The sequence below is a fragment of the Pongo pygmaeus genome, chromosome 21, assembly GCF_028885625.2.
Source record: "Pongo pygmaeus isolate AG05252 chromosome 21, NHGRI_mPonPyg2-v2.0_pri, whole genome shotgun sequence".
Taxonomy (NCBI): Eukaryota; Metazoa; Chordata; class Mammalia; order Primates; family Hominidae; genus Pongo; species Pongo pygmaeus.
The window spans coordinates 66,896,582-67,015,000 of NC_072394.2; the positions used below are offsets into that span (position 1 = coordinate 66,896,582).

The window sequence follows — 118,419 nt, forward strand, 5'->3', positions numbered from 1 at the left end:
GCCTGAGGTTGTCAAGAGAGTCTTGACTTCTACAGTTTGCCTCCCCCTGGCACCTCCCACCATAGCTTCTGCCTGAGACCTGGTGGTGGGGAGTCAGCCACACCAGCTGAGGGCCCTCAGGGGCCTGCCCTCTCGACAGGCAGTGATTGGGTTGTGGGGAGCCAGTCTTACCCCACTCACCCATCCTGGCTTGTTCCCCACCAGGTTTCAGGCTGGACCTAGTCTAGAGGAAGCGGGGGAAGGGATGCATCTTCAGGAAGGGCCCCCTCCCCTCACTCGCTGTGAGTCCATTACTGTGTGGGAAGGGCTGTGTCTCTGTCTCCTCTCACTCCCCTTCCCTGGCCCTGCGGGGTGGGGGAGAGATTGTCTGGGGCCTGAGCCCATTGTGTGGAGAAGAGAGCCTCATTGGCAGGCAGCCGGGGCATCAATTTGTGATTATCTGCTCCCTGGTCTTGATTGGCTGGATGCAGTGGGGTCTCCCCAGGGCCCTGGGACACAAGTTTGTGCAGCAACTTTTTCCAGCATGAAGTGACGTGTGTTCCCAGAGAGAAGGTGCACCCCCTGGCCAGGATGACGCTCTGCGGGACCTTCCTGGGTGCGTACCACCCCCAGCCCCTCACATCCCTCCCTGGTCTGTTCACAAGTTTCTGCGAAGATGCCAAAGGGACTAATTAGCTGTGTGTGTCCCCCCATCAGAGCTCAGTGCTCTTTTCTGGGCAGCCGAGGAGGCGACAGACATGCTCCCTCCTGAACAATGGCCAGGGTCCCTGGGGAAACAGCCACCTCCCCTTCTAGCGGATCCTGTGGCTTGCAGAAGTGCGGACGGCACAGAGCCCTGTGAACGCTGCCCTGCAGAAGGTTGGAGGTGGGAGGGCTGTGGGCCGGGTGTGTGCAGAGGCCAGCCGGGCCTTCTTTCTGTTGATTTACCTGCCCAGATCTGCCCAGCAGACCATATAGCTGGTGGGTGTCAGGAGCCCTTGGCCTGGAGCAAGGCTCTGTGAGACTCTGTGAGAAGGTGGCAGAGAGAATTTGTGTGCGACAGATGTCCCCTGGGACTTAACTGTAGCTAAGGGGCTTTGGCCAGGGCCGCTGCTGCTTGCGTCCTCATCACACTCCGAGTTGCTGTGTGTGTGAGTGCACATGTGTGAGTGTGCATATGTATGTGAGGGTCTCACAAACTGGATGCCAAATGTTTGTGAGTGTCTGCGTGAGTGTGAGACAGAAACACAAAGTCAGCCCCGAGTGTGGTGGAGAGTGGATCCCGGTTTTGTTTGCTCCATCTGCCAGGGCCGGCCTGGGGCAGCACCCCCGCCCTCAGCTGTTCTATACAATATTAATGCTCACCATCTCGGCCTCACACAACGGCCCTAATTGTCGTCTGCAGCATTAAGGCAGGCGCCCATCTGCGGGGAAGCTTTCAGAAGGAAACAAGAAAACCCTCACCCCCAGCTGGTCACCGGAGAAGGTGGTGCCAATTACAGATGCAGAAAGTTTAGACCAAAATTACTTGAAAGAGTTTTTATGAAGCAAATGAACTGACACTTGGAATGTCTGTGTGCAGATTTGCACAAGTAATTACACTTTATTTGAAATGATCTTACCAGCTAAGCGATCATTAAGCCTGCTCCCCCACTCACACAAAGCGCTTTCTCAGCGAGTGCGGCTGCGGCGTAAGTTTGGTTTTGCAAATCTCCCGTTTCCCTCCCAGTGTGGAGTCTGAGGACCCGCCAGTCAGACAGGAGTTATTTCCTGGTGGATCTTTCCAAACATATTATTAAAAAGTCACATGTGACCTTCCCACAGACTTTTATGAAATAAAACCCAAAGGAACAGTGTGCAACATGCTCAGTTATGGAAGAGAAAATATTTTATGATTTCAAAAAGTCCTGACAAATTTTCACCCTCTCTAAGAAAAGAAGTTTAAGACTATATCTTGCTGTTGTCACTTACAAGCAGGGATCTGTTGGGGTTTGGAATTCTCTGTCTCAGCCCGGAGCCCAGAGTTTAGCGATAGCTGAATACTGGTGCGAACTCAGAAGCTTCCCTGTGCGGAGAACAAAGACTGAGGCGCTCTGGGGGGAGAGCGCTGTCCGAAGTGCTGATCAGACTTCGGATCCACCCACCGCTCAGGCTCCCTCCCAGGGGCTGAAGGGCGGCAGCCGAACCGGAGAAACGTGCCGGCGGCCGCTTTTCTGCCCCGCTCTTTCCCCTGGACTCCTTTGTCTTGACGGGGTCAGCTAAAGAGTTCGAACCTTTGCTCATCAAAACTCATCTTCGGAAACTGCTCATAGCACTTTAACCTCCCGGTGGCAGCTCCCAGGGCGCTCTAGGTCCTGCCAGCAGGCACCGATTTTAAGTTTCCAGGCACATTCTGAACGCTCTTCCTGGCAGCGCCACAGAGGGTCTGGGGGCCCATTCCCGACCCCCGGAGCGCCACACCTCAGGAGGCCTGTGATTGTTCAAAAGGGGAAGGGAGAAATGCCGAAAGACTTACGTTTTCACAAATACAATTTCTATTACCTGAAAAAACTCTTGTGCCCCGCGAAGCCCGTGTTGCGCAGGTTCATTTCTCCCTGCTGCCACCTCCGCTTCGCTGTGGTTTCTTAGGTGTGACTGTTGCATATCTGAATTAAGTCGCTTTCATGAAACCTTGGGTGTCGTTGGGAAATAAGGCTGATTCAGCAACGGCCCTCCCTTTGATTCTATCTTCATCTTGGAACAATGGCCCGCAAGCCTGCCCGGAGCCTGCAGCCTGCCGATAAGGGTTTAATAGAATTTCTGAATGCTGAAGGTTTGGGATGTAAGACATCCTGGCACTCACAGCATGTCCAGAGGAGATAGAAACGGCTTTTCAGGAGTGCTTTCAGCTGAATGTGTCCTTTTATACTAATGGATATAAGTTTATGACAGAATTTAAAAGTGGTAGGCAGTCATTGTGGAAACCTCAAACTGTTCTCATTTGACTAATTAATATTTCATCCTCAGTTTGACCAGTGCAGGCTTGCATTTATTTCCTTGTGCTCAATCTACACAATTGCTCTGTGTACATTTTGTGTTTTATTTGTTGAGGATAATCTGTGCGTATAAGAATCTAAGATACTTGCCTTTGGGGTGAAGCTTATTGGTTTGTATGTAACGTGTAAAGCACAAACTGTATGTTAAAAATAAGCCACTAAGATTTTCAAAACATGCTCTCTTAGAGAAAGCTGTGTTCAGTCCTGCCTCAGTCACACTTTTGGTGGCCCGAACCCTTTAGTGCTAATTAAGTTGGGGTATTGTGCTCTTGCATAATTGACCAAGAAATGATGTTTACTGTCTGTTGAAATCTCTTCACTGAACTTCTGAGATGTGAGTTTTCTGCTTCTCCAGCTGCCCTTGGACGGCGGCATCTTTGCAGGCGTCTCACATTGAGTTTTCACTCTTGTGTTTCACAGTTTCGTTTCTAACATCCTGATTATGATAATGGACAATCGTTTGCCTGATTTATCAGTACAAGAAGGAGATTTGGGCCGCAAACAAGAATGCTCTGGCTCTTGAGTTCTCTTACTGAAGAAATTCCTACATTTATCCCTGAATGTGGGGGAAAATATCACAAACTGGCAGATGAGAAGGCAGACAGTCAGGCTGCATAGAGAGTGGGTGGGCACTTCTATTGTGTGTGTTATGGATTTTTCCCTTCTTGATTTTCATTGGCTAGCTCCTTTCAGGCCGTTTATAAAAGAATCAGAAAAAGAGCAGAAAACTTGGGCAGTGTGCTTCGCTCTGGTTGGAATAAACTTAGTCTTTTTTTGGGGGGGTTCCCATGCCCAGGGATCCCTGACTTCTCTTTGGGAAGGTTTTTATTATTGTAAAAATTAAAGTGAAAAGGGAAAGTGTGAGAACAGAAAAATGCCTTTTCCTGATGTATTCTTTGTGTGCGTGACTTTATTTTTTGGTCTGTGGCTATAGTTGCCTTTTATGCCGTTAAAAATACTTATCCATTTAAGTCAGGGGTACTTGAATATGCAGATGAGCCAATATGTAATATTCCTGGTTCATTTGAGTAATAAATTCTGCATCCCGTTCTTTATGATGGTAGGTCATATTCCTAACCACCAATAAATATTGTAAAGTACTTTCGCTGTAGCCATGCTAACCCGGGGCATCTGTCATTCCGGTTGCTGCTATTAGGAATTATTGGACTGAACCACTGGCAGAGAAAGCAGAGGGGGGTGAATGTGGTGGTTGTAATGCTCTCTGCCCTTTTGTGTGTTTTGCTTTTTAAAAAAACTCAATCCTGCTGCACATTGAGTATGAATCAGTGTGGACAAACGTAGGCACCTTCTGTTGGCCGAGTCTCAGAGCAGGGGACAGGGCTCCACCGGACTGGGACACCTCTCACCCCCAATTCAGCAGATCCATCTTTCTGATGCTATACTGTAAATTTATTTCACCTCAGAGAGTAAACAGATATATTGGAGCCCCAAGGGTTCATGGGTAGCGTATTTACAAAGGAGCCTCCTCCGCCAGCCCGTGCCACCGCTGCTAATGAGAGCAGTCATTAAGTAAATGAGACGTCGCCTTTAGCTGGCTTAGGAGTTCGCACACTAAGGGGAGAAGATATTTAATTGAAACCCGCACGCAGGCTTCCCCACATGTGACCGCTGTACGGGAGGCAGCTGCCTTCCCTCTCCTCCCCCAGTCCACCCTGCACCCCCCATGTAAATTTCATGATTGCTTTCCGTGATGTCATTTTGAAAGAGGACAGACAATAGCTGTGGGGAAAGGTAAGTCAACGTTACGTTCTTTCTGACAAAGGCAGATACCCAACGCTTGGCTTTTCCTCTTGGACAGAGACAGGGAGAGGGCGCGCGGGCAGAGTTAATTTCTAAGATGAAGGCTCTGTTTGCAGGAAAAGCAGGTCTGAGGATGGCTTTTTGAAACTGCTCTGGAGGACGGGGGCTTTCTTCTCCTCCCTGGCCTGCCGTGTGCTGTTTTTCTCCTGTCTCTCTGTTGTTCATGCTCCTCTGAGATTCCAGGGGACATGTTGTGCGTCTGACAGAGGAGACATTAGGGGAGGGGGAGCGCATATCAAAACCAGAAACTTTATGCGCATTTCTGGAAGAGGAACAACGGATATGTCTGTGGCCGTGGGACCCAGCAGCTCCGTACCTGGGGAGAGCACTGGCCGCTTAAGCAGAAGACCTTTCTGAAGCAGGGTCTCAGAGTCTGGGGTGTGTCATGTGTGACCCCCACCCAAGGTACTGAGTAGAGGTGCTCACGTGAACGTTTTGTCTGCATGTCACGCATTTCTCAACTTAAGGATCAATATCTAGGGTGCATGCGGCTATGGGATAGATGTGCAGAAGTAAATATCAGCTGCTCCTCTCAGCCCCTTTTTTCGCTACGTGTCCGTGCGGCTGTGGAGTGTGGTTGTTTATGGTGGTAGTGTAACTGGATTTTTGTATTTAAAACTAAAAATCAGGGTTAGCTAAGAAGTTGAACACCCTAATGCCATTGTCTGTAGTTCTGGGGCCGTGGACTTTGGTTCTGTCCATTGAATTCACTTTCTTCTCTATAAACCAGGAAAATAAACAAGTGCTGGTGGCTTTGTGTTGGAGTGGTGGGTTCTCACTGCTCCTTCGGAGTCACCAAGGGCTTTGCTTGTCTCAGCATCACCTTTGAATCAGTGGACACCATTGGCTGGTAAAGTTGGGTGTTTAATTTTGGAAACAAAACATTTGCGGTGGTGCGAGGTGTTCCGTGGCTGCAGGTGGGTTTGGTCCTGGACGTCGACTCTGTCATGATGATGATAATGGCAGCGATGATTATAATTACCCTTTTGGGAGAGGTCGGTGGAGAATTTTGCCCTTGTAGTTTTTTTTTTTTTTTAAATCACAGAAAATTGAGGACACCTCTAACGCCAGTGGCTGAGTGCACAAAAGGTGGGAGGGATGTTGGGGCAGACTTGGGGGGGCCCACTTGGTGCTGAGGGGTGTGCTCTGGCTCTGTCTCCTCTGAGGTGCCGGCAGAGCCTACCCCTGGCCTCGCTCTGGCCTGGGGAGTGGGGGTGCTGTGTCCTCACCAGGGCTGACTGAGGGAGGCTCCCTCGGCCCCCAGGCTCCCTGCCACCCCGGGCTCCCCTCCCATTGGTCCTTGGCTGTGATTATCACCTCCTTCCATATGGCCCTGTTAATTAACGGTAAACAAAAGAGTAAGAGAGCAGGGATTGGAGTCCTGTGGTACCAGCCAGGGTGCTGCTACCAGTGGAGGCAGGACCCTGCCCTGTCTCCCTGGGTAGCTGTTCCTTGTGCAGGGGAGGCTGGGTCAGGGCTTAGAGGGCAGTTTGTTTTCAAAGAGAAGGAGGCAGTTTTATGTATTCTTCTGTCCTGTAGAGACTGAGACTCCTACAGGGACCCCCGACCCCCTGGGCACCTGGATGGTGCTGAACTTCCCAGGGGTACTTGCTGATCCAGGAGCTTGAGCAGGAGCCACAGGGAGTTGGACAAAGAGGCCTTTCTGCTCTGGAACAGCCTCGGCTCTGACCCCCTTGGGCCATGAATCCCTGAAGAGGGCCTGGTAGCTTACCCAAGGCAGGGGGGCTGCTTCTGTCCAAAGTGCCACTCGAGGGTTTGTGTGACCCTCAGTCATTGCCCACAGATCTGGAGGTAGCCTCAATTGTTCAGAGCCAATGCTCTGGCCCCCCTTGGAAGATTCTGGCAAAGGCAGTGGTCACCTGCTCCCTTGAATACCCCGGTGTATGAGTGGGGAAAAACTCTCTGAGATGACCCCTTCTAGCCATGTGGGATGCAAAGTTGCTCTGGTCTGGGGGTTGCAGCAGCCTCTATTTGGAAGCTCTGTTAGTGCCGGAGATGTCAGGGAGAGGCTGGCAGAGGGTATGCGGCCACGGGGGTGCACGCTGGGCAGCTCTGGCAGCTGACCAACGGCAGTGCTGGCTCCGCAGTCAGCCTGGATGGTGGCTGGAGCTTGGCCTGTCCCCTAGCTGTGGACGTGGTGGGCGCTCTCCCTGGTGCTGCTCAGAGACTCACTCCCTTCCTCTCTGGCCTGGGGTCACTGAATGTGCAGACAATGACATTTGTGGTGGTGTGGTGGGTACAGGAGACCCACACCACTCTGCTTTGGGGAGACAGGGGTCAGAGCCTGACTATCTGTCTTCCTGGTGCTACTCAGTCTGGTCATGGCTGGGCCACTTGGAATGCCAGTTTGCACAACCCAGTACTGCGCAGAGAGCAGGAGAGGTTCCTGAAGACTGACAAAGTGCCAGAGAGAAACCCGGGGCCTCCAGCAGCTGCTCAGTGGCAGTGGGCAGGCTGGTGGGGGCTGAGCTCTTCCTGGATGGACTCAGTGCAAAAGGCACGTCTACTTTGGAAAAGACTGAGCAAGGCTTGGGGCCACCCAGTCCCTCTGTCGGGGCTCAGGGTGGGGATGAGACCGGGAACAACCAGAACACTTCGGTCAGCACCAGGCCTGGAGTAGATGAGGAGGTAGAGAACTGACCCAGCTGGTGGAACAGGGGTCAGGAGGTTAGCTGTGGGGTGGGTGGGGGCTGCTGGCGGTCACCTGATCTGCGAGCAGGCAGGGTACTGGACGGTCAGCCAGACTTTCATATTACTCAGGCGTCTTGGAGAGTGGATGCTCTGCCTGTCCCAATGCTGGAAGACGCATCTCAGAGCCCCTCTTTTGTTGCCTGTTCTCTTGCAGGAACCTGGGCGGGAGAGAGGAGCAGGGTGCCCGTGGGGGTTGGGGGGATCTTCTCTTTCTTCCTCTCTCCCATCTTCCTCATCTTAGATCCTCCCCCTCTGCATTTTCCTTGTGAACTCACTCATGAATAAACCAGAAGTTAGTTGTCTACAGATGTAATTTTAACAGGAATTTTGTGGTGCGAGTTTACAGGAAAATGGTCTTTGGGAACCAGCATCATTAGATTAGTCAGACGGAGAAACGCCGTGTTTCCCAGAAGGGAAGAGAGCAGTGGCTGCCGTGCTGCTCCTCTGTGGGCTTCCTGCTCCTTGGGAACCGCGGGACCCATCCGCGCTTCAGGACAGCCCCACTGGGGGCAGCCCACTGCCCAGCGCAGAGTGTTTGCCGGAGGCCTTGGGGTGGAGGGTGCTTTCACGGCCTCTTGAGGTTCCCAGCATTTTTCTGTCTTTCAGACAAAATTTCCCCAAACGTCACTTTAAAAAACTCAGAACAAAAATGAGCAAGAGGAATTTCACCGGAATTAAAATGTTTTTGATCTCAGGCTTCCACGGAGCCAGCTTCAGAGAGAAGAGATTAATGGATACTTGCAAGTGGAAAGCGTAGTTTGAAAATGTCTTCCTGTTTCTCTTCAGTGTTACTGGAACCAACCTGATACAAGCGCGGAGTCTTTTCTCCCCACGGTTAATGCCATTAGGAGCGTTCCTTGTGGGAAGATTGGTTTCACCCATAACTTCATCCTTTTTTTTATTTTATGATTTGCACTTAAAAAATGTAATGTTATTTTAATCGGGAACAAAAGTAACTCAGCATGCTTTAATCTGCCCTGGCTGAGTACATCTGCCTTGGCCAGGATTGGAGTCCAGGCCTTGCAGAGGAGAGAGGATGTCGACACAGCTGTGGGTGTCTGTGGTCCTCCTGCCACCCCTCGTCCTGCAGCACTGGAAGCCTCCACTCAGCAGCCCCAACCTTCAAGAGAGTGACTTTGTGCTCTGGCAACTGAGTGTGTGGTTTGCCCTGGAGTTGCTTGGAGTTGATTGGATACGTTCGCTGTGCCTTGGGGTTTATTTGGGACTGTGGCCTGGGAGCATGGCCTGTGCCAGGAGGGTGCAGATTGGACGGTCCTCAGGAAGTAGGCTGCAGCGCTCTGCATGAGTCAGGGTGGCCAGGCAAGGTGGGGGTGAGCACTTGGGATCTAGATGCTAGGAGGGAAAAGTGGAGGCACCATATGGCCTGAGCTGCTGACAGATGAGCTTGCTGGCCCCACCTCTCTCTCACGCCTGGCTTCACACCTCCATCATGTTCAACATTGGTCTGAGGGCTGGGGCAGAAGCCATCTGGGTCCTCTTCTTTTTTTCCCATTTTGCCGCCTGCAATCCACACATCAGAGGAGGAGTGTGAGAAGAGGGGGCCCTGGGTCAAGGCGGTTGGAACCTCTCACCTGGTCCTGGGGGACCCTCCATGTCCCCCTCAGGGATCCACAGAGCTGCCAGTGGCTGACCTGTCCTGCCTGAGTGGAAGGAGAGTGGGAGTTTGGTTGCTCCATGGTGCACCAAGTCCTGCTTTAGAAGGCCCTAGAAGGTCCCTGAGACTCTCGGACCGCAAACTGACAGCAGCAGGTGCCTGGGGTGGCCTCCCAGTGAGCCAGACCCACAGACCCACGGTGAGACAGACCCGAGGCGCATCCCCAATCCCTGTGTGCAGGTGCCTGGGGTGGCCTCCCAGTGAGCCAGACCCACAGACCCACGGTGAGCCAGACCCGAGGCGCATCCCCAATCCCTGTGTGCTCCTTGCTGAGCTAGCTTGTCAAAGCACTTGGGTCTTTACACCTACAGGGTTTTTGGGTTCTGAAAATCAAATGGCTTTAGCAGTCCTGCTCTGTGGGCAGCCAAAGTGGCTCCTAACTGAAGGTGTTGCCCATTCTTTACAAGACTTAGAGCTGGGGGACAAGTTCCCTCTCGGCTCTGAGTTTCCCAGGGTATCTGCCGTCCCAGGGATCCCAGATGTGGGTGGTTCAAAGCAGCCTCCCAGTTACTGCTGCCTGAACACTTGGTTGTCAATCGTTCGTCAGCACGTGGAATTGTGCTCACCCTGCCCTTACCAAAGTTTTGTTTAGGGAAAAACAGGGATTTGAAATTGGGACGACTTAATACGTTTAACATTATTTTCATTGAGACTGGGCCTTAATCTATGAAATGGAACAAAAAATCTGACTTAGGTCGCAAGGGGCAAAGAAACACGTTTGACACTGTGATTTTAATCATTGATACTGTGCTAACTTGTTAATTCTCATGAACGTGTTCTGTGCTGGACACTGAGGCTGGGAGGCAAATTAGCTTCCCAGGTGAGTGGTGTAGCTCGAATCTGAGATCTTTCTAGAACAGCCTCCCTCACAGTCCCACCCAGCCCCACCCAGCCTTCCTGCCCAGTGTCCCAGGCTGCCATGCAGGCTGCCCACAGACCACAGTATGACCCTTGCTGCCCTCATGTCTCTTCCTCACAGCCTGGGACACATCTAGAGCCTGTCCCCAGCATGCCCTCCAACCTTATTCTCCGTCCCAAACTGGGTTGTTACCCAAGATTCCCGAACATGCTTCCCTCTCTCCCTTCATCTTCTGCAGTTGAATTTTTGCTTGTCTTTCAAGGCTTGGTACAGATGCCACCCCGGGCCTCCTTTACTTACCTTTACTCTCATGTGTCTCACATTTGAAATCCCGCTCTCGGGATGCAATGTCTCTGCTGTGACATTGCATCAGACTGATGGGTGTCCCTGCTTGCCTTCCGGGAGAGCCTGCAGGCAACCAGCTCTGGGGGCTGCCAGGCCCGAGGAAAGCATCCCAAGTCTAGGGGCTGCTGGACCCGATGGGGCACCGCAAGTCTGGGCCTGCTGGGTCCAAGTGGGGTACCCCAATCTTGCCTAGGGGCCCCCTTGTTCACACAGTACATGGAGTTTTCAAAGCTGGTCTGGACCAGGGAAGGATCCACATTTTAGCTTTGAGGTTGGAAGGACACTTGTGTTGGGAAGAAAAGCTACTTAAATGCTCAGTTGAGCAGTTCTGAATTTTTCCTCTACTCTCTGTTCCTTCTTGAGGGTGAGCCCTGCCTTCTGGTTATTTGAGATCATATCTGCCCAGATAAAATGTTAGACTATTATTGCGCATTAAAGAAGGCACCTCTTACAGTCATTTTTTTTTTTAAGTGGTCTGATTTTGTTTTGGCTGGCTTATTTAGAGTTTTGTGCTTCCTCATTTTATTTCCACGAAGGCCATGCCCAACCCTAGCCTCGGTGAGCCGTGACCCAGCCATGTCACCAATGCATCAGAGTGGGTTGGCCTCGGTGAGCCATGACCCAGCCATGTCACCGATGCGTCAGAGTGGGTTGGCTGTGAGGCGTTCGTTTCCTCCCCACGACACAGATAGACAAATTGGTCCAATATATATATGTATTTTTTTGAGACGGAGTCTTGCTCTGTTGCCCAGGCTGGAGTGCAGTGGCGCCATCTCGGCTGCAACCTCCGCCTCTGGGTTCAAGCAATTCTGTCTGCCTCAGTCTCCTGAGTAGCTGGGATTGCAGATGCATGCCACCATGCCTGGCTAATTTTTGTATTTTTTTTTTTAGCAGAGATGGGGTTTTGCCATGTTGGCGAGGCTGGTCTTGAGCTCCTGACCTCAGGTGATCTGCCTGCCTCAGCCTCCCAAAGTGCTGGTATTACAGGCGTGAGCCACTGTGCCCGGCCAAATTTGCCCAATTTTTAAGAGTTATGAGGTGCTGTGAGCTTGCTGCCTTCCCTCATCCAGTGGTAAGTCCTGTAAATAAGGAGTCTGCTTCCTAGGTGCATCAGCCAGATAGGGAAAACAAAGGGATTTGTTACTGAATGCCATTCAGGGAAGCAATCCCTAGAAGGGCTGCCTGGAGCCTGTCTCGAGGAATCCGTTCCAGGACTCTGGGCCCTGCACCTCTTCCCTGTGGAGTGTCATCTACACCGGTGGCCTGGGCTTGTCTGGCTGCAAATCGCACATGCGGCTTCTAAGTCAGAACCTGCTGCTGGATGTGGAGCTCCCTTCATCCCCAGGGTCTGAACCTTTGTGCTTGGCTGACCCCCTACACCTCTGGCATCTGGAGGAACCCAAACCCACTTTGATGTAAGAGTTAGAGTCCAATTACTCTTCCTGGAGAGCCCTCTGATGGCCTTGGGATCCTGGACCTGGTGAGCTCTCCCCCTGCCAGCCCCTCCTGTTGGCCACCCACTTCCTGCCCAGTCACCCAGAGGCCAGGCCGCCTCTGGTGTGGGTAAAGCGTTTGTGTTTTCCCCAAATGTGTTCTGTGTTGGCTCTCGTGTACTGACTACTGTCCATCCAGGCTGGGAAATTACCATACACATCCCCCTGCCCCCCACAATTTTTCTAAGCCTGAAGAGCAGCAGAGGGGGCTGCTCTGAGCCCTGGAGCTAGGGCTGCAGTTGAACCCATCAGAGAGCAGCTGCCTGGGCTCACCCTACCCAAGCAGGGATTTGGGCAGGGGTCCTGCAGTTGGAGAGCCTGGGGTTGGAGAAGGAAAACGGAACTGTTGTGAAAGCCAAAATCCCCAAGGGCTTTGAGGCCTGGGGATCTTCCCTCGAGCCCTCTCCCTTCTGAACTGGGGATGAGCCAGGGTGTGGGCAGACCCGAAAGGGAATGTGAGATGCCCCTCCTAGTGGAATTTTGTCTTCAAGGCCTCAGTAAAATGTGGTTTTAAGGCAGAAGGAGATGGCCATTTCTTCTCTTTTTGGGCTGGAAAGCTGAATGGTTCTAAGAAAAATTTCTGGGACCAAGGAACGAAAATGCTGGATCAGAATTCCAGAGCAGGACCTCTTGATCCTGCGAGGCCAATGTGTCTTCTGGGGAGTTCCCAAAGATCCATGGGGAAGACGCCCCCAAACCCAGCCCTGCCGGCTCTGGCCATACCCTCTTTTTTTTTTTTTTTTTAAAGACGGAGTCTCACTCTGTTGCCCAGGCTGGAGTGCAGTGGCGTGATCTTGGCTCACTGCAACCTCCGCCTACTGGGTTCAGCAATTCTCCTGCCTCGGCCTCCTGCAAGTGCCACCACACCTGGCTAATTTTTGTATCTTTAGTAGAGACAGGGTTTCACCATGTTGGCCAGGCTGGTCTTCAACTCCTGCCCTCAGGTGATCCACCCACCTCTGCCTCCCAAAGTGTTAGGATTACAGGCTTGAGCCACCATTCCTGGCCTCGTACCCTCTTAATTCTTATCTTGCATCTGGAATACCTGTTGGACCAGGCCTGTTTCCATCACAGCCCCTTCTTACTGCCTTTGTTTTCTCTGTGTTCTACCCCTTCCCATACCCCAGAATTCAGGCAGGCGAGTCCAGTTGTGCCTGATTGGAAAAAGTGTCTCTGATGGTGGCCCAGTGAGGCAAGGCCCGTGGGTCAGCCTGGCCACTTTCCCTCCCCTCCTGAGCACCGTGGGTGGGTCAGGCTGCAAGCAGCCCTCGGAGGCAGCAGTCACAGACAGAGGTGGGCTGTTGGGCAGGTGCGGCTGATAGAGTGGGTGTCTTTTGTGGGCTTCTCCCCGGCCTGTGGCCTGGCTTAGTCAGTAGAGATGGTCAGGGGAGCAGGAGGGAGCCCGTACCCCAGTGCCTGTAGTTGTGTCCGCTTCCCCGTCCCTGACTTCTCCTCCTGCAGCATCTTTCCTAGTTGTGTCCGTTTCCCCGTCCCTGACTTCTCCTCCTGCAGCATCTTTCCTAGTTGTGTCCATTTCCCCTCCCTGACTTCTCCTCCTGCAGCATCTTTCCTAGTTGTGTCCGTTTCCCCGTCCCTGACTTCTCCTCCTGCAGCATCTTTCCTAGTTGTGTCCATTTCCCCTCCCTGACTTCTCCTCCTGCAGCATCTTTCCCTGTAGTTGTGTCCATTTCCCCTCCCTGACTTCTCCTCCTGCAGCATCTTTCCCTGTAGTTGTGTCCATTTCCCTGTCCCTGACTTCTCCTCCTGCAGCATCTTTCCTGCTGCCCTGGGTAGCCTCTTGGGAGCCATCTATTTCTGGAGGTCCCCACTCCGGGTTCCTTGTCCTGGGTGTGGGGTGAATGTGCTGGACTATGATCACAGCATTGAACCCCACTTGGAGCTGAGGATGTTCTTGCCCCAGAAGGAGAACCCTGTGTGTGTCTGCGTGGAGCAGTGTGGAGTGGTTTCCTTGGTGCCGCCTGGGTTCCAGGCACCCGGCCTGGGTGTGAGGCCTGGTCACATGGCTGAACTGCTCTCCCAGGCACCCCTGGGAGGGATGAATGTGACACTATTGGTGTCCCTCCCAGCACACTGCCTGCCCTGGGCTGGGCACACTCCTCCCTTGTTGGCAGCCGGGGATGACAGGCCGCCTGGAGAGCCCGTCCTGTGATTTGGTTTGGAAAGTCATTATTACTGCAGAGCAGTTTAGCTGTTGTTTTTACAGCGTTGGTAAGGTTAAAAGAAATAATGATAATAATATAAGAAAGACTCAGCCACAGTAACTGCCTGCAACATGCTATTTGCATTTTTAAGGAAACACTTCTTTGAGACAGCCTGGGTGAAAGGTCACTATTTGCATATAAATGGAAAAGAAAGTGTATGATGCTGGAAGTTACATCTGTATTATTTTCTCAGCAGTGAGCTGCTGTTGGAGAGATTAGAGGACATGGCTTGCATTTGGCTTTTATTGAATAGAGAAAGTACCAGCGAGGCTGATTTAGAAGCAAAATAATGAGAGAAATGTGCAAAGCTATAGAATTGCCAACTCCCTGCCCCCACCTCTCCCTTCTCTCATTTTCACCTAAACTCAGCAAAAGCTGGTCTGCCTTTGCGCCACTCAGCAAGTCTTCATTTTACTTCTCTCTGGATTCCAGAGAGAAAAAAAAAAGGAAAGAAAAAGAGCAAAACTTGCCCTCATTTTCCCCTCGGTCCCGTTTGTGTTTCCTGCCAGTGTTTCCTCCAGATGCCCCAAACCCTGGAGCAGAAGCCCCTGTAACTGCGGCCCCCCGGGGTGTGGAGAGGAAGAGGCCCTCGGGGCAGGAACAAGACGGCACCCCTCTCCAGGGCGGGGGCAAGAGGGCACCCCTCTTCAGGGTGGGGACAAGAGGGCATCCCTCTCGAGGGCGGGGACAAGAAGGTACCCCTCTCCAGGGCGGGGACAAGAGGGCACCCCTCTCCAGGGACAGGGACATGAGAGCACCCCTCTCTGGGGTGGGGGCAAGAGGGCACCCCTCTCCAGGGTGGGGGCAAGAGGGCACCCCTCTCCAGGGTGGGGACAAAAGGGTACCCTTTTCCAGGTCGGGGACAAGAGGGTACCCCTCTCTGGGGGTGGGGACATGAGGGTACCCCTCTCCGGGGGTGGGGACATGAGGGCACTCCTCTCCAGGGCAGGGACAAGAGGGCACCCCTCTCCAAGGCGGGGGCAAGAGGGCACCCCTCTCCAGGGCGGGGGCAAGAGGGCACCCCTCTCCAGGGCGGGGACAAGAGGGCACCCCTCTCCAGGGCGGGGGCAAGAGGGCACCCCTCTCCAGGGCGGGGACAAGAGGGCACCCCTCTCCAGGGCGGGGACAAGAGGGCACCCCTCTCCAGGGCAGGGACAAGAGGGCACCCCTCTCCGGAGCTAGTGGGGCTGTTTTGGACCCACTGCTGGGAAAGGCTGGAGGCAGGGGCAAATGTGGGGGGGTCCTGTGTGGGCTGAGGGAGTCCTGTTCCACCTTCCTCTCAGCCCCACGGGACCCGCAGCTTCTAGGGTATGGGTTCCACCTTTTTCATGGAAATTTCCAAGCTTGTCAGACTTTCCCAGGTGCCTGGTCCCCTGGGCTTTCCAGGAGGCCCCCAGGAACAGAGCCGGCTGTCCCTGAGAGAAACCCTGGGTGGGGCTGGGGCCTGCACCTGTCCAGCCAGCGTTGGAAGCAGACTTGGCGGAGCACATCATGGACTTAGCAGTCCTGGGACAGAGGGAGGTGGAGTGTCCTGCCCGGAGGAGGCACCTCAGGATCCTCCTTGGTCCCAGCTTCTGTCCTCATAGAGGCCTCCACTGACCACTGGTTACTTAAATCACAGTCCCCCATCCTCATTATTTTCAAAAATACATTTTGAAACAATCTCAAAGCCACAGAAACATTTCAAGTAAAGGGCCAAGCTGTTTCTCCTGAGCATTTGAGAGCGTGTTGCCGATGCGATGCCATCACCAGGGACATTTGGGTTAGGGTTAGGGTTAGGGTTAAGGTTAGGGGTTAGGGTTAGGGTTAGGGTTAGGGGTTAGGGTTAGGGTTAGGGTTTGGGTTAGGGTTTGGGTTAGGGTTAGGGTTAGGGTTAGGGTTTGGGTTAGGTTTAGGGTTTGGGTTAGGGTTTGGGTTAGGGACATTTGGGTGGGTGTTTCCAGCAGAGAGGCCGCTCTCCCACTGCTCCACCCTCACCTTCACAGCCATTTGGTCCTCAGACCCATTCAGGGGTGGGTTCAGAAGCACGTGTTGTGCGTGGTCCTGGTGTCTCATTCATCTAAAGTCGTTTTCAGGGCTCCTCGCCTTTCGTGTCCTCGTGCTTTTGGAAGAGCACTGAGCCGTTATTCGGTGGTACACCCTTCAACATGAGTTTGTCCAATGTTGCCTGTGATGCAGGAACACTGGAGTGGGAGGTTCTCCCTTCACCTGATGCTGATTTGTCCCTTAACTCATAATGTTGACCTGGTCACTGGATTAGATGGGGCATCCGGGCACCTCTATGTCATAGGGAAATGCCAGTCATTTTCCCTTTGCAATTAATAAATATTTGGGGGGAAGGTACTTTGAAACTATGGAAGTATCTCCATCCTCAAGAAACCATCACTTAATTTTGATGGATATCTCTATAGACTCATTATTTACTATTTTATCTCCTGGGCTAAAAGCCTTCTTTTGATGCTCAGATTGTCCCTGACTGGTCAGTGGAAGCCTAGTACAGAGGCTTCCATAGCCTCGGTCCAGCTACACTGTCCGTCCTTGTTCTTGCCTTTCCTGCTTGGGGCCTGGAACTCTGGTTCCTTTTATTAGAAAATGGTGTTAGCCTGAGACCTGGGTGTTCGGCCTCTAGTGGACACGACTGGGAAGACGTATGTGTTTACACACACATACTCACATGCTACACACAGTTACACATACACTACACACACATACTACACACAGTTACACATACACTACACACACATACTACACAGTTACACACACCACACACACATGCTACACACAGTTACACACATATGTGCTACACATATGCCACACACAGTTACACATACACTACACACACACTACACAGTTACACACACCACACACACACGCTACACACACAGTTACACACATACGTACTACACACGTGCTACACACACAGTTACACACATGCCACACACATTTACACAATGCTACACACAGTTACACACATGCCACACATGCTACATACATGCTACACGTAGTCACATGCTACACAGTTACACACATGCTACACACAGTTACACAAAGTTACATATGCTACACACACATGCTACACACACAGGTACACACCACACACAATTACACACATGCTACACACAGTTACACACATGTTACACACAGTTACACACACATTCTACACACGGTTACACACATGCAACACACAGCTACACACATGCTGCACACACAGTTACACACATGCTACACAGTTACACACATGCTGCACATGCTACACACACGCTACATACAGTTATACACATGCTACACACAGTTACACACATGCTACACACACGCTACACACACTATGCACAGTTACACTCACATGCTACACACAGTTACACACAAATGCTATGCACACATGCTACACACACACACTACACACATGCTACACACAGTTACACTACACACATGCTACACACATGCTACACATAGTTACACACAGGCTATATACAGCTATACACACATGGTACACACACACAGTTATATACACACGCTACACACACACCCTTTTTCATCTAGGTCTGTATTTACTTCTCCATCTATCAATGTATATTGAAAAACACAAGTTCATATTGATAACCTCTGATTCCAATTCCCACACAGGGTTCATTCTAAAGTTCTGCCTTTCCATAGGCATAACTTGCTCTTCCAACAGTGAGAAAGCTGGTTTCCATTATCTTTAATATGTTTACTTCTTTGATCCACCTCTTTCCCCGTACCAGCCCCCTCCTTACTCCACACAAGTGCTGACCCCTTGCTGAGCCCCTCTCTGCAGGCCAACCTCTGGGTCGACACAGGACAGCCCCACCCTCTGTTCTAGGCCTTGGTGGGGACACCTTCTCCCCTGCAAGGGCTCTGGTGCTAGGGAGCCTCGCTGGCCGGTTGCCCAGGACTTTGGGGTTCATGGGGTGTGGGACAGGACAATCCAAGTATAATGGGCTGGTTGGCCTCCCTGTGGCCCCAGAACTGGACCTTTTCTGACACTTGTGCTCACAGTGACCAGTTAGCTTCGTTTGTAGCATTGAGCATTATCTTTCTTTATCTTCAATGTTTCGCTGCTGGACCAAGCAGTATTTACCAGTGTTATATGTCATACAAGATTTTATGGTTTGTTTTCCTTGTAGACAATGATCACCACCCCTGCCCCATCCACCGCCCTGGCCTCACTTCCCTTACTCACTGTTCAGTGCGCAGTTTTTGAGGCTGTGCATATCTGGATTTTTTTATTCTTCTACTTCCCGTGATCAGTGTTTTGTCTGGGCATAGAGGGCATGCTCTGAAGTTGAATGTCAACTCCCTTAAAATTGGGAAGAGACTTTCTCTACTGTCTGTGAACGCTGCTCTTGAGCAATGTGATCCTATTCTAGTTATCTGTTTTGTTTGTGACTTTTTCCCCCTTTAAAAGCTTTTAGGGTCTTTTTTCTATTCCTAGTGTTTTAAAATTTTATAGTGCTGGGCTTGGTTGGATGTGGGTCTTTTTTTATTCACTGTTATGGGCACTTAATGGGCATTTTAATCTAAAAATATAATTTCCTTTAGTTCTGGGGAAATTTTTTTTATCATTTAACTTACGCTTTTCCTTCCCATTTTCTTAATTCTCTCTTTCTGAAACTCCCAAATCGGGGGACAGGCCTCACTCAGCATTTCCTCTGTCTCTCCTATCTCTTCATCCTTTTGTTCACTTTTCTAGTATATTTCTTTGACTCTATCTCCCAAGTCTTCTGTTCAATTTTTCATTTTGGTTTTACAATTTATTTCCAAGTTGGGGAGGATGGACACAATGGTATTAAGACTTCCCAAACAAGTCCTCCTGTCACTGTCTGGGCTGGGCCATATCTGCCCTGTCCACATGCGTCTGGAGAGTCTGTGTCCTGCCTCCTGGTTTGTCCTTGTTCCTGCTCTAACCGCTGCCCACACTGATAGTCGAGGGAGCCTGAAGGAGCCTCCCGAAACATTCATTTGCTCATCCAGTGCAGGTTCCTCCCACAGGCCAGGAAAGATCCCAGGAACAGCTGTTATTGAGCACCCTGGCAGTTCTCAGACTGCGGTGGGGACCTCGCTTTGAACTTTGAGAGACAGATGCTGGACCTAGTTCTTCTTCTGCCTCCTCCAGGAGCCATGTGACATGGATGTGAGTCTGTTTGCCTCCTAGGGCCTTATCTTCCCATGTCTGGGGGTGCAGCCTGGACCTCAGAGGTGTCACCTTGGGTGTCAGAGGCTCTTTGGGTCTAGAGAGAGGAATCCTGGGCTGTGGTCCCCCCGGAGTCTACTGTGACCTGTGACTGGTTTTGTGCGGGCTTAAATTGTTTCTAAATTTTTATTTTAACCCTTTTCTTGCTACCTTGCTAGGCTTTGATTTAAACCCAAGTAGCAGCAAGAAGGGGATAAATGAGGGATTGAGAGGAGAAGCAGGAAAAAGGTTTTTTGTTTTTTTCCTTTCGAATGGCAAGATGTAAGTCTATACTCAACCCGGGGCCCAGCTTTTCAGTTCCACTCTGCATGAGGTATGATGAAAGCTAAGAAGCCCTGCCCTCTCCAGGGAAATGGCGGCTGGAGCAGCCACGGTGTCCCAGGACGTGGCAGGCCCAGCCAACGCACGTGCACAGGCAGAATGGGGGGCTGTTGCTGCTGGGTTAGCTACCAGGTGGGATTGACCCTGGCCATCAGCTCAGCTGCATGGATAGCTGCTGACACATCCTGACATGGCACCGGCCGAGGTGGGAGGTGAGCTTGTGCTGTTCTGGGTCATGATGCCTCCTGGCTGCGCAGAGGCAGGTCGCCTTCCTTTGGCCTTGTTGAATGAGTACAGCTCTAACTGCTCTGGGGAGTGGGAGGGTGAAGTGGACCCAAGAGCTCTCACTCTGACCTCCATGGCCTGTCTCATGTCACTCGCATGACCCATTCTCCTGTTGTATCCCTGGACCCAGCCCTCTCTGGCCTCCAGGAGCAGGGAGTGATAGGCATCAGGGTGGTCCAGCTTGGGGTTGAGGCACAGTGGTCCAGAGGCTGGCCCAGGACACAGGCTCACAGAACCCAGTCTGGAGAACCAAGGGGGTCTTGCTGGGACCTCCTGCCCTATGCAAGAGTCCCCAGAGTGTCCCACTGACCATCCACATGCCGCTGTTTAAAAACAGCTTTATTGGAATGGAATTTGCACATCACAGAATTCACCCGTTAAAAATATACGATTCAGTGGTTTTAGCATACGTATAGGGTTGTGCATCTATCGCCACAGCCCAATTTTAGACTGTTTTGATCACCCCAGAAAGAAACCCCATGCCCATTCACAGTCATTCTCCATTTTCTCCTCCACCAGTCCTAGGCAACCACGAATCTACTTTCTATCTCTATGAATCTGCCTGTTCTGGACATTTCATAAATATGGAATTGTTCAATATGTGGTCTTTTGTCCCTGGCCTCTTTCACTGAACACGATGTTTTTGAGATTCCCCCACATTGTTGCATGTATAAGCAACTTCATTCCTTTTTATTGCCAAAGACTATGCCACTGTATTTCGTGTCACCCATTCAGCAGTTGATGGACATTTGGGTTTTTCCACTTTTTGGCTAGTATGAATAAGGCTGCTATGAATAGTTGTGTACAAGCCTTTATGTGGACATATGTTTTTACTTCTCTTGGGCAAATATCTAGAGTGGAATTCCTGAGTCATGTAACTCTATGTTTAGCATTTTGAGTAACTGCCATGCCATTTTCCAAGTGATTGTGCTATTTTACATTTGCATCAGCGTTCTATGAGGGTTCTCGCCAACACTTGTTACTATCTGTTTATCTTTAAAATTACAGCCATTTTAGTGCAGTGGTATCTGAGTGTGTTTTCGATTTGTATTTCCTGGATTACTAGCTGTTGGGCATCCCTTCATGTGCTTATTGGCCATTTCCATGTTATCTTTGGAGAAATGTTTGTTCAAATCCTCTGTTCATTTTAAAATTGGGTTATTTGTCTTATTATGAGTTATGAGAGTTCTTTTTTCCAAATACAAGCTCTTTATCAGATTTACGACTTGCAAATATTTTCTCCCAGTCTTTGGGTTGTCTTTTCACCTTATTGACAGTGTTATTTATTTATTTATTTTTGAGACGGAGTCTCGCTCTGTCACACAGGCTGGAGTGCAGTGGCGCAATCTTGGCTCACTGCAACCTCTACCTCCCAGGTTCAAGTGATTCTCCTGCCTCAGCCTCCCAAGTAGCTGGGATTACAGTCACGCACCGCCACACCCAGCTAATTTTGTATTTTCAGTAGAGACAGGGCTTCACCATGCTGGCCAGGTCGGTCTCGAACTCCTGACCTGAAGTTATCTGCCTGCCTCAGTCTCCCAAAGTGGTGGGATTACAGGCATGAGCCACTGTGCCCGGCCAACAGTGCTATTTTAACTCTGAAAGTTTTAAACCTTGTTGAAGTCCAGTATATTACTTTTTTTCCTTAATGGCTTGTAGTGTTGTTGTCACAGCTAAGAAACCATTGCTGAACCCAAAGTCAGAAAGATTTACCCGTGTGTTTTCTAGGCGTTTTGGTTCTTACATTTAGATATGTGATCCAGTGCGAGTTAATTTTTGAGAGAGGTCCAACTTCATTTTTTTTTTTTTTGATATCTAGTTGTTCTAGCACATTTGTTGAAAGACAGTATTTTTCCCATTAACTTGTTTTTGTGCCATTGTCAAAAATCAATTGATCATCAATAGAGGGGATTAATTCTGGACTCTCAATTCTGTCCCACTTATCTGTATGCCCGTCCTTATGCTAGTAACACATTGCCTTGATTACTGCAGCTTTGTAGTAAGTTTGGAAACTGAGAAGTGTGTCTTCCAACTTTGCTCTTTTTCAGAATTGTTTTGTCTAGTCTATATTCCTTGAATTGCCATACAAATTTTTAGAATGAGTTTGTCAGTTTTTGCAAACAGAACAAAACAACACAGCCGGAGAGGTCAGAAATGGTCAGATTCTGGTGAGATTTAGAAAATAACATTGGCAGGATTTGGGGCCAAGGATGACCCTCAGGGTTCTGGCTTGAGGAGCTGATGACTGAAGAGGGGAAGAGGAAAACCCCAAGTCACATAAGGAGCAGATATTGTGGGCAGAGAGGAAGCAAAAAGGAGAGGACATCTGACATGGGGTGGCCGGGTGGCCAGGAGGATCCTGTACAGGTGACCGACAAGGTCCGGGGCGAGTGTCTGCCACAGAAGCGGGGAACAGACACGCACCGCAGTGATGTCTAGTGAGCCCTCACATGCCCTGTGAACATGAAGCCGTCTGTTGTTCCAGTGGAGGGATGTGGGTGGAGGCCAGCTGTGGTGGGGAGTGAGGAAGAGTCAGCAAGAAGCGTAGTTACGAAGCAGGAGGAGATGGAGAGGGGGCTGGGCAGGGACGTGCGGTCCAAAGAGACTGTGTTTTTAAACATGGATGCCTCAAGCCTGTTGAAGAGTTGGGAAGAGTAGTTCAATATTCCGGAAGAATGGAGGGAAGAGTTGATATTCCTGGGAACTTTAACTGACAGCGGGAAGGAGGTGGGTATAAAGTCCAGATGGACAAGCCAGCTCAGCAGGGAGGCAAGACCCCATCTCCTGTGCTGGAGACGGAGGAGGGCTGAGGGGTGCACGGGAGAATGGAGGTGGGGGCTCCTCTCAAGTGAGTACCCTTCCCCTCTTTGCTGAGGGGCAGGTGGTAACAGCTCCTGGCCCCAAAGGCAGCCCTAGTTACCAGAGATGCAAAACCTAGTGAAGACTGAAAACATTTGGCTTTCCATACTTACCACCTGGCCTCTCACTCAGCCTTCCTGTTATTTTGTTCTTGTTTTTAGAGTGGGGAGGTTTTGCACAGTGGAAGGGGGGCGGGTTGCCAGGGCTGGAGTGGATCAGAGCTAACCGCCACAGGGACTCCCACCCGGAGGCCCAGGGGATGCGCCATGGGGCCAGGTGGGCTCAGGCCAGATTCCAGGCCACCCAGCCAGCATGAAAGCAGCCACGGTTGCCCGTGGGGGGTCCCCCAGGGGGTTGTGCGTGGAGTGGCCACAGTGCCAGTGCAAGGAGGAAGTGTGTGCTGGCCGTGGGTCAGCCGGCAGCTGTGGTGTTATAGCTCTGGGACAAGGGGGCTCTCCTTGCCATGACAAAAGAAGGGAACCTTGGGTTAGGCCAGCAGCACTGCCTGGGAAGAGCCCAACAGAGCGCTGGCTCTCGGTGGAAACGTCCTGTCTGGGGCCTGGGTCAGGCTGGTCTCCAGTTTGCAGTGCTGCTGAGTTGGAAAAAGAGGGCTTCATTAGGAGAAGACAGACGGGGGGCTGCAGCTCAGCTCTGCATGTCTCCCTGGCCTGTGATGGAGTCTCTGGCCAGTGAGGGGTGGTTCCCTCTCCTCTGGACCTTTGTGCATCAGTCTCAGCTTAGCAGGCCCTGTTTGTTTCCTGAGTTTTTCTGCCCACCAGAGCCCCATAAAAGTGAGCCTGGGGCCACTGTGGGGACAGGTGTGGGGGTGACCTTGAGCAGGCAGGACTCCAGGTGCTGGGGCCGCTGTGGGGACAGATGTGGGGGTGACCTTGAGCAGGCGGGACTCCAGGTGCAAAGACGTCGGGTCCCTAGAGAGGGGTCCCAGCCAGCGCCACCCTCTGGGTGCCGGGAGCTGATCCCGAGAAGCTTGTTTTCCAGGAGACATGCTCAGGATGTAGCGGTCTCTGATGTTCCATTTCTCATTTGCATCCACTAGCAGGGATTCAGATTAACTCACGAGAAACTCAATAACCCAAGAGAACAGGCTCGTCTGGATGAAAACCTCCACTTCACTTCAGATTCCCGACAAGAAAGGCCACGGTGATGGCAACAGCACTGACATCCTCATGGGTTCACTTCCAGGCTCCGTCCGTGCATGTCTCTCCATCTCCAAATAATTATTCCCCTCCCACTTTATGGGTGAAGAACTTAAGTCTCAGAGAGGGTAGTGACCTGCTGCTCAGGTCTGAGTTGGCGGCAGTGCCCTGTGGGAGCTTTGGGGACCCTTGTTCCCACCACAGAGTGTCCATGGAGCAGCAGGACTTCTGGAAGGGCGTCTTTATGGAACACCTCCATGTTTCTGTGGAGAGATTTCCTGTAGCATGTGGCCCCGGCATCCACGTTTCTGTGGAGAGATTTCCTGTAGCATGTGGCCCCGGCATCCACTTTTCCGTGGAGAGATTTCCTGTAGCATGTGGCCCTGGCATCCACGATTCCGTGGAGAGTGTTCCTGTAGCATGTGGCCCTGGCATCCACGTTTCTGTGGAGAGTTTTCCCGTAGCATGTGGCCCCGGCATCCATGTTTCTGTGGAGAGATTTCCTGTAGCACATGGCCCCGGCATCCACGTTTCTGTGGAGAGTTTTCCTGTAGCATGTGGCCCTGGCATCCACGTTTCCGTGGAGAGTTTTCTTGTAGCACGTGGCCCCGGCATCCACATTTCTGTGGAGAGTTTTCCTGTAGCACGTGGCCCTGGCATGTTGTTTTGGTGCATGGGGGCTTAATGTGCTGCCAGGGATGCTGACTGAGCAGCGCCTACAGACAGGAGAGCTTTGTCTGGGGTGGAGCCTACTGAACCCATGGGGCAGGGTTTGGCCATACACAGGCCCCAGTTGGGGACCAAGAGGGCCGCAGGAGAAGAACTGGCATACCTTACTGGGCTTCTAGTAGTGATCGTCGTTTGCTGCCAAGACATTTCCTGGAAAAGGGAGGCTAAATCATGTCAAGGTTGAGCTGGGTCCTCAGGTCCTCATAACGGAGGGTCTAAGCTTGGGGGTGTGTACTTTGATTACTTGTGTGCTCTGTATCCCAGGGTTGTGGTGCAAAGGCTTTCACCAGGTGCCATTCTGCTCTTTTGCCCAGAGAAGCTCAGTGGCTTTGCTGCCTCAGGGAGGCAGGAGTAGCTCTTTGGAGGAGCAGTTGATCCCCGGGATGCTAGTGCTTTGCCTGAGCAGATGTGGGGCCTCAGGGCCTCAGGACTTCAGAGCCCAGGGCTGACTGACCTAGGGACAGGAGTGTAAGGGATGTGGGCAATGAAGAATTCCACAGGGCTGTATTTCCAGACTCCCATGGGTGGTTGTGGGTGGAGAAGCCCCAGTGAGCTGGTTGTCTCCCACCAAACAAAACTGGAGCTCCCTTTGCAGAGACTCTTGCAGTTCATGTCCACATGGCTTCTCTGAGAAGCAGGAGAGACTCAGCGCAGAACTCAGGGGAGTTGCACTCGGGAGAGGCAGCGTCTCCTCTGGAGCACACAGACCTTATGTCCATCCCTCCAGCTGTCAGCCAGACATGCCCCAGTTGTCCTGCATCTTTACATATGTAATGGTAACAAGAAATTCTGCTTGAGCCTTGCCAGTCAGCCCAGTGAGCAGGTTTCTGCAGCATCTTGTCTCCTGGGGTAGATACTCAGAAAGTGAGCCCCGTGCACTTTGGGGCCTTGTCTCTCACCTTCTGTTGTCACATAAAAAGAGACACAGAGGACCCCACGCCCCATCTTCAGAGTGTGAAGCACACTCCCCGGCTGACACAATTCTTGTCGGTTCACTTACGGAATCTTCCAATATGTTTTTCCTCCCTATACCCCACATCCCTGTCACAGAGTTGAGAACTGGATTACCTGGTGGGCAGGCTGGGCCCCAGTCAGAGGCCCCTCACACTGGCTCAGTGCAGATGACCAGTGGCAGTTGGGAACCCAGGAGGCCTAGAGATCTTGGGTGATGGGGAAGCTCCCGCAGCTCCCTCCTCTCTAGTCCAGGCAGCGGAGCATGCGGTGGGAACCCTGTCATCTCAGCGATGGCCTGCGGGTGACTTACAGCTCAATGAGGGGAGGCACAGAGTAGGTGCACACAGTAGGTGCCGAATCTGAGTGGTTTTATTCGTTCCTCTGTAGACCTCGTATTACGCTGTCTCCTTGACAACCAAATCTGCTTTCCTCTGTGTTTATGCTCCGGAAGGTAATCTGAAGCCCTTTAATGGGATGGAAGCATTTCCAGATAAGAAGAGGGTGCTGTGGCCAGAGCCACAGGGCTGCCTGGGGCCGGGAGTGGCCAGAATCCTAGAGAAGAATTGCATTTGGGGATGCACATCAGAAACATGAGGAAAAGAAAGAAAGTGGGTGGGAATAGCGTGCCTTCGGCAGAATCCAAACTCACTTCCAAGGCGAAGCCAGAGCAGAACGCGAGAATATTCATTTCCTATTTCATTGTTGGTTACTTAATGACCTTCCTTTGAAATGCTGCAGTTATGTAGAAAGCAGGTTGTCATGGAAACGGGGAGTGACGTGCAGGGAGTAGGTACACAATGCGTTTCTTTGTCATGTCCAGCTGATGCGTTCAGCCTCTGCTCAGACATGGGAATTTATGTGAGGAATTAAATATTAACTGGAGGCATTGCCCTGGAGAGAGGCAGAAACACAGGGTGAGAAAAGATGCTGGAAACCAGGGCAAAGAGCATGCTGGGGCCCCCGGGATCCTGCGGGAGGCAAAGCTGATTTGAGACCATGGGTGGGTCTCACTTTCTTCAATCAATGGGCTCCAGAGAAGTCGTGCAAAACAATCTTCTTTTTCAAATGCATATGTACTGTACATTCTTTTGAGGGGCAGAAGGATCTGGTTGTAATGCGAATAATTACTCATTAGTCAGCTCATTTTCAAAGTTGGAGGGGTGACATGCCAAGTTTTCTCAAGGTGGCTCTCAGCTGCCTTGTCCCAGCACTCTGCTGGCTGTGGTTGTCAGTGGGAACCAACACCTACCCAAGGCGTGTTCCATGAAACGGCACCAGAGCTGGGACAACGGTGCAGGGGACTGTAGGAAGACTCCAGGGAGGCCCCGAATTGGAGAGAAATTGTCTCTTGTCCCTGAAGCAGCCATGGACCCATGACCTTTTCTGTTTTTCCGGTGGATTCCAGGAAATAGGGATTGAATATATGATGTTAAAAAAGTGCCTCAAGTCTCTCACTTTCTCCCCTTGAGCCAGCACGGCTGGCTCCCACCAAGCTTTCCTTTTCTGACCCTAACCCTTTTTAAACCCTCAGAAAATGAGTTCCGGGGTGAGCTGCTAAATCAGAGGTGGACACACGGAGGCAAGGCCAGCAGCTGCAGGACCGCAAGACACCTTCTGGGCAGACACTGCAAGGTGAGGCATGAGAGGGCAGCCTCTGTCGTGGGCCCCACCCCATGGCTGCTGCGCAAAGCCTCCCTTCAGCTGCAGGCACGAAGCATGGAGGCGACTTTTGGTCTGATCCTCACCAGAGTCCAGGTTAGGTGAAGGATAAATGGGGACTAGGATCAGCAATGATCTGGTCACTTTAAAATTAAGGGAAGAAAAATGACTCTGAGTAGATCAAAACTAAAATGTGACCCCAGGCTGGGCCCGGTGGCTCACACCTGTAATCCCAGCACTTTGGGAGGCTGAGGCAGGTGGATCACTTGAGGTCAAGAGTTCAAGACCAGCCTGGCCAACATGGTGAAACCCCGTCTTTACTAAAAATACCAAAAATTAGCCGGGCATGGTGGCACGCGCCTGTAATCCCAGCTACTGGGGAGGCTGAGGCAGGAGAATCACTTGAACCTGGGAGACGGAGGTTGCAGTGACCCAAGATTGTGCCACTGCACTCCAGCCTGGGTGACAGAGCAAGACTCCATCTCAGAAAACAAGCAAGCAAGCAAACAAAAAAACCCACCAAAATGAAAATGTGACCCCAGAGTCTCACCTCCCTGCTTTAAGGTATGATCACGTCTGGGCTCTGTGATGTGCCTGAGCAACTGTTCTCTATTCACCCTGCTTTTACCTGGCCAGGCTGAGAATCCCTATAGGATCTGACAGCAGAGATTGCTGGCAGGAACTTATGAAGTCTGTTGGCCTTGTTTTATTTCGATCTTCCTACGGGGAGGCAGATGGTGCAAGCCGTTCTTATGCCTTCCCAGGGTATAAGATCTCTCCTCGGGGACATTCGCGAACTGTGATATCACATGTGCTTACAGCCACTGTTCTCCACCACCAACCCTCTAATTCTAGAACTTCCCACCAATACTCTCTGGATGAGGCCAGGTCCCCAGGGTCAGGTGACCCTCACAGCTGGAAGTAGAGGCTGACAACAGGCTTAGATTGAAGCCCTTCCCAGAGATCAGATTCTGACCTCTTTTTTCTTTTTTGCATGTAGATGCACTCCAGCAAGGATCCAGCTGTGACTCAGGGCATGGCTCAAGGACAGTGATGGCGTAGGGTGTAGGCAAGGAGGGCTGTGCAGTTGCAGTGGGAACTTCATTTGGGGGTGCTTGTATTTCACTCTCAAAACCCAACCTTTTTCTTTTGAATCTGGTGGCGAGAATGTACATTTTAATGGGTCTGTCATAGACACCTTGTTAAGCACCTCCGCTCATATTTTGACTCCCACAGGATTATCAGTGCTCTGCTGATCCATATTGGGGCCTGAGGCACAAGGAAGAGTCAGTAATATTGATCCTGTCTTTATTTAAAGTTTTGGTATCTTGTTTATTAGGGGTTTTTTGCATCATGTTGATGTTTCTAAATATTGAATTAAAATATTATTTATCTTGATCATTGAGTTTTTGGCCTCATTCCCCTTGCCCTACCCCAAATCCTGAGGATTCACATAGTGCTGTACTGGCATGCGATCATGTGAGCATGAAAGTTGCTTGATTTGAGGCCAGGGGCTCTGCATGCAGTGTTATCTACAAATGTCTGGTGCCATGTCAGGGGTGGGTGGGAAGATTTTTGTCTCCCCCTGGCCCAGGCATGACAAACTCAGAGAGTTTGGGACCTACCATGACAACCCATGGCTTGTTCAAAGTGCTGCTTCTGTGAACAAAGCCAGGGGCCCATGCCCAGGTTCTCGTGGCATCACCAGCTCTTTCATCACTGCTCTGTTCGAGGGTCATTTCCCTTCATTTCTTGCAGATAGGGCCTGAGTTACTGCTCTGAATAGAGAAGCTAAGATGAAAAGTGTGCCAGAGAAGGCGAGAGGATGAGAAAGGGTCGACTGCCTGGAGGACAGTGGGGCAGGTGCAGGAGCAGGTGGAATCTCCTGACTAAGAGGCTGAGGAGGGGGTAAGCCGTGGTCACAGTGTGGGATGTCACACAGCCACAGCAGCATCGGGGTTAGCCTTCCAGAGGCTGGCTTAGGACAGGAGATGGGTGAGGTGAGGAGCCAGCATGGGAGGGCAGTGAACACACAAACCCTGTGTGTTCACAGGACCGTGACAGCCTGCGGCACGCCTCTGAGTTCAGCACCAGGCATGTGGACAGCTCAGGACCGATTGGAAGGGGCTGCCAGAAAAGTCAGGTGGTGGTGTGTCGGGGTGTGCAGGCACTGATGGTAGCTCCTCAACCCCCTTCTTGCAAAATATTCAGAGATATAGAATCAAGGAAAAGATCAGTTGCATGGCCATTCAGCCAACCCTTCTTCCTGCCACCCAGGGCAGGGGGTGCCTCTGGCAAGGACTACTGGATGGAGGCTCCTGCAAGGGAAGGAGCTGCCACTGGGTATGGCCCTTCTGGCCTCTCTTTATGTTGTTGGATTCTATCCTGGTTGGGTGTGCTGGAGTTTTTAACAGATGGTTGCAGATATGGCTGCTTCATCAGGGTATCCGTTATGTAGCTCTAATGTTTGATTTGAGAGTGAAGTGAGCCAGTATCCCATGCTTAGAGCTGTCAAGAGAACCCCTTCTCAGACGTGTGTTAAATAATGCCCCATGGAGGTGTCCTTTCTATATCCCAAGGAGGAGGCTGGTCTATTCTGCTGAATTTGTCAGGAGAATTTCAGAATTTCAGACATGCAACAGGACATCACCCAATGTGGGGACAGAACTATCTCTGCAAGGAACCAAGGGTACTGTGATGGCTGCCAGTGGGGTTCAGGGGTGAGGACATATGGTTTAGCCTCAGAGATCAAGAGAGTGGAAAGCAGGATGTGTGCTGAGGTCACCGACTTTCTATATCTGTTCTGTGGGCCGAGCTGGCAGGCAGGTCCATGCTCTAAAGAAAGGGAAGGGGAGGGCTGTGGACGCAGCAGAAGATCCTCCTGGGATACTCGGGAGGGGAGCAACACAGATGCTTGAATGCTGCTCTTGGATCGTTGAGTGGGAACGTGGACCTTCCACCATACTGTCTGCTGTAATGGCTTCACAGCAGTGACAGGGAAGTTGATGCTGCCCTCAGTACATAAATGAGAGAAGAAAACAGGCCAGACCATGGCTCTGTCTTTCTCCCCTCCCCTCGCTGCAGAGAAGTGAGACTGAATGTGTACTGTTGGAGCCAGGCCGGGGCGGGGGGTGACAGCCGGTTTCTGGCCACCTCCTCACCCCCCGTCTTCATTGGCCCCTCCCTTCTGGGAAGCGGCTGCCTATGGTCTGCTGGGACTCAGCAGGTGCTCTCCCTCTTCTTCTAGGTCTCTGGGAGGAAAACCATTATGCAAGAGGTTCAACCGTCCCACCAAGACACTATAACCTATGTAATTTTATGGATTTTTAAAGAATAGTTGTAAGTCCATCCTAATTCTCCAGATTTGCTGGCTGTCAGAACACATTTAAAATAAAATAAAACACCACTGTGTCTCCTTCTCTGGCCCAGGGCTGGGGTGAATGGCCCCCGTGGTGTCAGAGTGCCCGGAACCCCCCAGCTCAGGGTTCCCACATATGGCCTCTGTGCAGCCCCTCTGACCACGGCTCCCCACACACCCCAGCCCCAGGGTTTCAGAGATGTTTCTGACTGTCCCCATTTATTCATTCATCCGCCTGTCCATCCACCCATCCTTAAATGCTATGCACTAAGCAGCTGTCTGGAGGAGAGACAATGACCTTACAACCATGAACGAATGAGCTCATTTCAGATTGAGATGAGGACTGTGAGGGAAGCAAACAGGCACAAGGTGGAGACTGAGAGGAGCTGGGAAGAGGCAGGGTGCTGGCCACCTAAGAATGCTCCCAGCTCTACCTCTGGAGTGCCTCCCACCCCAAATGTCCTCAGGTCACTGACCCATTCACCCTCCCCATCCCTGCCTGGCTCTCAACCCTTAGCAGAGCTCCCTGTTTCTTGAACTTTCCCCTGAGCACTCCCTGCCTCCCTGGGGTGATGTACAAACCTTGGAATGCCAGGCTGGTGCCCCTCAGGGCCAGGACACCCTCCTGCTGGGGCCGGGCTTCAGCCAGGATTCTGTCCTTTGACCGGCCCCGGGCCATTGGTGCAGAAGGGCTGTGATGGGGGTTGAGGGAGGAAGCTGTCCAGCCCTGAGGACCCTGTCCTGGGAGGAAGCATGAAAAAGGAATGAAAGAGGCAGAGAGAGAGACAGAGAGGGAGTCAGTGAGTGAGTGAGGAGAAATGGGTGTCCCTGAGCTGGGGCCCGGGAAGGAGTGAGGAGACACAGCCTCTGGGGGCGAAGGTGGAAGTTGGCACAAAGCCTGTTGGGCTTCATGGAAAATCTCCAACCCTGACATCTTTGGCAGCTGAGTGTACCATTTCCCCTTAGACGTTAGACACGAGTGGTTTGTTACTGGCTATGTGTCTGGGTTCTTTTCATTTTTTTTTTTTGAGACGGAGTCTTGCTCTGTCACCCAGGCGGGAGTGCAGTGGTGCAATCTCAGCTCACCTCAACCTTCGCCTCGCGGGTTCAGGTGATTCTTGTGCCTCAGCCTCCCAGGTAGCTGGGACTACAGGCGGCTGCCACCACACCTGGCTAATTTTTGTATTTTTAGTAGAGTCAGGTTTCACCATGCCTGCCTCGGCCTCCCAAAGTGCTGGGATTACAGGCGTGAGCCACCATGCCCGGCCCTGTTTCTGGGTTCTGAGTGTATTTGTCACAGCTGCAGCCTGAGTCCAGATCCCTCTGCAGGTTTCAAGACTGCTTACTGCATTGGCTTGTTTTGGTTCCTGAGTTTGTAAACACCCAACTCAGGGCACTCTGTTTTGGCAAGGCCAGCAAGCAGATGAGTCTGGAAAAGGGGCTGGTCTTCGTAGCATGTCATGGTGAGAACTGTGTGTGTGTGTGTGTGTGTGTGTGTGTGTGTGTGTATATATATATATTTGGTTTTTTTTTTGAGACGGAGTCTCACTCTATCGCCCAGGCTGGAGTGCAGTGGTGCAATCTCGGCTCACTGCAACCTCTGCCTCCTGGGTTCAAGTGATCCTCCTGCCTCAGCCTCCCAAGTAGCTGAGACTACAGGCATGCGCCACCACACCTGACTAATTTTTGTATTTTCAGTAGAGACGGGGTTTCACCCTGTTGGCCAGGCTGGTCATGAACTCCTGACCTCAAGTGATCCAGCCGCCTCAGTCTCTCAAAGTGCTGGGATTACAGACATGAGCCACCGTGCCCAGCCAGAACTATGTATGTTTTCAAAAGAGCTTACATGGTTAATCCTGACTTTACTAAAAAGAAATATAAAACAGAACAAAGTAAAAACACACTTTTGAGGAGACTGCTTTTATATGGCACTAAGAAAGCAAGTTAAATGGATGGACAAAGAGACAGTTCTCTTGGGTTAATTTGGCAATATACAATGTATTTGCATTTATTAATTATTCTCCTCCCCATAGTTTTCATGGTTTTCCTATTGAAGGCAGAACTATTGAAATATTAATTAGACCCTCAAGACATGCTCGCAGTGGCAGAATGAAGCTGGCAGTGGCAGAACGAAGTTGGCATTTGGAGAAACAGAGCAGACGTTCTTGAGAAAGGTTGCCGGCCCAGCAGTGAGAGTGGGTGATGGGGTCATTCTGCCTTTTCACTCTCAAGGGGAGAGGACGTTGGGCTATTTGTGGGTTGCACAAAAAAGAGACCTGGTTGGCTTATGTTTGGAACAAGTAAAGTGTGTTTTAAAAATCAATGAAAAATTGAGAAGTGTTTAATTTTCTTTGCATCATTGAGCTGCCCTTTAGGGCCCAGCTGTCATTGTGTGGTGGGGGCAGAAGGTCTGGGGGGCTGCCGCCCAGTGATCACCAAGGTGAGCCTGGGTGGTGCTGGGCACAGGGGCGCCCCCAGCACCTGCTCTCCATCTACCACATCATGGTGCCGATCTTGCGGCAGGAGGAGAGCAGAGAAATCACCTCTGAAGTGCTTTGACTTCTTTCGAAAAGAAAAGTGATGTAAATCAAGCAGTGCTGGTTTTGTCCAGATGCTTTCGCGTCAGCCGGCACTGCTGATTTCAAACAGCTCAGAAACCAGTGTCCCAAGTCACCCAGCTCTTATAGATTCATTCTCGTATTAAAGAGCCTGGTTTTTTTTTCGTCGGTAGTTCAGTTTTTTCCCTTTAAAAATCAAAGCTACATGCCCCTAAGAGAACTTCTCGCTTATTGACCAGTCAATGCAGATAAATTGCAAATGGTAAGGTGCTCAGCAGAAGGAGCGGCAGAGCTGTCAGCTTCATCAACGGGAGCTCACAGTTTTCAAGCAGCGCCCATTACACATCCCTGCAACCCTCTCTATTCTCTGCTCTTTGAATAATTTATCTGCAGGAAATCCAAATTGCCAAGGCACGCTTTAACCTAGCAGAATGCTTGCCAATATCCTTGGGATAACTGGCAAAAATAAATAAATAAATAAATAAAGCCGTAGATTGCATTTCAGCTGAGTGCAGGCACCGCGCAATCAGACGCATCAGCCCCATTGTACGTCCTGCGTCGGAAGGCATTGCGCACGGGCTCAGAGCAGACGACATTTGAAGGCTCATAAATGTAATGAAGTCCCTGTGACACCTGCTCCTCTCTTCACTTTAAATGTGAGCCATTGGTCCATGGGGAACCTCCGCTTTAAAAACAGAAATTGTAGTAATTGTCTTCCGTTCTATTGGAAGGCTGTAATAAACGCACAGCTCACAGCACTGTGCTCCACAGCCCGGAGTCGACAGGTTGCATAAATTACCCGGGTTTTGATTTTTCTTCCTTAACAAATCACATACATCATTGTATGTTAGTGCTGCTGCATGGGGGAGGTTCAATTTGCAAATTTCATCTTACTAATTGGGGAAATTCCTTTTTCTTTCTTCCCAGGTGGTACTGTAGACATTTGTCTCTTGCTGGCTTTCAGGAGCAAAAGCCCCATTTAATACGTGGGGGCTTCTGAGCCCCCTCCTGCTGCCTCTCTTCCTTTCTTCTGCTACTTCTTTCCACTCCCCTGCTTTCCCTTTGACGACCTCACGCACAGAGCCCTGGCAGCTCTGGCGTCTGTGGCCTGGGACAGGTGTGGATTTGCTGCCTCCCTTTCCCGACCACAGGTGATGGTGGTGGAGTCCAGCGCTCTCCTCTTGGGCCTCCCCTGTCCAGCTAGAGGTGCCCTCCCCCGCCTGGTGTGGCTCCCCGGGAAGGATGTTTTGCATGGAGTGTGTGGGATTTACCTGCCTTCCCAGATTTGTCATGAGTGACACAGGACAAGGATGCTGTGTGTGACCCTCACCACTGCCCAACATGTCCTTTCTGTGATTGCCACCCTCCTGGGGGCTCCCCCATTACTCCCTCGCAGGACAGTGCTGTGGGCAGCGTCCCCACGGAGGCTGGTCAGGTTCAAGGGTCACAGGTGGGGAGGGACACTGATAGGCTCAGGCAAGGCAGCCAGGCCCTCGAGGCCCAGAGAACATGTGGGCTGGGGCCGCTCCAGGTTGCCTGTTTCTCATGGGATGACCCTGGTGCGTGAGAGGCATTAACGCCTTCTGCTGTAGTGGGAAGAAAGGGCCCATGGGAAGCTGTGCTCTGGGGACACGTTGGGGTCAGAAGCTACTGGACGAGCCAGCACTGCCGCTGGTGGCTGAGTCTGTGGTGAGCGACCTGCCCTGATGCCTCAGCACCTGCCTGACCAGGTGAGCAGTGGGTGCTGCTCTGTGTCGGGCCCGGAGACCCTCATGGACAACGCATGGACATTCATCAGGCTTCAGTGGGGCAGGGCCCACACCTCGGCACTTGTTGGCAGGTGCAAACCTGGGGGCAGTGGGAGGGCACAGTGCACTCTACCCTGCTTGCCAAGGGCGAGGACATGCTGATGGGACAATTCCAGGCCTTGTAGAAGGTCCTTTCTCTACACCCTCCCACCTGCTGCTCCTGGCCCCAGGCCTTTCTTGTCCTGTGAGCCCATCCTTGTCATTCTGTGCCCAAAATCACCTTTGCTGTCAAAGCTTGAGCCAGAAAATGGCCAGACATTCCTGACGGCTCTGTACTCCAGAGGCACTGGCTGAGTTTTCTTGTTAACGTCGTGGTTTTTTGCTTGCAGATGAGCTTAGAAAATGAAGACAAGCGAGCTCGCACCCGATCCAAGGCCCTGCGAGGTGAGTGCAGCCCTCCCCTACTCCAGGGCTGTAAATGCCACTTTCCTCTGTGGTTTTCCTCAGGAGCACAAACCCCTAACCACACATGTGCAGAGATGCCCTGGGGACCTCAGGCCTCTTCAGCCTCGTTCATCCTCAGGGCTGCTGAGCTTTGAAGCTGGCATCTAAGAGGGCTGCTGAGGGGCCTTTGGCCCAGATGAACCTGCCTTGAGGGCAGAAATGTTGAGGCAGACCCAGCTCCATGGAGTGGGAGTAGAAGGCTCAGTTACGAGACCATTCTGTTTGGAAATGAGAGGCTGCCAGCCTTCCACCGCCAGCCCCCTTCCTTCCCAGGCGATCAGTCTTGGTGCTAATGGGGAATAGGAGGTTGCTGGGTTGAGCTGGAAGTGCAGTGGGAGGAGAGGGGGCTGAGGCCTTGCTCACTCTGCTAGGATCTGGGCCCCAACCCCTGGCCATATTTACCTCCCTGATATGGGCGGGGGCTTCCTGTTGTGCCCAAGCATCTCAGGTGTGCCTGCCCTGGTCAGAGCCCCGTGCATCTTTGCAGCCATCACTGAAGGACCAGTAACTTGGTCCAGTTGTTCTCTTCTCTGTCCAGCTTGATCTGGTGGTTTGTGTTTCCTGCCAAAAGCTGACTTCTATCTGCAATTAGAGAAAGAGATACCATCCCTGGCCCTGAGGTCCCAGAGATCCTGTCTGAGGTGGAGCATCTGTCCCACTCTGCAAAACTGCCAGGCTGCTCAGGGGAGCTTCTGGGGTGAGCACCAGGCTTGGGGGAGCAGCTCACTCTTTTGACCTTGGAGGACTCTCTGGGAGGTCAGGAAAGGGTGAGGGCCCCGGGGAAACTGCTCAGGTCTCACTGAGATTTGCCTCCACTTGTCCTTGGCAAACCTCTTGGCTGTTTAACTTAGTTTATGCTGTTAGGGCAATGAGCCTTTAAAATCACAATTCCCACATGTTTTCCCTGTTTCTCTCTTTTTCCCAGGACCCCCAGAGACCACAGCTGCAGACCTCAGGTAAGGAAGTCTTCCTGTTAGCACCAAGCGTCATCTATGTGCCTGTGACCCTGGAGATATCCTAAATGTCCCAAACGGGGTCTTCTTGGATTGGCCAAACACCCCTGGTGAGCCCCTGCTTTCCCTAAGGAGACTGCCTTTCTCCTGGCCACGTGTCCAGCTATCTTGGCCCCATCTCTACCTGTTCTCATCTCTGTCCTGGCCCCATCATGTGACATCATGTGGCACACCAGCATCATGGCAAGGACACGGATGTGCCCACACCTGGTCACCATGAGGACCTGGATTGTCACTGCGGTCCCCCAAACCAAAAACGAGCTGCTCTCTTAGCGGACCCTCAAAAGTGCTTCTGTGTCAGATGGTTGGAGGCCCAGTTCGGGGATGAGATGAAAGAAGGGGGTCTTCTACATCCTGAGTCTTCCATTGGCTCGGGATGCAAACAGCAGTTCTGTGTGCTGATGACCTGGCTGGCTGGCTGAGCTCTGTGACCATTTCCTTCCTGCTTCTTAGGGATACAGATTCTCAGGGCAGGGACCGTCTTATTGTTCAGCAGACAATTGAAGAGTGGATGGCTTCTGCCAGTCAGGAAAATGAGAGGACTGCAAAGTTCACTTTGTAAAAGTTTTGCAGAGGTGGGACAGGAAGACAGTGTCCCTCTGACACTTGAGGCCCCGTAACTTGGAGATGAAGGGGGAGGACTACGGGAGGGAGTTGGGGTGCTGCAAGCCCCAGGCTCTGCGTCAGTCACACATCACAGTCTTGATCTCTGGGAAGGTCATGGAAGCACTGCCTGGTGATGTTATTATCCTGTTTGTGAAGTGGGGAAACTGAGACTCCGGGGTTACTCTTCATCTAACCAGAAGAGCTGAATTGCATGTGCTACTTGATGGAAGCCGCACCCTGGGTAACAGGTGGGAGGGATGGGGTGGAACCTCAGCCAAACCAGGTTGTGTGCCAGCACTTCCAGTCTGGTGTCCTCAGCATCGCACCGGGTGCTCCCCAGAACACAGTCCTCCGAAGCACAGGGATCGGCTCCCTGGAAGGGAGACGTTGTCTGCTTGGCCAGCCTGCTGAAGAAGCGGTGATTGCGATGGCGAGAGATGCTCAGAGGGCCCCAAGGAAAGGGAAGAGGAGGTGCCACGTGGAGTCGCCCAGGGACACGGTACAGACAAAGACGGAGGAGAATCCCAGGCAAGGGTGCAGTGAGTGAGGCACAGGAGTTGAGGAAACTCCAGGCTTTTTTGGTAACGGAGTGTGGAGGAAGTTGAAAAGGCAAATACAAATGGCAGGGTGCTCTCTTGTAGCTTTGAAACAGCAGAAGGAAAAGTGACTCTCAAATAGACTGGTTTGTTTTGAAACATTCTGAGAGGACCTGTCCAGCCTAAGTGAGGGGTTCTGTGAGCATTTGGATTTTGATGCCCTCATCATGAGCCTTGTGGTCTCAACATACATATTTGGTAATAGTGAGACCCTTAAACTTTTTAATGGAGAAACTAGGGGAAAATGTGTTGACATCTAGTGTTCCAGCAACAATTTCTTCAGCAATTCTTCATTGCTGACAAGTGATGCTTAGAGTAAAATAGAACAAAGATGATGTTCCAAGGAATCAAATACATTCTGCACGGAAGGTACCATTCATTCCTGTATTCTCAAACATCTGCTGGCCACACGCTTCACGTGGGCATGCCTGTGGCTCGTGCTGGCTGACCGCGTGCCCCAGCCATCGTGGGAGCATTTACACCACAGAAATGGACTGATGATGTTTCCCCTCCCAAAGACCTGTTTACCAGCACACCCTGGGCTCTGACTGGACAAGCAGATGAGACCTCTGTCCTGCTGTGGCCCACGCTGTGGGTGCCAGAACAGGAAGCATGACCCACAGAGAAAACGCACTGTTGTGGTCTGTGAGAGGAGCATCACGTCCTGTGTGCAGACCGTGGCACTGGATGAGCTCATGGACACAGAGTCACCTGTCGGAAACCCCTGTGTGCAGGACTTTCTCTGTGGATGAGATACTCAACACCACATTGACTCAGAACTTCACAGGCTGCAGTGCCTAATCCCAGCTTGCCTCCCCACCAGCTCAGGCAGAGCTCCCAGGGAGACACTCCGTTGGTTGTTTACCAGGTGAGCTGAGGAGAGGTTGGACTTGGATCGAGTAGGACCCTGAGCTGCTATTTCCGACCTCGGAGCCCACTGGGAGTGCCTGAGCAAAGAAGCGGTTTGATGGTTTTTCCTTTCACCCCATTGGGAGAACTGATGACGTTTCAGCTTGTATTTTTGCCTGGGTCCATCTGTTGTCACATGGCCTCAGACTGGTTCTGCTGGAGGCAAAGACTAGGGAAGGTTAGGGTTGGGGTTAGTGTCTTTGAGACAGCGAGGCGCCAACAACACCGAGTTCAGGACCATCTCCAAGTTCAGAGAGAGAACACGTCTGTAGCTCACGCTTCCTCTTCTGGCGCCTTGCTCCTTGAGCCACTGGCCAACTCCCACCCAGACGACTGCCCCAGGAGAGGGAGGGAAGGCGGGGAAGGCAGTGTCTTCAAAGGCTAGTAGCTGAAGCATGGGGCTCCAGGCTGGGATTCAGCTCCTCTCCTGACTTGTCTTCTTTGACGCCTACTTTTCAAGTTTGGGTCCCTCAGAGCTGTCATGCAGGATGCCAGCTGAGGGGTGACTGTGAGCCACACCCTCTTCCCAGCCTCACGTGCATCCTTTCCTCACATCTCTGACACCAGTCCTAGTCAGAGCTGGGGAGTCAAGGCTGGGGAATTCCCTCCTTCCGGAGAAAAGAGGCTCGGGAGTCCTGGAGCCCTGGCTGTCTTCCTCTCCCTACAACTCTGGCCCTGAGCACCCAGAGGACATCAATCAGTAAACAAGAGCTGAGTGTGCTTGCAGGTGAACCGCAGGGCTGGCATCTGCCGGCATGACACCCCTGGAGGCCCTGGCTGGGTCTCTTGTCCACTTGGCTGTGGGGTGGGGAGCAGGCATCTAAGGGGTTTCCAGCTTCCTGTCCCGGAGTGGCCTTATCAGCTCCATGCACTTGGGCTCACAGCCCTGTCTCACACCCTCTGAGGCTGGGGCCGGAAGGTGCAGGCCCACCTTTCTGGGGACCAGGACTCTTCTGAGCTGAGGGTGATATGTTCAGGGCAGTCCAGTCCCCACAGGCCTCCACAGCAGCTGTCACCTAATTGCCTGATTAACTCAGTGATTTCATCGGCTAATTGGGACCTTAGCTTCAAACCCCCATTAACAAGGAGCTTTTTGTGAAAAGTCTCAAAGCTAGTTCTCCAAAGAGTGAAAGCAAGTGTGGGCCTGGATTTTAGAAGAGACTAGAAGCAGGGAGAGGTGGGTGGCAGCGGCGGCAACTCCCTCAGTTTGGAAAGGGAGCCCCCAGTCAAGTGTGGGGTGCCCTCCCTCTCTCCCTCTTCCTCCCTCTCTCCCTCTTCCTCCCTCTTCCCCTCCTTTCCCGTCTGGGTTCCTTCTTCCCTCCTGCCTCCCTCCTTCCCTCCCTTTCTGTCTTCTCGTTAACACACTCAAACCCCACCCCGGAAGGCTGCAGAGAACGTCCATCCACATGAGAGCTCCCCCACCCCATGGCTGCTGTTGAGCCAGGGGATAGGGTAAGGCCTGGATTCTGCTGATGGTTCTCCCTGAGGTAGTCGGGGAGGGTGGCCTGTCTGCAGTCAGGCCTGTGGTCAGTCGAATTAGAAACGATCAGAGGTGTCTGGATAGAGACTGGGGATGGCATTCTTTTCCCTGGGTCCCAGGTGTGGGGGCACCAGCCCTTACCTTCCTCCCTTCACAGGCTCCGGAAGATGTGCTCGGGTTTTGGAAAGAGCTCAGACTCACAACGCCAATCCTGCTAAAAGCAAGGTCTTCCCGTCTTGGCCAGGAAAGCCTCTCTCTTCCCACAAGGAGCGCAGGCTGGCCCCTCCCACCTGCCTTAGGTGACCTGGCACAGGCGTCTGGGTCTTACAATGGCAGCTCCTTGTAGTCCTTGAGCCGTGGATGCATCCGACAGCCCACAAGAGCCTGATATGTGGTGAACTCTGGCCTCACACTCCACACTGGCCCCTTTGTGCCTGAGGCAGCTGTGGGAGCTGTGGTCCTGCTGCCACATTGGTTGGCATAGTCAGTACTCATGCTCAGAAGTTTCCAGAGCTTCCTGCTGGTTTGGTTATATAGGGAGACAGATGATGGTTAAGGAAGAGGAACTCCTGGGTGTCCTGCCTTGTGCTTCTAGGGTGAGAGATGCAGGAAGGTCAGTATCACCCCCTCCCCAAACTGCCCTTCTTAGCACAGCCCAAAAGTCTTCCACCAAGGCAGATGCTGTCGGCTCCTGGTTCACTGGCCCTCCTGGCTTCTTTTCCCTGTGTGGAAGCTGGAACCCACACCAGCTACTGGTGGAATCTTCACCATCGTCTGTGGCTTGGGCCACAGATTCCTTTCTGCCCATCAGTCCTGGCTCAGTTTGCACGAAGGTCGCAGCTGGCAGGGAATGCAGAGGCTGTTGCCCTCGATGGCTGTAGGCCTTACAGCTTAGTGATGGCCACAGAGAACGCCAACTTTTGTGCTTTGGACTTGGGACCTCTTTAGAGAGGGGTACTGTGTTCAGGGCACCTCAGAGTGTCTTGTGTCCAGGCTCCTGGAAACCTGGTGGAATGCCTGCCGTAGGGAGCGCTCTGGGAGACTCTGGCGCTAGAAGTCTTGCTCTTACATATACACAGTCTTTAATTGAACACTCGTAAAACTGTAATGAGCCATTCATTTATTTGAATGGGGTGAGTTATTAATTTTCAGCAAACTGCAGGCAGCCGTTCTGAGATGAATCGTTTGGAGATAGTCTGCTCCCCAGGGTGAAGGTCTGCGATGGGCCCTGAGATCTGAGCCCATCGCCTGATGTGGCCTTGCCTTTTTATTTCCCCTCAGCTGCCCCACCCCAGGATGCACGGGCTCAGGGCACGTCCGGGGCAAGTACTCCAGGCACCGAAGGTAAGAGGACCCTTGGATCTCACAGAGATTCCTGGGCAGTAGATTTGGAGCCCCCTGCCCACTCTGCTCTAGGCCCTTTTGCAGATGGAGAACTTTCCATCTTTTTCCATGGCTCCCAAGGCCAGGCTGCTGACCCTTCTGTGAGGCAGCGACCTCCCACTCTAGCATGGAGGTCCATGTAGCCATGGGCACCTCCTGTGGGGGAAGACAGACCATCTGACCTCCCAGTGCTGCACTTTGTTTTTTTTGTCCGGGTCCCCTGCAAGGACTGGATGAGTCTGTGCGGGGTGGGGGGAGGACACTCGGGAGGGGCTCATGGGGTGTCTGAGGCCTCGTGGCCCTAGCCTGGCCCTCTCCACTGCCTACTCCTCCCTACTCCTCCCTCCCAGTTTACAGAGCTGCCCCCTGGCCAAGAAGAGGAAGCTGGAGGGCGCTGAGGCTGAGCACCTGGTGTCCAAGAGGAAGTCGCACCCCCTGAAGCTGGCTCTGGACGAGGGCTATGGTGTGGACAGCGACGGCAGTGAGGACACCGAGGTGAAGGACGCCTCTGTTTCGGATGAATCGGAAGGAACTCTGGAGGGGGCCGAGGCTGAGACATCAGGACAGGACGAGATTCATCGCCCCGAGACAGCTGAAGGTGCTTTGTCGCTCTTTCTTCCCCGAATAAAGGGCGCTTAGTGTGGCCCTGGAGAATTGCAGCCTGTGAGCGGGGAGGGGCTCACTCCGGGCGAGAGAAAGCCCTTCCCGAGAACAAGGCATGTCTTGTCCCAACATGTGCTGGGCTTCCTGGGAGAGAGGTCTGCCCATGGTGCTTATGGGCCTGTGGTGTGTTTGTGTGTGAACACTGTGTGTGTAGGAGAGAGGCAGGACAGACACAGACACGGGGCTGGTGTGTGTGTGTGTGTGTGTGCAGTTGCAGCGTGTTTCGGCAGGTGTGTCTGCATGTATATGAGAGAGACAGACAAGGCTGTGTCTCTGTGTGTCCGTAAGTGGGGAAGGGAGGGTCTTAGACCGGCCCTCTGTTCTAGGGGACGTGCCTGGGTGAGAGGCCTCTGCTTTCCCCTGAGGCACTCACAGGCAGATGCTGAGGAAACATCTCAGGTTGAGCTTCAGGTGATTGAGGACCAGGTGGGGCCTCTGAAAACGGGGTGCCCGGGGAAGCCAAGAGGGGAAGGAGGAAAGCAGACGAGTCCCCCACTTCCTTGTGGGGTCTACCAGGACTGCCATGTTGGAGCACCTAGCCCTTGGCAAAAGTGGATGAAGCAGGTGCTTTGGCCCCTGGGTCCCGGAGGGAGAGATCTGTGCCCCTGAGAGCCCTGGCAGATCTGTAGAGACCTGGGATCAGACGAGGCCCAAGGTCCACTCCCCCAACCATCCCCACCACTCACCCAGAACTCCCCAAGCTTCTGCAGTGGGGAGGGGTCTGAGATGGATTTTAGAAGCAAAGCCAGAGAGGGTCCTCGACCCCAGCTCCCTTGGGGGGCTCTGGAGTGAGTGTGCTGCCCCGTGGAATCAACATAGTCCTAGATCTCAGGTAGAAAAGATACACATTTTCCTGCTTTCTTATCAAGAAGGGCGTCTGGAGTTCAGCCGTCAACCTGGGCTTGGACTTTCCTCTCCGAAGTGGGTGGATGGCAGGGCCCGTTCCTACCACTGTGGGGTGTGCTGGCCCAGGCGTCCTTGCTGACAACCCTGCGGGGCCTGCATGTGGTGAGCACCTACCATATCTTAGTTTTGTTTTGTTTTTGTTTTGAGAATGTCTCACTCTGTTGCCCAGGCTGGAGTGCAGGGGCGCGATCTTGATTTACTGCAATCTCCTCCTCCTGGGTTCAAGGAATAGCTGGGACTACAGGCGTGCACCACCACACCCAGCTAATTTTTGTATTTTTAGTAGAGACAGGATTTCGCCATGTTGGCCAGGCTGGTCTTGAACTCCTGACCTCAGGTGATCCGCCCGCCTCGGCCTCCCAAAGTGCTGGGATTACAGTCATGAGCCACCGCGCCCATTGTTATTTACTGCTTTTCAATTTTGAAACAATTATTATTATTTTTTTAAAATCTGACTTGCTGGTTAAGCTCCATTGTATACAATGCAGGTTTATCTGATTTGGGGAAGTAAACGTGATGGGAGAGGAACATTAAGAAAAAGTATCAAAGTAATTCTTAGTTTAAAAAATACATCAGTGGCCCATGACCTGCCTCCTAAAATATATTCACCATGATTTCTGGATTCAGGCAGAAGCGTTGACAGAAAGGTCCATACCAAATCCCCACTTCTGGAGTTTCATGTTTCCCCTTGGCTCCCGTATAAAGAGTGAGTGGTAGGTCAGGTGGACGGGTGGTGGGTGTGTTGGGGACTGGAGACCTGGAGTCTTCCCACGTGCTCTCTGGCCCCCATATTGATTTTGATTTTGTGCAGGAAGGAGCCCCGTCAAGTCCCATTTTGGATCCAACCCCATCGGCAGCCCCACTGGCTCCTCCAAGGGCAGCTATAGCAGCTACCAGGGAATCATCGCAACTTCTCTCCTGAACTTGGGTCAAATTGCTGAAGAGACCCTGGTGGAAGAGGACTTGGGCCAGGCAGCCAAGCCAGGTCCTGGCATTGTGCACCTGCTTCAGGAGGCCACAGAGGGAGCTGCCAGTGAGGAGGGTGAAAAGAGCCTCTTCATCCAGCCAGAGGATGCCGAGGAGGTCGTCGAAGTCACCACTGAGCGCTCCCAGGACCTGTGTCCCCAGTCCCTGGAGGATGCAGCCAGTGAGGAGTCCAGCAAGCAGAAAGGCATCCTGAGTCACGAAGAGGAGGACGAGGAGGACGAGGAGGAGGAGGAAGAAGAGGAGGAGGAGGATGAAGAAGAGGAAGAGGAAGAGGAGGAGGAGGAAGAGGAAGAGGAGGAGGAAGAGGAAGAGGAGGAGGAGGAGGCAGCTCCTGATGTGATCTTTCAGGAAGACACCTCTCACACCTCTGCCCAGAAGGCCCCTGAGCTCCGGGGCCCAGAATCACCCAGTCTCAAGCCTGAGTACTCTGTTATTGTGGAGGTCCACTCGGATGATGACAAGGATGAGGACACCCACTCCCAGAAGTCAACAGTCACTGACGAGTCGGAGATGCATGACATGATGACCCGGGGAAACCTGGGCCTCCTGGAGCAGGCCATTGCCCTGAAGGCTGAACAGGTGCGCACAGTCTGCGAGCCAGGCTGCCCACCTGCCGAGCAGAGCCAGCTGGGCCTGGGAGAGCCAGGAAAGGCAGCAAAGCCCCTGGACACTGTACGGAAGAGCTACTACAGTAAAGGTAGGGCTCAGGGGTGGCCTGGCCCTGCAGACTCATCCTTTCACCCCTGCCCCAGGTGTGCAGATGCAGGCTGAGAGCCCTTCTAGGACAGGGGGCTGGGGGATGGCAGAAAAGCAGACAAAAGGACAAATACATGACACAGACTGTGGTCAGATACTGAGCAAATGGGTTCCCACACTGCTTTACATAGAGCGATCTGGAGCGAGACACAGAGCGGAGACGTGTGAGAAAGAACCAGGTGGGAGAGAGGAGGTGGGAGGGACAATGACCCACCCACAGTGACTGGTCACAGCAGCATCTGGGGTCTGGAGAGGGTGGGGACCGTCCTGTCCCTTCCACCCCAACTCACACTTGTGGCAGGGATTGTGCTATGACAGAACCCGCTGTATCCTACAGCTATGCTGGGTCATCCTGATCCTCTTGTGGGGTGGAGACCAGCAGGCAGATGTGAGGGGTGCCCTTGCTCCTCAGAGGGAGCAGCCTGCCGCTGGCTCTGCATCTGTCTCTGGATTTGGCTCTAAAGTGTGCAGGGTATAGGGGAGGCATCCCCTGAGCGCACTGAGTGGCTGATGTTGAGGTGAGGATAGACAAGGAGGGCTGCTTGGAGGGGCCTGGGCCTGGGCTGATGTGGTTGGGGAGCCGCTGGGAAGCAGCTGATGTGGTTGGGGAGCAGCTGGGAGCCTGGAGTGCTGAGGTCTGAGGACGAATCCTGAGTAAACGGTTACGGCCTTCATTGTTACTGGGGTGTCAGGGTATGGACAACAGGCTGGCTCTGCTCTGCTGACTGCCCATCTCGGATTCCTCCTTGGGACAGGGGCCTGGGGAGCAGGGCTGGCCAGGGGCTGCTCCCTCAGTGAGCCATGCCAGGGAGGCCAGGCCTTGGTCAGGCCAGCTTTGACCCAGCCGGCCTGGTGCAGAGGGCCTCCTGCACCTGGGCACTTGGCCTCTATTCTCCTAAGACTAGGGACCTGCCCTGACCTCGGCCTCTTTTCTCCCCATGTCTAGTCCTGCATCTCTTCTCCAGGTGGACGGGGGCAGTGGGAGTTCTTGGTGCTCTTCCAATGAGTGCCCCCAGGAAGGGCTAGCTGAGACCAGGGAGGGAGCGGATAAGGAGAGAGAACTGGGATGGGAGATGACTCAGGTGCTGGAGCCAGGAACCAAAAATGCAGGAGACACTGACTTGCCAACTCGAGAGACAGACCTGAGTGAGACGTAATTCAAGGGGCATGATAGGCAGGTCAGTGGAGACATGAGGGACATATTTTCTGGGAACACCCAGGCATATGAGACAAGCTCAGGGGAAAGATACTAAGGGGACACAGGTGGGGACATGGTTTCATGGTGAGATGGACCCAAAGAATGGCTTTGTGGGGACACCCTTTAGGGCAACCCCGATGGCGGGACAGCTCTTTGGGGACCCAGATTTGGGTCGGCACTGTCATGCTCCGGCCTTGTGGGGCCATGGCACAAAGAGACACAGGCTGAAGGTGAGACTCAGGGTCAGGTGTTAAGGGCCTGGGGTGGTTACTAGCCTGGGTGTGGTGTGCTTGGGCTGCACAGATCAGCGCAGAATTTGGTGGGACACATATGAGGAACACAGACACCAAGTGACAGCCCTAGGCCCAGGTTTTCGAGCGTCTCAGACCTGTGGGACAGACATAGCAGGACCCAGATGCAAGGCGTCCTGCCTTCAGGAATAGATTTTCAGTGCATGGACCCAGAGGGACACGGCCCCAGGTGACACAGGTGGCCAAGCTGAGAACACTAGGCAGTGCCGAGCTGGGCTGTGAGTGTCTGTGCAATGTGAACGTGCGGTTCTGGTTCTAAGGGACTGATGTTGGGGCACAGATGCCGCGAGAATTCTGGACAGAGGCCGTGGGACAGGGGCGGCAAGCCCAGGAGGCCGGTGCTGGGCATGGGTTTGGAAGCTCCTCAGGACACCCCTGCCTGTCCACATGGGTGGAAGTCTGACTCCTTTGAACTTGGGGCAGCAGAGCAAGAGCTCCTTCCCTTTGGAGCCCCCTGCTGGGACCCTCCCCCTCTGAGGTGGGAGTTCTGAGTTTGGCTCTGTGACCTCTGCACCCTCCCAAAGGGGACAGCTTGTCCAAAGGTGTTTCACTGAGATGTCAGCTCTGCTCTGAGGGTCCTCCGTGTTCCTGCTGGTCCCTACACTCTATAGTGACCGGCCTGGACCTGCAGAGGCTAGATGAGGTCAATAACTGAGATTTGGGTTTAAATTTCTGCCCAGGCATAGATTAGTCATGCAGCCTTGGATAAGTTACTCAACTCCTTTGTCTTCCTCATTTTGTCAAATCCCAAGGACATCTCCTGGCAGGAATATTGCCAAACGCCTTGACCTCTCTAGGCAGAAGGCTGACCCATGAGGCCTCCACACTGTCAGAGGAGAGAGGAAACAGGACTCCAGCTGCCATCCGGGTTGTTCTCCTTACAGCGCTGCACACACTGCTATTTGGGATGGTCAGGGCAGCCTCAGGGCTTCCGCACAGGTAGCCAGTGTGGGCTGGTTTCTTCAGGGTCTCCTGACTGTCCAGCCCCGGTCCCTGTTCAAGCTCATGGGCAGTCTCACCTCCCTGCTCTCCGGACAGCCAGAGAGAGGGTTCCTGAGCTACCCCTGCCTCCTCCCTGCTCACCACCCAGCTTCCTGGCCCTAACTGATGTCACTTGTGTGTTTTAGATCCTTCAAGAGCTGAGAAGCGTGAGATCAAGTGTCCAACACCAGGCTGTGATGGCACTGGCCACGTTACCGGGTTGTACCCTCACCACCGCAGCCTTTCTGGCTGTCCCCACAAGGATAGGATCCCCCCAGAGAGTGAGTAGCTCTGTGCAGCGTTAGCCCTAACTGTGAAGCTCAGGCTGCCTCTGTGGCGTTTGGGTGGTGTCTATGGGGAGGCGTGGCCTGCCCCGGGCCGTAACCTGCCCCTTTGGTTTGTCCAGGTGCTCATCCTTACATCTCCCCGCTTTCCCCCACAAACTTCCTCAGACCAAACTTGAGCCCTTTGAGGCTGGGGCCCTGCAACCAGCCCATTTGTCTACCTAGAGACGCCAGTCCGGGTCAGAGCCCACAGTCACAGATCGAAGGGAGGGGACAGGCTAGTGCCAGCCAAGCTGGGAAGGGAGAGGTCTTCTGGCAGCAACCTCTGCGCTCCGAAAGCTTAGGAAGCAAATACTTGTCCTTATGTTTGGGCTAGAAGCAGCAATTGTGAAAATCAAATCTAAAGGAGCAAACTACAGAATGAAAAGTTTTAAAGCTGAGTCTGGTTTCTGCCGCAGGAGGGAGGGACCGCAGTGGTGGTGGGGGGGCACGCCCTGACCAGGCTGAGGGTGGGGAGTTGCGTCTGCAGGCTCTTGGGGGCTGGAGCTGCCCTGCGTTGCTGTGTCCCCCACCTGCCTACCAAGCAGCCCCTTTGGACAGGGCTCCTGCACCCTCCTCAGCCTGTGCTCCCCACACAGCTGCTGCTCCCCAGATTCTCTGACAGCCTTGGCTCCCTCCACCCCCGGTTCTCTTCCAGTCCTAGCCATGCATGAGAACGTGCTGAAGTGCCCCACTCCTGGCTGCACGGGCCAGGGTCACGTGAACAGCAACCGCAACACACACAGAAGGTACTTGGACTGAGCTGGGCCACAGTGGGGGCTGTGGTGGGGGCTGTGGTGGGGGGCTCCACGTGCGGTAGGGCACCTGGGTTGGGCCTGTGTGTCCCTGCCTGGGCCTTCGGCCTGTGACCTGGGACGGGGCTCTGGCCTGCCTGGGGCTCCCTGTGTGCCGCCCTTCTCCCAGCCTGCTGCCCTGAGGAGTGGGTATAAGGTCAGGGCACACCTGGGCTGTGAGGGGCCTTTGTGTGGGCAGAGCAGCAACTGGAGGTACAGTCACCCAGTGGTGTTGCTGCCTTGACCGCTATGAGCTGGGGCTCCCAAGAGAGCAGGGGCGGCCTGCAGAGGAGCGAGCAATGCACCCTCTGTGAAGAGAGGTACAGTGACCATGTGGAGAGCCAGGTGAATACTTTGTGTCCTACCCACATTCAGAAAACCTCTGCACACTGGCTCTTGCTCCTGAGTGGAAAGGGCAGACATGAACAGTAACCTCGGCAGGCCAGGGCTGTGCTCTGGGCTGCTTGGTGGGAGTCCTGAGGCCCAGGTGGAAGTGGAGCTTCGTGACCACCCTCGAGGTGTAGTTGTTGACTGGTCTATGGCGAGGGGGGACTACTCCCCCAGCCTTTCCCAAAGTGCCGTGGGTGGCCATGGCCTCGGGGGGTTATGCCTTTCCCCCAGCAGGCATATGCTCAGCTGAAAGGACTGCCAGAGCTTTCGAGGTCACTTCATTTGAAAAGAGGCCAATTCCCCATTACGTCACCTCCCCGGGCTGGCTGAGGGACCGGCGCTGGAGCTCACAGTTAACTTTATTCTGACAGATGAAGCTGCTGCCTCCATGTCTTAGACTGAGTACTTTCCTGGGCCTGAGTCATCCAGGGTCAGTGCCCAGGTTGTGGTCCAAGTGGGGCCCTGGGCTGCCCCAGAGCAGCTAACAGAACAAGAGCCAGAGAGGCCTGCAGAATCCAGCCCTGGAAGCTGGGAAGGGAGAGGAAGGGAGCGAGGGGCAAGCCTGTCTCCCAGACCCATGCAGAGGAGGCATCTTTGCCCAGAGCTTTCAAGGCCTTTAGGATATATTTCATCTTTGTGTGTCCTTGGCATCGAATGTTCCCAAACAGAAACTGACTGGGCAGCTTGTACTTTGAGGGCTCAAGAACAGAGCCAGAGAGAAAACCCCTGTCCTGCAGAATGACAGGGTTATTACCAGCTCTGGGCTTCTCTGGAGTTCATCTGGAGTTCTTCTGGAGTTCTCACAACTGAATGACCTTGCCGTGAGACACCCACACACACAGACACCCAGGACAGGACAGGCGTGGAGGGGAAGGCTCAGAAACCCCTCCTCTTCCTTCCTCTAGTTTGTCTGGGTGTCCCATTGCTGCCGCCGAAAAATTAGCCAAATCCCATGAGAAGCAGCAGCCGCAGACAGGAGATCCTTCCAAGAGTAGCTCCAATTCCGATCGGATCCTCAGGTGAGTGAGATGAGCCACAGAACTGATGAGGCTGCCTCCCAAATGCCTGCAGGGGGCTTCTCAGTCTCCCGCAGGCTGTATGTGCATGTGTGTGAGTGCATGTGTGTGAGTGTACATGCATGTGAGTGTGCACAGGCCCTGGGCCCCCCAGGAGCAAACTGCAGGGCAGTTTTGGAGCCACACAGGACAGAGTCTCATGTCTGCCACGTTCGCCAGTGCCTCAGCCAAAGCACAAACTCCCGCACAGCTGCCTCTGCCTCGGACATGGTGCTCTGCCTCCTCGGAGTCGTCTGATGTGACCACTTGAGGTCCCTTGGGGATTAATTTGTGGAGATGCTGGTCCTGTCTGGAGAGAGCAGACTGCACCAGCCAAGGACCACGGACGTCCAGGAAGCACCATGAGCCACTAATCCTTGGCGGTCCTGCCTGTCCCTCCCCGACCCCAGAGATAGACCCCAAGTCAAGGAAGAGGGTGGGTGCAGGCTTTGCTCCCCAGAGTGCTTTGTGGCCCCTGAGGTTCTGAGATCGCAGTAGGTGTGTGTGAACATGTGGGAGCATGTGTGTGCATGTTCACACGCCTGTTTGTGTTTGCATATGTGCGAGTATGTTTACATGTGCGTGCAAGTCCACGTGTGTGTGCATGTGTAGATTTGGCTCTCATCAATAAGGATCTTTCAGAATGTGTCCCATTAGTGTCCCCTCCTTCTATGTGGCCCTAAGAAGTAAGTGCCACAAACAAGGCCAGAGGCTCAGGGAGTTGCCCAAGGCCACCCTGCCCATCCTGCCTGGCTTCAAAGTCTCTCCTCTATGGGGCTGAGCCCTTGGACCATGGTACCCACTGTCGAAGAGGACACTTGCACTGCTCCTGTCTTCACCTGCAGACACCCTGCTCCCCACTTCCGTGAGGAACTAGAACTCACACACAGCTCCTCCTCCCCGGCTGTCAGACCCCTGTTCCATATCTGTCTCACCAGACAAGAGTGTAGGAGACCCCGGCTGGGGTGAGTGTGAATGACTGCATAGCCCCTTCCACCGTCCGCCTCCTTTCAGGGCCCACCTGACCCCGGCCGTTCCTGGCACATAATTGGCAAAGTCCCAGCCAGATGATCTTCGCTGCTCAGCTGGGCTGTGTCATACCCAGACTCTTCCCTGGTCTGCTCCAGAGGGTTCCTCTGAAGGTGCAATTCCCACACGTGGGATCTCAGGGCAGAGGACAGAGACTTGCCTTCCTACTCTATGGGCATGCTTGCCATCCCACACACGGGCATCTTCAGCCCTGCAGGTCCCAGCAGGCTGCTTTCCACCAGCTGGCTCTCACAATGATTTGAAGCTGCTTTTTTCCTCTAACTTATTTGCTGTTCCCTCCAGCTTCCTGTCAGTTGCTAATTCAATCCTTTCCCTCTTTGATCTAAATCACCGATAAAATGTCAAACCGCAGATTTGGCCCACGTGTGAGGCCAGGCAGGGGTGTCAAACAGGCTCCAACTTTGGAGACTGCACTCCCTGGGACTATGACCTCAGTTTGTTCACTTATAAAAGTAGGACAACAAACTAAGTCGCTCATGAGGCTCAATTGACACTCGGCCGCCCTCAGGCCATGGTGAATATTCACTGAACGCTAGAGATTGTGGCTAGGGTGGAGGAGGCCTCCCATTAGGCCCTTTTGATTCTATCTAGCCCACGTTTCCGGCTGTCGAACTTTGGGGTGTGAGGACAGGCTTTGCAAAGCTTCGTTGGCATCGTGGACAATAAGTGTACAGATTCTGACTGAAGCCTTGGTCAAGGAAGCCATCAACGGTGGTACCAATGTTAAGCTTATTATTATTATTATTATTTTTAGTGGCAGAGTGTCACTCTGTTGCTCAGGCTGGAGTGCAGTGGTTTCAATCATAACTCACTATAACCTCACACTCCTGGTCTCAAGTGATCCTCCCACCTCAGCCTCCCGAGTACCTAGGAATACAGATGTGCCATTGTGCCTGGCTATTTTTTTTTTTTTTTGTAGAGAGGGTCTCACTATGTTGCCCAAGCTGGTTTCTTACTCCTGGCTTTAAGAGACCTGCCTTGGCCTCCGAAAGTGCTTGGATTGTAGACATGAGCCACCACACCTGACCCAATGTTAAGTTTAAAGTTAGTTTTTTCCCTCCTGGCCTCACTCTTGCAACTTTTCTAACTGCCACCGGGGCCAGGGTCCATCCTGGGGCTCCCACCCTTCCTGGAGAAGGAGAACACACCCACGTCCTGGTAGTGTTCAGTTCTTCCAGGCCCATCAGAGCTGGTCATGGTTGCAGGGCTGGCCTGGCGGTCCTCTGTGCTGGGCTCTGTTCTTAGTCCACACTTAAGTTCTCATAGCACCCAGCACCTTGGAGGCTGTCATTGTCAGCTCCTTCTTAATTCCACTGATCGTACACTTTCCAGACTGAAGTCATTGCTTCGTCCAGACAGGAGCAAAGAAAGCCATGGCTGCTTGCTAGGATCTCCTCTTCTCTGAGCTGCCAGGTTCAGAAGCCCCTCTGTGCCTGTGTGGTCACCAGTGTCTACCACCAGTCTTCCTGCCCCTGTGCCTTCTATGCCAGTTTCTTCATGCCATCTTTTGTGCATGTAAAATCCTGAAGTCTTCCAAGAGCATTAGTGGCAGTGAACTGAATGCTTGCAGTAGCTTTTTCGTGGCTGTTGCTAACCCTTCCAACAGTTCCTTGAGGGTCCACCTCAACACAGCTTTAAGAAGAGGGCAGCTGAGGGCTGAGTCCCTGGCTGAATGAAGAAGGGTCAGGCCTGGCCCTGAGGTCACTCCTCAGAAATGCACCTGATACAACTAGCATCTCCTGTAGATTCCTCAGCTTCCTCCTTGCTGGGGAGTTCTAGGTTATGCTGCCTTGGAGTGTCTTGCTATTGTCCTGGGCTATGCTACTCTTTGGCCCTGCCTGATACTCACTCCAGTTGTAGCTGAGCTGTTTGAAACCTGCTCTCCTAAGTTCTGGGGAAAATCTTAGGCCCTCCTCTAGCTGATGCTGTCAGCAGGACAGGCCATTGATTATTTGAGGGTCCTATTGCTTCCTCCCTGCAGCCTGCTCTGGGAGCCCTTGACCCTGGGAGGTGGAACTCTGCCCAGCTTTAGTAGTGGAATATGCAGGGGGAGTGTCTTCCTGAGTCTCCTTCCTCACCAGACGCTGTGAGGCCCCTGCCTGGGCTGTGGATTGGGGTTGGGGAGGGTGGCACGGAATCCCCAGGTCCCATCTCACTGGCTGTGCATCCCTGTACTGCACCCCAGGCCCATGTGCTTCGTGAAGCAGCTCGAGGTCCCTCCATATGGGAGCTACCGGCCCAACGTGGCCCCTGCCACACCCAGGGCCAACTTGGCCAAGGAGCTGGAGAAGTTCTCCAAGGTCACCTTTGACTACGCAAGTTTCGATGCTCAGGTTTTTGGCAAACGCATGCTTGCCCCAAAGATTCAGACCAGCGAAACCTCACCTAAAGCCTTTCAATGTAAGTTGGGGATAATTGTTCTTGTTTCTCTTCTGTGTTGCTCCTGGGAGGGGCAGGATTCAAGGGGCAGTGGAGGAGGGACCCTCTCGAGGAGCTACTAGGGAGGGAAACTCTACCCTCATGGGAGGACCACGATGCAGGCTGGAGGTCTTCGCTGTCCCAGTGGGCACTGTGGTAGCTTTCTTGGGGCCTGCATCTCACTCCTGCTGCCACCTTCATGTTCACCATTAACATTTATGTGTCTCCTAATTATTTGTGAAACAAAATGCAGATCTGTTACGGGTGTGTGTGTCAAAGACTTCAGAGCAACTCCACCAACACAGTTCACCCTGGGAGACGCCACTCTCCCCACTGTCCTCATGCTACCTGTTTAATCCCGGTGCAGCTGGCTGTCCATTTCCCAGCACTGCCTCTGGGGAGGGTCAGACTGTGGGCTGGGTGGGGCCAGACGACTGCGGGGCTGGGCCCAGTGCCCTGGCAGGAAGCCATTGCTCTCCTGGTGGAGACCATCTTACTGGATACAATGTGTTATCTGTGACATTAGTAACAAATTTTCTGGATAATTGTACTGACAAAAATCATTCCTATAAATCTTTAAGAACAATCCTTTCTGTCTTGTCTTGTCACTTCCTGCCCTAATTTGTGGAATAAGCCCATTAGCCCTGGAAGTGCATGTGAAATGGAAAAGCATTCAGTGTACACATGAGATTGGGAGTGGTGTCTCGTGGCAGATGTTGTCAGCCCCAAACATGACGTGACGAGTTTCCTGCATGAGAATAATAAAAGTACTGATTGATGTGGCTGCCAGTGGGGTGTGAGCCTCTCTTCCTAACTTTGACAGAACCTGCTCTTTAGGATGGAGGACTTCCTGCCTCCAGGCACACGTGCCTACTTGGATGAGGGAATGCAATGGTGCCAGTGGAGAGGGGGACCGCACGATAAGCTTTCCAATATATCTAGACCTTTCTGGATATACTGGTGACATCGTGATTGCTGAGAACATTGTGCATAAGAGTGATTTTGCAGCTACAGTACAATTAATTACTGGAAAAGATAACATTCCGTGCCTTCATTTGTCATGTTCATTTGAGCAATAATGTTACTTTTTTAAGGCAGTGATGGTTACTGGGGACACCAAGTCAGCCTAAATATGGATACACCCTTTTGAGATGATGTGACAAAATTTTCCTATTTGGGTGATATGGCAAACACTCATCCTATTCACAGAATGCTTCAGTTTCTGATAGACAAGTTATTTTTGTTTGAAATATCAGGGCTGCTGGAATGTCTTGGAGGCTTTTACTCCTTTTGCCCAAATTTTCACTGAGCCAGAAACAAGATTGTCTCCTCAGTCCCCTGGAGGAGTGTGGGTGGGAGTGAGGTGTGTGAGGACTTGGGACTGGGATGGGTGGCCAAGCCCCTGGCCCACTTCCACATAGCTGTGCCCTGGGCCCTCCCATCCCTCCCAAAGTGCCCCCTCCCCACTGACTTGTCTGCATTGCTGCCTCTTTTCAAGTTGTATATCAGCCTGGTGTTGTTCCCTTTTTGCAGCCAAACCTTTCCCAAAGGCCTCTTCCCCCAGGCACAGCCCCTCCAGTAGTTATGTGAGGAGCACTTCATCCTCTTCTGCAGGCTTTGACTACTCGCACGACGCCGAGGCTGCACACATGGCTGCCACTGCCATCCTGAACCTCTCCACGCGCTGCTGGGAGATGCCTGAGAACCTCAGCACGAAGCCACAGGACCTCCCCAGCAAGGTTAGTACGTCCACTACGGAGCCTTTCTTGGGAGAGGTGAGTTGGTGGAATTTGCAGTCAGGCCCACCTGCTCTCTGCACAAAATGTCCCTAGGAATGGCTTGTGCCTAGCTGGCAATTCTCATTCTTAACTTTTTCTCCCTCCTGGCCATGGCCCTGAGGCCTGCAGAGCTTAGATGGGTCCACCAAGAGAACCTAGTGTGCTGAGCGAAGGGGGACCAAGGGCTGTGAACACAAGTTTCCACGTGTTAGGTTGTGCACACACCATGCGCCCACGTGTCTCCCTCTGAGCCTGAGGGTGGTGCACACACGTGCCCATGTGTTTCCTTCTGACTCCAGGGCGGTGCACATGCCCTGTTCACATGTGTTTCCCACAGTCTTGTGGTTGCTGACACACTCTCCTTGCTCAGAGGACCTAGTCTTACCCATGTTTATGACATGTCCTGAGGGACTGGTTTTTATGCTGTTGGGAGGCAAGAGGAATTCTAGGGCCCCGTTCATGGGAAATCAGGAAATGGCAGTTGGATTTTTCCCTCTCACTGCCTGTCTATCCCTGTTGTTCTGCTTCCTTCTATGGGAACCAGTGTTCTGGACTCTGTACGTTTGATTCAAATGGACCAGAAGGCACACACGGGAAGGGGCTGGAATCGCTAACAGATTTCACCTTTGCAATTGCAGTCTGTGGATATTGAGGTAGACGAAAATGGAACCCTGGACTTGAGCATGCACAAACACCGCAAACGAGAAAATGCTTTCCCCAGCAGCAGCAGCTGCAGCAGCAGCCCCGGTGTGAAGTCTCCCGACGCCTCCCAGCGCCAGAGCAGCACCAGCGCCCCCAGCAGCTCCATGACCTCTCCCCAGTCCAGCCAGGCCTCCCGCCAGGATGAGTGGGACCGGCCCCTGGACTACACCAAGCCTAGCCTCCTGAGAGAGGAGGAACCTGAGGAGGTGGGTGCAGGCGCCTGGGCAAGCAGTCAGGCGGCTGCAGCCAGCTTGCCCTGCCTGAGGCTGTTGTGATATTGGCTTTTCAAGGAAGCTCCTCCTCACAGGCTTCTGGAAGAGCCTCGGGGAGCCATCCCTTTTTGTGAAGGGTCCTTCATCTTCTGAGCAGCTGGGACTCAGGGGCTCACCCTCTGGGTGGGATTTTCAGCAGCAGGGTCATGCTGTGCCCTTGTCTGTCAAGAAGGAGGTGGTCTTCTCACCCCTGTAGAGCATGGTGGCCAGTACCAATGTGGGCACTGAGGAGGCATGGGGAGGAGAAACGCATCTTTCAGATCCCAGGAGTTGATTGGGGAACAGCTCAGGTTTCTTGGGTTTTGAGCCTCCCATCACCCTGCAGAGCTGACCTGCTGTCCAGGTAGGGGCAGAGCCAGCGAGAGAGCTTAGGACCTGGGCTTAGGATCACCCATGGTGGGCAGTGCTAGGTCCCTGAGACCAGGACCAACCTGGCACTGTGGAACTGTGGTCTGGGAAGCAGGGGATCCTTTCGTTTTTAGTTGTTCCTTAAAATGTATGAAAGAAGAACCCTCAGAGGCCAGCTAATTCTGGGCTTTTTCCCAAGGAGGTGTGTGTCCTGAAGAGGAAAGTCCAAATGTGAGGGCAGCCCAGGGTCCAGGCGGCACCAGCGGCATGTGTGAGACTAGCAGGCCCCTCTCCCTCTCCTTCCCCTCCCCTAAAGCCCCTCAGGAGGTGGAAGGGGTCCCTCTGGAAGGAGCAGGGCCAGACTCTCAAGGAGGAATGAGGGGGGTGGGGCTAGGCCCCTATGAAGGGTGGGGGCTGGATCAGGCCCCCTCCATAATCCAGCCTCAGTGGGAGCCAGACTTCCTTACTGGTCCTCACACTGCCCTCAGGTCACCCCATTTTATAGAGGAGCAGCCTGGGAACCCACAACAAGGTCCAATTATCCGAACTGTTATTATGCTGGGCTGTGGGCTTCACAGGCGTTTCCTCATTTGACCCCCAAAACCCTGTGAGGGGCTGCTGTTATCTCAAGTTGGAAAGAGTGGCACCTGGGCCCCAAGAGCCTGAGCCACTTGCCTGGGACACATGCGAGTGCCTGTCAGGACTGGGTTTTGAGCTTTGGTTAAAGCATCCTGCAGAATGTTGGCCTTCTGACCCTTCCTGGACCCCTGGCCCCTCCGTGGGAGGGACTGTGCCCTGCTTACCTGTGTCCACAGCACTGAGCTTCCATACCCAGCATTCAGTTTGAGGCCTTTATCAAGTACCTGCTGTGGTCAAGGCATCGCACTGGTGGGAGTGTCGGGCCAGGTGGTTTCAAGGTTACTGCAATTGTCGTAATTTGTATGTTATTACCCTCGCTGTGCCATCTCATCTTCATGGCATTTCGGTAACACTTATTTAGTGCCTGCTGTCTATTGAGTGCCATCCCTGGCTCTGAAGGGAACTGTATCCTGATGTTTACGCTGCGGAGTGACGTGGCGGAGGGGACTCACACATCTGAGGCCAGGGAGGGTGTCAGGAGCCTGCCACACTGGGCAGCACCAGCCTTCCTCATTTCTAGGGCAACGCAGGAGCTCTGGCTGAAGGAGGGGAGGGATCCAGCCCCTCAGGGGTGTTGTCTTCTGTGTTTTGCTGGGGGGAGTTAAGTTTTCCTCCCTTATCCAGAAGATAGGAGACTCCGGGAGATGTTTCTGTGGACACTGTCCTGAAGGGTCCCTCTCCCTCGCCCACTGGGTTGGGCGCCCAGGCCTCCCCGCCAGCCGGTTAAAACATCTCCCTGCTGGTTTTTTGCAGTCAGAGCCAGCAGCCCATTCTTTTGCTTCTTCTGAAGCAGATGACCAGGAAGTGTCGGAAGAGAATTTTGAGGAGCGGAAGTATCCGGGGGAAGTCACCCTGACCAACTTTAAGCTGAAGTTTCTCTCCAAGGACATAAAGAAGGAGCTGCTCACGTAAGTCCCTGTTTGGCTGGCACAGCTCCTAGGGGACCCTCTGTGGCCTGGGGAGGAACAGGCCCTGGTCCCAACCCATGACGACCGGGTCTGCTCAGGCTTCCCCCGACCTGTCCTGACCACCTCGAGCCAGGCAGCCTGTGACAGGAGCCAGAGTATTCACAACACCTTTGTGTTGTGCTGGGCTTTACTGCAATCTTCCAGAAGTGATTAAGAACAAAGCAGGACGAGCTCACCAAGCAGGACAAGCAGGGCGGGGGGAGAGTGGAGGAGAGTTCCTCAGAGAGCTCTGCAGGAAGCCCTCGGGGCAACCAGAGGCCGGGCCGTCTCCCTGAGGCCGCAGCTGGGCACGTTCTGCCCTGGGCTCCATGGCCAAGGCCTGGAATGTGCTGCCTTAGGACTCACCACCCTCAACTCTGTCATCCTGGCTGGCCCAGAGGCTGCGTGTCTGAGCTGGTCCTCACGGGGTTGGAATAGACAGAGTTGCTGATGGATATGAGTCAGATGTCAGTGACCTTCTGGTCAACCTTCATTGCCAGCCACCTGTCCTAGGGGACTGTGAGAGACTGTGCCTGGCACCTGCTCCACAGGTGATCCAGCTCTCACATGTGCTCAGAGTACATTTCTGGGGTCCCTCTTCTCCCCACCCTGAACCCCTCTTGTACTCTCACACTTGTGGCTTGCTGTCTTGGGAGTGGCTGGATCCAGGGAAGGCCTTGCTTCAGGGCCTGGAAAAGGGAAGGAGCTCCCTGCCTAAATATTCATGGGCACCTACACGTGCACACACAGCAGCACATGTGCGTCAGAGGCATCCTAACTTTAAGCTCAACTTTAATTTGATTACTTTTTCTTCTTGAGTTAAGTTGTGTGGGAGAAACTTCCAGCCTGAGAGGCACCGGCTGTCCTCCAAGGACTGAGGGGAGGAGGGGCCACCGCTTGGCTCGTGGGTGAGCCAGGAGTGGGCACCAGTCGCCCTCGCAGAGCAGGCTCAGCCTGGGGGGCAGGTACACACCACTCTCTGGTCTGACACTCTTTTTCCTTTGTCCAGCTGTCCCACCCCTGGCTGTGACGGCAGCGGCCACATCACCGGGAACTACGCCTCCCACCGCAGGTTTGTCTCCTGCTCGGGTCTGTCTGGCCTGGCCTGGGTGCTTCGTGGTGGGTCTTCCTCCTCTCCTCCTCCTCTGCTCCCCCTCTTTGGCTTACCCCAATATCCCATCTCTTCTCTTTCAGCCTCTCTGGTTGCCCTCTTGCTGACAAGAGCCTCAGAAACCTCATGGCTGCCCACTCTGCTGACCTCAAGTATGTTTGCGCTCCCTGACCTCCTGTCTCTTGGGCAGCACCCTCGCTTTGCTCTCCTTCCATGAGGCTCCTGCCAAAATCAGCCTTCTCCAAGGTGCCAAGCCTCAGCTGGCCCCAGCTCTCCTGAGATGGGCAGAGAGGCAGAGCCGTGGAGGGGCTGATTCTGCTTGGCTGGGGCTGCTCTGCCTGTGTGCACCTGCTCTGAGCTCTGCTGTTTGCCTCTCCACTGGGGGCTAGGGGCCACTGCAGGCTCCTGCGCTGCTCTTGCCCCATCCCCCACCCTCCAGCCTCTCCTGAAGACCCCTGACAGGGCTGTCTGGGCCTGCTTTCTCACTGCCCTAGATATCTGGGAAAAGCCCAGAAACAACCAGGGAACGTAAGCCCTGCCGTGGCTCGGCAGGCCACAGGCTGTGCGGCTCTTGCTAAATGAACTGAACGTTGATAATGAAGAGAAAGCTCCTTGCCATCCGCTCTCCTGTCACGCTCCAGCTGCTTCTGCCTTGGCCCTGATGCCCTCCCCCCATGCTCATGCCTTCTCTTTGCTGGGCTCTCCCGTTTCTGCTTCTGTACTTCTCTGCCCCTACCTAACACATGGGCAGGGCAGGCCCTGCAGGCACCAGCTATAGCCTGCTTGACAGTCCTGCACAACCAGGCGCAAGCACCCAGAGGTTTCCAGGAGTCAGTGTCCTCCTGGGGCTGGAGTCAGGGACTGTTATTGCCTTTGGTTTTCATGCCTCCAGTTGTGCTGTGACTCCACAGCCTGTGTGACCCTGAGCCATGGGGAGCTCCTCCTGGGCACCGGAGTCGAGCTGAGGCCTTGGAGGAAGGGGGTCCCATTCTTGTCTCCTCAGGTCACCCCTCTCCAGGGGTGTCCCTCCCTCCCATAGGCCTCTGTGTTGGGGGCCCTGAATCCAGGTCAACACACCCTGGCTCATTCCATTCTGGGGCCAGACAGGATCCCGGGCACTGGTGCCTCTAAGATGAGGAAATGAAATTGCTGAAGGCTTCTAGGAACCTTAGCTGGCTCAGAGCTGGACAGAAAGCTCTAGGTCTCCCAGAGCCCCCACCAGCAGCTTGTCTCTGTTCCTCTCTGGAGGCTGGTCTGGCCCCAGCAGCCAGGAGGAGTGTGTCATCAGGCCCTTCAGTTCCCACAGGGTGGGGTGCACCGTCTCAGTTTCCTTCCTGGAAGTTAATAGCTTCAACATACATATTTTCTGAGGCTTAGATCACCACAGCAGCTTCACACATGGACTTATTCATTCATTCTGCCGCCCACTTTGTCTAGTCCTAGAAACCCAGGAAACACTCAGTCCTGCAGCTTCTGGGACTGTCCTCTCTCCCTCTTTCCTTCTTCTCTTGCCATCTTTCTTGCATTCCTTTTTCCTTTCCCAATTATGCTTTCTTTTCCATGATTAGTTTCCATGGTTTTTCCCATTTGGGCCTGAGTAATTTAAGAGGAGAAATATGGCTGCCGGCACTCAGTGGCCCCAAATGTCACCACGTCGTTTCTGTCCTGTGAAGTGGATGCTCGGGCGGATGAAAGGAGCTTGGCACAGTTCGGGCCTGGAGACATGGCCGTCTGGGAGAGTTAGTGCTTTTTTAAGACTAAGAGCCTGTGAAGAACCTTAACGCCAAACTTCTTTAGAAATAACGACCAAAAGCCTCCCCTGTGTGAAAGTGAACCGCTCATCAGCATCAGCAGGGTTTGGGCAGGCAGCCAAGGCCTCCAGGCTCCTTCAGAAACTCCAGTCTCCCCCAGGGGCCTTTCTATGGGAGGCCACTTCCTCTCCTCCCTCTGATCACTGCATGAGCTTGGGACGATGGTGGTCTCACCCCGCCACGTGTCCCGGTGTCCCAACCTCCTTGCTCTCTGCCACCTCCCGTGTGAGGCGGCTTCGGGTGCTGGCTCCTCCTGATCAGCCTTGTGGCAGCCATGGGTGAAGGTGGCCTTGGGACAAACGAGGTTGCTTTCATGACCTCCCTGTCCACACCTGACTGCCGCGGAGTCGGATGATGCGTGCTTTGTGTTTTAAGTGAGTCCCAAGGGCACTCACTCTTCCCTCCCGTGTGTCTGATGTGGTCAAGGGCTGCGAGGACATGGCAGCCTCGGGCCACTCAGCTCATCTTGTGTTGGGAGTTGAGCTGCAACCACACACACCTGCCAGGGCATGACAGCCTTTGTGCAGGGTGAGGAATGCCTGTGCACAGCACAGGGATGGGGCTTAGAGAGGTGAGACCCGGCGTGTATTGCCAAGGCAGAGGGTGCCCCTCAGACACAGTGTTCCCTTCTGCCCAGATGGGGCACTCAGAAGCAGGTGGTGGGAGGGGTGGAGGTGGCTCCAGATTCCTGCAGCTGACCCTGAGGGTCCGCAGGGCCATAAGGGGCTTTCAGAGGGGACACCTGCTCCTCTGACTACGTGAGTACTTTCCTCTCTTGGACATGACTCTTGAGAAAAGCCATTGAATCGGGCCTTAGTGAGGACTGCAGGATGGCCCCACCTGTGTGTTAGGTACCTGCCAGCCCCTTGGGGGTTATACCCCCACCTGAGACTCACTCACAGATGCCATCGGGGAGTATCTCCTCTGCTGTTGATGCCACTCACAGCCCAATGCTGTGCTTATCCTCGTCGAGGCCTGGAGCTGCTGTGGGTCTGTTACTCTGGCCACCTGAGTGGCCACTTGCCCACCGCACTGAACCTGAGCTCTACCTGATGCTTTCCTGCCACTGAGACAAGGAGCTGGAGCCCCAAGTGGCCACTTGAACAGCTGCCAACCCAGGAAGGAGAGGCAGGCCATCTTCAGTTCTCTTGGCTGGCCAGCAAGGTATCCAATGTGTGGCCCACAGGGCAAGGATGAAGGAACCTGAGACTCCCCAGGAGGGCACCCCAAGAAAACTCCTAGGGGCCGAAGAGAAGGTTGCAAGAGGTGGGGCCAGCCCTGCTGTGCCACCATAGCCCTTTGGGTGCCAGGCTGTGCCCGGCTTCATCTTCCTCCAAGCGAGGAGATGTCCTGTCCCAGTGGCCGGATGTCAGATGTGCTGGTGGAAGACTCCGGTGAGGAAGGGCCAGCAGTACGGAAAGTGAGACGTCCTCCCTGGGGTCTGAGTGCCACTGCAAAGTGCCTTTGAGCAGCAGGTGATCTGGACACAAGCCCTGAACTCTTGCCTGGCTCCTGCAGGGTCAGGGGTCGGGAGGGGTGAGGCGCAGAGAGCAGGCCTGATGGGGGATGGATCTACCCGCAGAATCGGGTCACCTCCTCCCACTGTCTAACATCAGCAGGAACTCACATATTTTTTCCTCAGTGGACATTCAGAAGAAAATAACATCCGTGCTTGTAATATTAAAGTGGAACTTTGTACCACCTTATGTGATACATTCATCAAATAGTTTTGGGTGTGTAAAGTTGGACTTTTGTGTTTCTCCTCCTTACTCTCTGCTGTAAGCCACTGGCTGTGTGAACTCTGCAGTTATGCTACACAACAGCCAGGCCTGGCACGGCCAGCGCCATCTGCTCTGCAGCAGGTGTGCAAAAAGGCCTCTGTTCATTTACCAGCCCATGGTGGCAACCCTTTGTGAGGGCAAGCTCCCAGCCCGTCCAAGAAGATGAACTGGTCTTAGGCTCTGCTTCAAGTTATGGCTCAGATGTGCTCTGAATGCCTTTAGTCCAGCCTGGACTCTACAGAAGTCCAAGCTGGGAGCCCTTCGTGTCCTTGGCTGCAGTGGACCCTGTAGGCCTGTCCCAGTGCCCAGGTTTGGTGTCTGGGTATAAACCAATGCTGGAGCAGCAGTTGGCTGCTCTCCTCTCAGACTTCCTGGTCTCCCTCGGGGAGACGGGGGAGCAGAGTACTGAACCCCTGAGATGATCGCATCAGACCCCTGTTGCTGGCAGTCGGCAGCTGGGGTGAACATCGGTGATGCTCCTCTGCAGACAAGGGAATGTGGGTGGGCCCACTCAAGGGCTGAGCCCAGAAGGCTTTCTTCTGGGGGTCCCAGGGCTCTGGGCCGGGGCTAAACGTCTTCACGGGCTCTGGTTCCAGTTCTGCTTCCCTCTGCAGGTGCCCCACGCCCGGCTGCGACGGCTCTGGCCACATCACAGGGAACTACGCTTCACATCGGAGGTGAGCTGCCACACCCTCAGGTCCTGGGCCCCAGGGGTGGGTAGGGAATCTCTTCCTTAGATGAAGATTAGAAGACACTAATGTTGCTGACAGCTAGAGTCCATTTCCATCTCTTTAATCTGAATTGTTGCCATTTCCAGAACCTGATTAGGTTGCCCTCTGCAGTAAGATAAAAAGACAAGGGGTCAGGGTTAGGGGCTCGTGGTAATGCCTCTCCTTCCCAACCCTGCTGCCTCGTGTGAAGGCTGTGTCTGTGGATTCTGCTTCTTATTGATCCATCAATTGCCCTCACTCTCTCCCACCCCAACCTGGGGTCACAGAGCTTGAGGGGAGAGGATGAGATGAACGGGTGTGAGAAGCTGCGGTTCTAGCACTAAAGTGGCCTTTTTTCCTCTTTCGAAATCAGCTTGTCCGGCTGCCCTCGTGCAAAGAAAAGTGGAGTCAAGGTGGCACCCACCAAGGACGACAAGGAGGACCCTGAGCTGATGAAGTACGTTGGGCCATGCTGGCTCTTTCATTGCTTTGCAGAATTGAGATTTTCCTGTGTTTTATGATGTAAAAAACTCCTACTAGGTTCTCTTTTCATTAATACAACGGGTCACCTAACTGATCAATGCCAACTCTCGTTTCTTTCGTTTTTCTGGAAGCTCTCACACACTACACGTTGATACCTATGAAGATATGACCCTGGATGTCACGTGGAGGGCATGGGTGCCAGATCCTCCGGGCTTCTCAGGTCTGGAGTATTTGACGGGGCTGGGAGAGGCAGAGCACCCTTCTGCCTATGTCTTAGGGCCACCTGGGAGTGGGCCCCAGGGCCTTGCAACCTGCAGAATTTGTCTGGCAGGAAAGGTGAGATGTAGGAATCAAGGAGGAGAGGGTGGTTAGAACGACGCTGAAGCTCCGAATCCCATGTGTCCGTCCACCCACACACCTATGCAGAGAGCTGGTAGATGGAGAGAGCCGGGAGGATCTAAACTGGGAACCAGACACTGTTGGGTGAAGGAAAGAGGACATCCTGGGCCTTAAGTGACCCAAGTCCTTGAGGAGAAAAGATTCTCCTCTATTGCTCTTCTCACTGGGGCAGGGTGGGGGCCCACGTGTCTTTGTGGGGCTTATAGGTGAACCCTGACTGTGTGTTATCCTACTCGGTGGGGGTTTGTGTCCTTGCAAGCTTATTCTTCCAATAGGGAACGGGTCCCCTGCACTGCCCACTTTTAGGTGGGGGGAATGCTTTGCTACAGACTCAAACCAGGTGACCCACTGGCCATTTTGCCCAGGACTGAGGTACTTTCAGAGCTGACATCTGGCAAAATGGGTAGTGGGTTCCCCAGCAGGTGAGCAGTGGAAATGATGGCTCTGGACACCTTGTTGCCCAGGGTTAGGGGCTGGCTCGGTCGGGACAGGGCCTCGGGGCTGGCTTGGTCGGGATAGGGCCTCGGGGCTGGCTTGGTCGGGACAGGGCCCTACTACACCCACAGGAAGCAGGTTGCCCTGATTGTGTTACCTGCTGGGCCAAGAGCAGCCAGACCTCACCCCCGGGGAGGGGCAACTTGGCCTGAGATTGGGTTGCTCCTCCTGGTAGTTTGCTCCAGCTGTGCCCAAACATCTGCTTGGCCACACTGGAGGAACCTAACTGACCAACATCACATCCTTCAGAAGGGGATGGCCCCACCAGCTGTTTGGTGTAATAGGCTGTGGCTTGTTTATTTATTTAATTTTTACTGTAAAACTGTAATGAATGCTAAATTAACAATGTAAAATTTATGGTTGTTAGTACTATGAAGGTCGCACACTAAATGCTGAGGTGGATAAAAAGCATTTTGCCCCTGAGAATCCAGGAATTTGCCTATGATCATATAAGAGCAACACCTTTATGGATTTGGCAAGGATCCTGCTGGCAGGGATATTATAAGTGAATTGTGCTGCATTTGCAAATGATTAAAATCAAGATCAGCATTTTTCAAATTAACCAGGAAAAATGGTTTTCCTTTCTAATGTGCTGTCAACTTAGCTTTAAAAAAAAAAGAGTTCTTTAGCCAAGTGGAGACTGTGACTTTCAGAAACACATTATCCTGCATTTGCAGGATAGATGAAGTTCCTAATGGCGCCATGGCAGAGGGAACCTGACTACTAAACACCTCCGTTTTACAGGGTTCCTTCTCAGCCATAAACTTTAACTGCATTTATAATTGCCTAGCATCTTTGAACAGATGCATATCAAAGCAGAAACTTGAATGGATGCGTCAGGTCATGCTGAGGGATGGGATTTTGTCAGCATGCATGAGCTGTGATTTGGAGAGCCTGGTGGTGCAAGAGTCCTTTTTATGACATCTCCTGCCTGCACTATTTAAAATTAAGTCACATCAGGCACTTGGTGGTAAATCCCTTTGCCACAGCTTTGTAACTGGTCATAAAAGTCTTGCGGAGGTTCCAGCATGGGAGTCAAGAGGGGCCACACAGACACCCGACAAATGAAACGCACCTCTGGCCCGTGGTCCTGCCATGTTTCTCATGTCACTGGCACACACGGCTTCTGCCCCTCAACACGTGACAGGAAACACTAGCTTACCCAAGAAGCACAGAGAGGCCTCACCAGCTCAGTGTCTGCCCCGCCCCTGCCCCAGCACCTCTCAACATGATGTCCCTGATAGCTTGAAAGTCAACACACCAGGTGTTGTGAGAAAGAGATCGCACCCGAAATCTGAAATCCTCTCCATGTATGCGATTCCAGGGAACAAAAACAGTTTCCCTTGATGAAGGGGAGTAGCGTTTTGCAAGAAAGGGAGTAAAACTAATTGAGATTTGGGCCAGGCGCTGTGGCTCATGCCTGTAATCCCAGCACTTTAGGAGGCTGAGGCAGGCAGATCACCTGAGGTCAGGAGTTTGAGACCAGCCCGGCCAACATGGTGAAACCTCATCTCTACTAAAAATACAAAAATTAGCCGGGCGTGGTGGCGGGCGCCTGTAATCCCAGCTACTCGGGAGGCTGAGGCAGGAGAATTGCTTGAAGCTGGGAGGCAGAGGTTGCAGTGAGCCAAGATCGTGCCACTGCACTCCGGCCTGGGCAATAAGAGCGAGACCCCATCTCAAAAATAATAATAATAATAATAATAATAATAATAATAATAATAATTCAGATTCGACTGTGTAGAGTAACTGAAGAGCCAGCCACCTCCCATTTGGCCAGTGCCTCTTGCCAGCCAGGCTGTGCCTGGTGCAGGTGTCCCCCAGGGTCCCATGGTTGGGAGGCCATCCCCATCAGAGGGGGGCTGGACCTTGAATATGAACTTCCCAAAGTCCCCATAGGGGCCCCTGGCAGTGTCTCCGCTCTGGACGGGGATGAGGTGACCTTGGACTGGCTCAGGGAATGTCCTGTAAGTTTCTGAGGGCTAGGTGGGTGGGATGAGTAACAAAGGGGAAAGAACCAAGAGAGGGGCCTGTGGAGAGAGAGAAAGCAGGGCCCTGGCCGAGGTGGCTGGGAAGGGTCCGAAATGGCAGCTTCAGAGACAAGGCCAGAGTGTGGGGGCAAGGAGCCGGACACTACCCTCCCTGTCCAGGCCTTGTTGACCTTCCACTGAGCAGCGCAGCCCTGAGCCCCCTCTCACCCCTACGGCAGGAGCCTCTGCCACTGCCCCTGCCCCCTGCTACTGTCCTCCCGAGCGCTTCCTGTGCTGACCGTAACTTCCCTGTATGCCCATGAGTCTCCTCGTAAATGGAGCCACGGTGACCTCTCTTGGGGTCTTGTGTTGCCGGTAAGCAGCACACAGGGAATGTGTGACAAATAGTAATTTGGATGAGTTTCATTTACGGAGAGATAAGAATGAGCCTTGCAGATTGAAGATCTTGTCCTGGGTTTGGCGTGGGTTCCTGGATGACGTGGTCCCTCAGATCCCCAAGTCCTGGTCCAGGTCCTTCTCTGAGGCAGTGGGGACAGACACTCAGGTCATGGGCCTAGGCCCTCTGCATTGTCCTGTTTGTCTCTGACCCACACTGTGCCCAAGGCATTTGCCAATCTGAATTTATGTTATTTTCGTAAGGGTCTCTATCCCTCTCCTGGAACACCCAGAACAAAGGAAAAGAAAACACCATTTAAGGCCAGCCTCAGGCAGGAGTGATTACGGGATATCCTAGCGAGTCTCCCCCACGTGAGGTCTGTGTTCTTCCTTCTAGAACATAGATCTCAGTTGTGGCAAAGCTGCAACATCTATGGGCATTGCCCCCTGATTGCACTGGCCTCAGTCTGGGAGGCTGTGGGGTGACAGGCCCCTGCTGTCCCTGAGCTCCCCTGCTTAGGGGACCTGCTATGGGGATCTCGTGATCCCCATAGGCCCCCAGGCCTATGCTTGATGCAAGCTCCCAGGGAGTGGCCTCTGGGTGGTCTCAGCTGACAACATGGCTCCACATTGCTGAGTGACACACAAGTGACTCCAGCAGCAAGGCTTGGAGTGAACCTGAGAGCAGCCCCCGGGCCCAGGGTCATGGCTGCTGCAGGGCACGGAAAGAAGGTGGCTGCGGAGACCCCAGCCACAAAGGCGGAAGAGGGAGCATGGCCCTGCAGTCTTCACATTTAGCCCGGAAGGGCCAGTTCTTCCCTGAGGCTCCAGGACCTCAGCTGCCCTCCCTGCCTCACTCAGAAGCCCTTTAACGTGTGATGTTGGGCTCCCTCGTGTCTGGCTTGAGAGAGTCTCCAGGCTTCTCCTCCCAAACCTTCGCCCCTGTACTCACCCTGGCCTTTCTGTACCCAGGTGCCCAGTTCCAGGCTGTGTGGGGCTCGGTCACATCAGCGGGAAATACGCCTCTCACAGGAGCGCATCCGGCTGCCCACTGGCCGCCCGCAGGCAGAAGGAAGGTTCCCTCAATGGCTCATCATTCTCCTGGAAGTCCCTGAAGAACGAAGGACCGACCTGCCCCACCCCGGGCTGTGACGGCTCTGGCCACGCCAATGGGAGTTTCCTCACCCACCGGAGGTAACTGTGCCTGCAGGTCCTGCCCCTCTGTGCAGTCAGTAGGGACCCTCGCCTGGGGCCTGGGGCTGAAGCTCCTGAGGGAGGGCCAGACCGGGGCTCCGTGTGACCAGAGTTTCTCAAGGGAAAGGCCGGGCCACATGGGTAGCGGATGGGGGAGGCCAGCGGGTCTGTTGGTGCCAGGTGATGCTGTGGGTTATGTCTTCGCCATGCGTCTCCCCTCATAAGCCACCCGTCCACATCCTGATGGAGTCCTTCCTGGCTGGGTGTTATGCTGGACACAGAGGCCACACATGAGCAGAGCCCTGGGTCTGACACCTATGTTCTCTTAACAGGCTGACAACTTCTCAGGAAAAGTTTGTCTCCTACACCTTATGCCCTGTCCCTCCCATTCATCCCTCTTCTTTGAACTCCGGGCAGAGACCCCTGCCTGCTTTGCAAGGGAGCTGGTAACCCCTCTCTGTCAGGCAGTGGGCCTGGGCAGCATTCACCAACTCTCGCCTGCCCTCCAACACCTGCTCCAGAGCTGAAGGACCTTGCTTCAGCAGCCCCCACTTCCTGTCTGTGTCCTATGGTGACAATGAGTGCCTGGTCCCATCAGAAACCCTGTGTCTGGGCCTAGGGCCAATGCTGACTCTTCATTCCCTCCCCTGTCCCTCCCCTCCCCTTCTTCCCGCCTCCTTTCCCTCCCTTCTCCCTCCTTTCCTCTCCTCCCTCCCTTCCTCCTTCCCTTTCCCTCCCTTCTCCCTTTCCTCCCCTCTCTCTTCCCCTATTCCTCCCCCTTTCCTTCTTTCCCCTCCCTCCCCTTTCCCTCCTCTCCCCTTCCCTCCCTCTCTCCCCTCCCCCTCCCCTCTTCCCTCCCTCTCTCCCCTCCCCCTCCCCTCTTCCCTCCCTCTCTTCCCTCCCCCTCTTCCCTCCCCTCCCTTCCCTCCACCCACCCTCCCGCCTCCCCCCTCACTCCCTTCCCACCCCCTCTCCTCCCCTTCTTCCTCTCCCCTCCCCTCCTCCCCACCTTCCCCTTCCCTTCCCTCCCCTTCCTCACCTCCTCTTCTTTTTCTTCCCCTCCCCTCCCTTTTCCCTCCCTTCCTCCATCTACAAGATTAATTAACTCACTTTGCACCATGTACCAAGCCTTGGAGAGAGAGCAGAGAAAAAAAGGACAACTACCCCTTATCCTTGCAGAGTGCATTTTGGGCAGAGTAGGTGGGACAGCTTGTAAACAAATAAATACGTAAATTACTCAGTGTGGGGAATGGTGGTGTGTGTGCTGGGCAAAACAGAAGCAGGGAAGAGGACAAGGAAGTCCTCTTTGAGAAGGAGGTAGCAGCTTGGCCTGAGGTGTCTGGGGCACAAGCCCTCAGTGAAGTGGCTGGAGCTGGGAACAGCCTGGCCCACTGGACAAGGTTGGAGGTTAGGGAGAGGGAGCAAAAGGAGATGAGGTAGAAAGTTCTGAGCCAGGGCTTATCTGGCTGCCAGCTGGCAAGGACTCAGCTTTCACTGTGAGTGAGGGGCCCTGGCAGAAGGCAGAGGAGAGACTAGATCTGGCATGGGCAGCTGGCACGGACACAGCTGCAGAAGCCAGAAAGGCCACTAAAGGAGGCTACTGCAGCCGGGGTCACCTGGGCAGAGACTCATGCTGGGATTCCTAAGGACATCTCACCTTGCCTCAATCAGCCTTTACTTATGGTGTGGATACAATCACTTCATAAATGAAATCATGCCTGAGAATGTACAATTTTAATGCATTTTTCTGCTTGAGTGTCTATATCTGAGGAGTGATCTGTGACTGTCATTATCACCATATCCTAGAGGGTATCTCAGAGGCAGAGGCAGCTAGGATGGGCTCCTCTGGGAGGTCAGGGCGGCAAAGCACCGGCAAGCAGGTCATGTGGACCTCAGACCCCAGAGGGAGCCCTGCCAAGAGCAACAGTGCCCTGGCCCCTCGAGTATCAGACAGGGTCAGCTATGGCTGTGCCAGACGAGGTGAGCTCTGGAGTGTCCCCTTCCCAGCCTCTGCCCTGCCTAGATGTAGCTTCTTTTTCCCCATAGAACACAGTTTGGCCATAGGGAGGCCCTCCGGGTCATCTAGGTGAGGTGGAACATGCCTTCTGTTAACCCGTAATGTGTGACCCTGGGTTGGTCATGGTGTCTGACTCCAGACTAGTCGTGGTGACCCCTAGACTATCCCATAGTGTGTGGCTCTGGACTGTTCATGGTGTGCGACCCTGGCCTTGTCATGGTGAGTGACCCTAGACTGCTCATAGTGTGTGATCCTGGACTACGCATAGTGTATGACCCTAGACTGGCTGTGGTGTGTGACCCTGGGCTGGCCGTGGTGGCTGACACTGGGATGGCCGTGGTGGGTGACACTGGGCTGGCCGTGGTGGGTGACCCTGGGCTGGCCGTGGTGTGTGACACTGGGCTGGCCGTGGTGGGTGACCCTGGGCTGGCCGTGGTGGGTGACACTGGGATGGCCGTGGTGGGTGACACTGGGATGGCCGTGGTGGGTGACCCTGGGCTGGCCGTGGTGTGTGACACTGGGATGGTTGTGGTGTGTGACACTGGGATGGTTGTGGTGGGTGACCCTGGGCTGGCCGTGGTGTGTGACACTGGGATGGTTGTGGTGTGTGACACTGGGATGGTTGTGGTGTGTGACCCTGGGCTGGCCGTGGTGGGTGACCCTGGGCTGGCCATGGTGGGTGACCCTGGGCTGGCCGTGGTGGGTGACACTGGGCTGGCCGTGGTGGGTGACACTGGGCTGGCCGTGGTGGGTGACCCTGGGCTGGCCGTGGTGGGTGACACTGGGCTGGCCGTGGTGGGTGACCCTGGGCTGGCCGTGGTGGGTGACACTGGGCTGGCCGTGGTGGGTGACCCTGGGCTGGCCGTGGTGGGTGACACTGGGATGGCCATGGTGGGTGACACTGGGATGGCCGTGGTGGGTGACACTGGGATGGTTGTGGTGCGCGACCCTGGGCTGGCCGTGGTGGGTGACACTGGGCTGGCCGTGGTGGATGACACTGGGATGGCCGTGGTGTGTGACCCTGGGCTGGCCGTGGTGGGTGACACTGGGATGGCCGTGGTGGGTGACCCTGGGCTGGCCGTGGTGTGTGACCCTGGGCTGGCCGTGGTGCGTGACCCTGGGCTGGCCGTGGTGGGTGACACTGGGATGGTTGTGGTGTGTGACCCTGGGCTGGCCGTGGTGGGTGACACTGGGATGGTTGTGGTGTGTGACCCTGGGCTGGCCGTGGTGGGTGACCCTGGGCTGGCCGTGGTGGGTGACACTGGGCTGGTGAATGATATGTGGCCTCTGCTTCCAGTTTGTCAGGCTGTCCCAGAGCAACCTTTGCTGGAAAGAAGGGAAAACTGTCAGGGGATGAGGTCCTCAGTCCAAAGTTCAAGACTAGCGATGGTAAGGATGGCTTCCTGGATTTCCCTGCTCATGGCTGGGTGCCCGGGTGAGTGAGAGCTGTGCACCTTTTTGTGCTGGTGGGAAGAAGGTAGAGAGACGAAGCCCCTCCTGGAATGAGTCACGGCAGAGGTAGATCCCTTCACCTAAGCTGACAGCCTTTTGGACCTTGGCTCTGAAGCTCTTGACACCTGTGTCTGGGGCCCCTGGCCCTCAGGAGGTCATGCCTGCTGTAACCTGTGGCTTTGGTGACCACTGGGATCAGAGTCCAGTGGAGCCCATGTGCTGTGAGTTTGTGGAGAGGTGTGGCTCATTCCCACTTAGGTGAGGAAATTCAGCATCGCCTGAACAAACTTCCATCTTTAATGTAGCATTTAATACCTCCTAAAGAGATTTAAGCCTTTCCACCTGCCAGCCAGCTCAGAAGGCAAACCGTAAACACTCATCTCACAATTTTCAAGACAGACTTCTCCAGCGCATAATGTGGGGTATGAGCCCCAGAGAGAGATGAGCTCGGAAAACCAGGAGGGGGGACCTCTGCTGCACAGGGGGTTTCAGTTCTAGAAAGCAGGCTTCCCCACAGCACTTTGGCCCAGGCCTGCCTGAGGCCCAGAGCCACAACTGAGGTTTCTCTCTGGGTCAGTGTTGGAGAATGATGAGGAGATCAAGCAGCTGAACCAGGAGATCCGAGACCTGAACGAGTCCAACTCGGAGATGGAGGCTGCCATGGTGCAGCTGCAGTCCCAGGTAGGTGGTGCCGCCCCCCACTCCTGGGCTCTTTGCCCGCCGAACCCAAACGTTCGTCCTGGGGACAGTGAGGCATCCGTCGGCACTCATCAAGGCTGCTGTCAGGGCTGAGCTGATGGACAGTGCAGTGCCAGGCACACAGGCACACTTAGGACGTGCTGGCCGCTCACACTGCGGTGTCTGTGAGGTCACACTGAGTGCCGGCGGGCCGCTGGAGCTGGTTGGCCCTCTAGGGCGGGCCGCTGGAGCTGGTTGGCCCTCTAGGGCGGGCCGCTGGAGCTGGTTGGCCCTCTAGGGCTGTGGTCTCGTTAGTGTTAATAACACTATTAATAATATCAGTCCCATTAAGATTAGCAGCACTGTTTCTCTTACTCTCGTTAGAATGAGTAGTCCTGTCGAGACTAGCGGTCCCATTAGGGTCACCAGTCTTGTGAGTACCAGTGGTCCACGAGCGTGGTGCCGTAGAGCCAGGTCTCTGGAGCCAGATTTCCTCCCCAGCACCCAGCACAGCCACATACCAGCTGAGGGACCTGACAAACCTTTCAGCCTCTTCCTCAGTCAATTCCTCCGTAAAATGGAGTTAAGAATAGGATTCTACTCCAGCCGGTTATTGTACAATGAACGCATTTCTATGAGGAAAACATTTAGCATAAGCACCTGATCCAGAGTAAGTGCCGTCGATGAGAGCTGCTGTTGCTGAGGCATAGGATTACAAATTATTTTAAATGTTTGTGTCATATTTCCTGATTTCCCTAAAATGAGCATCTGTAATCAGAAAAAAAAAGCAGTAAAGATCTTATTTTGAAAATAAGAGCATGCCCCACCTGTGGCTGCTGAGTGGCGTCTGCAGCCGCGCTGGGGGAGTGGGCACACATAAGCGTGCCCCTAACGGCTAGAGGGACAAAGGGACAAGGAAGTGACCAGGTCCCACAGAGAATTTGGGCAGAGCCTCTCTGGGCAGGGACAGATGGGGAGATGGTGGCCTCCACCAAGGCGGCAAAAAATGAGTAACATCCTCCAGCCCCACGTGTCTCGTTACTCTGCTCTGGTCTCTACTGGCAAACAGGCTCACGTTGACCGCTTGTTACTCGAGAGCCTGTATAAAAATAGTGTCACCCCACAGGGATCAGGAAGGATTTTCGCTGTCATGCACATGTCGATGTTGCATCCCCCCAGGTTCATGGGCAGTGACGACAGAGAAGGAGTGATGGCCCTCCTGGCAGAGCCATCCCCGTCCCCTCCCGGCAGAGCCATCCCCGTCCCCTCCCGGCAGAACCATCCCTGTCCCCTCCCGGCGGAGCCATCGCCGTCCCCTCCCGGCGGAGCCGTCCCCGTCCCCTCCTGGTGTCTCTGAGTGTGCAGATGCACTGGTGTGTGGGTGTCCATTTTGTTCTCCCTGCTCCTCCCCTTCTCAGAGTCCTCAGGGCCTTCATCAGTGTCAGTGTCCTTGGGGTAGCACCTCTGATTTCTCTTTATTTGCCAAAACCAATCTTTTTAAAGACAGATTATTACCTTTTACTAGCATCCCTTTGGAAGGACTCAGAAGCCCCTGTCCCTTTGAGGGAGTTTGGTGACTGGTGCCCTCTGCGGAAGGGCAAAGGCAAAGGGAAGGCAGGTCCCTATCCCCCATGCAACCCTTTCAAAGCCACATGCTTGTCACCAGGTGGCAGAAGAAGCGTGCTTGACCCCATCCACAGCCTCCCAGGAAGGAGCTCCCCACTCCTGCCTCGTGTGTCACCCACACTATCTTTCTGTGAGTTGAGCCTCTGCCCCATGGCTCCCTGCAGATGTGCAGTCAGGCTGGGGGCTATTCCTGGACACCAAAGGCCTCAGGGCCAACACAACCCTGGGCAGGTTCACTGCCATGGTGGGGAAGTGAGACTTGCCTGCCTGTAGTTGGCCTGGGGAAGATGTGCTTGGGAGACCCTGAGGAGGCTCTTTGTTGGTCTTTCTGGTGAGGGGAAGACCCAGAGGCAGTCTGACACCCCACGGGGGCGGTGCAGTGATTTCCATCTTACAGATAGAAGCAGGAAACATGGTGAAGCTAAGACCACAGCAGGTGGAGTCTGAGATTGAGACAGGGCGCTGTGAAGTCTGTGCCCCCACCCCATCCCCTCAGGACAGAGGGGCTCAGAAAACCAGGAGTGGGGACCTCTCCTGCACAGGGGGTTTCAGTTCCAACTAGAAAGCATGGCACAGAGGGACGTGCCACACGAGCCCCCTTCCTGGCTTCCCTGGAGTCAGGCCATGTCTCCAGAGGGCCCTTGCCTTTCTCTCCTCTGCCAGCCCCTCACCTGTGGCAGAACCCCCTACAGGAAGGCAGGGTCCCTGCCTCTTCCCCCACCCCAGGGTTCTGCATTCTCCCAGAGAGTTGTGAGAAGCAGCCCAGAGAGGACCCCCAGGAGGATGGGGGCCAAGGGCAGGCGGCACTTCGAATCTCTCTCTGGCACAGATCTCCTCCATGGAGAAGAACCTGAAGAACATCGAGGAGGAGAACAAGCTCATTGAGGAGCAGAATGAAGCCCTGTTTCTGGAGCTGTCCGGCCTGAGCCAGGCCCTCATCCAAAGTCTCGCCAATATCCGCCTTCCGCACATGGTAGGCAGCACGCGGGCCTGCCGGCACCACAGCTGCCCCCCAGGGTCTCTTCGGAAAGCAGGAGGGCAGGGCGTCTCCCACCCCCTCTGCATCTGGGTCCTGCCCTAGGGGCCCTGTGCCCTTGTGGAGATTCTCTCCACCCCGAATGGCCCGGGCTGTTGGCTGTGGTGGGTTTAGCCACCGTAGTGAGTAGCTGCCATAAAGAGTAGCTAATGAATCCAAAGCAAAATGGTGATTCCATCAGCAGAGAGGCTACTGCTGGGATGGCTGCAGAGAGGAACACCCAGTGCTGCCTCTAGTTGGTATGGGCTTGTCTCGGGTCACGTGGGGACATAGGTTTGATGCTCCCACATCAGGTTCTGTGGTGTGGAGCCCACTGCATGGCTGGGGCTTGCTAACCTGGTTCTGTTCTCCAGGAGCCAATATGCGAACACAATTTTGATGCCTATGTGAGCACCCTCACCGACATGTACTCCAACCAGGACCCAGAGAACAAGGACCTCCTGGAGAGCATCAAGCAGGCTGTGAGGGGCATCCAGGTCTAGGCCGTGTGGTACCCAGAAGTGTCCCAGCCCACCACACCGTTTACCTCCCCCGCCCTGCCCCGCACCGTGGGGATGCCCAACTCACAGTGACTTTCCGTTTGCGGCCCGGTGTGGCCTTGGGCGGGTTTATCCAAAGGGATGGCTGGAAATCGGCCTCTCCCACGAGGCTCCCTCCAGGCTTGGGGCTGTGGTGGCCCTATCCGTGTGCATAGGGGCGCTGAAGAATTACAAAGTGATTTATTTTTGTTTTCTGAAAGAAATCTGAAGAGCAGCTCAAAGTCTCCAGTGGAAGCTCATGGACAAGGTTCTCAGGGAAGTTTTGGAGTTTGCAACCACAGTATTCCTTTGTCTGTCGAGGCTGGGCGGGTGGTGTGAGTGGCATCTTGGCCTGGAGGACATGCCTGGGGCAGCGTGTCTGTGCTCAGTGAGGGCCGCTGAAGAAAGTGCGTTTTCTGTTTTCATTTAATTCAGTTTTGTGTTAAGGGTGGAACAAAGCTCTGTCCCAGAGGGAAAGTTAGGAATAGGCCTCCCAGAGGACACTCCAGACAGTTGACAAGCATCGCAGCCCCTGTCAGGTCAAGGAATTTTAACCTGGGAGACTCCTGAAAATCAGCCTAATGTCTGGGGGCAGCTGGCGCTGAGGCTGTGCAGATGTGTATGGCCTTGGGTCACAGCTTCCTACTGGGGCTGCAGCCTTTAGACCCTGGGTCTGGGATCCATGTCCAGGGACCACTCTGGCTTCTGTGCATCCACCCAGGCCCCCGACCCATCACTGCCACATAATCCGGGTCATGGCCGAGCTTGACCTCTGCATCCGTGGTGACGGAGGTGGCAATGACATCATCAAGGTCAGAGGGTAAATTCCTAACAGGAGACCACAAAGGTTTCACTTCTTTTAGATCCATCCAATATGCGAAAAAAGGGTACATTTTAATTTAATGTGTTAAAAACACAATGTTCCTACTGTGTAAATAGAATCCAAGTCAATTGTGACTGCAATTCCAAGTTAGTATTTAAAAATAGGGAAATTGCACTTCCTGGAAAAAATTAAAAAGTAGTTAGTTTAATTATTCTGTAAATTATTTAATTTTGTCAAGATGTAAGTATTTATATTCACAGCCTCTTATGTTAACGTTTGCTATTTATTTAACATTTTTATTTATTAATTTTATACTATTTCAACTAGACCCCACACCAGGGCACCCTAAGAGGGGAAAAAAGTGAATTCAAAGCAAAAATAACTATTTGAGTATAATATAGGCCACAAAAAATCTTGATATAACTCCTAGTTATAATTTTGATGCAACCAAGTTATTTTTTATATATTTTGTTATTTATTCTTTTAATAATGGAATTTTTTTAAAAAGTATTTTGTAACTGAGGAATTTTGATAATTTGGGGATTTCGTTTTCCCTTGGTCTAATGGAGAGAAAGACATTTTGGTTTTCTTTTTCCATTTTGGGTTCCTTTTGTTTCAGGCACGGATAACAGCAAATGGAATTCTGTATTTATTATTATTTAAGTGTAGCGCAGATGTGTGTGCTTGGGCGTGTTTCTCGTGTCGCGTTTGCGTGTCGGCTCTTGCGGTGGAGTCCTGTTGCTGTGAGGGAGTGCTGGCCGCAGGCAGCCTCGAGTCGCCGCCGGGCTCACAGGCTGTGCCACCCGTCCCTCCGACAGCTCCAATACTGTGACCTTCCTTCCTCAGGAAACGCGTTGAACCCACAGCACTCTGTGGTGTGTTTGAGGGTGATTTCCTAATAAAAGTCCACTCTGACTGTGAATCGGTGCTGTGGTCTGTGGGGAGGACACTGTCTCCATTCTTGGCGAGCTCTATCCTGCACCCTCCTGGGAGCCCTTCCTGGTGAGCTCTATCATGCACCCTCCTGGGAGCCCTTCCTGGTGAGCTCTATCATGCACCCTCCTGGGAGCCCTTCCTGGTGAGCTCTATCATGCACCCTCCTGGGAGCCCTTCCTGGTGAGCTCTATCATGCACCCTCCTGGGAGCCCTTCCTGGTGAAGAGCTCTATCATGCACCCTCCTGGGAGCCCTTCCTGGTGAGCTCTATCATGCACCCTCCTGGGAGCCCTTCCTGGTGAAGAGCTCTATCATGCACCCTCCTGGGAGCCCTTCCTGGTGAGCTCTATCATGCACCCTCCTGGGAGCCCTTCCTGGTGAGCTCTATCATGCACCCTCCTGGGAGCCCTTCCTGGTGAAGAGCTCTATCATGCACCCTCCTGGGAGCCCTTCCTGGTGAGCTCTATCATGCACCCTCCTGGGAGCACGTGCCCAGGAGGGGAATCTTCCATCTCTGGTCTCCCCTTGATACCACACGTGGGGTCCCCCTGGTGTCAGCTTAGCCAGTCTCTCCTCTTGAAACTACCCTCCCTCACTGCCTCCATGTGTGTTTCTAGAAGGTCTAAGTCACTGTATCTTGCCCCTTCCCACGTGACCAGTCATATGCAAATTGAAGTTTTTCCCAGGAGTCTTCTCTTAGGGTCAGGGAGAAAAACTTTTCCTGCTGAGGTTGTTAGACTTGGGGGTGTGGAACTGGGGTTGCCCTGGGCTATCTCTCCTGGCCACAGGACGAAGCCACCAGTAGTAGGAGAGAGTTCAGACATTCTGGAGGGGGGCAAAGCTGACAATGGAGGTAGATGTGGAGGAAAAGAGAGATCTCTGATGATCTTTTTAGAGCTCATGCACCCAGACATGTCTGAAGGCACTCTGCCCTTGAACTGCCCAGTTATATAAGGCAATGGATTCTTTTTTTTTTTTTTTTTCAAGCTGGTATACAAGGCCAAAAAGCCAATGCATACCAGCTTAAAAAAAAAAAAAGAGACTTCTCCCCTTTCTCATTTTTGTACTTTTGTGTCAGGTGGAGCTCTAGTGCTCCCAGAGTAAGACTTGGTCTAGGGGCTTCTAGTCACATTCAGCCTAAACTGTCAACATGCTTTTGACCTCCCTGGAATCTGGCCCTGGTGGTAGTCCTGGAGCATCCATCTGATATGTAAACAAAGGATCCATCTTCACTGACAAATTCTTAGAAATTCTGGACTGAGTTTCCACCCTCTGCTGTAGTCAGACAGGGTCCACAACACCTGTGGAGGACATTTGATCTGCCTTCAGGGCTCCAACTGCTGGTTGTGGGGGCCCGAGCAGGTGCCAGTGCCCACTGGTGGGTTATGCAGAACCTGTTCAACTGTAAGGAAGGGCTCCTGGGGGTCCCCTTTGGTGAGGCCCCATTTATGATGGGGAGACCAGTGGCCTGGAGTTGTACCCCTCACATCAGCACAGCAGATGCTGGGGTGGGTGTGAGCAAGACCGATTCTGAAGTGTCCCCTCAGCAAGCTGAGGTAAAGTCATTCTGGGGGGTATGAGAGTTGGCTGGAGAGGTGGGGACTATGATGTTCCTGCTAGGGGACACAGGCTGTTACCATGATGTTAGAAAGCTGCACAATCCCATAGTTTGATAATGGAACAAGCTGGTCACCCCCAAGAAGATTCTCTCACTTTTTGCTTAGAGGCACTGGCTGGGCCACCAGCCCACTGGGAGCTGAGAGAAAGAGCGTCTAGAGTCACAGGCATGTGCTCTCTTAGGATTTATTTTTGGTATGGGACCCCACAGCTAGGCCTTCTCTACCAGCCTGCAGACCCTCCTGTTTGCTGTATCCAGAGAATAAAGCTCAAAGTTTCATCCAGAGGGAGGGAAGTGTTTGCCAGGCTCTCAGAGTCGGGGTGGGGTTCTGGGGAAGAGGGCTACTGGCTCCCGAAACACTTTCTACCAGTTGTCTTCTCCCATCTCCAACAGAATCTGGTGCTACCAGTTCTTGGGGTTTCTGAGGTGTGGACAGTGTTGGCTCTGAACTTTCTACACTCTGGCTAGAATTCAGTGTTTTGTGTCTCCTAGGCCATTTATTTTGCATCTGTGAATTTTCTGGCTTCTAAATTGCATTGTTGTCCCCTCTTTCATCTCCTCACTCCTGCCAATTTATGCCTTAAAATGTGTCATTTTAGCCAGGTGTAAGAGAGAACAAAGGTAAATACACATGTACACCCGCTTTCCTCACCTGAATGGGTATGCTTCAAGTTGATGAGCACACGACTGTCTCCCTGAACAGACGGGAAGTCAGCTTAGTGCTGGGTCGACATCACCCCATGAGTAAGCGAAGCCTCAAGTTCAGGTGAGATTTTTCCTGTTAACCACTCTGTCTCCCTGAAGCCGGTAGCCTCTCAGAGGCTGCTAAAGACATGGATGTGGAGGGTTTCCTAACTGTCAGCTGACTGTGAATCCTGCAACATAGGCCATCCATGCTCCCAGCGGTTACAGCCTCTGTGCCATTCCCTTTGCCATTCTTAAAATATGGAGGTGGAGTGTGGACTTCTCTAATAGAGTCTTAAGTCTTCACAAGGGCACCCTTATCCATGATCGTGGGTGGCCTGGGCTGATGCCGGGCAGCTGACTTTTGGCAGAGTTATGCTCTGAGCCACTCTGGCCCTCACTGCACCCCAAGCCCACCATCCCTCCTGGCTGCTCCCATTGTCTCTGCCTCTCTTTCTTTCCTCTCAGTGTCTGCAGCATGCAGGTCTCCGTGTGTGCTGACTTTTCTGAAGCTGGCGTCTCCTCTTCCAGCACCTGCTATGGCTCCCTCCTCCTCTCCCTCTACTGTATCTTCCTCCCACCTGCTTATGTGCTCCTGACCTCTCCTCCTTCCTGATTTCCACCCTACCCTGCCGCTGCCTCAGGGCTGTCCCAGCCTATGTCCCAGTCCCTTTCTCCTCATTCCCAAGGCTGACGCCTGCTGTGTGCAGAGAACTCCCATACTGTCCCCCAATCCTTTCTTCCCTGGCTCTAGTACCTTCTGGGTATGCACTTGGATGCCCCAGAGGCATCAGGACACACGCCTGGGTGACCACAACAGCCTGCCCGCTACTCCCAGCTGGTCCTCTCTGGGCCCAGCAAGATACCAACCCCCACTTCACTCACCCAGCTGAAGGTCACATGGCCATACGAGAGCTGCCAAGAGGGGCCACAACTGCCTGATGTGCCACATGAATGTGAATGCCCCTGTGGAGCACCCAGCTTGTGCTATGTGCCACCCCATGGGGCAACCGTACAGCAGCCCTGACTAGGGCAGGTGTATGATGTGGGGGAAGAATGGATGGTTATTTTGGATCCTGGGGAAAGCCATGCAGGGATACGTGCACAACAGCACAGTCTGTGCCCTGTCCAGCATGTGGACACAGTGACTCCCCTGAGCTCCTAGAGAGCCCCTCCCAGTAACTAGCATCACAGTTTCCTGAGCTGTCTACTTGGGCTGACTGTAGCTCCTGAGAACTGGCCACACCCCTGGCAGCCTCGTGAGCCAGTGTAGGTCTTGAGGGGCACATTGGGAGCCCCATGAGGTTGGAGGAAGTGGTACAGTCTCAGCCCTGCAGAGCCATCCCTGAGCACCCACCACTCCCAGGGTAAGAAACCTTGCTGGGGGCGCAGGGGGTGCCTGTAAAGCCTTGTCTCCCAACCCACAGGAGCCCAGGAGCAGGAGGGTGAGCAACAAACTGCAGCCACCACTCCAGCACCCAGCGAACCCTCTTCATGGGACCCATTCATCTCTGCTCATGGGGCACCTTTTGCCAAATGAGACACACTTTTGCCTATTTATTTCATACACTGTCAAAAGTGTTTTCCTTGTCTTTAATTCGGTCACAGCTCTCTCTGTAGAAGTTGTCAAAATAGCAGAAGTCAAACCTGGTAATGTTTATGACTAAAGATGGTGAGGAGCCATGTGAGAACCAACCTGCTGCCTAGGAAAGACCAACCAGAAGTGCTGCGGGTTCCACCCCATATCCCCCTGGGCCAGTGCTTGGGACCCCTGATGGGTGGATAATCTCAGAACCCATCAGGCACCAAATCTAGAAGGGCTCCATTATGGCTGCCCTAAGTCCCACCCCACATAGAAGCCCTACTTGGCTCAGCTCTGAGCAGATAAGGAGAAATAAAGACTGATCATCATTGAATCTTATCCCTTTCTACACATCTGGGCTCCTTCCACCTCTCAACCACGTGTGATACAAGCAGTAGGATTGTGCCCATCATGCAGATGAAGAAACCAAGTCCCAGGGAGGCCCACAAGGCTGCTCAGAGTCACACAGGGCTTGGCTGTGCAGCCAGGGTTTGCCTGCAGGCCCCTGACTCCAGGGCTGGTGCCTTTGGAACCACATGATGGTGTCTCTAGCATATCCAGAAGGAGAAGAGCAGATCTGCACAGAGCAGTAGGATCCAGTAGGTATCCAAGGGGCCAGAGGAGAAGGGGCTGCTGTGGTCCCTAGTCCAGTGGGAAGGGCAGGAGGTGCCAGGAAGAATCTGCCTGGCAGGGCGGGGAAAGATGGGAGCTCACCGCTGGGTTGCTCCAGCCTCAGGAGAGTTGGGAACCATCTGGGTCCCCAGTCAGGATGCCTGAAGAGGAGGCCAGGGGAGGCCAGGTAGATGTCATTGCCTCTGGGGACAATCTGGTCATTCCCCAGGGCAGGTGGGACTGGCTGGAGACCACGAGGTCTCCTTGAAATGGAGGCAGATTCTCCAGCCTCATCTGCCTCCATATTTGGTGAACAGAGCTACACAGAAATCATGGAGAGAAAATGGGGTACAACGGTGGTCACGGGTGCCCCTCCTGAGGGGATTTGCACTTGACCTGAGGGAGGTGCGGGCCAGCCCTGGGGGTGTCTGAGGCAGGGGCAGGGACCCTGGTGGGAGGCAGGAAGGGTGCTGGCCAGTGGGGCTGGCCAAGGGGCAGGGGCAGCGGGAGGCGTGAGGGATGAGGGAGTTCAGCCATGGCCAGACTTTGAGGCTGTGTGAAATGCAAACACTCGGTGTCTGGGGCAGTGGAGTGACCTTGCTGAAGTGTTTTCTGGTTGATTTGTGTGCACAAGATCCCTGAGATGAGGGTCTTGTCATACTAACCCTGGATGCCCAGCGTCAAGAGAGCCATCTGCCTTGCAGGCAAACAGTGCTGAGTGGAGGGAGGGAGGGAAGTCCAGGGCTGGCCTCAAGTCACTGGGGACATCTGGACGAGTGCTGAGACAGGGCAGGGGGCTCCACATTGCATTTCCTCACCCAGATCCCAGGACTGGGCTGCCCGGGAGAAGCTGACTTGGAGCTCGCTCTCCAGAAAGCTGGCAACTGGGTACCTCTCCCTGTGCCTGGCACCCCTGCCTGCCACATAAAGCCATCCTGCAAAGGTGCACTGTGGTCCCAGCTCACCCACCTATGACACTTCAGGGACACCCCTGCATCTCCCATCTATACCAGCCGCTCCTCTTGGCTTCGAGGTCTGCTCCTGGTGGGTTGCTGGCTACTGGATGTCTGACAACAGCTGCCAGCCTGGTTCGGAAGTGCTACCCAAGGCCCTCCTGTCTGTACCTCCAGGTCCAGCTGCCACTCACCTGGTGCCCAGGGAGTGAAAACACCCTCTGCTACCACCTCATCCTCACGACTAGTCTGGTCCACCGCCTGTTGCAGTAAGACGTTTCTGGGGTGGCCCCTCCTTCTTCAAGGCCGATATCCACTCACACGTTCCCCTCCGGGTTTTCCTTTCAATTCACAAGAGGCAGTGAGGAGTGGGGAGTGGTGGAAGAGCTGGCACAGGGGAGTTCCTGTTATGGCAGCAATGTCACCAAGAACCCTGGGTCCCACATCCTAAGAAGTGTGGGTGTCAGCTCAAGGCACTCCCACCTCAGGTGTCCTGTGGACAGGGCTCTGGGCCCTGGGTCTGACACCACTTCTTTGTGAGGACCCTGTATTAGCCAGGGTCCCCAGAGAAACAGAACCAATAGGGGATACATATGTATCTCTTACATAGGCCCAGCAAAGTTGATATAAAATTGGCCGCTGCAGACCTCTTCCCTATGCCCACATAAAGTGGTTTGTTTTAAGATGAGAAATAATTTTTAAGAATCATTCCCAACCATTTTATGTATGTGAATACATTTGAGTTCACCGGTATTTTCAGATCAGCATCAAACTGCTGTCACCTGTGTGGCATGAATAGCACAGAAGCCTTGACAGATGTCGGAAAACAGACTGGCCCGTTCCACTCTGGCTACGGGGCTTACAATGAGGAAGAACGACTTCCCCTTCCAGATGACCCAGTTTGTCTCCTCCCAAGAGAGCAGCTGTGCAGCGGTGACACCTTGCAGTACATTCCTCATATGAGCACCCCCCGCCCCCCACCCACCCAGAGGCGAGAGAGACCAGGCGTAAGGCCATTCCTCAGCAGTGCCGGTCCCCTGCCCCTGTGGCCCTGACAGAGCCAACCTGTGTTTGATAAGACTGTGGGCAAGTATCTCAGAGGCCCAGGACACCTAGAGTAGGCATGAGACCTTGCCCCTTCACTGGACTGCAAAAAGCACCCAGGAGATGTTGGAAGAGTGGCAGCGAAGGGGCTGAGGACGTAGGGCAGCTGCTGCAGGGGCCTATCCACACGTTGACCCACTTCCCTGGTGAAAGCACTGCTTTCTGCTCAGCATGGGGGGAGAACCCCTGGCACATCATCCATCAGAGCGTCTTGTTCTGATTCGCCTTCATCTAGCCAGTTCTGTCTCACCCACCCCTGACCACCACCAAGTACTGAGCAGGGAAATGGCAAGGCAGCCACTGTCTGGTACTCAGGAGCGGAGCTCCTCCTCAAGAACAGGGTGCTGTCCAGGCGCAGTGGCTCACACCTGTAATCCCAGCACTTTGGGAGGCCAAGGTGGGTGGATCACCTGAGGTCAGGAGTTTGAGACCAGCCTGGTGAAACATGGTGAAACCCTGTCTCTACCGAAAATACAAAAGAAATTAGCCAGGCATGGTGGCAGGCACCTGTAATCCCAGCTGCTCGGGAGGCTGGGGCAGGAGAATCTTTTGAACCCGGGAGGCGGAGGTTGCAGAGATGGCACTACTGCACTCCAGCCTGGGTCACAGAGTGAGACTCCATTAAAAAAAAAAAAAAAAGAATGGGGCACCTGTTGTAAAACCCTAGAGGATTAAAAAAAAAATTTAAATTGTCATTGCAAAAGTGACATTGTCCATCATACAAACAAACATCACAGAAGTAAATTAAATGAGTTGTGTCCTTAGCCAGAGCTGAGACATGCTAAGAAATTAACCTTACATATTTACCCATGGAGTCTCATTTCCAGTGTCCCTTTTTAAATGTAGATCTACTCTTCCATCTGCTTAATTTGCTATCTGCCTGAAAAATTCCCTTTAACATTTCACATTGTGTGGGTCTGCTAATGAATTCTTTTAGCTTTGTATGTCTGAGAAAAATCTTTCATTGTTTAAAATAAATGACAAAGTTTATTCTTGAGAGCAGTTTGGGGTTTACACAAAATTTGAGCAGATAGTACAAAGAGTTCCCATAGACCCCCTCCTTATTATTAACATCTTGAATCACTGTGGTATGTTATAACAACTAATACACCAATATTGATGCATTACTATTAACTAAAGTCTACAGTTCACATTAGGGTTCACTCTTTATTTTGCAGTTACATGTTTTGTTGTTGTTTTGTGGGTTTTTTTTGGAGACAGGCTCAGGCTCTGTTGGAGTGCAGTGGCACAATCACTGCTCACTGCAGATTCTACCTCCCAGCCTCAAGCGATCCTTCCTACCTCAGCCTCCTGAGTAGCTGGGATTACAGGCACGTGCCACCATGCCCGGCTAATTTTTTTTTTTTTTGTAGTGACGAGGTCTTGCTATGTTGCCAAGGCTGGTCTTGAACTCCTCCTGCCTCAGCCTCCCAAAGTGCTAGGATTACAGGCATGAGCCTCCGCACCTGGCTAGTTATATGGGTTTTCACTAAAGCATAATAACATGTATCCACCATTACAGTATCATAAGAATAGCTTCAGTGCCCTAAAAACCCTCTCCGCTCTGCTTGTTCATCTCTCCCTCTCCCTCCAACCCCAATCCCTGGTAACCATTGATCTTTTCACAGTTTCTACAGTTTTCACTTTTCCCGAATGTCATATCATTGGAATCATATAGTGTTAATATGTAGCCTTTTTATCCTGGTTTCTTTCATTTCGCAATAAGCATTTAAGTTTCCTCCTTGTCTTTTCATGTCTCAGAGCTTATTCTTGTTATCATTGATTCATACTCCATTGCTTAGCATGTGTGAGTTTGTTTATTCATTCACCTATTGAAGGACATCTTAGTTGTTTCCAATTTTTGGAAACTGTGAATACAGCTGTTATAAAAATCTATGTGCAACTTTTTGCATGGACATAGTGGTTGAGTAAGCACCTAGGAGTGCAAATGCTGGATCATAAGGTAAGACTTGTGTCTTTCACAGAGCAGAAGTTTTAATTTTAACAAAATCTACCTTACCAATTTTTACTTTCATGGATTGTGTGTTTGACTTGTCAAAAAAGTCATCACTAAACCCAAGACCACCAGGATTTTCTCCTATATTATTTTGTAGAACTTTTATGTAAAAAGTTTGAGATCTATGTGTAGTTTTTTGGTTTTTTGTTTGCATATGGATGTTCAGTTGTCCCAGCATCATTTGTTGAAAAGACTATTCTTTCTCCATTTAATTGCTTTTGCTCCTTTGTCCAAGAACAGTTGACTGTATTTGTGTGGGTCTATTTCTGAGCTTACTATTCTATCCCATTGATCTGTTTGTCTCTTCTTTTGCCAACACCACACTGTCTTGATTACTGTAACTTTATAGGTCTTGAAATCTGGTTGTGTCAGTCCTGCAACTTTGTTCTTCTTCAGTATTGTGTTGGCCATTCTGGGCATTTTGCCTTTCCATATGCACTTTAGAATCAGTTTGTTGATATCCATGAAATAACTTGCTGAGATTTTGATTGGTGTTGCATTGAATCTACAGATTAAGTTGGAAATAACTGATAGCACTGCTGAGTTTTCCTCTCCACAAACATGGAATATCTGTCTATGTAAATATTTGATTTCTTTTATGAGAGTTTGGTAGTTTTCCTCATATAGACCTTGTACCTATTTTGTTAGGTTTACGCCTAAGCATCCCATTTTTTGGTGCTATTGTAAACAGTATTGTATTTTAAATTTCAAATTCCAATTGTTAATTGCTGGTATATAGGAAAGCAACTGGCTTTTGTTTATAACCTTACATAGTAGTCCCCTATCTGTGGTTTCAGTTACCTGCAGTCAACCACAATTCAAAAACATTAATTGGAAAATTACAGAAATAATTCATAAATTTTAAATCGTGTGCTATTCTGAGTAGTGTGATGCAATCTCGTTCCGTCCTGCTCCATGCTACCCAGTACATGTGCCACCTTTCTGTTCAGCATATCCATGCCATATACACTACCTGCCCATTAATCACTTAGTAGCTGACAGAGAGACCACATTCTTGTAACTTTTATTACAGTATATTGTTATAATTGTTCCATTTTATTATTAGTTATTATTGTTAATCTCTTGCTATGCCTAATTTATAAATTAAACTTTATCATAGATGATCCATGTGTAGGAAAAAACATAGTATATATAGGGTTTGATTCCATCCCTGGTTTCAAGCATTCCTATATGTACTATAGGGTTTGGTACATATCCCCGACAGTGTCTTAGAACAGATCCCCTAAGGATAAGGGGGGGACTGCTCTATCCAGCAACCTTGCTGTAGTCAGTTATTAGTTTCTGGAGTTTTATTGGAGATTCTTCAGGGTATAATACACAGTTAATCTTACCATCTGTGCACAAAGACAGTTTCATTTCTTCCTTCTAAATCTGTAACCCTTATTTTCAAGTCTTATTGCATCAGCTAGGACTTCTGTATGATGTTGAACAGAAGTAGTGAGAGGGGACATTCTTGCCTTGTTCCTGATCTTAAGGAGAAAGGGTCCACTTTCTCACCATTAAGTGTGATATTAGCTGTTGGTTTTCTGTAGATGTTATTTATCAAGTTGAGGAAATGCCCCTCTATTACTAGCTGGGTGAGAATTTTTTTTTTTTTTTGAGATGGAGTCTCACTCTGTCGCCCAGGCTGGAGTGCAGTGGTGCGATCTCGGCTCACTGCAACCACTGACTCCCTGGTTCAAACTATTCTCCTGCCTCAGCCTCCCAAGTAGCTGGGATTACAGGCATGCACCACCATGCCCGGCTAATTTTTGTATTTTTAGTAGAGACGGGGTTTCACCATGTTGGCCAGGATGGTCTCAATCTCCTGACCTCATGATCTGCCCGCCTCGGCCTCCCAAAGTGCTGGGATGACAGGCGTGAGCCACCGTGCCCGGCCAGCTGGGTGAGAATTTTTTAACATGAATGGGTATGGAGTTGTAGTTGGGCATGATGAAAAAAATGTGGAGCTGGATAGTAGTGAGGTTGCACAATAGTGTAAATGTACCTCATGTACACTTAAAAATGGTTAAAATGATAAATGTTTTGTATACTTTACCATAATAAGAATAGTGTATTTCAAAGACAACAACACAACCTCCCACATGTGGCTCTAGCCACTGGCTCCCCAGATACCTGGCCGCACCCCTGCCTCAGGCCCTTGCATGACCTTCCCTCCGTCCCGAGGCTCCTCCTGCAGATACAACAAAGATGAGTGGAGAGATGCAAGGGGATAGGCAAGGGGACACTGAAGACATACTCAGAAAGCTCCCCGTGGCTGGGTGGATAGGCAAGGGGACACTGGAGACATACTCAGAAAGCTCCCCGTGGCTGGGTGTGGGAGAAGCCTGGAGGAGGGTGAGAGTAGCAGTTGGATTCCCATCCACCTTCCTGTGCCTCCCACTAGCTGGTAAGTACAAGAAGCCAGCTAACCTCTTGTAGTTTCAGTTCCCTCATCTGTAAAATGGAGGTATCAGTGTCATCAAGCCAAAGGCTGCCAGGAACCTGCCTGTAATTGAATGAGTTGGGATTATCACTCATTGCAGCGAGAAGGATGCAGATCACGGAGAACTGCAAGGCATCTCAGTAAGAGGTGTCGGGAAAACTTCCTAAAGGTTATGGGCTTGAGTTGGGTGATTTTTTTCATGGATTAGATGCTGTCAGGAATGGGGGAGTGGATGGGGGGAAAGGGTGGTTCTCTGGGCATCTCAGTAGATGTTATCTGTGAGGAGGCCAGGGCAGAAGGAGGCTCAGCTGTAGCTGGTAGAGGAGCGGGGGTCATTGTTACTAACTTGGAGATGATACGTCTTAGATTTTGTGGGTGGCACAGTGACCCTATTTTTATTTGTGCTTAGACAAAATTATGACGTGGCCTTGGATCGTGATGGTGCTCCTCTACAAAATTATTTATGTCCAACAGGAGACCCCATGGCCTCGATCTGAGCGCCAGGCCAGCTCCTGATGTCACGGTCCACTTTTCTTCTTGGAGGTCATACTAGTACCTATTTCATGGAAATAACCCATGTAGAGTGCTCAGTATATACCCTGTGAAGGGTTATGAATGCTGATGGTAGTGGGAGCTGATGTGGAGGGGAATGGTGGAGACACCTTGGAAAACCAAGCATGAGTCTGAAGTTGTGGCAGGCTGGGTCTCACCAACGCAGGCCTCCAACGCAGGCCTCCATTACAACTGTCCCAGCACGGACTGAGTAGCCAGGTTAAACATCAAAAGCTGATTGAGCCAATGCCCTTATACAAAGGTTGGAATGTAACAAAGAGCCCACCAAGAGTTTTGCCTAGGCTTTTCCTGGGCCTTGAAGCATGACAAGATAACGAAGGAACTCTTAACAGGACCCTTTTTAGAATTAAACAAGTTGTATTAGGGATCTGAAGAAACTCCCCAGGCCTCCACAAACAAGTTTATGGGGGTCTAAAGGAATTCCCCATACCATTATGATTTAGCAGGAGACAAGATAAGGGTAATCACCCCAGCACCTAGACCCATTTAGATTAAGTAAACTTACTGAGGCTCCAGAAGAGGGTCTTCAGGACTTCAACCTTAGTCACAGATTAAAAGAAGTTAATCACTTATGTCTTTAGATTACTGCACACTTACATGTAGACATATAGCTTAGAAGGTATACGAGCTTTGGAAAACTTTGTAATTTTGAGTTGGTCTGGTGATAATTTCCAGGCCTTCTCCTTGTAACCGGTTACAGAAATAAAACCTCTCTTACTCTCCAGCTCATTTGCATCTTGTTATTGGGCCAGGAGAAGTAGTAGCCCGACCCTCAGCTGGGTCCAGGAACAAAGGGAGTGTCTGAAGACAGCAGTGATGTGATCACACTGTTTTAGGAGGACCACTCGCCAGAGCCCAGGGGAATGGTGGGAGGGGTGGGGGAGAGGTGAGGGGAGCTGGGACAGGGCAAGGAGGGATGTATGGAGGACGTGTCCCCTGGCAGTAGGAAGAGAGTCAAGGATGACTCCAGGGCTTCTGTAATTTGAAACAGTCACAAATAACCACAAGCTCTCAGGTGGAAGGACACTTAGAGCCCCACGAAGGTCATGAGGTGGTGGGCCGCCTCAGGTCCATGGATCCAGGACCATGGATCAACAAGAGAAGTGAGGTCTCCCTGGGACCACATAACGTGGTGAAGGCAACGGACTTTGGTTTTCAAACTCTGCTCCTAAGTGGAGCTCCAGGGTCTGGGGAGGAATGCGGGGTTAGGAGGGAGGCGGGGACCGGAGACCCAGGCCCACTCGTCCGAAGCAGCGACGCTGGCACTTGCTGCACATACGGGGCGGCTTGCATGGCTGTGCTTGAAGAAAGGGTTCTGCAGCTAAAGCCCATCTGCAAAGCCCCACGCGAAGTTTGGGCAATGGGCTGTGTGAACCCAGAAAATTGGAGACAGGTCTCAGTGAATTTACAAAGTTTATTTTGCCAAGGTTGAGGACGCGCCCGTGACACAACCTCAGGAAGTCCTGACGACATGTGCCCAAGGTGGTCGGGGCACAGCTTGGTTTTATACATTTAGGGAGACATGATACATCCATTAATACATGTAAAAAGTACATTGGTTCGGTCTGGAAAGACGGGACAACTGGAAGCAAAGGCAGGAAGACTCCAAGCGGGGAGGGAGCGTCCAGGTCACAGATAGGTGAGACACCAACGGTTAAATTCTTTTGAGTTTCTGATTTGCCTTTCCAAAGGAGGCAAATCAGATATGTATCTATCTCAGTGAGCAGAGGAGTGACTTTGAATGGAATGGGAAGCAGGCTTGCCCTAAGCAGTTTCCTGCTGGAGTTTTCCTTAGTGATCTTGGGGGCCGGCTGGGTAGGAGGGCCCCAGGGCCGGGTGGCCGTCCAGGTGGCAGGACGGGGGTCCCAGGGCGGCTGTGCTTGGTACTGGGAGGCCGCCCGAGGGCAGCGCCGGCCCCGAGTCAGCCGCCGCAGGGCACCCTGGAGATGCGGAACGCCCCCAGCCGTGGGTCAGCAAAGGCGTCTCAGGTGACCTTCGGGGAGGGCTTCTGAAGCAGCCTGTGCGGGGTCCGTCCTGGCTGAGCAGTGCGCGGACGGCGCGCCCACGAGACTCGGACCGGGCCTAGGGCTCAGCGAGCTCTCAGCGGGGCGGGCGGACGCAAGCAGCCCAGGGAAGTCGGGCCCGCCCTACGCCGCCATCACCCCTTTAAGTGCCAGGCCCGCGGCGCATGCGCAGTCAGGCCGTTGTGCGCAGGCGCAGAGGCGGCGGCGGCGACGGCGGATGTTTACGGCGGCCGAGGTTGGAGCGGCGCTGCTCGGCCGCGGACACACGAGGGACGCGCCCGAGGAGCTGCAGGTGGCAGCCCAGGCGGTCCGAACCCGTCGGCCGGCCGAGTCTGGAGGTAGAGCCGCCGCCGCCGCCCCTCGGCCCGGCCTGCGGCGAGCGGGTGGTGTGTCCCCTCGGCCCCTTCCCTCCTCCTTCCCCACCCCCGGCACCCCTGCGCCCGGAGCGCTCCTCTGGGGGCGTCGCTCCTCCCCACCTCGGGCACCCTCACCTCCCCCCAGCGGCCTCCAGGGCGCCCCGCGTTTCTCCCTCCGAGCGCTCGCGGTTTCCCGTCGGTCTCTCCCGTTGCTCACTCACACTCTTGGGTCTAGTTAGTCCAGACCTGCAGCTTGTCCTTGATTTCCCAAGTGGGAAACGTTTGCAATTCCAAGGCAAGCCAAGAGCTAAGGTTTAAAACAAAGTCCGCCTTGGACCCTTTCAGAAGATGACAGGATTTTTTAAAAAATAGTTGCGCCACCCCCCCCGCCCCCGCCCCGTGCCTTGGAGATAGTAAGAATTGGAGCAGAGCACTGGGACTTCAATTCACGCATGGAAAGAGATCTTTGTTAGTTGGAGGAAGGAGAACTTGCCTGAGCTTCGTGCCTTTGTTTTGTTTTTGTGAGAAGGATGTGTCTCCTAAATGAATGTTTGCTCCAGCGTTGCATCTCAAATAAGTCACCTAAATATCCACACCCTCTTTATCCACCCCTTCTTTACTCGTGTGACTAGAACAGTTTTCATTTTTCTTCTCAAGGGAATGGCTAAACAGCTCCGATCTGGGCGTTTGATAGACTGTCATTCAAGAATGAGTGAAGTTGAGGTGCCTGTAAGCAACTCAGAAATTGTTGTGGCCGTGCTTGGGGGAACTAGAGCCCTACACTCAGGTGATGAGAGACCTCAGAGGTGACCGATCCAGGGCCTTTCTCCCTGCGGCACCCCAGCTTGTACCTCCAGTGGAACTTGGCTGGGCTTATCAAGAGCTCCTTTCATTCACTGCAACTTCATTTGTTAGAAAGCTTCTCTGTGTATTTAGTAGGCATTGTCTCCAACATGTGCCACTGGTCTGGCTTTTGTTAGGCCCATTAATAGTGTACATATGACAGCCTTTCTAGTACAGGTGCTCCTCGACTTACGGTGGGGTCGCATCCCAGTAAACACATCGTTAAACCTGAAGTCGAACCATCCGAAGTCGGAGACCATCTGTATTTGAAAAAAGTCGCTTTGCATTCCTTGTAAGAGTTCTGGTTTTCAAGGTGAGAAATCTGTGTGTTTGTTTGATCATTCTGCCCAAAGGAGATGTGGCTTTGGGTCCTTTTCCCCACTCATCTTCCACAGTGAATTACTTTGTCCATATTACCCTTAAGAAGTGACATCCAGGTTGGAATGTGATCTTCCATATGTAGCCTCCCAAAACCCCATTACCATAGCTTCATGCTTGTGTTGACACAGCCACAATCACAACCTCCTCAGGTGTCAGTTCTGAGACCTTGCCATGCCTGTCGCCACTCAGCAAGTGTTCTTCATGTGCCCTGGCAGTTGGCATTGTAAGGAGCAGCCGGTTGTCATGGACTGTTGCTAGTTACCACAGAGTAGTGAATTATATTAAGGATTAATTACAGCAGACAATGTGCACAGTATCATCGAGTGCAGGGTTCTAAAAATGATTCTACACTTTTACTTTGAAAAATTGGATTTGACTAGATTGTAGAATCTAGGTGAAAATGATAGGATTTGGTTTGGCGAAGAGCTTAGTTTGTCGTCGGTGTTTTTGGTGACATCATGACTGATCACATCGATGGTTTCCAGTGCGAGGGAGTGTTAGATTACCAGACAAAGATGGTAATAAATATCAGACCCCACAGCTATTCACATGGATCCTACCAATGGCAATAGGTATAGATAGGGTTACCCCATCGTCAAAAGATTACCAGTGTGTTGTGTGGTAAAGAACGTTGCTGTCTTGAGTATTTTTAAAGGCTGCACTGGTGTGGTATTAAAAACACAGGCCTTTTGCCATACAGTCCTGGGTTTGAATGCAGCCCCCTCCTCACAAACTGGCTATGTGATCGTGAACAAATTAACCAGCCAGCTCCAATTTGCTTCTTAATGTTGTGAAGTGTAAATGAGGCCATGACTGGCAGGTGGTACCTGGAAAAAGGTGCTTGTTTTTACTAAAAAGCTGTCTGAACTTTCAAATTAAGGCAGAGTTCAAAATAAGTGATAGTTAGTGGAAAATGAAACCTATCCAACATACAGTTTGAGGTTACCCTCTAAAAATATGGCATTGAGACCGAATGTTGGAACATTATATACAGGCTTCTGGGTGAAGAGGTGGCTTTGACTGAGGAGGGCATGCGATTTCCAGCTCTTTTCCTAAATAGACCCTTAAGCATCCAAACACATGATTCCGCTTTTAACCACTGACCCAAATTTTAAGATGGCTGTGCTAGGCTAGGGTGCAGCCTCAGAACTAAGTGGCTTATCCAGGATTAAAGTTGACCTCATTAGGACTTAATTCCATCTAAGTCTAAGTCAGCTGGCTATGGACCATAATCTAACAAGGGCTCCGAAACAATTCAAAAAATTCAAAAAGGGTGTGAAAATTTAATGACTGGACCATCCTATTGATTTGCAAAACCTAATATTCAGCTCTAAAATCTTGAGTGTGAAGATTGAGTGTTCCACCATAAAAATAGAAGAGAATTTGTGTTAAGCTATACCCTTCACACTTTTTGTTCACTTGTAAGAAACTATGTGGTTATTTTCATTCCTGGGAAAACCTCCCACCGCTGTCTCCAGTTGTGTACGTGGGTGTGTATGAAATCCGCCCCAGGCCCCTCGCCACCCCACAGTATTTCTTTACGATCCTCATTCTACTGTTAGAAATGCAGAGGAATGTGAGGAGGAAAGCAAGTATAAACATCATAATTATAACAGGTTGTTAAAAAGGTTGTGTTCATTTCAGAAAACGTCTTCATGAGGTCTGGTGGTCTTTTTCCCCGACAATTTGTATCTGGTGTTTTGCAAAGCATTACCATTTTGTGAAGTTAAAGCAGTTACTTTGAAAAAGTTACATGGGGTGAGTATAAAATTGGAAAGGGCATTTTTGTAGTTGTAAGAAGAGTAAGACTTCTCCACATGAAAAAGTATTTTCTTGTAAATTAGATGAAGCTACCCTGTATTTTAATAGTTAGGCTCAGAGGTGACACATGCTGCGCTTTATCTTCTTGAAGGCAGGTTGAGAGAAGGTAAGACAAGTAGTTGTTATTTTTAAAGAGCTGGGAAAGCTGTGTATCATGCAATTGAGAAGGGGCTGTAGGAAGTTGTGGTAGCAGCCCCTCCTACACTTAAACTTTAGCCAGGAAGCTGATTTTGCATTTGTTAGAAGAAGGTATTTGTCACAGTACGTTCAATTTGGGAAGAATGTTTTCTTGCTGTTTTTGTCTAAAAGTTGAACATCAAAATATCCAAATCAACAGGTCAAATGGATTGCTTGACTTGGGTGGGTACTTTTGTGTATGTTGTGGATATGGAATTCTCAGATGTAATATAGGACACCACCTAAATTATTTTTTCTTTTTTCTTTTCTTTTCTTTTTTTTTTTTTTGAGACAGTCTTGCTCTGTTCCGCAAGCTGGAGTGCAGTGGCACGAGCTCTGCTCACTGCAACCTCTGCCTCCTGGGTTCAAGCGATTCTCCTCCCTCAGCCTCGCCAGTAGCTGGGATTACAGGCATCCACCAGCATGCCTGGCTAATTTTTGTATTTTCAGTAGAGACGGGGTTTCACCATGTTGGCCAGGCTGTTCTCGAACTCCTGACCTCAGGTGATCCACCCTCCTCGGCCTCCCAAAGTGCTGGGATTACAGTCATGAGCCACCGCACCTGGCCTAAATTTGAATTTCAAATAAACATCGAATAATTTTTAGTATTGTTGTTTACCGTAATTTCCAATTGAACTGGGATTTTTTTTCCTTCTAAATCTGGCATCTCTGGGTGGGGCAGGGGATGAGGTGGGTGTTGACAGAAGATAATCTATCTATTGTTTTCAGTATTCAGAATTTCAAATTAGTATCTGTTTAGAACTTTTATTGTTCTGCTCTTACCTTTAACATAAATCGCTCTTTTTAAAAATTTTTAATTATAGTATTGCCTAAGTGTAATCTTGAACATGGGCGGTGCTGTGAGTGCTGGTGAAGACAATGATGAGCTGATAGATAATTTGAAAGAAGCACAGTATATCCGGACTGAACTGGTAGAGCAGGCTTTCAGAGCTATCGATCGTGCAGACTATTATCTTGAAGAATTTAAAGAAAATGCTTATAAAGACTTGGCTTGGAAGCATGGAAACATTCACCTCTCAGCCCCGTGCATCTACTCGGAGGTGATGGAAGCCCTAGATCTGCAGCCTGGACTCTCATTTCTGAACCTGGGCAGTGGCACTGGATATCTCAGCTCCATGGTGGGCCTCATTCTAGGTAAGTGTGGAAGGAGAGTCTGAAAACTCATCTGTCTCGGGGAAGGAGGCATCTCCTTTGACAGAAAATGTAGTCTGCTAATGGCCTGCCTGGGTCGAGGCCACAGCCTTCCCAGCAGTTATCTGACATTGCCACGTCACTGGGTGGTGGATAGAGGGATGAGGGAGGAAGGCCTGCATTCATCTCATGGGCCCCAGATTCTCCAGAGGGACCTCTCCTGTTCTCTGTCCCCTCTTCCTGTACTGCCACAGCCTGTACTGTGCACCTGCCCTCTGGACAGCGGAGGACAAAGACAGTTGTGTAAATCTTGACCCCACTATGATTTCTTGATTTAATTTTATCACTGAGTCTTCCTTGTCATTCCTTCTCTAAATCGATGGTAATTAACTTTAAAGTCCTTTCGGAGTACTTCTAAGCAGTTTTTGTTTTGTTGGTTTTTTTTTGGTTTGTTGGAGCACAGAGTCGTGCTCCATCGCCTAGGCTGGAGTGCCGTGACATGAACAAGGCCCACTGCAGCCTTGACCTCCTGGGCTCTAGCAATCCTCCTGAGTACCTAGGGCCACAGGCACGCACCACCACACTTGGCTAATTTTTAAATTATTTTTAGAGACGGGGTCTCGCCATGTTTCCCAGGCTGGTCTCAAATTCCTGGGTGCCAGCTCTCCACCTGCCTCAGCCTCCCAAAGTGCTGGGATTACAGGCATGAGCCACCATGCCTGGCCTACTTTTTTGTTTTAATACTAAGAGTAATACCTGTAGATTTTAAAATTAGTTTCAGGGATGGAAGGGATTTCACAGGTTATCTTATTTGAAGCTGTTTAGCCTATTTTCCCAAACAAATGAGTTGTGAGACTGCATGTGGGAATATGGCTATTTTTAATAATAGCAGATAACTAAGGAAAAACATCACTTGGTGCAAAATGCTGCGGGGGGCAGGGAAGGCATCTGTTTTTAACTCAGTAAGGTGGAGAGGTTTTGCCGGAGGGGTGATAGGAGCCGATCTGTACTGTAAAACCTTGCTCTAAACAGGAAGCAGGGGCCAGGCTGCTGAGGCAAGCTGGCTGAGAAGACACTGGATGAAACCAGTGCAGAGAAGCTGGAGTCTGTATTTTTTCTAAATCCTGTTAGAACTGACAAGATTTATGGATGGACTGTATATGGTTGTGAAAGAAACATCAGGAATGTGGCTTGGCTTGGTGGTTCATGCCTGTAATCCCAGCCTTTTGGGAGGCTGAGGTCAGAGGATCGCTTGATCGCTTCAAGACTGCAGTGAGCTATGATTGCGCCACTGCACTCCAGCCTAGGTGACAGAGTGAGACCCCGTCTGTAATTGATTTTTGTGGATATGGAATGATAATTTTTTTTTTTTTCTAAGTCTGTATAAATTGGAATTTGGTGAAGTTTTGAGACCGATTATTTTGGCTTTAGGCTATAGATTGCTACCTTAAGGTATAAAAATGTGTAGATTTTTATAATGCTTTTTGACCTTAACTTCGATTGAGACTGTGGTGATCCCCGTGCTTTGAGAAGAGAACACAGTGCCCAGATTATTTATCACTTTTGAATTGGGGAATTGTGATTTCCTCCAGTGTAGCTGAAAAATAGGAGCTATAGCTAAGGTAGAGCCTTGGGGAGAAATAGGTGATCAAGCTGACTAGATTAGAAATACTATAGAAAAGAGCCAAAATGCTTAGGAAAAGATGACTTAAAGTAAGCCTGAAATGGCCGGGTGCGGTGGCTCACGCCTGTACTCTCAGCACTTTGGGAGGCCGAGGCAGGTAGATGGCTTGAGGTCTGGAGTTCAAGACCAACCTGGCCAATGTGGTGAAACCCTGTCTCTAACAAAAGTATAAAAAATTAGCCGGGTGTGGTGGTGCGCACCTATAATCCCAGCTACTCAGGAGGCTGAGGCTGGAGAATCACTTGAACCTGGGAGGCGAAGGTTACAGTGAGCAGAGATGGTGCCACTGCACTCCAGTCTGGCTAACAGAGCCAGACTCCATCTCAAAAAGAAAAAAAAAAGTAAGCCTGAAATGGCCTTGCTGTACTTGACATCCCCTAGAAGTTATAAGGAAAGGCTTCCAACTTGATACGGTTGCTTCTCTTTCCTGAATCCCCTGTTTACTGAGAATTTCATTGGATTTTGGGAGGAGAGAGGTCTGAAGGAAGGAAAGGCCTGTTTTCTGCTGTAATGGATGTAACATGCTGCTTTGATGCAGTTGAAGGAAGTGACTTCAGGGTTTGCTGTCATGGATGAGTGTCTTGGCTGCGTCTTCAGATGCTGCAGCTTATTCAAGCTTAACAGCACTTTGTGCAGAGCACTGCAGAGTGAAACCTCGTTGGCTTCCCAGTGCCTGTGAATGTGGGTCTCTCATCTGACAGAGCTCTTTACTGTGACCCCCCCACGGCCTTTCACGTGGTCTGAGCTGCATCCTGGGTCCGTCCTGTCCCTCTGCTTGCTCTGTGGGCTCCTCTCCCCTTTGCTCAGGGCTGTCCTTACCTTTGTTTGTCATCAACCAGGGGAGAATACAGTAGCTACTAAGAGATGGTGACTCATAAGTCACCTACCTGAAAAGTGCTGTGTGATTAGGAAGCTGGGCAGACCTAGGAGCGGCTCTGCCAGGGGGGCCTTGCTGCTCTGGCTTCATGCCATGTTCCAGTGCTGAGTCCCAGGTGCCGTGTTCCTGACATCCCCTGGCCACCCTGTGTCCTCCTTCCCTGCTAGTCATCTTTTTATGAAGCAGGTGGGTCGAGGTATTTGTGTTCCTACTGTTTGGTGTTAAGCTTCTTGGGAATAGGAACCATATCTCATATCTGTTATTAGAATTAACTGCTTATTAAGTGTTTGATAGTGAAGGTGAGGGGTCAGTGAAAATAAGATGAGTGGGAAAAATCAAGCAGCTATTTTTGGTCTCTGGCACAGTGGCAGAGTCGGGAATTGAAGTCAGGGAGTTGTCAGAAGGTCTTAACCTTCAGAGTAATTCAGGATTTGATGTTGTAAATAGTGAAAAGTGAAACTCTCAGGTAGGGTGTATTTTGACGAGGTAATGTTTTAGCAGCAGCTCTGTGTATGAAATATGTTGAGAGAAAAGAGCAGCAGGTACGGTTGTCCAAATGGGGGCCGGGGAAGCCTTGGCCTGGGCTGGTGGCTGTTGTACTAGGAGGGCCCACATGGTGCAAAGGTGTGGGATGCACAGAAGGTTGCCCATTTCTCAGCATTTCTGTTAGATTGTAGGGTCCAGTGCTACATGATCACTGTAGTATATCTGTCTACCAAGTAAAGTCCTACGTGCCCTGTGATTTTTACATGTAGATTTAAAAAGTTGACGTGTAACTTACCCATAGTAAATGAACAAGTGGGAAGTGTGAATCCTGGTGGACTTTTACATATGCATCCACCGCCATATAAACTCCACCCACAGCAAGATGCAGAGTTGAATCAGCACCCCAAAAGGCTCCCATGCCCGCTCCTCCTTCTAGAAGGTTCACCAGTGTTGCATCTTCCAGAAAGGTGGTGAGTGTTTTGCCTTTGTTGGCACAGATGAATTTTGCCCGATTTTTACCTTCGTGTAAGTGGATTCCCACAACAGAGAGACTCATTTAAGTTGAGTGTCAATACTTTGTTCTCAGTTAACGTAGGGGCAGTTTTATGTCGGGGGAGCTCTTTCATCATTAAGTGGACTTGTAACATTTCTCAGTTTTATTTCAAATTACTGATAAATACCCTTTGATATAAAAAATGTTTCATTGTGACTTGGAAGCATAGTTTTATCTTAATGATGATGATTGAATCCTGTTTTGTGAATATTATAATGCACACATCTGAGTGTTTTGGGGAACTCTTCAGGGAAAACAGAGTCGTCTTAAATGTTACCTCTGGACACACAGGTGAGGCCTGTGTCAGCTCCCCTTGCAAATACGTGTTTCTTCTTTAGTTCATTAGTAAGACTTGAGCACTTGGTTTGTTTCCATTTTCAAATGATTCTTTAAAAGTTTGAGAGCAGAGAAGCCCAGGCCTCAAGTATTTATGATGTGGTGAGCCGTGATACTGTGATGAGACTTCAAAACTTTGTGAATGTCTGTAGTTACACATGTTAAATCAGATGTGTTACAGTTGGTAGAAGTGAACAAATGAGCAAGAGTTCTCGCTCTGGTTTTACATGTTTTCTTATTCTTAAACCTTTTAGGTCCTTTTGGTGTGAACCATGGGGTGGAACTTCACTCAGATGTGATAGAGTATGCAAAGCAGAAACTGGACTTCTTCATCAGAACAAGTGATAGTTTTGACAAGTAAGATGAAATACTATCCATTGGCTCAGATAATGTGAATTATAATTTTACAAAGTTTTGATCAGATAGAAAGAAATCACGTGGTAGCAAATGTAATTAAACTGTGGTAGGATGATTCTAGTGCCTGTTCTAATTTTTAAAAAAGATTCTGTGTTTTGAGGGTTTTAGGGTATTTCAAACTGTTACACGTACATAAGTTGTTCATTTGCTCAATTTTCATGTTTCCTATTTAAGACAACTGTTTACCACCTAATTTTTCCTAAAATAAAATTGTTGCATTTGTCTCTAAACAGTATATATAACTAGCTTTTGCCATTTTAAAATAAGGCATTAAAGTTCTTATCTTAGGGATTAAAATTTTTAGAAACACCAAGTGCAGTTTCACCACCCCCACATTTCACTCATTGTGTAGTATTAATAGATCTTACATAAGATGATAAGAAGATGACAGAGATAACAGCGACTGGAGATTATGTGAAATTTGGATAAAACTTTTGATATTCACTTTCATACTATTTTGTTTGGCATTTCTAGAGTTCTAGTTATATAGTGTAATTCTTTTTGGAAGTAATTCTTGGACATTTGTAATTCTTTTCTTCCAGCTCCTCGCACTGTAAACTGTATTACATTGCTGTTGGATTTTAACCTGTGGTTAGCATAGATTTACTGTATAGACTTGTTGCAATGTGATACTTTTAGTTGCAGGAAGCATTTTTTACTTCCAGGTTTGACTTCTGTGAACCTTCCTTTGTTACTGGGAATTGCCTGGAGATTTCTCCGGATTGTTCTCAGTATGATCGTGTATACTGTGGGGCTGGTGTGCAGAAAGAACATGAAGAGTACATGAAGAATCTTCTCAAAGTGGGAGGGATCCTTGTCATGCCACTGGAAGAGAAGGTCAGATTCCCTTCATAACTGACATTTTTGCACACTGTGTGCCAAGGTCTGTTCTAGGCAGTGTATGGATACTTACTCTTTTAACAATTTCCTGCATTTCACAAATGAGGAAACAGAGGCAGGGACAGGTGAGGGAGATGTCGGGTCATGCACATGCCCTAGGTGGGGCCAGAACCTGACTCAGGTGGGTACTTCAGAGCCTGCACGTGAAACCCTTTTCTCCACCTTCCTTCTCTCTCCCTCTTTTTCCTTCTTCTATCCCTTCCCCCTCACCTCCCTCTTCCTTCTGCTTCTGCTTCCCCCCAGCTGTTCTGAGTTTTAATTCTAATTGTTAATCTATTATAATTGTTCTGTTGTTAGAATTATCTATAAAATTATTAGAGTAATTCTATTCTCATCATTAGTCTAATTGTTAAATGCCTTGATGTTATGCATTTTACAGGAATCCTTTGCTTAGTGAGAGTCTTGTCCAAGTTTGCTGTTTGGTCATGCATATTTGTCTGTGTTACTGTATTTCACTGGGAAAAATAGTTTATAGTAAGTGAACAGATTAATCAGACATGAATTGGTCACCAAGAAGAATGTCTCCTAGTCACAAAGAACTAGGAAACACAAATAATAAAAATTAGGAGGTTTTAATTGTTTTAATAAAAATTTGGAGATGAGATCTTGCTCTGTCATCCAGGCTGGAGTACAGTGGCATGATAATAGCTCACTGTAACTTCAAACTCCTGGGCTCAAGTGACCCTTCCACCTCAGCATCCCAAGTAGCTGGCACTGTAGGCACGTGCTGCCATGCCCAGATAAATTAATTTTTTAAAATATTTATTTATTTATTTATTTAGAGACGGAGTCTCGCTCTGTCGCCCAGGCTGGAGTGCAGTGGCGCGATCTCAGCTTAGTGCAACCTCCGCTTCCTGGGTTCAAGCGATTATCCTGCCTCAGCCTTCTGAGTAGCTGGGATTACAGGTGCGTGCCACCACACCCAGCTAATTTTTGTATTTGTAGTAGAGACAGGGTTTCACCATGTTGGTCAGGCTGGTCTCAGAGCTCCTGACCTCATGATCCGCCCACCTCGGCTTCCCAAAGTGCTGGGATTACAGGTGTGAGCCACCACGCCCGGCCTAATTTTATTTTTTTAGTGACGGGCTCTCACTGTGTTGCCCAGGCTGATCACAAACTCCTGGCCTCAAGCAATTGCCTTACCTCAGCCTCCAGCGTTGTTGGCATGAGCCATCACACCTGGCAGAATATTGTGTTAAATGTCTTTGCTTATACAAGTGATATTACAGATCTTTGTTGCTATACAAAATGCATTGGATTTTTTATTGGAATTGTATCATCTCGATAATTTGAGGATTGTGGCCATCTTTACAATGTTTCATCTGCTTATCTAGAATATGAAATAGGGGTTTATATAGTTTTATTTAAGGTTTTATACATCATTTATTGATTATATTGAAATACTTGGTTTTCATTATAACTAGAAATTCTTTTAAAAATGTTTAAATAAACATATGTTTTGCTGGTATACAAGAATGTTTGTTGATATTTGCTTAGTACATGGCTACTTAATCCTTTTAGTTATAAGATTCATGACATAGAATCTTAGTTTTTAGAGGATTTACTGACTTAGATATTTTTAGAAAAGGCCAGCATATAATCATAGCATGAAAGAACTGACCAAAAATAGTTTTGTGACCTGTGTAGGCCACTTGGAGACTGACCCAGCCACACAGAGCGCACAAAGGGTCATGTCTGATTGTGGTCTCTGGTGCTCCTAATACTTTAATTCAAAAGAAATGTTTTGATGACCTGCACTGGACTGCGTTAAGCCACCAGATTCCTGTGCTTTCATGGGGGTGATATCAGGGCAGGGCTCATTTAAACACTTCAGTATTTGTCTCCAAAGCATGAGGATAATTGCCCAGGCATCCAAGATGACAAGTTTGCATTTAAAAAAGTAACAGGGATTCTGTAACAGTATCTGTTACTACAGTGCCTATCAGGACGTAGCCACCCTCCCAATAACAACAGGTCAGGATTCAGTTGGTTGTTAACGTGTCTGGAGTTACTTTTTACTTTAGAACAGACCCCCTTTTCACCCTCAATATTGACTTTTCTGGAGAGTGCTAGAGCATGTCTTATAAGAATCTCCACACTGGCTATGTGGTTGTTTCCTCTTGCTATTCTATATCTAGTTTCTCTATAATATATAATTTCTGTAAACAGAAGTTAGGCCTAGGGCCTGAATATATTCAGGTTAAGCATCTTTGCAGGAATATTCAAAAGATAGATGTACTTCATGGCACGTCACATTAGGGGTCCGTATGTCAAGATATTTCGTTTTATTGTAAGCATATCTATATATTTTTATAGTATGTATAGGAATGATTACATATGAGCTATTTAGTAGCCAATTCTTTTGAATATTCTTATTTTGTCTCTGGGATAGTTGACTAAGATAACACGCACAGGTCCTTCAGCTTGGGAAACCAAAAAGATTCTTGCTGTTTCTTTTGCTCCTCTGATCCAGCCCTGCCATTCAGAGTCAGGAAAATCAAGACTTGTCCAGTTACGTAAGTATACCAATCTTTACTTATTTTATCTTTTAGATCTTTTTCGTCTGGTTAGATTTTAAAAGGAAACAAAATTTATAAAGAACCTTTTGATATTAAAAAGCACCCCTCCCATGCTGAAACTGTAAAATTCTATAAGCAATTTCAGGCATTAAAAAAATTATAATCTATTTTTAACCTATTTCAGGTTATTTTAGCCGTCTTTTAAATCTGCAAAGAGCTGTTGCCGGTCACGCCATTGAGAGCCGAGGACGCACATAAAAGGGAGCTCATTTTGCCATGTGGGAGACTTAGCCTATTTGCCACCTCCACTGGGAGGGGCTTACAGAGAGAGCCATCAGCCAGAGGGTTCCCACAGAGTCATGGGGCTTCTGCTCCCCAAGGCGCCAAGCGCCTGCTGCCTCATGGTAGACAAGGGTAGAGAACACAGTCCAGCTAATCTGCTGGGGTATGATAGGAGACTTTCTGTGGAAACTTACACAGCCGAGCCTTTGTGTTTCACTGTTTCAGGGTGCAAACTGAGCAAGGAACGGATACCAGGGCCAGCACGACAGCAAAACCTCCTAATGTTTTAAAATTTAAACGGCTCACACAGAAGTGAGAGTTCCAATTGATTATATTTAAAATAAAACTATCAGGATGCTCTCTGATCATTTAGAAAATTTGGAAAATGCAAAAAATAATAGGAAGGGAAAAGTTTTGCATAATCCCACCACCCAGAGACAATACATTTTGGCAAATCTCTTCCAGAAAGGTTTTTTGATTTATTAGGAATCACCTATTAAATGATTACACTTTGCTTTGGTCTCTACTAAGTATGGGTTCTAAGAAATAGATACGGTTCTTGAAATTTGATAATGAGCAACAATAGGACATGCAAAACGGTTAATTAGGGTTAATGAGGGTTAATGAGGGTTAATTAGGGAAGGTTTGGCAGAGGATGATGTCTGTGCTTGGCCTTCAAGGGCAAAAGGAATTCCCTAAAGAGAGAAGAAAGGGGAGAGAAGTGCCAGCAGTGGCAGGGCAGAAATCAAAATGCGTGTTCCCCGTGTAGTCAGAGTTGGGACTGGTGGGAGAAACTACTGGTATGTAGGCTAGAATTGGGTTTATCATGTAGGCTGGGGAGAGCTATCAGATGCTTTAAATAAAAGATACAGGGCCTGTGTATCCTGGATAAGCCTGGTGGTCGGGTGGAGGGTGAATCTGTCAAGTGCGTGCTCTGAAAGTCTCACCAGAATAACCTTTTAAGTAACTGCCGCCCTTGGTGGGGAGGGCACCAGCTTCCAGAGCCTTAGCAGAGTTTGGGAAGGCAGGGGCATCTTTGGGGTATTGATGAGACTTTTTGAGGGTCTGGTTGGAATGAGCCGTTCCCTGTGAGGGCTTCATGTGGCTGGTTAAGAATCAGGACAATGTGGTAGGCAGTTTGGATGCTTGTTTTGAGGAGATGGCTTTGAAGAGAGTGTTAGATGATCAACATTAATGTGATGCTTTTAGAGTTTCTGAAGTGACCCGTTGAGTTATTTGCAACTTTTCTTTTCCTGGGCCAGTTTCCTAGACTAGTAAAGTCATGTTTGTGAAGACAGTGGAGTAGAAAACTCTGTGAGTATACACATACGTGATATGGGATCATGTGAGTGTAGATGCGTGGTGTGGGGTGTGTAAGTTTAGACCTGCACGATATGGGGGTCAAAGTGAGTGTAGTGTGGGGTCGTGAGAGTGTGGACGTGCACAGTGTGGGGTCATGTGTGGACATTTGCAGTGTGGGGTAATGCGTGTGTGGGTATGCGCGGTGTGGGGTCCTGTGAGTGCGGGCACGCGTGGTGTGGGGTCATGGGTGCCGGCGTGTGCGGTGTGGGGTTGTGTGTGGCGTGCATCGTGTGGGGTCGTGAGGGTGCGGGCGTGTGTGGTGTGGGGTCGTGAGGGTGCGGGCGTGTGTGGTGTGGGGTCGTGAGGGTGCGGGCGTGCATGCTGTGGGGTCGTGAGTTCGGGCGTGCACGTGTGGGGTCGTGAGGGTGCGGGCGTGTGTGGTGTGGGGTTGTGGGAGTGCACGGTGTGGGGTCGTGAGTTCAGGCGTGCGCGGTGTGGGGTCGTGTGAGTACGGAAATGCATGGTGTGGGATCTTGTGAGTGTAGATATGTGTGGTGTGGGGTGGACGGGTTAGCTTTCAGATTGAATGGACACAGGACACATTGGAAGCAGGAACAAGTGGAAAGCTGTTGAAATTTTCCAGGCGAGAGAGAAAGATAAAAACTAAGACACTGGCTTCTACAGTGGAGAAGATTCAGTGATACGTACAATGATTACAGTCCTTCTCAGGAAGGGCATGTGAGGTGTTCATTGTCTGTAGTAGACCTGGGTCTATGGGAGGCTCAGGATTCTGGTCCGGACTGGGTTAGAACCTTGGGAGCTATTGGCTGGCCTCTGTTATTTAAAGGCACAGAATGGATGTAAAACCAAGGCCTAGCAGTCATACTGAGATGGGGAAATGGTGGAAATTGGAACCTTAGGGAGCAGCACTGGGCTGGATGGAAGAGGAAGAGCCTGCAAGAGAGAAGAGCTGCTGAGGTCAGAGGGAGTGGCTGTGCCTTGGGCCAGGGGAGCAGTGAGCCACGTTCCTTATCCTAAGCAGACTCTGGAGATCTGGAGAGGCCAGAGCTGAAGGCCGGGACCCCGAGGGCCTCGGAAGGAGTTGTTTCAGCCTCTTGGGGCAACAGCCAGATCCCAGTGGCTCTGGAAGTAATCTGTCTAGATGTGGGATGATGAAGGAGGGAAGGATGGCTGCACTTGAGGAGGGAGTCGGGTCACAGATGGGGCAAGAGGCACTATCGTGGTGTTGAGTGAAGAGAAAGGGTTGAAGACGAAGTGCCGGAGCCTGTCTTGGAGAAAGGAGAAGGGACCTCTCGTCCGTGGAGTCAGAAAAGCAGGAAAGGTTGAAGGGAGAAGGTGCTACTTACTCGCTACCAAGGGCCTGGGACACAAGCCTGTTTGAGGGTTTCCGAAGAACAGTGGAGATTGCTGAGATTCTGTGCTGGCCTTTCTGACTTTGGTAATAAACATTGTGCACAACACAAGAGCTCTCCCTATAGTGCAGACTGTTATTCTTTGGAGAGGTTGAGTATTGGAGGGAAAAGTGATGCTGATTTTCAGTTTAATGTAATTTTCCCTTTGAGAAATATTGCCTGCATGAAATTGTGAGCTTTAATTGTCAAATATTCTTTCTCCTTGGTGTGCTTTGGAGTTTTTGTTTTTTCTGAAAAATGTTTGGATTTGCATTTCTCTACTTTAATAAAAATGGAACAAATATTCAATGTGTAAATAACTATGAAAATATTAATAGATAAAAGAATATTAGGCCGGGCACAGTGGCTCATGCCTGTAATCCCAGCACTTTGGGAGGCTGAGGTGGGCAGATCACTTGATGTCAGGAGTTTGAGACCATCCTGGCCAACATGGTTGAAACCCCGTCTCTACTAAAAATACAAAAATTAGGTGGGCGTGGTGGTGCATGCCTGTAATCCCAGCTACTGGGGAGGTTGAGGCGGGAGGATCACTTGAACCCAGGAGACGGAGGTTGCAGTAAGTCGAGATCACACCCTTGCGCCCCAGCCTGGGTGACAGAGTAAGACTCTGTCTCCAAAAACAGAATGTTGGAGGCATATTCACTCTATTACTAGTAGGTGGGTATTAATATACACATGAACACAGCAAATAATAGAATAATGAAACTAGGCTGTCAGGAAGACAAACTGTGACCCAGGTGTTGATTCCACCACTGATTAATATAGCCAAGCAATATTGCTTCCTCTCCCTTTCAAAGTTAAGAATTGATGGATTTGAAAATGTCTTTTGAAAAGTACCATATGATTGTAAATTAGAGCACTAATTGACATTTGCTTAGCATGCTCTCATATTCTTGTAACATATTCATAAATTTGCCAGTTAATTCAAATGATGTTACGGGTCTTAGATGTGTAGGCATTGTGGTAGTGTCACTCAGATGAGTTTGACTGTGTCTCACTCTTTTGTGCTGCAGCACCAGTGGCAGTTCGCAGCCTCCAGGACTTGGCTCGCATTGCCATCCGGGGCACCATTAAAAAGATTATTCATCAGGAAACTGTGAGCAAAAACGGAAACGGACTAAAGAACACCCCCAGGTTTAAACGAAGGAGAGTTCGCCGCCGTCGAATGGAAACGATTGTCTTTTTGGACAAAGAAGTCTTTGCCAGTCGGATTTCCAACCCCTCAGATGACAACAGCTGTGAAGACTTGGAAGAGGAACGGAGGGAAGAAGAAGAGAAGACCCCGCCTGAAACAAAGCCAGACCCCCCAGTGAACTTCCTACGCCAGAAGGTCCTGAGCCTCCCTCTGCCAGATCCCCTGAAATACTACTTGCTCTATTACAGAGAAAAATAAGTCTCCTGTTTGAAAGGGGGAAATAGGAAGAGCAGATTGCTGAGTCTGAAGTTCGTGCTGCCTATGTGCTGTTGAAGGGTCACCTGGAGGCAGACGTGGGGAAGGGAACTGCTGGGCTCATCCACACCATGGTTTTCTTCTTCTAGTTCCTGATTGACCTCTAAAATTCTGTTCAGTTGTATGATTTCTTACATAGTTCCACAAGACTTTTATTGCATAGAAGATTGTTTTCCCAAAGTGGAGAGAATCTTCATAGAGAAAAAGAGAAGGCTGTTTGTTTTTCAGCTCTGAGGAAACACTGAAGTGTGTGTAAGAGAGACCGTTTGATGACCGTCCCTCGTACAACATGCACATTACTCACTAAAAATGAAAACTGAAGTGGAAACTAACCTGTGTTGCTTATAAAGTGTGAAAGCACAAGCTTATAAATGTATAAAATCTTTTCTGGGTGTGACGCACCTGCGTCCAAGTTTGAATTTTTATGATATGTGCCACTTAATTACTGGCACTGAGTATCACTGAATTTCTTAGTTTTCTAGTGGGGAAACATTATTGAGAAGCCCTCCCTTATTTTAAGTAAGTTAATTAAATCTTACATGAGTTGTCAGTTGTAATTGTTCGAAGGAAAAATTTTGATGGGGTGGAGGAATCAATTGCTAGATAATCTTTCTGGAATTCCGGGAGAATTCCAAAGAGGTTTTTTTTTTTTTTAAATGACATCTTTTGATACCTTTAAAAGAACCACTGTCAAGTAATCCTTAGAAGAATATCCTGGAAAAGGAAGCAAATTTTTTCCTGTGTGTAAGCAATAAGTGAAGTTAACATTTGCCCTAACCGTAGGGATGATTCTTTACCCAGTTTTAAAGCCCATCATGGTATTCTAAGGTGTTGACACCCTCCATCCTCAGAGCAGGTAGAAAATATTAAATACACTGGGGACTCTAGGTAGAAAGGAAATAGACTGGGGACTCTATGATGGACAGCCTGTGCTTTTTGACTTCAGTTTGCTATTTTTCTGTGATCACATTAGAGTACTGATTCATAGATTCTATCTTTTATAATTCTGGAGAAAAAGATTTGTTAGTTTTGTAATTTTTTTGTAAGAGCAAATGTATGTATTTTAGTAGCTCCATTGCATGAGAACAGTGTAACTCACACTGACTGGTGATATCAGCCTTCTCTGGGCCTTGTGTGTGGAGAGCTTTCTATCTTACCAAGTGGTAGGGCTAAAAGAACAGCAGCCTTTTTGGTAATCACATAGCAGAATGATCAGAGTTACATTGCTTATTCCAAAACATTGGTTCTTTTTAAAACTTTTTTTTTACCCAAAGAAAAGAATAATATAAATTACTAACAATAAACATAAATTCAGAGTGTTGATGTAGGATTCAGTGTCCAGAGTTTATTTTTAATCTTTTAATCCTCAGCTTCTTGGGAGTTGCTGGGCTTCAGGGTCTCTGTGGTTTCGCCAGCTTAGCTTGAGCTCTGGTTATTTTGGATCTTTTCTGCTTTTTTAAGTAACTGAGTCATTTTTACCACACAGTCCAGTTTGCATGTATAGCTAGGAAACATGTATTGCTCTAGATTGGACAGTTTAAGTCATTTTGAAGAAAGTGAGTTCATAGTTGTTGCCTTTTAACTCATAGTCAAGCTTCATTCTTTCAAAGAGAAATGTGTGGTTTTCATTTACTTGCTAATATTTTGTAGTTTGGAGATCCTTGTGGCCATTATTCTAACTGATATGTAGACACTTGGAAATTTTTGGACATAATATTAAATGGGTGGTATCTGTGAAATTGGTTATATTAGGTGGCTTGACTAATGTTTTTTCTATAATTGTATGTGGACTGCATTTTTTAAAAAACCGCATTTGCCTTTATGCTAGATTGTAAAAAATTATATTAGAATGCATAAGACATGTTTTTCCTTCATATGCAAGACTTTTACTAGCATTTCCTATTTCTGTGTTGTCAGTGTGTGATTTTTAAACCAGAATTTGGTTTAAAAAAATATGGTGGTAATATATGTGAGAAATAGTTTGGCGTTTACCTTATGAAAATAAAGGATTGTAAGTAAGGTTTCCTGTGCACCTGATACCAGAATTCAGTATAATACACTACTTTCTGTTTTCAAACAGATCAATCATAATATAGTCTGTATTGTCTGTAAGATCTATCTTGTAAACCACATTGACAACTATTTACTTTTGAGTAGTTTGTATTTTAATATGTGACTTTTGTCTTGAAAAGTAGTAAAGCCATAGACTTGTGCAAAACAAATTTCAAGTTTATAGATATTAAGTTTGTAATGTAAGAATCAAATGTGTATGTAAAAATACTTTTTACCAGTCTGGAACTTGGGAAAATCCCGGGAATTTGAAACATAGATTTTAATGAGCTGGTAAACAGAAATCATGTCAATAAAGGTAGTCAGGATATTTTATCCTTAGCATTGCTTCTGCATCCTGTGTGAGATTCAAATTCTTGAATATGTTCTTTTCAAAATCTTAAGAAAAGAACCTTTTTTCTTTATTAACATCATGTGTTTACTTTCAGCAAATATTTGTATTACTGCTTGATTCTGTGACATTCACAATAGATGTAGAGAAGGCATTATTTTTCATTAATAAATGTGAAATTGGAATGGACAAATGGAGAAGTGGCTGGCTCCAAGTACATAAGAGAATACGGCCTTGAAGATTGCGGTCAACGTTTTTTGGCATAATTTTCCCACATTCAACTTTTTAAGGGGCAGAAAATTTTTTTTGTCATTCTCAGTTATCTGTTCAGAGCACAAATGTTATTTAGATCTTGAAATTCTGGGACCAGTCTCCCAAAGAGCTTATGTTTTCTTTTTTATTGTATGTGCTTGTTGGGATATTGTTTACATTCTGCCTTCCAATTTTTTATTTTGGCAGTTATATATTTTAAGATAATTTCATGCTGTCTTTACTGATCTCTGAATTTTCCTTCCTGCTGTATTTGTCAGGGTTCTCTAGAGGGACAGGACTAATAGGATAGGTACATATATGAAAGGGAGTTTATTAAGGAGTATTGACTCACAGGATCGCAAGGTGAAGTCCCACAGTAGGGCATATGCAACCTGAGAAGCAAGGAAGCCAGTCCGAGTCCCAAAACCTCAAAAGTAGGGAAGCCGACAGTGCAGCCTTCAGTTTGTGACTGAAGGCCCAAGAGCCCCTTTCAAACCACTGGTGTAAATCCAAGAGTCCAAAAGCTGAAGAACTTGGAGTCCTGTGTTCGAGGGCAGGAAGCAAAGCGTGGGAGAAAGATGGAGGCCGGAAGACTCAGCCAGTCCCGTCCTTCCGTGTTCCTCTGCCTTCTTTTATCCTAGTCGAGCTGGCAGCTGAATAGATGGTGCCCACCCAGACTGAGGGTGGGTCTGCCTCTCCCAGTCCACTGACTCAAATGTTAATCTCCTTTGGCAACACCCACACAGACACACCCAGGAATGATACTTTGCATCCTTCAAGCCAATCAAGTTAACACAGTACTAATCATCACACCTGCATACACTGTTACTTTCTGTGGATGCAGTATTTTAGACTTTTCTGAGGATCCTAATTAGAATTTTTAAAAATTTTGCTTCATCGGAGGTGGGAACATGGATTCTGGCCCTTCGTTGAACAGAGAAGGAAACGGCCAGAAAGAGGAAGGGGTGTGGGGACTTACTCCTCCAGAGGTGACTTATCAGTTTGATCATGTTGATCTTTCATTTCTTGCTGTATCTTTTTTTTTCTTTTTTAACTGTTGGAGACTCACATTTGCCTGTCTGTAATTACAAACCAGGCTGCAGTAGGGACAGTCATTGGCCAACCTCATCGTGGGATGAGGAGAGCCGGTCTTCAAGCCAGGGGCCTGGACATGTGAAGGGTAATGGTCTCTCAGAATCAGTGAGCCTCCTTGATCTGTCTGCAGAAACCCCTTCCTTCTGGTTCCCTGCTGCTGGGCATCAGGATGCTCTCCCACCATTCGAGCTCCTTGCAAACCTCATCCTAACCCTAACCCTGCTGTGCCCCAGCTCTCTGTCAGATGCCTGTCACCAGGGGCTGTACTTGCAACCTGACTCTGAACAACTGTGGACCTTGTGCTTATGTCTTTTCCCTTCTCTTTCTCTTGGAGACAGAGATGTAACCCATTGCTCCACTATGTTGGAACCAGAATGTCCAAATTAGCACTTGAGGTTCTGCATGAAAGAGGAAATAGCAGAAAGCAGGGGTGGAGTCATAGACCATACGGGCAGGACGTCCCTTTGACCTAGGAGGGCCCTGGGCAGCTGGGCACTGGGTGGTTCGGTGGTTGTTCTGATGGTCAAGAGGGAGAACAGCATGAACCCTGCCCCCAGGCCTGTTGTTCTGTGTCAGAGATCAGGGCTGTCTTAATGCCCCATATCCCCCACCTGGCCAGCTCCCCCAGACTCAGAGGGCAGCAGCAGTAACTAGTGTGCCTTGAGCCGCTAAGGTGGTGGGGGCCACCCCTCTGTCCTCCCAGGAAACACGCAGAGCCTGGGCCATCCCAGCCCTTGCCGGTAGCCTTTCCTGTGACCAGCAGGGCCCAGAGACTGTGTGAGGAGGTGCTTGGGTGGTAGCTGGTCACAGCCAGAGGCACGGGCTACATGAGGACCTCCAGGGAGTGTTGCTCACTCCTATCAGGTAGCAGGGTCACTCCTGAAAGTTCTAGAACCATGACTTAGCCAGCTGCATCATGTCCATTTTGGGGAAAATAAAATCTCTGGAGCTGACCCTTGGCTGGGACTGGACCTCCCAAGAAGTGGCACCTATGCAATGGTTAGAGGTCTGGTCCAGATGGAGGCTGAAGACTCCTCCTCACCCACTCCACTCGGCACCTGTGGGGAGGGGCCACTGCCCTCAGCATCCTCTGCCCACAGCACCGCCACCCCCCTGCCCCAACACTTCCCCCGTCCCCTTTCTGGCCTTATCCCTGGTCTCTGTGAGAAGAGGGATGTGATCCCACAGCCTGCCCTCACCTCCTTAAAGGGCCAGCCTGGGCCCACTGGACACAGTTGAGGCACCATCTTGTGCCTCTTCCTGTGCCTTCCTGAGGCACCTTTCCTAGAGATTAAAGGGACATAATGGCTGTTCCAAAGTGTTGCTAGCTGGAGGAGGAGCCAGGGGAGGTGTGAGGCATGGGGTTTGGGCAGCCCTGGGTTTTCCGGGCTCCAGTGACAGCAGGATGGAAGCTCAGGGTCAGCTCTGGGTACAGTGGGGTGGAGACTCAGGGAACATCTTCAGGGAGGCCACCCCCGCCCCGTCCCTCCTGGTCCACAGAGATCTGTTGTCTCGAAGTTCTGAAGTCCAGAGTCTGGAATGAGGGTGTTGGCAGGGCCGGCCCTAGGGAGGCATCTGTTCCAGGGCCTTTCTCCAGCTTCTGGTAGTTTCTTTGCTTGTGACAGCAAAGCTCCAGTCTTCACAAACCTTCTTCCCTGTGCATGTTTCTGTGTCCACATTCCCCTTTTGATAAGGACACAATCATCATGAATGAAGCATGGCCCTAATGACTTCTGAACTTCATCATTTGCAAAGACCCTATTTCCATATAGGGCCATACTCGTAGGTACTGGGTGTTAGGACTTCAACATATGAATTGTTAGGGATGGAACTCAACCTATAACCTTGTCCCTGCCTCTGCCAGTGATCTCCACATTCCTGCTGGCCCCAAAGGCACCATGGCCTCTTCCAGGGTGCCCCATCCCCTTCCAGGGTGCCCCAGGCAGATCACGGGAAGGCCTGACTGCTGGGGATGGAGCTGGTGCTGGGATCCCCTGCCCAGTGAGGGCTGGCATGAGACTATTATGGGGTTGGGGGTGCTGAAGTTTTGAAGGCAGGCGTCCTCAGCTCTAAGTATCAAATACTAGTGTGAATCCACTTCCTGGAGCTGGCCTCTGGGGAGCCTTGGGTTGGTGTACATAAACAGGGTCTTCCTGATTCATGAGGTTTCTCATGGGGCCTGGACCACTCATGATCACAAAAATGACCCCACAGCTTCGATGACTCTCCTGTATGGGCTGGACACACGTTCATCTGACACACAAACTTTCCCTGGGTGGCACCTGGAGACCTGGCTCTGGGCTAGAACCTGAGTGTGAAGCCACTGGAGGCTGTGGGATTGCAGGTCAGGTGAGTCACTCAGCCACGTGAGCCTGGCCCTCCGCTCTGCACAGGGGACTAGCTATAGATAGCAGGGAGTTCACCTGAGCAAGACACCTGCACACGTTGGTGCTCAGAAAACTCTGATTTCCTTTTATTGAGATGGGACAATCCTTGCAGACCATGTGTCAAGGTCTGGATTACAGTAGGACAAGGTTCAAAGGACCCTGTGAGCCCTGAGGAGGTGTTGCTGATCCCTGGGCCATGGGTTTAGGAGCTGGCAGACATGTGTCCAGAATGTGGTTGGCCAGGACTAGACAGCACTGGGCTGTGGAGGGCCTTGAACCCCAGGCTAAGGGAGCATGTGGGAAGAGGGCTCACCCTGGTGAGGGAATGCTGGGATGGGATTTTGTTTTTTTATTCAGGTAAAATCCACATAATATAAAATTAACTGTTTTAAGATGTAAAATTCAGTGACATTGTGAACCTGCAAAATATTGTGCAACCATCACCTCTTAGTTCCAAAACCGCAAAAGGAAGCCCCCTACCTATTAAGCAGCTACTACCCAATCTGCCCTCCCTCTGACCCCTGGCAACCACTAATCTGCTTTCTGTCTCTGTAGATTTACATATTCTGGATATTCTCCATGAATGGAATCATATAGTATGTGACCTTTTGTGTTCAGCTTCTTTCTTTTAGCATGTTTTGAGGTTCGTCCAAATTGTAATATCAGTGCCTCAACCTTTTTACAGCTGAATATTATGCTGTTATAGGAATATACTATATTTGACTTTCCTGTTCATTTGTTGGTGGACATTTGGGCTGTGTTTTGTTGTTGTTGTTGTTGTTGTTGTTGTTTTTGAGATGGAGTTTTGCTCTTGCCACCTTGGCTGGAGTGCAATGGCGTGCCTTCGGCTCACTGCAACCTCTGCCTCCCAGGTTCAGGTGATTCTCCCGCCTCAGCCTCCCGAGTAGCTGGGATTACAGGCACCTGCCACCACTCCTGGCTAATTTTTGTACTTTTGTAGAGACGGGGTTTCACCATGTTGGCCAGGCTGGTCTTGAACTCCTGACCTCAGGTTATCCGCCCGCCTCTGCCTCCCAAAGTGCTGGGATTACAGGCATGAGCCACCACACCCGGCCTGTTTCCAACTTTTTAAAATTGTGAATAACACCGTTATAAACATGTGTATACAAGTTTTTGTTTGAATACCTCTTTTCCATTCTTTTGTGTATATATATCTAGGAGTGAAGTTGCTGGGTTCTATGGTAATTCTGTTTAGCGTTTTGCAGAACCACCAAACTATTTTCCACAGTGTCTGCACCATATTACATGCCCATCAGCAACGTTCACATTTCTCTAATTCCTGGGCAATGCATGTTAGTTTCTGTTTCTTTCTTTTTTTGTAATAACCATTCTAATAGGTATGAAGTGGTATCTTATTGTAGTTTAGATTTGCATTTCATTTCCCTAATGGTTACTGATGTTGAATAACTTTTCATGTGTTATTTTTGTATCTTCTTTGGAGAAAAGTGTCTTTAATTCTTCTGCCCATTTTGCATGGGAGGTGGGTGGGGGTTGTTTGTCTTTTTGTTCTTGAGTTGTAAGAGTTCTTTGTATATTCCGGATACTAGGCCACTATCAGATTCTCAGTTCTCAAGCATCCAAAATGATTAACAAAATGACAATTTCTAGGGCTTCTGTGGGAGAGTATGGAAGGTCTTTTTGAACTTTTTAATGCTGTCAACTAAAGAATGATGAGGTTCATAAATATGGAAAGGAGAGATTTCTATATTTTTGTTTATTTTTATCTTTTTGAGATGGAGTCTCATTCTTCTTGCCCAGGCTGGAGTGCAATGGCGTGATGTTGGCTCACTGCAACCTCCACCTCCCAGGTTCAAGTGATTCTCCTGCATCAGCCTCCCGATTAGCTGGGATTACAGACCCTCACCACCACGCCTGGCTAATTTTTGTATTTTTAGTAGAGATGAGGTTTCACCATGTTGGCCAGTCTGGTCTCGAACTCCTGACCTCAGGTGATCCACCTGCCTCGGCCTCCCAAAGTGTTGGGATTATAGGCACCGCACCCAGTGAGGTATTTATTTCCTGTAAAGGGTTGCAGCCTGCAGGGTAGTCCTTCTGATAGGCTGGGAAGCATAGCCTCCAGCCAGAAACTAGAAACAGACACTTCAAGGGAGAGGTAAAGGAAATAGTAATTTATGCTGAGTGGCATGGCCAAATACACATCTTTAATAAGCTCTAGGAGGAGTCATGAATATTTATGAAAGGAGAAATGCGTGCAAGCACAACTGAGTTTCTTGCTTCTTCATGGGTCCCATGTACAAAAAATGGCAGTGTTAGCATGATCCCAGAGTGGAGTTTTCAGCCCTCTGACATTAAAAGGTGACGCAGAGGACATGAAAACTCACTGTGTGCATCCTCTGTGTGCTGTCCAGAACCTCTCCGTCACGGGTGGTTTCTTATCAGGCAAGAAAGGGGAGGTTGATATCAGCGGTGGAGACTTTGAAAGGGCTGGTTTCTGTTAAATCCTTAGGGAAGAAAGCCCCATCATGGTTTGCAAAGGAGGGGGTATAATGAGGTGTACCTGACTCCCATCATCCCATTCTGGCCAAGCTGAGAACTCAGTTTTGAAAGTTACTCTGGGGTCCCCTCAGGCAAGAGTGGGTCTGTTCAGTCAGCTGGGAGCTTAGGATTTCATTTTCATTTATCAATGCTAATGGGAATGAGCAGTCTATCTTCATGGCAGCTGAATTTGCAAGAAACTTCGTGGATGGGGTTAACAGCAGCTGTATTTTCTGGGAGCTCCATGGATGGGGTTAATGGCAGCTGAATTTGCAAGGAACTCCATGGATGGGGTTAACGACAGCTGTATTTTCTGGGAGCTGTGCTTTAATTGGATAAAGCAAGTTCTGGTAAGATTTCTTCCTTCATCTTCGGTATCTCAAATTTTTTTCATTTAAATAATCTTTATAATAACTCTTGATGTCTGAGGGGGTTCCCACACAGTCATCTATTGTAAGACTTTCTGATTCCTTTTTTTCCTTTGGTCATTATGAATACGGCTTCTGTACATAATTGCATGGTAGCTTTTGTTTGGAAATAACATCAAAGTGGTTGTCAAAATACTTAGGAATGTGATTTTTGGATTGTAAGGTGAGACTTATTTAGCTTTGGAAAAAACTGCCCAACTTGTAATAGGGGAGGAAAAATAATTTTCTCTCTATCTTTTCAGAATTCTTAGATGGGACCCTCTGTAACAAATGGCAGATTAAAATGAGAAAAATGTAGAAAAGTTTAAAAACATGTATACCTTATGGATACTTGGGAGATACTCAGGGAAAAATGAGTAAATCTCCAGCAGGTGGTTTTCAATTCAAGTGTAAATACTATCTTCAATTTAAAGAAGATTTGAGGCACAGTAGTGGGGAGTTAACCAGCAAAACCACATTAGACAAGAGTAACGTTTGTTATACAGACTGAAGTCCATGCGTTCTCCATTGATAAGACTCTTTAGTGATTTAGTTATCCTTCTCTTCTTGGTGCCGAGAGAGAGGTAGCTTTGAAATGGGGATTTCCTTTATAGATGTAAATTTTCCTTACACAAGGGTAACTTCTACTCTGATTTCGGAAATTCCTTTGTTAGCATTTTTTTTCAAAATAATCATCTCGGAATAATTCTTATGCCAAAGGGACATATTTTGGGGTGGCATATTCTGGTCTTATACACTGTCTTCCACCAGCAATGAAAGGAGTTCTTGTCTTTCCTCCAGCAATTTGTGATTTTTTAAGAGTTTAGCATTTCTAAGAGATATAGACCAGCTGTGCTATCTCATTGTGGTTTTCAGTTCTCTAGTATGTTGAGCATCTTTTTGTATGTTTACTTGCCATCTGTAGATCTTCTTTGGTGAGGTGTCTGTTCAGATCTGTGTGCATTTTTAAGTGGGCTGTAAAACTTATTGTTTAGTTTTAAGAATTTTAAAATATATTTTGAATACAAATTCTTAGATCTGTATTTTGCAAATATTTTCTTCAATATGTGGCTTGTCTTTTTGTTCTCTTAACAAGGTCTCTTCCAGAGCATAAACTTTATTAAGGAATCCACATTGTCATTTCTTCTGTGTATATCAACCTTTTGTGTCATTTGTTAAAATTCATTACCAAACCCAAAGGCACATAGCTTTTCTTCTATAGTTTCTTCTAGAAATTGTATAGTTTTGCATTTTTAGTGTAAGGATGATTTTGAGTGATTATTTGTGCAAGTTGTAAAGTTTTCATCTACATGCATATCATTTTTATGGTTTCCAATTAATCGTTCCCTCACT

At 50.8% G+C, this 118,419-nt stretch overlaps 2 protein-coding genes across 14 annotated transcripts; both read left to right on the top strand.

Moving 5' to 3' along the window:
- Positions 1-517: 517 nt before the first annotated feature.
- Positions 518-77,400, top strand: MYT1 (myelin transcription factor 1). 4 transcript variants are annotated; one of them, XM_063658994.1, is made up of 23 exons: positions 518-595; positions 27,190-27,290; positions 35,371-35,425; positions 36,411-36,441; positions 41,371-41,433; positions 41,823-42,070; positions 43,853-44,725; positions 47,421-47,555; positions 48,256-48,346; positions 49,687-49,800; positions 53,072-53,286; positions 54,919-55,043; positions 55,721-55,990; positions 57,797-57,951; positions 59,000-59,062; positions 59,185-59,253; positions 63,308-63,370; positions 63,777-63,860; positions 68,119-68,340; positions 71,655-71,746; positions 72,387-72,490; positions 74,943-75,086; positions 75,503-77,400. In XM_063658994.1, exons 1-23 carry the CDS (start codon positions 571-573, stop codon positions 75,629-75,631), a joined length of 3,471 nt encoding a protein of 1,156 aa, XP_063515064.1. In that variant the 5' UTR covers positions 518-570; the 3' UTR covers positions 75,632-77,400. The 4 variants fall into 4 exon arrangements, with proteins under 4 accessions (XP_063515064.1, XP_063515065.1, XP_054324119.1 ...); XM_063658995.1 differs by lacking the exon at positions 518-595 and adding an exon at positions 4,470-4,766 and having other exon boundaries at positions 54,838-55,043; XM_054468146.2 differs by lacking the exon at positions 518-595 and adding an exon at positions 5,168-5,240 and having other exon boundaries at positions 54,838-55,043.
- Positions 77,401-91,204: 13,804 nt separating this feature from the next.
- PCMTD2 (protein-L-isoaspartate (D-aspartate) O-methyltransferase domain containing 2) lies at positions 91,205-110,412 on the top strand. Of its 10 annotated transcripts, none has more exons than XM_054467718.2 (8): positions 91,226-91,376; positions 92,401-92,550; positions 94,263-94,376; positions 95,441-95,771; positions 99,959-100,061; positions 100,787-100,958; positions 103,414-103,537; positions 107,571-110,412. In XM_054467718.2, the coding sequence occupies exons 4-8, from the start codon at positions 95,465-95,467 to the stop codon at positions 107,948-107,950; spliced, it is 1,086 nt and encodes a 361-aa protein (XP_054323693.1). In that variant the 5' UTR covers positions 91,226-91,376; positions 92,401-92,550; positions 94,263-94,376; positions 95,441-95,464; the 3' UTR covers positions 107,951-110,412. The 10 variants fall into 10 exon arrangements, with proteins under 10 accessions (XP_054323691.1, XP_063515491.1, XP_054323694.1 ...); XM_063659422.1 differs by having other exon boundaries at positions 103,495-103,537; XM_063659420.1 differs by having other exon boundaries at positions 91,232-91,376; positions 92,415-92,550.
- The last annotated feature ends 8,007 nt before the right edge of the window (positions 110,413-118,419 follow it).

Coding starts and splice junctions, on each gene's coding strand:
- MYT1 (XM_063658994.1), top strand. CDS start 571: ATGACGCTCTGCGGGACCTTCCTGG. Junction 47,556..48,255: donor GGATAGGATCCCCCCAGAGA/GTGAGTAGCTCT, acceptor GTTCTCTTCCAG/TCCTAGCCATGCATGAGAAC. Junction 63,371..63,776: donor AACTACGCTTCACATCGGAG/GTGAGCTGCCAC, acceptor TTTCGAAATCAG/CTTGTCCGGCTGCCCTCGTG.
- PCMTD2 (XM_054467716.2), top strand. CDS start 95,465: ATGGGCGGTGCTGTGAGTGCTGGTGAAGACAATGATGAGCTGATAGAT. Junction 95,772..99,958: donor CATGGTGGGCCTCATTCTAG/GTAAGTGTGGAA, acceptor TAAACCTTTTAG/GTCCTTTTGGTGTGAACCAT. Junction 100,959..103,413: donor TCATGCCACTGGAAGAGAAG/GTCAGATTCCCT, acceptor TCTCTGGGATAG/TTGACTAAGATAACACGCAC.